Source organism: Martes martes (assembly GCF_963455335.1).
Source record: "Martes martes genome assembly, chromosome: 14".
NCBI classification, from domain to species: domain Eukaryota; kingdom Metazoa; phylum Chordata; class Mammalia; order Carnivora; family Mustelidae; genus Martes; species Martes martes.
The window spans coordinates 56134998-56256893 of NC_137902.1; the positions used below are offsets into that span (position 1 = coordinate 56134998).

The 121896-nt window shown below is 49.1% G+C and overlaps 3 protein-coding genes across 6 annotated transcripts; 2 read left to right on the top strand and 1 right to left on the bottom strand.

Moving 5' to 3' along the window:
- Positions 1-22370: 22370 nt before the first annotated feature.
- NEUROG3 (neurogenin 3) lies at positions 22371-23018 on the top strand (the record flags this gene model as incomplete). The annotated part of the gene is made up of 1 exon (XM_080822469.1): positions 22371-23018. One exon carries the CDS (start codon positions 22371-22373, stop codon positions 23016-23018), a length of 648 nt encoding a protein of 215 aa, XP_080678595.1.
- Positions 23019-37333: 14315 nt separating this feature from the next.
- LOC308355101 (large ribosomal subunit protein eL15) lies at positions 37334-39657 on the top strand. Its single transcript, XM_080823057.1, has one exon. The coding sequence runs from the start codon at positions 37371-37373 to the stop codon at positions 37983-37985; it is 615 nt and encodes a 204-aa protein (XP_080679183.1). The 5' UTR covers positions 37334-37370; the 3' UTR covers positions 37986-39657.
- A 31436-nt stretch (positions 39658-71093) lies between these two features.
- Positions 71094-120543, bottom strand: TSPAN15 (tetraspanin 15). 4 transcript variants are annotated; one of them, XM_080823678.1, is made up of 8 exons: positions 120280-120543; positions 92343-92528; positions 91074-91148; positions 80423-80518; positions 77879-77995; positions 73936-73983; positions 72403-72519; positions 71094-71913 (listed from the first exon to the last, which is right to left on the bottom strand). In XM_080823678.1, the coding sequence occupies exons 1-8, from the start codon at positions 120373-120375 to the stop codon at positions 71764-71766; spliced, it is 885 nt and encodes a 294-aa protein (XP_080679804.1). In that variant the 5' UTR covers positions 120376-120543; the 3' UTR covers positions 71094-71763. The 4 variants fall into 4 exon arrangements, with proteins under 4 accessions (XP_080679804.1, XP_080679803.1, XP_080679806.1 ...); XM_080823677.1 differs by having other exon boundaries at positions 73936-73979; positions 77879-78102; positions 120280-120538; XM_080823680.1 differs by having other exon boundaries at positions 73936-73979; positions 120280-120493.
- Between the last annotated feature and the right edge of the window lie 1353 nt (positions 120544-121896).

Genomic DNA, 121896 nt, shown 5'->3' on the forward strand with positions numbered 1-121896 from the left:
TAGGTGGAGAGCTTTTGTTTGTTTGCTTGGTTTTGTTTGCCTATGGAAGTGTACTTGTACCAGCACCATTTGTTGAAAACGCTATCCTTCCTCTATTGAATTGTTTTTATACCTTTATCAAAAATCAGCTAGACATATTCATACGGGTTTACTGGGTTCTCTATTCTGTTCCATGTGTCTCTGATCTGTGCATCTTTCCATTCACTGGTACTGCACAGTCTTGGTTACTGTAGCTATATAATATATCTGGACATCAAGTAGACTTAGTATAAGTTTCCCTTTTCAAAATTGTTTTAGCTATTCCAGTTCCTTTGCCTTTGCATATAATTTTAGAATAATCTTGTCTGTATCTGCAAAAAATCTTGCTTCTTATTTAAATATATTTTTTTAAGTAATCCCCATACCCAACGTAGGGCTCAAACTTACAGCCCCAAGATCAAAATTTGCATGGTCTACCTACCAACCCAGCCAGGTACCCCTTGCTGGAGTTTTGGTGGGAGTTGTGTTAAGCCTGTAAATCAATTTGGGAAGACCTGACATCACTATGTTGAATTTTCTGATCCATAAACACAGTATATGTCTCCACATTTATTTAGATCTTCTTGGTTTCTTTCATCAGCATTTTGTAGTTTTCAACATACAAGTCCCGTACATATTCTGTTAGATTTTTACCTAGGTATTTTATTTGTGTGGTGTGTGTCATTGTAAATGGTATCGTATTTTTAATTTCAGTGCCCACGTGTTCATTGCTAATATATAGAAATACAATTGACCCTGTATGTTTATCTCACATCCTGCAACTTCCTGAATTCACATATTAGTTTTAGCAAGTTTTTGCATATTTCTTAGGCTTTTCTATGTAAACAGTTACGTCATCTGCAAATAAGGACAGTTTTATTCTTCCTCTCCAATCTGCATGCCTTTTCTCCACTAGCCTTATTGCAGTGGCTAGAACTTCCAATACTACAAAGAGTGGTGAAAACAGATATCCTTGCCTCGTTTCCAATATTAAAGGGAAAGCATTTAGTTTATCACCATTATGTCTTTCATTTAATTTTTCACATTAGCTGTAGGTTTTTCATAGATGCTCTCTTTCAACTTAATGAAGTTCTCTTCCATCTTAGTTTGCTGGGAGTTCTTGTCATGCTTGGCCTGTTGGATTTTGACCAATGCTTTTTCTGCCTTGATTGATGTTATCGTATGATTTTTATTCTTCGGTCTGTTGGTATGGAGGGTTATATCGATTGATTTTCAAATGCTAAACCACTCTTGTATACTTGGTCATGGTGTATAATTTTCTTATACATTGTTGGAATTAATTTCCCAAATTATTTTAGGTTGTTTGACACTAAGTCTGAGAGATACTGGTCTATAGTTTTGTTTTAGTTTTATAATCTTTTCTGGCTTTGTTATCAGAGTAATGCCAACCTCTAAATTGAGTTGGGAAATGGTCCTTTTTGTATTCTCAAGAAAAAATTGTGTTAAGTTGGTGTTGTTTCTCAAAATGTTTGATAGAATTCTCCAGTGAAATCATTCAACCTGGAGATTTCATTTTCAGAAGGTTCTTATTTATAAATTCAACTTTTTAAATTATTGAAGAACATTCAGATTATGTATTTCTCTTGGCTGAGTTCTGGTAGCTTTTTTTTGTTTTGTTTTGTTTTATTTATTTTTTTTTAATTTCTTTTCAGCGTAACAGAATTCATTGTTTTTGCAGCACACCCAGTGCTCCATGCAATACGTGCTCTCCATAATACCCACCACCTGGCTCCCCTAACCTCCCACCCCCCGCCCCTTCAAAACCCTCAAGTTGTTTTTCAGAGTCCATAGTCTCTCATGGTTCACCTCCCCTTCGAATTTCCCTCAACTCCTTTCTCCTCTCCATCTCCCTATGTCCTCCATGTTATTTGTTATGCTCCACAAATAAGTGAAACCATATGATACTTGACTCTCTCTGCTTGACTTATTTCACTCAGCATAATCTCTTCCAGTCCCATCCATGTTGATACAAAGTTGGATATTCATCCTTTCTGATGGAGGCATAATACTCCATAGTGTATATGGACCACATCTTCCTTATCCATTCATCTGTTGAAGGGCATCTTTGGTTCTTTCCACAGTTTGGCAACCGTGGCCATTGCTGCTATAAACATTGGGGTACAGATGGCCCTTCTTTTCACTACATCTGTATCTTTGGGGTAAATACCCAGTAGTGCAATTGCAGGGTCATAGAGATAGCTTTTTGTTTTTAAGGATTGAACTATATCTTCTAAATAGTAGAATACATGAGCATGACATTGTTTGTGATACTGCTTTATTAACTTTTAATGGTTGTACAATGTATAGACACATCTTTTTTTTTTATTCCTCACATTGGTTATTATACTCTTCTCTCCTCTTACCTTTATCAGTACTGCTAGATGTTTATCAGCTTCATTGATTTTTTTTCCCAAAGAAGCAACTTTTTATTGATTTTTAAAATTTTTTATTGATTTTCTTTTTTTTTTAAGGATTTTATTTATTTATCTGACAGAAGGAGGTCACAAGTAGGCAGAGAGGCAGGCAGAGAGAGAGAGGAGGAAGCAGACTCCCTGCAGAGCAGAGAGCCTAATGTGGGGCTCGATCCCAGGACCCTGAGATCATGACCTGAGCCAAAGGCAGAGGCTTTAACCCACTGAGCCACCCAGGTGCCCGACTTTTTATTGACTTTCTTAATCGTTTTCCTTTTTCAATTTTATTGCGTTCTGCTCTGTTCTTTATTATTGCCTCTCTTCTTCTTGCTTTAGGCTCATTTTTGTTTTATTTTATAGTTTATTGAGGTAGGAAAGTAGATTGTTGATTTGAGAACTTTTACTCTTTTCCAATCTAACCATTTAATTTTATAAATTTGCCTCTTAGTATTGCTTTAGCTGCATCCTGCATATTTTGATATGTAATATTTTCTTTTTTAAAAAGATTTTATTTATTTACTTATTTGACAGAGAGAGAAACACAGCAAGAGAGGGAACACTAAGCAGAGGGAGGAGCAGGCTTCCTGCTGAGCAGGGAGCCTGATGCAGGGCTCAATCCCAGGACCCCGGGATCACGACCTGAGCCAAAGGCAAAAACCTAACAACTGAGCCACCCAGACACCCCAATATGTAATATTTTCATTTTCATTCAGTTCTGTGTATTTTTATTTCCTTTGCTACTTCCTTTTTAGTCCGTGGATTATTTAGAAGTGTGTTGTTAATTTCCAAGTGTTTGAAGATTTTCTTGTGGGTCTACATTGTTTAGATCCTTGCTGAGTTTTTGTGTAGTAGTTTTATTTGTTGCTCAGAGTGGGGTTTGGAGATCCATCTCTGAACATGGATTTGTCCATTTCTCCTTTAAGCTTTATCAGTTCTTATTTTGTGTTTTTTGAGGCTCTGTTATTTGGTGAGTACACCATTATGTCTTCTTGATAGATCACTGCTTTTATCATTAAGTAATGCCCATTTTTATCTTGAGTAATTTTCATTCTAAAGTCTTCTTTATCAGATATTAATAGTGCCAATTCTCCTTTTTAAAAATTAATGTTTGCATAGCATATCTCTTTCCATCACTTTACTTTTAACTTACCTACGTTGTTGAATAGTGAGGTCTTTGTAAACTACACGTAGCTGGGTCTTGTCTTTCTTGTCCACTGTCTCAACTTCTGCCCAGTAATATATCTAGACCATTTACACTTAGAGCACTAAGTGTAAACAGTAATAGTACATTTAGGCCTTTTATACTTAAGGTAGTTATTAATATATTAGGTCTTACTTTATTATTAAAAATATTTTTCTGTTTTTTTTTATTTTTAAAAAAATTGTTTATTTTTGAACCTTGATATCTGTTCTAGGTAATAAAAATATAAGATGTAATACAAAACAGTTGCCTTTGGTGACTTAGGCAGGAGGCCACGACTTTTCAAAGGAAGCTGTGGTTCTCTTTCCTTGCCTTCCTGTGGGGTACTTGTACATTTTTTAGGATCCCAACTTTATTTATCTATAGTGTTTTAAAGTATATCACTTTGTATAGTTTTCTTAGTGGTTGCCCTGGACCTATAAAATATACATGTGACTCACGTCAGTCTACTGCTATCAACATTTTCCCACTTCAAGTGAAGGGTAGAAACCTTACTTCCATTTAGATGTCTTTATCTTCCCCATTTTTATTTATTTTTTTAAGATTTTATTTATTTCTTTGACATAGAGAGACAGCGAGAGAGGGAACATGAGCACGGGGAGGAGAAGAGGGAGAGAGAGAGAAGTAGGCTCCCTGCTGAGCAAGGACCCCGATGAGGTGCTCAATCCCAGGACCCTGGGATCATGACCTGAGCCAAAGCCAGACGCTTAACAACTGAGCCACCCAGGCGTCCCACCTTCCCCGCTTTTAAATATCTTTTTAAATATCTTTGCCTTGAATGTGCTTATAATTCTTCAGATGTGCTTTTAATTTTTGTTTCAATCCTTATATATGATTTATAAAACTTGGAAGGTAATCTATTGTTTGTATTTCCTAATGCTTCAAAGAACTTCTTTTATCATTTCCTTTTTCTCTGAAGAATTTCTTTTATCCATTCTTTAAGAATAGGTCTGCAAGTGATGAATTGTTTTGGTTTTCCTTTGTCTTATTCCTTGAGGATAATTCCACTGGACAGAAGAATTATATTTGAGGTTTTCCTTCAGCACTTGAAAAATGTGTGCCACTTTTTTCTGGCCTCCATGTTTCAAATAAGAAACCTGCCTTCATTAAAATTCTGTTCTCATGTACGTTAATGTGTTATTTCTCCCTGGCTGTTTTCAAGACTTTGTCTTTGTCTTTAGTTTTCAGAAGTTTAATAATGATGTGCCTTGGTACATATTTCTTTGAGTTTATCCTACTTGGAGTTAGCCCAGCTTCTTCTATATTTTATATTTTTTACCAAATTGGGGGGATTTTCAGCCATTATTTCTTTGAATACTCTTTTAGCCTCGCTCTCCTTCTCTTCTTATCTGTGACTTAAATGATATGAACATTGGAGTTCTGGTTTTTGTCCCACAGATTCCTGAGACTGCTAAGAGAGAACACTTTCTTTCTCCATCTCTCTCTCTTGCTTTTTAAAGATTTATTTATTTGTCTTAAAGAGAGAGCATGAGCAGGGGGAGGGGCAGAAGAAGAAGGAGAGAGAGAATCTCAAAAAGACTCCACATTGAGCGCAGAACCCAACATGGGGCTCAATTTCAAGACCCTAAGATCATGACCTGAGCTGAAACTGAGTCAGACGCTTAACTGACCGAGCCACCCAGACGCCCCCTCTCTCTTTTGTTGAATTCTGTTCTGTTTCTGTTGTTCAGTTTGGGTAAAATCTCTTTAACTATTCCCAAGTTCACTGATCCCGTTCTCTTCCTCATACTACTAAACTTACTCACTGAATTTTTATTTTCTGTTATTGTCTTTTTTTCAGTTCTATAATTTCTAGTTGTTTTTTCTACTTCTTTGCTGAGATTTTTCCAGCTTGTTTCAAGATAATTTACAACTGCTTGTCAACTCATTTTTATAATGGTTGCTTTAGAAATCTTCATCAGATGATTCCAACAGCTGATTCATCTTGGCGTTGTCATCGGTTGATTGTCTTTTCTTCTTGAAGTTAACTATTTTCCTTGTGGATGGTGTGGTTTGTAATTTTCTCTTCTTTTCTTTTTTTTACTATTTAATATCTTTGGACATAAAAAAATTGTCATTATAACATAATCACAGGTGATAACTTTTACCAAGAGTGGCCAAATATACCCTCTGTTTGGGGATATTATGCCACATCAGCAGCCAAGGAAAGATAAATAAGTGAAAGTGGGTCTGTAGCAGTCATGGAGAGCAAGTCTGTAAAGGGCTCCAGCCAACTGTGGTTATTAATTTTTCAAAAGAACCTCAAAATTTAGATTTTTAAAGAGAGCTCTCTTATTTTTTTTTTTTAAAGATTTTCTTTACTTATTTGACAGAGATCACAAGTAGGCAGAGAGGCAGGCAGAGAGAGAGAGAAGGGGAAGCAGGCTCCCTGCTGAGCAGAGAGCCCGATGCGGGACTCGATCCCAGGACCCTGAGATCATGACCTGAGCCGAAGGCAGAGGCCTTAAACCCCTGAGCCACCCAGGTGCCCGAGCTCTCTTATTTTTTAGATGTTCTTTTTTCTCTTCTTTCTCTTCATTCCCTTTTCTCTTCCTTCTCTTTCCTCTTTTTTCTCTTCATTCTCTTCTTTTTTCTAAGAATTTTCTGGCCAAACAAAACAAGGTTGGATTAGGCTTTTAGGACATCAATTTACACTGCAGATTTGGGGAGATTCTACAAGAGAAAAGATGTTTAAAAATGCTGGGTATGCAATCAATCAAACTGGAAATGTCACCCACTGAGTACACTGACATGGCCAGTTCGCTAAATGCACATACAACTTTCAAGAATGTTTCTGTGAACTGAACTTTTATGTACCCTACCCCCAGATTCATGTGTTAATTCCCTAAACCCCAATGTGAAGGCATTTCTATATCCACCAAAAACATCCTGCAAGTTGAATCTGAAATAAAGATATTAGATAAATATCTAATAGAGATATTTTGTGAGATAATTTGTCTCCAGTGAATCTGGGCTATAAGAAATGATAATGGAGTCTCTTTGAACTAAAGATAATTTGTCTCCAGTGAATCTGGGCTATAAGAAATGATAACGGAGTCTCTTTGAACTAAAGGAAAATGACACTTATTGATAACTCAGATCTACGGGAAGAAATAAAGAGCACCTAAAGTTATAAATAAATAGGTAAATATAAAAAGCTATGTTATTTTTTATTCTTGTGATTTCCTTAAAAGAGAATAGACTGCTTAAAGCAGTAATAATAATGTAAGAAAAGCAAAAATGATAATAATGCCAGGTAGATTTATAACACATGTAGGCGTAAAATATATCCAAACAGCACAAAGGATGGAGGGTATGGGTAAATGGCTTCATATTGTTTGAAAGAAAGGATAAAAATAATAAAAAGATATAGAACTAAGAAGCAAATATAGGAAACTTGATGGAGTACTAAAAGTATTTGACCCAAAAGAAGGCAGAAAAAGAGAAATGGAATGACAAAAGCTTGAAGGAACAAATGAAAAACAGGTGGCAAGATGTTAAACTTACACTCAACCACATCATTAATTACACTAGAAATAAACATATTACACACTTAAAAGGCAGAGATGTCAGAAGAGATGTTGGAACCCCAACTATATAAACTATATATACTGTCCATAAGAGCGATCATTTAAATATAAACACAAATATGTGAAAATTAAATAGATGGAGATATATATACCATGCAAATCGTGAACATAGAACATCCAGTGTGACTATATTAGTGTCAGACCATGTAGATTTCAAGACAGAGCTTGTTACAAAAGATACAGAAGTCCATTTCATAAGATTTTTAAAAAGACAATTAGTTAACAAGATATAGCAATTCCTAAAATGTATAAACTTAGTAACAGTGATTCACAGCCAAACTGACAGAACAAAAGAAAGAAATGGACAAATCCACAATCATAGCTGGAGATTTTAATACCGTCTCGCATTAATTGATTGATGAAGTAAACAAAACAAAACCAAAAAAAGAAAGAAAAAAAAAAAAAGAAAAGAAGAACATAGAAAATCTGAATAACAGTATTACCCAATTTGACTAAACTGACATTTACAGAATGTTACATCTAACAACCACGAAATATAAATTAATTCCAAGTGCATATGGAACATTCAAGAAAGACCATATTTTAGACCATAAAATAACTTCTAATATCTTTCAAAACGTTGAATATTTGTGGACTATTTCTCTAGTCATTAAGGAATTAAATTAAATTAGAAATCAGTAAACCATAAGATACCAGAAGGGGAGGAAATAGTTAGAAATTAAATAGCATACTTCCATATAACTCATGAGTCAAAGGGAAAAAAATTGGAAGAAAAATAAAAATAAAGAGAAATAAAATATTTTGAACTAAGAATGAAAACACAACATATCAAAATTTGTCTTATGCAGATAAAGCAGTGTTTGGAGGGAAATGTACCACTTTAAATGCCTATATTATAAAATAATCTTTTATCTAGGTTTTCACCTTAAGAAGCCAAAGTAAATGCAAGAAACTCAACCCTGCATAAAGAGAGAACAAATAATAACTAAGAGCAAAAGTCAAGGAAATAAAAAGAGACAAAGATGATGAAGAGAGACAAAAGGCAGTTCTTCAAAAAGATTAATAAAATTGATAAACCCCTAGCTAGACTTGATCAAGAAGAAAGAGAGAACACAAAATACCAGTATCAAGAATGAAATGGGTGGTATCACTAGAGATCCTACAGACTTTAAAGGAATATTAAGGAAAGATTGTGAACAACTGTTCAAGATGAGATACCAATCCTAAACCCTCCTTCAGAAAATAGAAAAGGAGGGAGCATTTCTATATCATTCACGGTCCAATCAGGAGACAGAAACTACACAGTAATTCAAACAGTAATTTGAAGTTTAGTATAAAGAAGTATTAACAAGGGGCGCCTGGGTGGCTCAGTGGGTTAAGCCTCTGCCTTCGGCTCAGGTCATGATCTCGGGGTCCTGGGATCGAGCCCCACATTGGGCTCTCTGCTGGGCAGGGAGCCTGCTTCCTCCTCTCTCTCTCTCTGCCTGCCTCTCTGCCTACCTGTGATTTCTCTATCTGTCAAATAAATAAATAAAATCTTTAAAAACAAAAAAAAAGAAACTCTCAAACTGTTTTAAAGAAACATTAAAGTATTAACAAGAGATTGGGGGGAGAAAAGGGAATTGTCTAGTAATCAATGAGAGCCCTAAAGGATATAGGAATAACAAACATAAGGAGTAGCCACTATCTCTAGGGGTTGAGCTGGTGTGATCATAAACACTCCGCCCTCCTTGGGTTGAGATCCAGACTTTATTGAAGAGTACATGACGGGACTCACTGGACAGTTGAGAGGTCACTAAGGTGCCCTGGGTGCCATGCTAGTGTGACATCTGGGTTGCAGAAGGAAGTCATCCACAGTGAGGTGCTACGCCTTGGAACTTGCCAAGTTGCTGGGGTGACCATTGGTGGGGAGGTGCCCCACCAGCTTCACTGGGTTGCCCAGGCGCCGGAGAAGGGACTCAGGAAAGCTACCTGCTCCCAAATGCTGCAAGAATAGGGAGCTGGCAGAGCCAGCATACTCATCTAACTAAGCCCTAGAGAAAGCTCCCTCAGAAAAGGAAACCCTGTGACTCCTCCTGTGTCCCTCCAGCACCCTCTACTGACAAGGCTGAATGTGGGGCCTGCTGTTGAGGGGGAAATAATTACAGGACCGGCCATCTCCTTTATCACAGGGGTGGCAAAGAAGAAGGGTTTTGGAGTTGAGAGGCAACACACGGATAACTGGCACAGCCTCCCCTTTCATTTTACATGACCAGAAAGACTCTGATAACACACCCTGACAAAGACTACACAAGAAAATTACAGACCAATATCCTTCCTGAACATAGATATAAAAATCCTTAACATTAGCAAATCAATCACAACAATGTATAAAAAGGAAAATAATACATCATGACTAAGTGGAGTTTATCCCAGCCGTGCAAAGTTGGTTTTAAATTTTTAAAAATCAGACAGTATAATTCACCACATTGAAGATAAAAGAGGAAAATGACACAATCATTTCGATAGGTGCGCAACACTTGGCCAACGGTGACATTCTCTCACAGTTTAGACTCTAAGTGAACCAGGCACAAAAGAGAATTTCTTTTTTTTTTTTTAAGATTTTATTTATTTATTTGACAGACAGAGATCACAAGGAGGCAGAGAGGCAGGCAGAGAGAGGAGGAAGCAGGCTCCCCGCTGAGCAGAGAGCCCGATGCGGGGCTCGATCCCAGGACCCTGAGACCATGACCCGAGCCGAAGGCAGAGGCCTCAACCCACTGAGCCACCCAGGCGCCCCCTGAAGAGAATTTCTACCTGACAAAGGCCATCAGTGACACTACTCACGGTGGTGAAACTAGAGCCATGGAAGAGAAGTTTTAAAACTTGATTGAGAAATACGCTGCTGGACATGCCACCTTAGGTGGACAGGAAAGATGAGACATGGCCTGATTCCTCTTCCTCCCACCCTTTCACTTCCCACCAGTGTCTCCTATTGGCTGATCCCTGGCAGAAACCAGTTCTCCTAAGAGTCCCAGAAACAGCCCATGGGAATCAGCTCTCTGCAACACAGAACAGAGCCAGGGAAAGACAACGAGGAGATCTGAGGGTAACGGGAACTGCTCCAGAGTCCTGACACCTGCCGGGAAATCTCCCACGTCTCCTGGCAGAAGAGAGAAGGCTTGGCCCATCACAGCCAGGGCAATTCGTGGTGGTCCAGCCACATCTTCCTTCTGACTCAACTCTGGAGGGCCTCCTGCTGCAAGTCTGGATTCTCTTCCTCAACCTATAATCCCTCTTCACACAATGACCTGTTGAGTGACTAAGTCTGACATGGTTGGCAACCTAGCCCTGCCCTACCCCATGTCCCTGCCATCTTGCCTGACATTGACATCTCCCAATCAACCACTCCGTCATGTGAGTCTGTCTGAACTCTGGGTGCCTTTGGGCTCATAGGGTCTCCAAGCCCAGCATGGTAGGGACAGAGAGCTAAATTCCTCAAGTGGGTCATTGAGAGTGATAGAAAATGACACTACTCTTGGCTTCCTCTCTCTCGATTCCTGGACTCATGTGTTCTACCCTACTGAGTACACAGCACCATATAGAGTGTTGATCTTAGTACATACTCTATGGTCTGGAGGATGATGTCTCATCCTTGCTGACTTTGCGGTGTCTTCCCCTGGCCATTCCAAGGCTCTCTTAGGCAGCAGCTAGTGTCCTTGCAACATCGCTGCAGTGTGAAATATGGACCATCAAGGACCAGCCGAAGAATAAGATCAGGTAAAAATTCCACAGTATCTCTCTGCCCTGGTGGTCTGAGTTCTCACCACCCAGTCCAGGGGGGTAGTGATCTAAGTCTCATTTGCAGACCGGTCTGCTGCTTCTAGACCACTTCCACCCACACCCTACCTTCCTAACAACACCACTTTCTTACACCGATATAAAACATTCAACTGCTCCCATCAAGCTGGTCCACGCAAGATGTCTTACTCCGCAGAATTAAGAGATCCTTCCCTTGGCTGTTAGGGTACCACACCGTCCTGGTGGTCCTCCTTCTTTTCTGGCCCCTCCCCCTCAGTCTCAGCTCCTCCTCCTCCTTTCTGCCTTTAAGTATTGGAGTTTCTGAGACTCAATCCTTAACCCTGCTCTTCTTCATGCCATGCTCTTTTCCTAAACTAGCTCATCTACACCCAAACTCTGGCTATACCCAGATGGCTCACTCATGTATGGAATTTAAGAAACAAACAGATGAACATGGAGTTGAGGGGAGGGAAGAGAGCGGCAAACCAGAAAACAGACTCTTAACTACAGAAAACAAACTGAGGGTTGCTGGAGGGGAAGATGGGGGGTGGGATGGATTAAACAGGCAATGGGTATAAAGGATCACGCATGCTGTGATGAGCCCTGGGTATTATATAGAAGTGAAGAATCACTAAATTCGACCTGAAATGGATATTACCCTGTGTGCTAACTGGAATAAATAAAAACTTAAAAAAAGAAAAAAGAAACTCACAAATACATTTTAGTCTAGACCTCCATCTATTGTTGGACTCTGCCCACTCTCCCTCTCTCTGCTAAACACACTCAGCTCTCTCGATGCCCTGTCCTTTGTCAAGCCCCATCCTCTTTCACCCAGACAAGCCTCTTGGTTTTTGATGCCAGTTTCCTGTTGATGCCAGTTTTCTCTTCACATATACACTGATCTTTTCATAAATGTACAACATGAACTTGTCAGTCCTCAGTTCATATCCACTTCCTGTTGCCCAGGGCAAATACCCACTAATCCCTGCATGGCCCAGCCCAGCGCTATCAAGTGGAGCCCGGCCAGCCCTCCAGCTTGAACTTGAACCTCTCTCCCTCCTTCTCAGTGCTCCCTCCATAGGCCCTTTCACTTTATCGAAATGTTCCATGCTCCTTCCCACTTTGAGCCTTTATGTAGGTTGGTCCTTTCTCTAGAACACCTTCCCTGACCCAAGCTTTCATTGCTCCCTAAAGCTTGTTGTCCACAGCTCTCGCCAAGCTCTGTTGTCACCTATTCATATGACTGCTTTTTTTTAACATCTGCCTTTCTGATCAGACTAGATGTCAGCCCCTAAGAGACCATGATGTTTTGCTCTCCTATGCATCTCTCTCAATGACCCCGTAGCCAGCACACAGTAAGCCTCAATAAAGCATCCCCCTTGCTATGAACTGGGCACTATTCTAAGTAATAGACATCTAGGAACTCATTTCATCCAACAACAACCCTAGAGGTGAGTATTATTACTGCCTCCATTTTATAGCTAAAAGAATCAAGGCCAGAGAAATTAAATAATTTGTCCAATATCACAAAAAGCATAAGTTCCATACATAGTTTGACAATCTACCTGGCAGGCTCCAGAGTCTGTTCTTGATCCCTCCCTATTTCCCTCTGCATGGATGAGTGGGTGATGATTCCAGCTAACAGAGGAAAGTAGTCTACAATTCCACAGAGCTGGGGTCAGAACCCAGTGCCCAGGATTCATCCTGCCAGCCTTTGTTCCTGCATCTTGGCCTGTAGTGACCTCATCAAAATCTTGTAACCTAGTCATCTCTGGTCTGGCCCCAACTCTGGTTTCTTGTCAAAAGCATCTGAGGGATTTGCTAAACGTGAAGATTCCTAGGCTCCTAGGAGGGCGTACTCTGGACTACAGGCTCAAAGGTTTCTGTAATTCCTGTAAAGATCATTTGCCTGTCTCACTGCTAGACTCCGGACTCTCAAGACAAGGATTGGATTTAAACCCTGTCTAACACCAGTCCTTGGCGTACTTCAGACTTCAGGAAATATGTGCTAAATGGCTGAAAGGCCTTCATTTTGTTTTGTTACAATTTTTACTCAAAATTCATCATTCACTCAAAGCTTTGGCACATCTCCTTAGAAGAAAATTTTCAGAAAAACCAGAAAGTTTGCACGACTTGCTCAAAATGGCTCAGCAAACTTCAGACCACAGATTCTTGGTGTTTGGGGAAGGGCACCATGAACTCCCTAGATGACCTCATGAAACTCAATCTTCTCCTCAGAAAGATGTATGCACGCACAGAATGTTGCCTACCATCTTCTGGGGTTCACAATCCATGTGAGCCCCCCTAAACGGGAGTGATGGGGGTGGGGATGGACATTACACAGAAGATCTCCACTGTAGTCCAAGGAAAAGTTCATGTTTTCCAATAACTACGCATGATAAGGACCATTGGTAATAGATTTCCCATTGATCTCTGGGCATACAGTCATCCAAGCTTCAGACTCCATTTCCCAGCTCCCCTTGCAGGTAAATGAAGCCATGTGATTAAGCACTAGCCAATGTACGGAGGTATACCACTTCCAGGTTGTGCCCTGAAAGGCAAGGATGTGTCTCCCCTTCCTTGCTTCCACTAGCCCCCATGGTCTTAGCTCCATCATCAGAGTTTCCAGCTGCCCTATGGGTCTGATCAACCCTTTCCATTCATTCCACACCCTGCCAGCCTTCTGCTGACTGCCCAGATACATCATGTAACCTTCCCCCTCCTGGGCCCATGAAGCCAATCTCCATCAGAGACCCACCATTTTCAACATCCCTGCTAAATGCTCAACATGACACAGCTCCTGATTTCAAGGACCGCATCCTCTTTTGAGGGAGACACAGGACAAAGGATCTCTACATACCAGGCAGAGAATGACGGATACCAAATGAGAACAACTCAGAGCAAGGGCTCTGGGGCTTGATCAAGGACTAATGGAAAGAAACTAGGGTTCCGACTTGGCCACCCTTGCAGCGTGGCCTCAGACAAGACACGTTTCCTTTCTGGACCTCAGTTCCCCGTCACTCGTCAACTTAGTGTTGGGGACTAGAGGCCAGTGAAGGTTTCCTTAGCCCTAATCTTCTGGTTCTCGGCATTTCCCACAACACCTAGCACGTCATGGGTTTGTGCTACTGCGCTACGATTCTTCAGGAGGGGACTTTCAAGTCACTCAGGTTAAGAATTGTAGCAACGAATTCCACCCATGGTCTTGAAGGGCTTCTGGGACAAGTGACTCTCCAAGTAGGTTCTGTACCACTGAATAGTCATCCCATGCCCTAAAAACCTAAATCCCTGCTTTTCCAATTGAAACCACTTCCCGCTGTCTAATCTCTGTGACTGTGGGGAACAGCTGGCCACCACCTTCTCATAATGACCCTTCATAAACATTTATGAGACAAAGGTAAGGTGTGCCCAATTGACCCAGGCCATCTTGGTATCTGGGCAATTGAATTGACAGGTATTTGATTTGCAGCTTCCTGTGCAGACCCGAAGCTCTGCTTAAAAGTGCTCCCTTCCACACTTGCCTCTACAAAGGACACCCCACCCATCAAATAAGGTGACATGCCAGGTTGCCTCCAAGCCCGCTATGGTTTCTGGTGGAGAGTAAATGAGCCATATGCACACACCACCAGCTGGCTTCATTGATTAGTCCACACTCCCTTTTTTGGTAGTTCTGCAGGAGTGTAACTGGATGGGTGTTACAACCAGCTCAAAGGGGGGAGACCCACAACCTAACAGAGAGCTGGGGGGGATAAGGCATAGACTTGGGGTCTGAAGACCTAGATTCTTACTCCCTCTCCGCCATACAAACTGGGTACTCTTGGGTGAGTCACGCCAGCTCTCTAAAGCCTCAGTTTGTTCATACGTAAAATGGGCTGCTGATCTCTGACCGTGCTGCCTCCCTGGGTTGATGAGGAATATGAATGGGTGAGAATGTGCTGAATAAACACAGACCTGTGTGTCCTAACTGCTCATGATCCTGCCATGGCAGTTGCTGATGACGGTAGGATTCAAATCGGGTTGCCCGAAAGAGGAGATCACAAGAAAAGTCACGTGTTAGAACTTTTGGTAATATTTATTTTTACTTCCTGGGTGCAAATTTCTTTGGAGGTATGTTTGATAATGTCTATATCATCGATTGTATTCATAAATGGTCGAACACTCACTACGTATTCATGGTGATTGCTTTACAGGAATTCAATGATTTAAGTCCCAAGAGGTAGGTACTCTATTATTATCCCCCTTTTTATTTTTTTAAAGATTCATTTCTCTTAGAGAGAGGAGAGGGGAGAGAGAGAGGGACCAGGGGAAGAGGCAGAGGGAGAAGAGGAGGGAGAATCTCAAGCAGACTCCGTGCTGAGCGTGGAGCCTAACATGGGGCTCGATCTCATGACCCTGAGATCACGACCTGAGCCCAAGCCAAGAGTCAGATGCTCAACCAACTGAGCCACCCAGGTGCCCCATCCCCCATTTTATGGGGGAGAAAATGGAGGTGCTTCAGAGAGGTTGAGTCAATAGGCCCAGCTTACACAGCTATGAGGTGTGAAAGTCCACACTGGAGCCCAGGGCACATGGCTCAAAATCACATTTTCTTCTCCACTACTTTTCCTGCCTGGTACCGAAAGACATCCATAACTTATAATAAATCCTATTTCGCATATGTTTTATATTGCATATAAATGTGAAGAGTAAGGAACAGCTATTGTAACATATCATTATATATAATAATATATCATTATGTTTTTGAAGGGTGTGCCTGAACCAGTTTCTGATAATGCCACTTAATAAAAAAAAATTGGGACCAACTGCTTTTAGGTGTAAGCAAGGGGCGATACGAAGCTCATTACCCTCACAGCAGAGCGGGGCTGGAGTGAGGCAAGTGGGGTGCCTAGACACCACATTTAAGAAGGTCCTCACTCTCAATGCTCTGTAAATCTCGTCCCACCTCCATAGCCCTGATGAGAGCTAGGAGAAGCTTGTGGAAGCCATACAAAGAGAAAAACAAGAGAGAAAGGAAAGTCTCCATTATTCATTGCTCCCAAACTCTTCAGCTCCTGTACCCCAAGACCCTGACAGACCTGTCCACCTCCACAAAACTCCAGAGGGTGGCGGGATGGAGATCCTGGAGTGTGAGCAGTGGGTAGGGGTTCCGGAAGGTGACACAATGAAGATTCTCTACCAGCTACCTGGAATGGACACAAGAGAAGAGGAATGCCGTGACCTTGAACCTCAGAATGCTGGGGAGTAAACTGGGAATTAGGAAAATCCCTTCCTGGCTCCCCTGGAGGTGGTATGAGAGGGTGATCTGCCTCTTTCAAAAAAAAAAAAAAAGAGCCACACACCCACCACCAGCTTCCCAGCTCTACCTCGGCACTGGAAGAAATGAAGGTCTGGAAGCCTGGCATCAGTAGGCATGCTGTTACTAAATGTCACAGTGGCCCAAAGGTCCCCAGTGCCCCAAGAGTTGGAACATGGAGGGAACAGAGGATAGTTTCCTAAAATCCTCAGTGCCTGCCTTTCACTACTACCAAGCGGCCCCCAGGACCTCAACTGTTGGTGAAAGACCCTTTGGCCAGAAACTCAGATCTGGGAAACCGAGGGTGGGGATTGGGGCAGGATTAGAGGAAGGGGTGTGCTCTCTCCCGGTTTCCTCATCTCACAGCCTGAGACCCACTGATAACCAAGATTTCCAAATTTTGCAAAATTTGAAAAGAAAATTTCCTTTACTAGATAGGAACCAGGCCCGCGTGAAATAATTTTCTCCTGGGGGCAGGAGGATAGTGGCAAAGCCAGGGCCGCCAGCCCCCAACCAGTGGTCTCCTCATCACGTTCTGTTAGTAAAGCCCAGCTTGGTGAACTTGCATGCACCAAGGAGGTAAGTGGGCAAAGGTGTGTGAAACGGACTCCTCCAGGGGTACCAGCCTGCCCCCAGTGCGCCTTAGGTGGATGTCCACTCTTGGGAATCCCGGGAATACCGAGGCATCTTCACCATTTAGGAACTGAGAAGCCCGGAGGTCAAGCGAGGGCCAGAGGTCAGGCAGTGCCTTACCGGAACCTCCGGAGCTTCTGGCCCTCTCCGCTCCTGCCAGGGACCCCTTTCCTGCCGCCTCAGGGTCGGCGCTCCGTGCCCACAAGCCGTGCGCTCTCCTGGGTCCCAGCGCCGCGCCCCGCAGTGCGCCCTCGAGCCAAAGGGCAAGCGCGAAGTTAGAGAAGCCTGGAGGTGGCCTCGCCGCCCGCGGCTGTTTCCGTTTCTTCCGGGCTGGGGAGAGAAAATCACCCAGTTCTGTTTGTTTCCCCAGCCCCGGCGGGCGGGAGCCGGCATATGGACATCTTGCGCTCCGCATCTGTGTCATCCGTCGAGTTTTCTGTGGATGTCTGAGTGTGTGCGTGTGTGTTTGAGACCAAGTGCTGGGAACAAACGTGCATCTGTTAAATTTGACAATAACGTCCTACAGCGAAGCTGCCAAAATGGGGGCAGCAGGTGGGGGTAGAAGGCAGAGGGGGTAGAGGAGAGCTGGAGTCTCAAAAGGCCACGCCAAAGCGCGTGGCCCAGGTATTATGTCGGGAGAAGGTGAGCGGAGCAGCTGCTCCTTCTCGCGGGGTGTGTATGGGAGCGAGGATGCGTGTGTCCCTGTGAAGAGTACACACCAATCTGCTCAACATATGTCGCCACAAATCACAGTATCTCTCCCTCCTCCCACCACCCCCCACCCCTCCCGCTGACCGAGGGCAGAACAGAGAGAGGCTCTGAGAAGAGGCGCCGCTCCAACAGGTGTCTTGGTGCGCATTGCACCTTTTCACGCATTCACTGTCTCCGCCGGCGGCTGGGATAATGTGGACACTTTGTTTCCAGGCGCTTTGCGCGAGCTACGGACCTCCGGGGGGAGGCGGCCCTGGACAGGGAGGGGGATCTGGAAATAAAGACCTCGGGCTCTCCTGAGGTCCCGGGCCCTCTCTTGCCTTTGTTAGAGGGCTGCCTGGGCTGGAACTCCCTTCTACGCCCCGGGGGGTGGCATATGGCGCCCTCTCACCTACCCAAGAAAAAGAACCAGCCACCCATTCAAGAGCGCACGAGGTCTCTGCGCCGGGGGAGGAGGAGTCTCTGAGGGAATGGCTTCTCTCCCAAGGCGAATGAGGAGCCAGTCTTATCTCTCCCCACCCCACCTCCGCCATCCCCTCAGCTGGCGCAGCAGCCGTTGAGTGGGGAGCAGCGCGCCTGGGCAGCACCAGCCTGCGGAAGCGCCCCAGCTCCCGGCAGATGAAATATGGGGCTGGTGAGCCCCTGGAGACCATATGCTTTCAATAAAAGAAGACAAATAGGACCGAGATAGGCCTTGCAGTCAACCTGTTATAAATGGGTGGCAATTGGGCCAATGTACACGGAGGCAGGGCCCCCCGGGGGGGAGGCCTGCTCGGTGCCAAATCCATGTGTCAGCTTCTGGGACAGGTGTGCCCAGGGGCCAGGGGCCAGGTCTCCCCCCCTCTGGGTTTATCACGGCAAAGGTAATATTGTGCTAACTATGAGTAAACAGTCATTGTGAAAACGAGGGAGAGTTTATCAGAGGCAAACTAGTTGGGGGGTGGCTTAACAATAAAGTTGTCCGCCTTGGGAGCAGGTGACGGCTGGCTGCGGGACTCCCGCGGTAGATGTTTTCCAAAGCACTCCACTTTACAATCTCTTGTAATTATTTATTAAACGAAATCTATTTATTATTATTTTAGCAAACACTGGAGACAGGTGGGGCTTTCTTTTCATCGTCTCCTTTTGTTTGAAGGGCTGTTTGAAGTGGCCAGTCTCGGCCCAGGCAGCTCGCTCGCCAGATTTTTGTCTTCCCCTCTTTCAGTGCCTAGGCGAAGGCGAGAGAAAGAAGCCCCCTCCTCTGGCAAGCCATTAGCTATTCAGCTTCCCATGGCCCCCCTCTCTCCCGCTTGCTTCTCAAAGAGCCCCCAGTCCCTGCTAAGATTCCCCCCGCCGACAGGAAGGCGGCAGGGCAGACCGCTGCCTTCCTTCTTTTCCAATCTACCCGCGGTCTCCAGGCGTCAGGCCGTCGCCTGTCTCCTGGGCCGCCTCAGCCTCCAGGCTTGCCCAGGTCTCAGAGAGCAGAGGCGAGCGCGTCTGGGAGACCTTACAGGCGGTGGCTGGCCTGAGGCTTCAGGAACCGGCTCTGCTCCCCGCGGGAAGAGCCGTTTCCCAAACATCGGCGGCGCGCACCGAGTTGTCACTGTTTGCGCCTCCGCCGCCAGAAGCACAGGCATTGGACTTTGGAGAGAGGTCTGTGCGTCCCCAGCGGCGAGAGGGAGGACTTGGATCCCGGATCTCTAATCCCCCAGGACTCTGTGACCTCCGGCCCTGCCCTCCTGGCCAGAAGAAGGGCTGTCTGCCGAGAGTTGGTGCGTTCCTCAAGGAAACCGCTGCTCCGGGACGCTGCGCGCTCCTCGCCCTATTTTTTGCGCAAAGCAGTGGTGATGGGCTGCCTGCAAAGCCCCGGAGAGCCCTGGGCCGGAGCTGCTCCGGGGAAGCTGGATAAGAATTCCAAGTGGGTCCCAGAATTCTCTCCCAGATAAGAAGGTTCTGAAGAATGCCCAGAATCTTATCCTGGTGCAGGAGGCTCGCCCTTCCGCTCTTGCCAGTAGCCCTTAGCCGCTTGCGGCAAAATTGAGCCAAGCGAGTCTGCCTTTACCTTTTATGCCTTTTATCTCAGGGCCACTGCTGGATGAGAGTCCTGGTTTCCAGCTGCTCTCCAGGATTCCTGCAACCCGTAGGGATGTCTTGATCCTTTATAGCCAGGGCTCGCTCCCTGGAGAGGGGCTGGGTGTGAAAGCCCTAGGGAAGCATGCTTTGGATTTCCTGTCAGTTCATAATTTGCAGGATAACAGAAATCAGGCAAGGCAGGTGTATGCGGCAGGAAAGTAGAGAGATGGAACATGGGTGGATGCTGGCTCCTCTTGGCACTGGGAGATGGGGCCACTATCCCTTTTCTACTCTGACCCAGTCTTTGTCAAAGATACGGGACTTCTATTTTCTACACTTTGGGGTTCTGGTTTTGCCTTGAAAAAATATACATTTTCCCCCGATCAGGAAGAGGCAGCAGGTACAAGGGTGAGTCTACAACTGAGAGTCTTAGGACCTGAATTCCATGTGGTTCCAGTAGAACTTGCTGTGTGACCTTGGGTGAGTCCCTTCCCCTTCTGGGCCTTGACTTTTCCATCTGCAAAAAGGGCCTTGGGTTCTCATTCTTATGACTAGAAAACACATTTGGAGCAGTTAGTGACCTAAAGGAGGAGCAGTAGCAAAATGTGGAACCTGTGAGTCTCATTCCCTTTGCTGCTCCTGAGCCTGACCCCTAGCTTCAGATGGAAGGCAGAAAAGGAAGGAGCATCTGCTTAACAGCCCCTGGCTGAGATCTGGAAGACAGCGCCCCCATCCCCATACAGTCCCGGAGCTCTCTCTCCCTGGCTCCCAAGAGTATCCATCCTCTCCCTGCCCAGGAGGTAACTGCGCCCTCCAAGCAGCTGGGGCGGGTGTGGAGAGGCAGTCCCTGGGGCAGATCTGCAGACTTACTTCGTCCCTTCACCCCATCCCCTCAGTTTCCCAGCCGGGTCCAGCCCCCCTCCGCCAGCTTCCAGCAGGCACTGCCTATCTGCATCTACTGGAAAGTAAAGCCATCGCAGCCTGCGGAGATGTAACGCGGGCCCCACCCTTCCCACCCTCGGCTCCCCGCCCCTCTCCACACCGGACACGTCCTGGTCAAGAGAGAGCAGCGGAAGCCGCGACCCCTCACCCTGAGTGACCGGAAGCAGAAGACCACGGGGCGTCCGAGGCGGGGACAAAAGGGAAGGGCGGGGAAGGAAGGAGGGAGGATGCGTTCAGTGTCACTTTGGAAAGATTTCCAGATGGCGATAACAGGGGACTTCAGAGTCCCTGCCCGGTGCTCACGGCCGGATCCCGGCCCAGCACCGTGGCGCTGGCTGGCCCAGGGAATGCCAGCAGTGCCTGCTCTCCTGTGATCGGGCAGGAGGATGGAGGGGAGGAACACTGCTTCTCGCCAGGCCAGCAAACCTCGGGCATTTGGAAGACAAGGCCTGGCCTCGAGCTCTTGGCCCTCTCCTGACCCATTCTCACCTGGGCTCTTCCCCATAGGCCCTGGCCGGAATGCGAGGGGGCTGTCCATGACTACTAGTGGTGGAATGTCCCCAGAGGTCCCACCATGGCCACCCTCCGCCTCTGGGACACGATGGAAACATCTCCAGGTCCTGAAAGGAGATTGGGGGGGAGAGGTTCTAAGTGCTCCATTTCCAGACACGGTGATGGGAGGGGGGGGGGCTCCTAACCCCGAGGGACTGTCTCTAAGTGGCAGGGACATAGGCAGAATCACTCTCTCTGTGGTCGCCCTGTGCCCCCCTCCCAGAAAGGAGAGGGTCAGGGAAACATCACCCAGTGTGTGTTTCCTGGCCTGCCCTAGAGCAGGAGAGCAGGGCAGCAACTGGAGTTAGGGGCACTCCTCCGAGCGGGTAGTCAGAACACCTTGCTCCTTGTCCTATCTCTGGCGGAGAGATCGGGGTGAGCCGCCACCTTCTCTGAGCCTTAATGTCCCCGTGTGTAACACGTGGAAATTAACCAACCCTATAGGCTTCCCAAAGCCCTCTGTGGGGTACCAAAAAAGGGTTTGGACAGATGCCAAGGAAAGACAGAATAAGAGCAAAGCGGTCTGGGGCGGCCAGACGGGAGCCAGACGAGGCTCTTCTCACTGGGCGAGGCTCTTTGAGGAACCGAGAGTTGCTGGGATAGAGCCCGCAGAGAGAAAGCAAACAGAGTGGCGCTCCCCTCCCCCGACCCCGGCCCTTTGTCCGGAATCCAGCTGTGCCCCGCGGGGGAGGAGCGGGCTCGCGTGGCGCGGCCCCCTGGCCCCGGCGCTGATTGGCCGGCGGCTCGGGCAGCAACGGGGCAGGCACGCTCCTGGCCGGGGCCGAGCAGATAAAGCGTGCCAAGGGGCACACGACTTGCGGCTCAGAAAATCCGAGTGGTCTCGCAGCCGCGCCAAAGACAGCGACGGTGGCCCGGGACCCCCTTTGCGTTTCGCTTTCTTGGGGCTGGGGAAACTTCAGGCAGCGGCGCCTGCGTCTCAGCGGGGCTTGCAGACGAAAAGGCCAGCTCATCTCACCAGTTGCTCTCGCTGCCCACTCCCCGCCCTGCTCTCTACCCTTTTGCGCGCGAGAACAAGGTAACACCTGGAGGCCACAGAGCGAGGGCTGGAGGGGGAAAGGGGTCTTCTGATCCGGTGGGAGGGGGGCGGTGGCTCTTTCTGGGCTTTTCCCCACTTGGCTTCGGGATAGGGAACTGAGCTAGGGTGTTGGACCCACGCTTACCCCCACCTCTTCCCCTGCTGCAGGATGACGCCTCATCCCTCGGGTGCACCAGCTGTCCAAGTGACTCAGGAGACAGAGCAACACTTCCAGGGCGTCTTCGACGACGAAGTGACCTGCGTGGCGTCGGCTCCGACAAGCCCGGCTCGCGTGCGGGGAAACTGCGCCGACGAGGAAGCGGGTGGCTGCCGAGGGGCCTCGAGGAAGCTCCGGACCAGACGCGGGGGGCGCAGCCGGCCCAAGAGTGAGTTGGCTCTGAGCAAGCAGCGACGGAGCCGGCGCAAGAAGGCCAATGACCGCGAGCGCAATCGAATGCACAACCTCAACTCGGCTCTGGACGCGCTTCGCGGCGTCCTGCCCACCTTTCCCGACGATGCCAAGCTTACCAAGATCGAGACGCTCCGCTTCGCACACAACTACATCTGGGCGCTGACGCAGGCGCTGCGCATAGCAGACCATAGCCTCTACGGGCTGCAGCCACCCACACCGCCGTGCGAGGAGCTGGGCTGCCAGGACGGCGGCTCCCCGGGAGACTGGGGCTCCCTCTACTCCCCGGTCTCCCAGGCGGGCAGCCTGAGCCCCGCTGCCTCGCTGGAGGATCGTCACGGGCTGCAGGCGCCTGCCTCTCCTGCTGGTCTGCGCCCCAGCGCCCTAGCTCTTTCAGACTTCCTATGAAGGAGCCTGTCAGCCGCTGGGTGGTGGGTGCTTGGCTGTGGGTGGGGGGCCACAGAGGCCGTCAGGGACACACGGGTTCTGCGGCGGCCCCAGGGTGAACTTTCTCCTCCAGTCTCCGGCTCTCTGACCAGGGGTGAGCCTAGGCGCCTAGGAGGGTAACAGGCTGGATTCAATTCCCGGTTCCTCTTCACAGCGCCAACTTCAGCCCTCTGTTTGCTGCCCGCACAGGCGGGGATTGCAAGCTCCACGCGCTCCCCTCCCTGCAGCCACCCCAAGTCTCCGGCAAAAGCGCCGGGGATTGTGGCACTAAGCAGCTGGAGACACCCGCTGTCTCCAGCCATCGTACACTCACTCAAGTCTGTCAGTCTCTCTTACCAATCCTCCACCAATGTGATTTAATCCAGTATTTGATCTCTCACCGTTTGCTCTCTTCTCCAAAGACGTTGCTGACCTTCTCCTCCAGTCCCTACTAAGTGCTGGTTTCTGGCCGCTCTGATGCCTTACTCCAAGAAGGGACCCTCTGCCTTCTCTCGAGCACTTTTTGGAACCATTGCGCTCCTGCGGGGAGGGAGACCAGGCTGTGAACTGGGAGAGAGATTGTCTGCCTCCGGAGCGTCTGTCCTGCTTCCCTGTGACCTGAAGCGCCCCTTTAAAAAAGAAGAAAAAAGAAAAAAAAAAGTCGTCTTTAAAAAAGAAGAAAAAAGAAAAAAAATCAGCCTGTAAATTATATGATATCTTTTGAAGTGAATTTTGGTACGGTAAATTATATGCTCCCCCTCCTTTACACGTTTGTATTTATTGATGAGATTTCACAGCAGGGGGAAAGTCTATATTTTGTACATAAGATTATTTAGAGACTGGTGAATGAGATTTTGAGCCAATAAAAAAAAAGTACCCTCAAGAAACCTCAGTTAGGTAACTCGATTATGCAGAGGGGAGGGTGACAGCCTCTGGCTGGGGTGGGGGTGGACCTCAGTCCAAGGAGAGGGGATCTGGGCACCTTCTCTAAATTGGGCAAAGAAACTGCGGCGCTAGGCTGGTGGCAGAGCAGATTGCGTCCTGAGAGCGAGTCAACTAAACCCGCATGGAAAGTAAGAGCTGGAAGGCTCTTAAGAAATCACTGGTCCAGTTCCCTGTTTTATTTATAGGGCAGCTACTTGTCATATTCCAAACAGTGGTTTAGATGAAAGACAAGTTTCCAACTAGGGCTACTTGCTGGCCCTGCTGACCTTTCTCCTATGCCACTAGCCTGGATTTCGAGCGACTGTTGAATGTGGGGAGGAAGAGTAATAGCCCAACCATAGGGTCAGAGCCCTCAGAACTATAGAACGTGAACTGGGCATCCCAGGAATTTTCCCAGAGTGCTTAGAGAGCTAGCCCGTCTTCTGAGTGCATTTTATGCATCGGGTTCTGGGAGGGTGGCATCCTGATGCATGGAATTGAGCAGCGGGGAGTGGAGAGAGTGGAGATTCCTGCTGAGATCTCTGGCACCCCTGGTACCCGGCAGTCTTGATAGAAAACTTACCAAGAACCTGTTCAAGGTTTCCAGCCACTCTTTACTCCCAAAGTAGAGTTGCGCTGGTGTGCGGCAGGGACTGAAACTTGTCCCAGGGGCTCTACTGGAGTGCCCCTAAATGGCTTGCGGGACCCTGTACCTCTGGAAGCCGACTGAGCTGTAAGAATTAGCAGATTCCGCCTGAAGCGAACAGGAAAATGGAGGTTGGGCACTCTATTCTGTGAATTGAACCCCGGAGGCCTTTTTGGATTGGCTGCAGGAAGGAAAGGGCCAAGCCCAGGTGAGCGTGGCGGCCTCCAGGGACCCGGAGCCAGACCTTAGGTAGCTTTCCAGTTAGAGCACAAAGGTGGAGTCTTACCCGGGGTTAACGCCTCTTGTGTCTCTCTTTTGCCCTCCCAGCTTCCAATAGAACTTTTATTTTCCTCTATTCCCAGGAAAGGTAGCTCTGAGGAAATATGCCTCAGTTACCAGGGGCTGGATTTGGGGGAGGGGAAAGGGATGCGCAAACAAAAGAATGAACGAAGGTGTTGTTTCATTTCACGGCTTTAATCTGGGAGGAGATTAATGGGTTATTAGTGACTTCTGCAGCAGCCAATTTCCACCTGGGGCACCACACCGGGACAGGTGTCCGCAGCTCCTAGTTGCATGGACCAAGCCAGTGCCTGTTACTTTCTGTGCCTTTAGGGGAAGAGTATGGAGAGACAAAAAGCAAAAAGATCCATTTCTGTCTTCCCTGGTAAGCGACAAGTATACAGACAAGTATACAGCCAAAATTATGGGTGCTGGGTAGAGGTACAAGGCACAGGATGGAGGTGGGGCTGCTGTTACCTGGGGCTGGACTGGGAGGCTTGCAAGAGAAGGGGGCATTTGGGCCAAGGACTATATGTTTAGAGAAATCCTTAAGTATGAAAATCCTTCTTTCTGTGATTCAAATAGTCAGGGGACTCCCTCGGTGCAAAGGACTCCCTGAAACTCCAAAAGTGTTGTTGGCTCCATGTTCCAGGTTGAGGCACCCACTGCCCAACCCCCTCCTACCTTTGAGGGTGCTCATTAAGGAGCCATTAGTCACCAAACACACGCAGACTGGTCCTCCGCCCCACAAATTAAAAAGAAAAAAAAAAAAGTACTGTTTAACCAACTTGACTGCTGGGCTGCCACCTTGGGTCAGGGGTGGATTTGACCCCGGAGCTGTCTGCCAGCTCTACTCTCCAAGTCAAGAGGAAGCAGAGAAAGGTTTGGGTTTGCTTGAATCACTGCAAAGTTTAGGGCTCCCTTGTACAGGGTGAGCGCCATCATTGTGTACGGAATTGCACTGAGATGGGAGACTTTGTCCATGCCTCTTTCCAAGAGCCACTCACCAAGAAGGGCTCAGAAACATTCCTGTGAGTGGTGCAGACAACTAACTCACGAAGCCTCACCATCACCACGCCCCATCCCACCCCCAAGCTCTCACGAGCATTTGGCTTTCAGAGGCTTTTAAAATCAGTCAAGCTGGTCTCAGTCTTGGCTGGCAGCCCGCACTCAGAGACTACGCCTCACTCGTAATGGTGCGGAGCCTCCCACCGTCTGAGGTCATCGCCTGCACCTCAGCTCTCTGAAATCCAGGCAGGCTCCCGGACGGGGCCAGGAAAGACCCTCGGGTCGAAAGGCTCTTACCCCTCTTCTGCCTTTGTCTGAGACCAAGCCTGACTTCCAGAAAAATGGCACATGAATCTTGTGCCCCTACCCCACCCCCATCCATGCACACAAGCAGGTAGATTTATGGTGCCCTGCCCCCATCCCACTCCACCCCCAAGCCGGCCTCCGTCGGGAGACAAAGCGGTCCGGGGCCATTGGAATGCTAATGTCTGGGAGTCTTGCTGCGGGGCTGGCCCAAAGGCAGGCAGGGCTGGGGGCACACGTGACCCCACAGGCGCCCTTTGCCCCTCCTCTCCTCTAAGGGCCACGCTGCCTGGCTGTGTGACCTTGGACAAGTCCCTGAGCCTCAGCTAATTCACTGGAGAATATGAAGGGAGTCCTTAATACGCTTTCACTGGATTTCTGGGTGCCTAAGAGAAGGCGGTGCTTATGGTGGACCAAGTTACAGGCTCCCCACAACCAGAATGGTGGAGAAGACCCTTTGGCCTTGGCAGTGGGGATACTGTGGGGAGGGTATAAGGGAATTTGGCTAAAAATATGTTATGGAATAAGTGCTGGGTATATTATAATTACATTTTTGCATTTACATAATTAATATTCTCAGTTGTGTTTATTTTCCTGCCCCCCATCCTTTAAAAATACCTTCAGGCTGTGCTCAAGAAAAGGAAGAGGGCACTCACTAACTGTGCCTGCCTGCTATGCCTTTGAAGGGCCAAGAGCACAGACAGTGGGAGATTTGAGGCTGGACACTTCTTATCTTAGGTCCCTTCCTACCGTTGGTGAGGAGGACAAGGCAGGATGTTCACACCCATAGACACAGAGACCTAAAGTCTTAGAAAAGTTGGTGACTTCCTCGGGCCCCCAGTCACTTGGTGAATCGCCAAAGCAAGCTAGGACTGTGACCTGGTTCTAGGCTCTGTGCCGTTTAGAGCTCTGTGCTCTGGGCTGAGATCCTTTGTTCCTGCTTTGGCTCTAGCTGGGTCTTCTGGGTCTTCTAAGGCCAAAGGCTCCCTTGCACACTTGCCTTTGATCCCACCCCCATTCTCTTCCGAGGTCCCAGGCTGTTCTTCTCTGCCCCCTCTGCTTCTGGGATCTGAGGGCCAAGGCAGAAGTTGGGGGCGCGGGATTGGGCACGGACTTCCAGAGAGCGGTCGCTCGCCTCTGACCATGGTGCTGAAAGTACCGTGTTCGTTCAGAGCGGGAGACGTTCCTGGCAACTCAGCGTTCTCAACTCGGAAAACCATCTATCGACCCTGCCCACCTTTCTAGACGGCAGTCTCTAGGGAGCCCCCTGTGGGTATGTGTAGATCCATAAGAATGTCAGGTTTCCTTGGCGTGGTGGGGAAAGGATGGACTCTGTTGCTGTTAACTGACTGTGTGACCTCAGAAAGGCCCTTTTTCCTCTAGGCCAAAAGACTCTCCTCTGTAAATGATGGAGTTAGAATCAGTGACTGTGTTAGGGACTTCTGACAGCATCTGAGAGGTCTGAAGTGAAGCAACATTGGAAGTATAGGCTGCAGCACCCCTAAGTGGGAAAACTGGTTTGGAACTTGGCCCTCAATTGGAGTCTCATTCTTCAGGTTACAAAGAGCTTTTAGTTATTCCAAGAACAAAGGCTTAAGGAAGTCCCCCAGATGCGTACATGGGATGCAGAGTGGTTAAGAACACTTAGTTCTTAACTAAGAATTGCACAGACATTGTTTTGAAGCCTGGTCCTTCTACTGGTGGTTTTCAATAACTGTGAATTTGGGACGGTAAAAGGTGACTGCCCAACTGGACTGGTTAATGTGCTCACTTTTAGTGCAGGCTAAGCTGCCATAGATGGTAATTATTACCATTAGCATCTTCATTTGTCTCAAATTCTTCTTATTCTCCCTGGATTTTTTAAGGAGAGGGTGCTTTTGTATGAAGTTGAATTTCCTCTGCACCTCTGTACAATGCCAATTTGCACAATGGCTAAGGGTCACTTACCTTTCTTGGTGACTCTCCTCAGCTGCAGTCTGCCCTTCCTAAACTCCGGGATTATATATCCAGATGTCCCTTGGGCACCCCAAATGAGACTTGTCCAGAATGGAATTTCTCTCCCCTAACTCCAAACTAATACCTCCTCCCATTCCTGTCTCGTTAAGTATTACCACTCAGGCATCCATACTTGTTTTTTCTCACTACTTACACCCAATTAACCCTTATGTCCAGCTGATTTTTCCTTCTTACTATTTCTTGAATCTGGCTGTCCCTTTATTTCCTTATGACCACTACTCTCATTTAGGCTTTCATCCTTCACATGGAGAGACTGCCTAATGATCTCCCTATCTTTAATCTCAGCACTCATCACTGTGCTCTCCATGTTACAGCCAGAGTAACATGCAAATAGAACATTGTCACTCTCCTGTTTAAAATCTTCAAGTGGTTTTCAGTCATCCCTGGGATAAAGCCCATGTTCCAATAGGGAATGATGGTATAATGTGAGCTGTGAAGTGATACAAATCTGGGTTCAGTTTCCAGCTGGTTCATTAACTATCAGTATGACCATGAACAAGTTCCTTTACATTTTTTTTCAATTTCTTCATCTGTGAAGTGGAGATAATATTGCTTATAGGGTTTAAGTTAAGGTGCTATAACACACTCACTAATAATTCAGTCTGAGGGAGCATTCCAGGTGGGTGGTAGCTCTGCTCCCTGACATCATTCAGGGACCTAGGTTCCTTCTACCTCCTTTCTCCACCAGTTCCTAGGTCTTTGCCATCCACATAGTTGAGGTTGCATTGTCATAAGTTCTAGCCAGTGGGAAGGGAAAGTATAGCATGGAGGAACCTCAGTCACAGTCTTAAATCTTAGGCTCTGAAGTAGCACTTTCCACTCACATTCCATAGGGAGAACATGATCATATCACTGTACCCAAACTGGAAGAGTACTTATGAGCCTAGGAAGAAGTAAAGTATGGATTCTGGTGAGTAATGAGCAGTTTGTACCACAGGGTTGTTGTCAGATTAAATTAGATTATATATGCTATTATTATTTATTTTTATCATCACTAATCACTTCAGTTTATGACCACAGTCGTGCTGCAACCAGCCTCTTTTTCACAATGCTTTATTTGCCTTGACATTTACCATCCAGAAATACTGACCTGTTCGAGGTTTTTCCTTACACATACTCAGGCATCCCTTCCAGGCTTTTTTTTTTTTTTTTCTTTTCCACACTGCTCTCTCTGCCCAAAGCCTCTCCCCCTCCTCTCCATCTCCCACCAAACCTCCAACACAGACATTATCTCCTCCCAGGAATTTTCTCTGAACTATTTTTCCCTCTTTGCTCCTGTTCCCATAATACTCTGTGCATAGGAATATCCTTGCACTCTCCTGGTAGTATTTTAATTAGCTGTTTATTCACCTGTACCTTCCACTGGTCTTCTCAAGGGTAGGAACTGTCCTTCGTGCATCCAATGAGTGCCCATTCTCAACCATTTGCCACACATTTTTAGAATGAAGTAATGAGTAAGTGAATTGACTAATGAATGAAAGGCATGTCAATTAATGTTTTGGAAACTTCTATCCTTCCCCAAACCAGCTACCACATAAAGGTCAATGAGTATTTGTTGAATAAATGAATAATTTATATGGAGACCCATGACCCTTCCTGCATCATACTCTCCTCAGCACCAAAATAACCTACCCTTGATTGTCTATGGGTCTATTTTAGAAGATGTCCCATCTGGTTAGATGAGACTGGATTATCACCACAGTATGATTATTTCTGAGATCACCAGTAACAATGCCAATAATCAGGTGTGGGCGTCCCTCCTGCGATAGTCCTCTCATAGATTTGACATCCATCCCACCTTCACCACTTCCTAATTCTATCACCTTGAGCAATTTCTTAGCTTTTCCAGTCCTCCATCTTGATAGATGGAGAAAACCACACCTACCACATAGGGTTTTATGAGGATTCAAATGAGAGGACAGATGTGTCCATACACTTGGTGCGCCTGCCAGCAATTTGAAGCAGACTCATGACAATACCCACTCCATCTCTATCTTATTCCTACAGATGATTAGCCAAGAGGGCATGGGCCAGAACTGACTTTCCCACATTAACTAGGGAAGGTTATATGACTTGTCCAAGGCCTGTTAACTATGGAGACAAACTGAGGCTCCTGATACCCTAACATTATCACCAGCTATACTATCTCTGTTGTACTAATTATCTATTACTCATAACAAATTACAAAAAATTTTAACCACTTAAAAAAGATACATTCATTATGTGGGTCTTCTGTGGGTAGGGGCCCTGGCTCCAAGTGTCTCATGACTGTAGTTAGGGTGTCAGCCAGAAATATGGTCTTATCCGATGGCTTTACTGGGGGTGGATCCATTTCCAAGCTCACTCATTTGAGCTATTAGCAGGACTCAATTCCTCGAGGGCATTGGACTAAGGGCCTTAGTTCCTCAGTGGCTTTGGACCAGAGCTTTCCTCAGTTCCTTGCCAGTGAGCCTCTCCATAAGCCGCAACTTACAACCTGGCAACTGGCTTCCTTCAATGCAAGTAAACAAGAAGACCTTAGACCAAAGTCACGATCTTTTGGTGATCTAATCTCAAAAGTGACATCCCATTACCTCCACCACATTTTATTTACTAGAAATACATTACTAAATCCAGCTCAAAGCCAAGGGGAAGAGATTACACAGACACAGATACCAGGAGGCAGGGGTCACTGGGAGCCATCTCAGAGGCTGTCCGTCATATTGTCAGTAGCAGAATTTTGCTGCCTGCTTTTCAGACCCCAGAGATGGACAGACACATGTGCATGGGCACACACGTGTGCAGGCACACATGCACAACACACACACACACACACATCTCCCCAGGGCCAAATACACCAGGATTCAAAAGAAGAAGGGCCCGGGCGATCTGACTCCTGGGGCTAAAGCAGATGTCTCCAGTGCTGGGTTCACTTCCAAGGGCCCAGGAGGGGGACCACTAAGTGCACACTGGAGCCATCCCAGCTGATCTCTGACATCCATTTATTGCTTTCACAGTCCTCCCCACCCCCACTCCTGGAGGCAGAGATTTAGGATGTCTGGGGCCTGGACACCGTACCCACCGAAGGGAAATTTACTGCCTCCAGAGAACCAGGGCCTGACTTGGGGTCTTGAATGCATCTTTTTCCCCTTTGCCTCTGCTTTATTAGGTTAATCATTGCTTGAATTGGTTGCCATGGTTTGGGCAAACCCATGGCGACTCTATAATGAAGCCTGAAAGACTCGGACCCCATTTATCATCCCCAGTGTTTGGGAGGCCCAAAGCCTCATTTGCCTCCCCCAGGGTCTGGGCACCACCCTTCTGCCTGGGGCCTCCAGGCCCCTTTTGAATGAGGAATGAACAGGTGGCGACTTGGAAGAGAAGAGGAGACCCACATAGGTGGAGCGAGCGGTGCACTGCACAACCTCCCCCCACTCCCCACACACACTTACATTTTTCCACTCCAGGAGTCCAGACACAGACCAAACACACAGGCAGCTCTGCCAGACTTTTTCTTTCTGGAGAGTGGGAGGCAAAAAATGAATCTTCAATTAGAAGAAGTCCATGACTGTCCTTAGAAAGAGAATTTGTGTCTCGACAGACCCAGGTGTGACCACACTTCTTATTTCCTGGGCATAGACTAAGCGGTCTTGTAATCCTGCAATGAGTTGGAAACAGATGGGGGAGGGCCCAGTGGAGAAACTGAGGCATACAGACATTCAGTAACATGTTCAAGATCACCCAGTGACGGTACAGCCAGGGTAGAACCCGGGGCTGGTAAAATTTACCATAGAAAAGTTCAAAAATAGGAAGAAGAGTATAATGAAATCTCATGTTATCTATCACCCAGATTCAACAATTATCACTTCAGAGCCAAGTGTGTTTTGCCCACACACTTTCCCACTTCCCCCGGCACTACCTGTGTAGATTACATTGAAGCAAATTTTAAACATCATACAATTTTAGCTCTCAGTCCTTCCCCAGTGTCCTTTCCATGCTCAGCATAAATTGCACAATAGACTAAAGTGGCAGAGGGCATTGACTCTGAAGGCAAAAGGTCTGGGTTCAAGTCCAAGCTCTGTCCCTTCCCAGCTGTGTGACCTTCAGCCAGTGACCAAATATTTCTGAGCCTCAGTTTCCTCAGCGATAGAATGATATGCTGTTACCGTTCTCACAGGATAAGGTCAGGGTTCAATGAAAGAAGGCAACCTAAGTGCTCAGCCCCTGTGCCAGGCGCAGAATCAATGTTTCCATTCTTGCGACCACCACACCATCAGCGGTGGCTGTCATCTAGCAGAAGGTTGGCTCTCAGCCTCTGAAATCCAGGTCTTTCGGTGCAATCTCTTGACATGGAGGCAAGTATCTTGTTACCACTCTCTGCCTGGGGCTGGCCTCTGAGAACACAGACCTCAACGGTGAGCCTGGCTCCAGATGCTGACCGACCCCAAACTCTGTGGCTCACAGCTCCGCTGAGCTCTGCACCAGCAAGACCAGGTTCCCCCTTCTCCTCTTCTCCTTGCAGCTTTAGACCTTCTAATGTCTTTGCTGCTGGTCCCATTTGTGAGCACATGTTAATATACCTGCCTGAAGTTTACATGCGTGTGCATGTGTGTCTGAGTGTGTGTGCTGCTGCACATGGGAACTAGCATATGCTCGCACTTCCTTGGGCTCAGCCTATGAGGGAGACCCCAGGAGGAGCCTGAGCCCTGCCCTCTTGCCTTCATGGTTGACTGACAAGAGACCAGAGGAAAAGTTGTCAAAGGCGTGAAGACACAAGCTTAGCCACTAAGACCTGGAGCCGGTGAGGAGAAAACTAACCTCTGCTGAACACATGAGGTTGAAAACAAGAAAGGGGCAGGCAGGGCGCTGCATGGAAGCCAAGGACATGGGAAAGGAGACAGCCATCTGGGTTCATTGTTTAGGCAGGGCCTAGCCCCAACGGTGGCCCTCTCCAGGGAAGGATTATTCCAGGGAATCACCCACGACCCCCGGAGAATCAAAGCCCTGAAGGGTCCTCCTGGCTGAAAGGGCACATCCTCCCCCAAAGCTCCCTATCTTAACAGCAGCTAATTTCTATAGTGTTTACAATGTCTAATCACAGCCCAAGAACTTTCTGTTAATTAACCTATGAGGGCAGAATTATTTACATTTTACAGATGATGATACTGAGACTGAGAGCAATTCAATGACGTGTTACATGTTACCTGGTAAGAAGTAGAATTGGATAGAACCCAGGCTTTCCTTAGCTAGAGCTGGAAGTCTTGAACACTGCTACATTGCATCACTGACATGCTCTCCCTTTTGATTTTAGATATTTTCAAGAATGTATACAGTAGAGAGAGAGAAAATAAGTGTGCCCCCATCAGTCAGCTTCCGTAACCACCCATTCACGGCCCCTCTTGTTCTTTCATTTGCCCCAATCCTATCAACCTTCATCCTGCAAACACATTTAAAAAAAAAATATTTAATGTATTTATTTATTTGTCAGAGAGAGAGAGAGTGCACGCACAAGCACTGGGAGAGGCTGGCAGGGGGAGAAGCAGGCTCCCCACTGAGCAAGGACCCCGATGCAGACCTGATCCCAGGACCCCGAGATCATGACCGGAGGCGAAGGCAGACGCTTAACAAACTGAGCCACCCAGGTGTTCCTGCAAACATATTTTTTAAAGATTTATTTATTTATTTATTTGAGAAAGAGAGAGAGTGTGGAGGAGGGGGAGGAGGGAGAGGGACTGAGAGAATGTCAAGCAGACTCCCCACAGAGCACGGAGCCTGCAGTGGGGCTCAGTCTAACCACCCTGAGATCAGGACCTGAGCTGAAAGCAAGAGTCGGACGCTCAACCGACTGAGCCATCCAGCCATCCCCTGGGTGTGTGTGGAATTTTAAATTTTTATTTCTATTTTGTGTGTGGAATATCTTTAAATATATCCCAGATAGCTCCCACTTATAAATACATTTCTAAAGGAGAAGACATTTTTAAAAAACAGAACCACTGAACCATTTTTATACCTGATGAAATTAACAATTCTGTAATATGATCTAATATCCAGTCATATGCAACTGTTTCTAATCATCTCTTTCACAAACGTATAAACAAATGAACAAAGAACCTCCCATTTTGGAATCTCCTCTCTCCAGGCCTGAGCAGGTAAGCCGCGCAGTCCACTGGAGGCCAGGACCAAGGCCAAGACCAAGACCAGCCCAGCCCTGACTCCATGGCTTGGTAGGACTGGCTCTGGGCAAGTCAATTCCCTCCCCAACCCCTCCCAACCAGCCCCACCCTGCAGTCTGGTGACCAGCCATCCTGGTTTGGCCAGGACTTTCCCAATTTGGACATTGCAAGTCCCTGGCAAACCCAGATCGTTGGCCACTCTGTAAGGAGCTGGAAACCTGGTGCCCACCCCAGCCCTCCCTTCCTCCCACTCCTCACTCCAGTGTGGTGCTACCCACCCAGAGCAGAGGGAGCCTGCCCCTGAGTTTCAAGGGCCCTCAAAATAACAAATAATTTACCGAAACCTTTGAGGAGAGGGCCCCAAGCCCCCTGTCGCCAGCAGAGAATCAGCATCTTTTCACACCCAGGGGGCCAAATTCAGCAGTCTCCGCCCTCCGTCTCTTCCCCCTTCTCCAGATCTAACGACAATCCAAAGAGTTCCTGATAGGGTTTTAAAAGATGCTCTTCATTCACTGTCCACCAAGCATGAAAATCCAGCTCATTTGTCTCCATTCTTCGCCCTAAAGGCCGGGCCGGCCTCAGGCCTGCAGCCTCAAACTTGTCACTCACTTTCCACGTCCTTTTGTGAGTTTGCCTTTATTTCATACCCGGTCTCCTCCTACGCCCTCCGCTCCCCCTGCTCACTCCATCCCGATCCTTCCCCTCCGCCCTCCCCCAGCGGTCCCCAGTTCCTCTGTCCACACAAAAAAGGCAACAGACCAGTCTGGGAATTTCTTCACAGTCCCTGTGCCCCACCCCCACCGCGGCCTCCTCTCACTCTCTGTTTTTAAAAAGTGAGAGCAAAAAGCCAGCAGCGGCTCAAATGGCTCAGCATCTCAAACGGCTAGCTCAACATCAGGGAACAAAATTGCCTCATGCCCAGGCTGGAAATGGCCTCAAGGACCCCTGAGTGTTGATCTTTGGCTTCATAGCTGTGGAACCTGAAGCTCGGAGACGGGAATAGATTAGCCCAACGTCACACTCAGAGTTAACAGCAGAGCAGCACCCTGAGCCAAGCATCCCAGCTTCTCAGCCTGGATTCCCCCATGCAGAATTGACAGCTACTCCTCTGTCCCCATGGCACTGAATTTAGTCCCTTTTTGTGACTCTTAACTGCCTGGGATCAGAACTGGAAAGCTGTGGCCCCATCCAGGGCATCGCTGTGTCCCTTGAAGGCGTAACATGTGGTAGGCGTTTGGTGGTGGCAGTGGTGTTTTTAAAGAAATTGAACTGAAGGAATGTGAGTGCCAGGCCCAGGGCTCACACCTCCTCCACCCCACTTTTTTAAGAGATCTGCCTTTCGGATCTCTCACCAGTCACCTTCTGGGCCGAGGCTTTGTTTCCAGGCTCAGGGAGTCCCCTTGGGCCCAGGGGAAATGGGAGAGTGAGAAAAGGTAAGAAAAGGGTATCTGTTAAGCAGTCAGACCCCTTACCTGCCACTTCCCCTTCTAAGAACAACCAACACTGGAGGAGGAGAGGGCTCTTCCTACCCTTCTCAGGGGCAAGGCAGATAGAGCTGGAGTCCTTGAGAAAGCAGGAGGTGGTGGTGGTCCTCTTATCTGGAACAACATGAAGCAGAAAGGAGTTGGCTCCCGTCGTGATTCCAGAGTCCTGGGATCAAGCCCCTCATGGGGCTTCCTAGTCTGTGGGAAGCCTGCTTCTCCCTCTCCCACTCCCCCTGCTTGTGTTACTTCTCTCCTCTCTGTCCAACAAATAAATAAAATTTAAACAAACAAACAAAGGAGTGGGAGAGAAGCAGGACAGAGTAAAAAAAGCAGAAGGAGTTCTGAGGGGGGCGTCTGGCCCTGCCAGTGTCAGTGAGTGTCATCAATATGCCAGGCCCTCTGAGCGCTAAGAAAAGAGGCAGCTGCTGGTGGCAGAGCCACACGGCCTCCTTGGAAGGAGGGGAAGGTCAAGCTCAAAAGCACATCCCCAGTGGGGCATGGCCTCTCCTCTGGCCTCATTATCCTGTGTGAAATAGGGATAATTACAGTACCTTTCTCCTAGGATGGTTATAAAGATTAAATACAGGATCTACAACGCAATAAGTATACGCTAGCTACAATATAATAATATATAAAAGCAGGGGACGGCGTAATAGCTTCAGTGAATGTCATTTGGGGCCATTATCATGATTATGGTCTCTCTGTACTTAAAAAATTTTTATTATGTCGGTATATTACTTCAGTTATTTAAAAACTGACCCATCCTTTCTTTTTGGCAGTTTTATAAAATGCCTTAAAATAGTCAGATTCTTGGGCAGGGATTATTGGGCGATGGGCCTTTAGGAGGGCACTTGCTATAATGAGCTCTGGGTGTTACAGGCAACTGATGCATCATTAAATTCTACCCCTGACCTGAAACTAACAGTACAGTGTATGGTCACTAAACTGAATTGAAAATAAACAATTAAAAAAAATAGTCAAGTTCTTGGTCCAGAAATTCTTCCTAGAGAAATCATCAGAAGTCACGTAAAAATTTATCAACAAAGGTATTCATAATGCCAGCTTGTATAATGGTAAAAATTAGATACGAAAGAAATGTGCAGGGCGCCTGGGTGGCTCAGTGGGTTAAGCTGCTGCCTTCGGCTCAGGTCAGGATCTCAGGGTCCTGGGATCGAGTCCCACATCGGGCTCTCTGCTCAGCAGGGAGCCTGCTTCTCCCTCTCTCTCTCTGCCTGCCTCTCTGCCCACTTGTGTTCTCTGTCTGTCAAATAAATAAATAAAATCTTAAAAAAAAAAAAGAAATGTGCAACCACAGAAGACAGACTGGATTGTTATATTTTAGATATATGAATTATATATTATAGATTAATATTAGATTATCACATATTAGATTAGTAGATTATTATATATATCTAAAATTACATGTTTTAGATATGCTACATGCATTACATATATCTCTCTCTCAAAAATTAGATACAGCCTTTCCGTCGGGCGGCAGCCATCAGCTCAAAGGTAGACCAAGATGGGCGCTTACAAGTACATCCAGGAGCTATGGAGGAAGAAGCAGTCCGATGTAATGCGCTTTCTTCTCAGGGTGCGCTGCTGGCAGTACCGCCAGCTCTCTGCGCTCCACAGGGCCCCCCGCCCAACCCGGCCCGATAAAGCGCGCAGGCTTGGGTACAAGGCCAAGCAAGGTTATGTCATATATCGGATTCGTGTGCGTCGTGGTGGCCGCAAACGCCCAGTTCCTAAGGGTGCTACCTACGGCAAGCCTGTCCATCATGGCGTTAATCAGCTAAAGTTTGCGCGAAGCCTTCAGTCTGTTGCAGAGGAGCGAGCTGGACGTCACTGTGGGGCTCTAAGAGTCTTGAATTCTTACTGGGTTGGTGAAGATTCCACATACAAATTCTTTGAGGTTATCCTCATTGATCCATTCCATAAAGCTATCAGAAGAAATCCTGACACCCAGTGGATCACCAAACCAGTCCACAAGCACAGGGAGATGCGAGGGCTGACATCTGCAGGCCGAAAGAGCCGTGGCCTAGGAAAGGGTCACAAGTTCCACCACACTATTGGTGGTTCTCGCCGTGCAGCATGGAGAAGACGCAATACTCTCCAGCTCCACCGTTACCGCTAATCAAAGTAATGTTTGTAAAATTCTTACCTAATAAACAATTTAGGATAGTCATGTCTGCTTAAAAGTGTTCTTTAATTTGTCTGTTAAATTTAGTTGTCTGCAGATTGTTCCATGAATGCATTGTCAAATTACGAAAGTTAAAGTGCAATAATGTTTGAAGACTATAAGTGATGGTGTATCTTGTTTCTAATAAGATAAACACTTTTGTCTTTGCTTTATCTTATTAGGGAGTTTTATGTCAGTGTTTAAAATACTGTTTGGTATAATAGGTATAAAATTCTGTAAAAGTGGAATGCATAAGCTAGCCATGTAGATTTGTTGGTGCATGTAACGAAACCTACAGCTTCATTGGGGTGATGTATTGCTCTGGTTTACTCTCAAATGGCTGTTATTAGGGGTTTGGAAAGAAGCTTTTCAAACTGGATCTTGCTTGGAAATGTGAAGACTATCCTAATCTTTAATCATGATCATATGTAAACAGCATTAACTAGGAACTACATTTTTTATATTGAATCCAATATTCCAATTATGTAACTTGCTTTGGAAAGGATACGTAAAAAGAATCCCACCAATTTTTAAAGAGAATTGAATAAACCTACCTGTTACAGGAGGGTTCTCTTAAAAATGAAAATACATCCTGCTTAACCAAAGCAAAATTGCCTTGGTCTCCACAGGACTGTTGAAGTTAACATAAAATGTGGAGGCTCCTGGTTGTATCCCACAACTCCATAGGATCTGTAGAATCCTGAATTTCCTGCAAAGTGGTTAGTTAATGGTCTCTATGAAAACTGATGGAAATTGAACATTATGTAAATGAGAAGACTAAGATATGTAAGCTAGTAATTAGTGCTAGAATTGGGAAACTGGTGGCTCTCAGATAACCTTTCAAGTGTGAGGATAAAAATACAAGTTGGCTTTGATTAGAATCTTAAGTACTTTACCCATGGTCTTTGTGACCATTATGAATCCACTAGCCACCTCAGGAGAAAAAATGGGGTTGGCTTTAAAAGTATGTCATTGCTCATTCCAAGCCCTAAGTCATCTTGGGTCAACCCACTTAAACATTCCCATAGGCTATTGAGAAAAGTCATGTAGTTGGTGTCAATACAAGTCTATAGTTTCCAATCTAATCTTTACATGTGTTACCCCAGTCATTTTTCTCATTCTTAAACCCCTCAAAATCTGCCAGTCCATCAATTGTGCCCACCTTGATGTTAAGTATACCACTATTCTGTGTCCATTTTGTCTTCCAGTAGATGAGGTTTTGTTTTCCAGGGTGAATTTGGGTGTGTAGGAACTACAGGCGAGGAATTGCCCCAATTTTAAGTTGCTAACTTAATCCATAGTTTGATTTCAAAATCTAATTGCTGGTTTCCTTGAACCAGTTTCTATATATATATTTTTTAGGGGTCTTAGGCTCAGTTAAATGATTTCCAGAAAAAGTCTCAAAACTTCTTGAGACCTAAATTCTTTTCCACTCAAAAAGAGATCCTAAACCATATATTTTGTGTGTAGAGGTTGTTCAACTAAAGGAATAAATGTTTATTAAACTAAAATGGACCTGTTACCTTTTGTCATCTAATGCTAATAAGCAAGCCAAACCCCCTAACCTACAAAAAATTGTAATGGCAGAAACAGTCACTTTGTGAGAAAATAAAATGTATAGTATTTAGTCTTGAAAAAAAAAATTAGATACAAAAGAAATGTCCAGCCATAGGGGGCAGATTAGAATATTATACATTATATATATATATATTGTATTGAAAAAATAATACTTGTTAACATGGGGAAATATATCACAATATATTGCCAAATGGAAAAAACACACATGATTTTAAGCAAGATGGCAGGCAACACAACTTGCAAACTATACCACTACAAAATACCTAGAAACTCTGGCTAAAAGCTAACAAACATTATTTTAGAGGTGTAGCATGAAGCTATTTGCACAAAACATACATGCACGTTTATGTTTGGGAAAGAATCTGGAAAAACATTTACCGATTTATTGAAAAGACAACAAGCTTGCAGGATTTTCATTTCTAAAAGTTGTTTCATTTTTGCCCTGAGCTTGTTTTATTCTTTAATTAGAGGGAAGTGTTGTCGTTTAAAAGCTTTAATGAGGGGCGCCTGGGTGGCTTAGTCAGTTAAGCCTCTGCCTTCAGTTCAGGTCATGAACCTAGAGTCCTGGGATCAAGTCCCACATCAGGCTCCCTGGTCAGCAGGGAGCCTGTTTCTCCCTCTCACTCTCCCCCTGATCTCTCCCAAATAAATAAAATATTTAAAAAATAAATAAATAAAAGCTTTAACGAAAGAATGCAGTGGTGCTTTGATTTTTAAAAATGCCTCTGGTGGGACGTCAAGAATGGCTTCCCAGACAGGGACTTTTGTCATGAACTGGTGGGACAAGCAGGGATCAGGAGGCTTGGTATAGGTACTCAGGGGCTAAGATGTCAGTGAGCAAGGAGCAGGAGGGGTGGAATTCTCGGCTCTCTCAACTCGAAAACTAGGGATCCTTCCTCCTGTTCCGGTTTCCCACTGTAGCACACGGGGTTTGAGAAAGGGATGGAAGGGAAATTGAATGGGCTCATTGGTTCAGGATTGGTTGGGTGCCCCCTCCCCCCCACTGTGTGTCCTGCACTGTGCTGGGCACTCTGGAAATTCAAGGTAGATCCAGAGTTCCAGCACCTGCTCTGCTCAGGAAATGAGCTTTCTGTATAAAAACATTTATCAGAAACTGGCTGGTTTGGTTAAACATTAAAGTGGGACTTTTAAAAAACATATAACTGGGCACCTGGGTGGCTCAGTCATTAAGCGTCTGCCTTTGGGTTGGGTCATGATCCCAGGGTCCTGGGATCAAGCCCTGCATCAGGCACCCTGCTCGGTGAGGATCCTGCTTCTCCTTCTCTTTCTGCCTGTTCCTCCCCCTACTTATGCTTGCTCTCTGTCAAATAAATAAATAAAATCTTTAAAAAAATTTATTTGTAATCATCTGAGATTAAGAATCTCTCTGTAGGGGAATGACTAGTGCCCCCACTTCCCACCTCAGAAGATACGTCCACCAGGAACCCGTAACTGTGACCTTATTTGGAAGAAGGGGTCTTTGTAGATGTTATTAAGTTGTGGGTCTGAAGATGAGCTCGTCCTAGGTTAGGTGGGCTCTAAATCCAGTGACGAGTCCCTAGAAGCGAGGAGAGAAGAAACAGATCCCGAGACCCAGGGAAGAAGTCTACATGAAGGCAGAGGCAGTGGTTGGAGTTAGGGAACCCCAAGCAGAGGAGGGCCAGGAGGCACCAGAAGCTGGAAGAGGCAAGGAAGGCGTCTCCTCTGGAGGCTTTGGAGGGACCAGGGTCCTGCTGACAACTTGATTTCAAACTTCTGGCCTCCAGAATCATGGGAGAATAAATTTCTGTTGTTTCAAGTCACCCAATATGGGATCATGTGTTATGGTGGCCCCGGGGAACGAATAGACTTTTTTTTTTTTTTTAAATACTGCATGTTTCTGTACCTCTTTACACAGAGCACACGCCGCATGCCCAGTGTGTGGGAAACAGCCAAAGCCCAGCAGAGGATGGCTTCCACGCTCAGCTGTCGTGATGGTTAGGGAGGCACCGCAGCTGTCACCTGTGCTCCGGCTCTGGGCGCTCCTGGAGCTCCCGAAGTGTGCCCACCTCTCTGACAAGAGCCCAGACTGCTGTGAGGACTGATCTCTTCTCTCTGAGGTCCTGGCCTCGGCTCTTTTGGGTGGCCTGGCTCTGGAGGCTGGCCAACCACTTTCCAGTGTGCTGCCTCCCTGTCACCTAATCCACGCTCCGCGGGATTGCCTGCAAAGGGAGAAAAAATGGAATCTAAGTGAGGAGCTGTGGGCCTTTCCCTTGAATGTGTGAGCTTCGGGGTTTGGACTTGATGTCATCAAGATGATGCCAGAAGATGGGAAGAAGGGAGGCCTCATCTGTTGGGGTGGGGACCAGCTGGGGCCTCTCAGAAGTATGGCTAATCAGGATGAATGTGGACTTACTGTGGAGGGCACAGTGTTAGCCTAAGGGCTGGTCAGAAGATAAGACCACACCGAAACCCAAAAGGCTCCACTCCAAAACTGCTAGAACTTATACAGGAATTCAGTAAAGTGTCAGGATATAAAGTCAATGCACAGAAATCAGTCGCATTTCTTTACACTAACAACAAGACAGAAGAAAGAGAAATTGAGGAGTCAGTCCCATTTACAATCGTACCCAAAACCATAAGATACCTAGGAATAAATCTAACCAAAGAGGCAAAGAATCTATACTCAGAAAACTATAAAGTACTCATGAAAGAAATTGAGGAAGACACAAAGAAATGGAAAAATATTCCATGCTCATGGATTGGAAGAACAAATATTGTGAAAATGTCTATTCTACCTAAAGCAATCTACACATTTAATGCAATCCCTATCAAAATCCCATCCATTTTTTTTAAAGAAATAGAACAAATAATCCTAAAATTTATATGGAACCAGAAAAGACCTCGAATAGCCAAAGGAATATTGAAAAAGAAAGCCAAAGTCGGTGGTATCACAATTCCAGACTTCAAGCTCTATTACAAAGCTGTCATCATCAAGACAGTATGGTACTGGCACAAAAACAGACATATAGACCAATGGAACAGAATAGAGAGCCCAGAAATAGACCCTCAACTCTATGGTCAACTAATCTTTGACAAAGCAGGAAAGAATATCCAATGGAAAAAAGACAGCCTCTTCAACAAATGGTGCTGGGAAAATTGGACAGCCACATGCAGAAAAATGAAATTGGACTATTTCCTTACACCACACACGAAAATAGACTCAAAGTGGATGAAGGACCTCAATGTGCAAAAGGAATCTATCAAAATCCTTGAGGACAATGCAGGCAGCAACCTCTTTGACCTCCACCGCAGCAACTTCTTCCTAGGAACATCGCCAAAGGCAACAGAAGCAAGGGCAAAAATGAACTATTGGGATTTCATCAAGATCAAAAGCTTTTGCACAGCAAAGGAAACAGTTAACAAAACCAAAAGACAACTGACAGAATGGGAGAAGATATTTGCAAACGACATATCAGATAAAGGGCTCGTATCCAAAATCTATAAAGAGCTTATCAAACTCAATACCCAAAGAACAAATAATCCAGTCAAGAAATGGGCAGAGGACATGAACAGACATTTCTGCAAGGAAGACATCCAGATGGCCAACAGACACATGAAAAAATGCTCCACATCACTCGGCATCAGGGAAATACAAATCAAAACCACAATGAGATACCACCTCACACCAGTCAGAATGGCTAAAATTAACAAGTCAAGAAATGACAGATGCTGGCGAGGATGCGGAGAGAGGGGAACCCTCCTACACTGTTGGTGGGAATGCAAGCTGGTGCAACCACTCTGGAAAACAGTGTGGAGGTTCCTCAAAAAACTGAAAATAGAGCTACCCTACGACCCAGCAATTGCACTCCTGGGTATATATCCTAAAGATACAAACGTGGTGCTCCGAAGGGGCACGTGCACCCGAATGTTTATAGCAGCAATGTCCACAATAGCCAAACTGTGGAAAGCGCCTAGATGTCCATCAACAGATGAATGGATAAAGAAGATGTGGTATATATACACAATGGAATACTATGCAGCCATCAAAAGACATGAAATCTTGCCATTTGCGACGACGTGGATGGAACTAGAGGGTATCATGCTTAGCGAAATAAGTCAATCGGAGAAATATAACTATCATATGATCTCTTTGATATGAGGAAGTGGAGATGCAAGGCGGGGGGGGTTGGGGGGAGGTAGGAAAAGAAAAAATGAAAAGATGGGATTGGGAGGGAGACAAACCATAAAAGACTCAATCTCAAGAAACAGACTGAGGGTTGCAGGGGGGAAGGGGGATGGGAGAGGGTGGTGGGGAAATGGACATTGGGGAGGGTATGGGCTATGATGAGTGCTGTGAAATGTGTAAACCAGACGATTCACAGACCTGTACCCCTGGGGATAAAAATACATTATATGTTTATTAAAATAAAAAAATTAAAAAAAAAAAAAAAAAAAAGAAGATAAGACCACACCGGATTTGGGGAGGAGACCCAGAAGGCCACCTGGAGGCGGTAGGAACTTGAAGGAAGGAAGAACCTCAGGACAAAGAGGCAAGGACAGACAGTAAAATGAGCGTGGGATCTGAGCCCAAAGCCCTGGTTGGAATCCCAGCCCAGTCATTGTCAGCAACGCATAGATATCCTTGCAGACTTTTATAGAGATGGTGAAGAAAAACATATGCTCTACTTTTGTCATACTGTCCTCGTTTCACTTAATCTGTTATGAAAATTTTTCAGTCATAGTGAAATATCTTGTCTTGAGTGAAATATCTATCTTGTCATAGATAAGATATAGTGAAATATCTATCTTGTCATGTGAATTACTACATTAATTGCTTCCATTTTCTCATCTATAAGATGGTTCTAATCAGAACTGCTATGTTCTTGGGTTTACGGGAGGTTTAAATGAGAAAACCTACAGTACCACAGAGGCACATTGGAAGGGGGGTCTGTGTGTGGTTCGTGGACATGGATCAGCCATCCTGCTCCAAGGAGCAGCCTGGCCCAGGGAGGGTGGGGGGACAGCGATGGGACAGAGCAGCCTTGTCCAGCTCATCCATCAGCATTGACAAGCCCGGCCCCAGCTGCTGAGCAACGGCAGGTATGGGGCAGGAGCCCCTCCCTGGGCCCTTGGCACCCTCCTCTTAGGTCAACACACAGAGTGGGCTCTGTCGGCCAGGTGAGGACACAGAAGATTAATGGAGCAGGTGCGGGCTTGAAGGGGGGGCAATCACCTGGCCAGACAAGGTCCCCCCTGGAGACTGAGTGCCCAACACAAGCCAGGAACCAAAGCGGACGTCATTCAGCCTGGCTCGGGCTTGCCTGGAGGGGGGCTGAAGCCAGGTCTGCCGTCTCTGCTGCCCATCCCATCCCCAGTTCCCAGCCTCACCTGACCTCATCCAATCTCCACCATGGGGGCCCACGGGGAGGCCCCCGAGCCCAACCTGGGGCACTCAGCTTTCAAATAAATGTCTTTGTTTCTTTAATTTCCCAAGTAAGTCACTGCAGAAAAGTGTAGATTAACAAAATACTATGAATCACCCATTAATCTCACCACCCAATGTTAACAATGTTAACAATGTTAACATTGAATTGATATTGTATCTCTACACACTCCCAGATACATTATATATTTATGAAGAGAAAAGACACAGAGGATTCACTCTGTGGTCTTTGTCCTATAATCTTCTTTTTTACACTTACATACTATGAACATCTTTTGGTGTCAAAGAATTAGCAATTGATTTCATCATTTTAATTGCTACATATATTCTGACCTGTTCGGGTACGGTATCATCATAGATGTAATCAAAATCCCCTTTTGGATATTAGGTCATGTCCAATGTTCAGCCCTTTATCAATAACACTGAGGTGAACATTTTTATCATTTCTTGTGGGCAATGTTCTAGAATGAAACTGTTAATGCCCCAGGGTAGGCGCTCTTCAAGGCTCTTGGTGCACACCGCTGAAGGTTTACACCTGTGTTTATTGGAGCCTGTGCATGGTCCCTCCTGGTTGGGGTGACGGGGAGAGGTAGGAGCAAGGCAGCCTGTGGGCAGATGTTGGAAATAAGGCCAATCGAGCACGGATCCCACTGTCCAGGGTTTGTCATCCAACCTTCCCTCCCGCCTCCTCATCCCTGGGGAGAGAAGTCGTTGAACCAGCAGGTAAGGAACCCTGTGGGCTTGGGAATGAGCACCTGGGAGCCGCACAGATTGGAGGAGGAGAAAATCTTCAGGGGACATGAAGTCGGAGAAGACTTCCCAGAGTAGGTGACATTTCTGACAGGGGAAGAAACCGAGGCTCAGAGTCTCCAGTGCTACTTGGTGGACACGGCTGGTGGGCAGCCAGGGCTCAACCCTAGGTGTGTCAGACCCGAGAGGCTTCCCTGGGCCAGGTGGCCACCAGATCTGAGATTACTTCTCAGCACCCTTTGGGATAGAAGTCCTTGAGAGTACAACTGGGGTCCCCAAAGCTGGTTATAATGTGTGGGATCTGCGGCCATGCAGATGGAAAGCCGGGCCTCCTACAGGGTCCCCCACCCCCTACCACCACCACCGCTGGCCGCCTCTGTGTGGGGCAGGCAGCTGGCGACGTGACCTTGTGCCTCTGACAATGATTTAACCACATTAGTGGGGGGTTTGAGGGACATTTGTAAAGCTGTCAGTAGGGGAAGGGCTTTAACTCCAGCCTCTTGGCTCAGCCACTAGTTGGGGGTGGGAGGAACAGGACCCAGGGGGCGACCAGGGGACCTTCTGGTTCTGCTTGCCTTTCCAGCATTGGGGTCCACCATGGAACACGAGGGACCCACTGAGCCCACGCAGTTCTGCATCTCCTCCCCCACCCTTAAGTCCAGCTTCCCTTAGGGTAACCCCAGGCAGCTCCGAAATATTGTCACTCCTCCCCCGTGGCCCATGTAGGGAGAGCCCAGCTGGCCACAGAAAATAGCAGAAATCACAGTAGCAGGGAATCCAGAGACCCGGGCTCATAGCCCAGCTTCCCTACTGTCGGAGCCGAGACCGTGGAGCCCGTGCTGCGGGCACCCTCAGGCAACACACATGAATGGTGGTGGCCAAGCGGAGACTGGTCACCTGGAGAGGCCGCAATCCCCTAAGCGGGGCAACTACTACTTAAGTCCAGCTTCTTCATTTATTTTTTTTTTAAGATTTTATTTGTTCATTTGAGAGAGAGCACGAACAGGGAGAAGAGGGAGAAGCAGACTCCACACTGAGCCAGGATCCTGACCTGGGGCTCCATCCCAGGATCCTGGGATCATGACCTGAGCCGAAGGCAGACGCTGAACCGACTGAGCCATGCAGGGGCCCCCAGCTTCTTACTTCCAGGCAATAATGAAGACTTAGAATTTCTCAAGAGAAGTGGACATTCGGATTTATACGTGAAATTTCCCCATGTTACCAACTAACTGGAAAAAAATTCAAACACAGTGTAGGACAAACAAAAAAAAAATTCTGAATGTAGCCTCAGTGTGGCTTAGACACAGAAATAATAAAGGCGGAAGGAACCACTATTAGATATTGTCTAGCATAACCCTTTTGTTTCAGATGGAGAAACTGAGGCCAGACCGGCCAAGGGAGGGATAACTTGACTGAAGTCACACAGGGAGTCAGTGGCCTGGCTGGGCAAGGAATCCAGGCTTTCTTCCCCCAGCCTGTGCCTTTACATAACGTGCTTGGCTGGTGGGGGTGGGGGTTTGGAGGGAGACACTGGGGGTTCTGAGCAGCAGGTGAAGGGAGGAAAGCTGAGCCCTTCCCTCTTTGACAGGCTCACCTAAGACACCTTCAGTCCTCCCTGAGCCCTGGGGTCCGGCAACCTGGTATCTCCTCTTCACCTCTTCGGCCGTTGCTCCCTCTCCATTCCAGGGCTCACTGTTCAAGCCCCCATGGTCAACCACACGAGGCAGGTAGCAGGGGGCCCAGCACCTGGGTGCCATCAGGGACTTGACTGACAAGCTACCTGCTGTGGTATATGGCGGGTGGGGGGGAGGGTTCAGTATCTCCACAAATACCGATTTTTAAACCCATAAGAAATCAGACAAAGAAGCAAGGCAGAGAAAGACCACATTTTCATTTACGATGGATGAAGATGATTTTGAAGAACATGGTTCACGGCTGTGGGCAAGTAGGCTTCCTGACATGGACACCTGGAATTAGATTTACCAGTGAACTCACGGGCAGTCCTGCACCATCTCTAGCCCTCCCCAACCACAAGAGCACAGCAAACGTGTGTGCGCCTTGCAAGTAGCTTGAGCCAGAAAAAAGGGCTGGGTCACTCAAGCCCCACGCATCTATCAGATAAGACACTCAGTACTGGGTACCTGGGAGGCTCAGTGGGTTAAGCTTCTGCCTTTGGCTCAGGTCATGATCTCAGGGTCCTAGGATCGAGCCCCGAATTTGGCTCTCTACTCAGCAGGGAGCCTACTTCCCCCTCTCTCTCTGCCTGCCTCTCTGCCTATTTGTGATCTCTCTCTCTGTCAAATAAATACATAAAAATCTTAAAAAATAATAAAAATAAAAGTTTAAAAAAAAACACTCAGTATTCCCTGGAGCAAAATGAGGGAGAGAGCCAAGAGACTGGGTGTGTTATGTTAATGGGGCTCATTAGACACAGAAGGAAATATTAAGATTCCATTTTATCTCTGCTTTTGGCTTAGTAGCTACACTTGTTATTCTCTTAGTGATTGCTTAAGGACTTACTTCCAGTGGGCTCGCTTCATATCCCATTATCACCATCGGCTGTCCATAATATTATACCATCTCACATAAAACATAAGAACTTTACAAACCCTACACTTCCATTAACCCCTTAGGTCCTTGGTGCCCTTGTTGTCATACATTTTCTACTGATATTATAAACCTCCAAATATAGCATTACTGTTTTTGTTTTATACAGTCAATGATCTTCAAAATATTTTATACGTATGCATATGTTTATCAGCTCTTGCTCTCTTAATTCCTTTGTGTAGATCCAAGGTTCTACCTGGTATCATTTTCCTTCTGAGAAATTTCCTATAACATTTCTTATAGAGCAGATCTGCTGGCAAAAAATTCTGTCACCTTTAATTTGTATGAAAAAAAAATCATTTCATTTTTTTAAAAGATGTTATTTATTTATTTGACAGAGAGAGGCACAGTGAGAGAGGGAACACAAGCAGGAGGAGTGGCAGGCAGAGGGAGAAGCAGGCTTCCTGGCTGAGCAGGGAGCCCATTGTGGGGCTGGATCCCAGAACACTGAGATCACAACCCAAGCCAAAGGCAGACGCTTAACGACTGAGTCACCCAGGTGTCCCAATCATTTCATTTTCATTTTTGAAAGGTATTTTCCCTGGGAATAGAATTCTAGATTAACAGGGTTCCACCCCTCCCCCCAGCAGTTTAAAGATGTTGCTTCATTATCTTGCAGCTTGCATAGTTTCTGATGAAAAGTCTGCTGTAATTATCTTTGTTCCTGGGTGCATGTTTTGTTTCTTGGTTTTTGGTTTTGGTTCTCTGACTGCTTTTGAGATTTTGTCTTGATTGCTGCCTTTCAGCAATTTGGTTGACTATTCTTTGGTGTGATTTTACTTGTGTATATCCTGCTTGGGGTTCATTGAGCTTCTTTGATCTGAAGATTTATAGTTTACATCAAATTTAAAACTTTTGGGGCATCTGAGTAGCTCAGTTGGTTGAGCATCTGACTGTTGATTTTGGTTCAGGTCACGATCTCAGGGTCATGAGATTGAGCCCTACTTCGGGCTCTGTGCTGGGCATGGAGCCTCCTTTAGATTCTCTCTCTCTCCCTCTCCCCACCACACTCACTCTCTCCCTCTCTTTAAAAAATAAAATGAAAGAATAAACATAAAAAAATGGAAACTTTAGCCCATTATTTTTTCAAAATTTTTTTCTGTCTCTACTCTCTCCTTCTGAAGCTTAAGTTTCATGTATGTCAGACTATTTGATATGGCCCCATAGGTCATAGGTCACTGAGACTCTGTTGATATTTTCTTAATCTTTTTTTCTCTGTTTGCTTCATTCTGGATAGTTTCTAAGGCTGTGTCTCCAAGTTCACTGAGCTTGTCTTCAGCAGTGTCTAAATAGCTGTTCATCCTATCCAGCAAAATTTTCATTTCAAATACCATATTTCTCATCTCTAGGAGTCTGTTGGGGTCTTTTTATCATCTATTTCTTTCCTCATTATGTTCCTGCCCCCCCCCAAATCATTGAGCGCATTTGTACAAGTAATTTTAGTATCCTTGAATACTAATTCCAAGATCACTGTCATTTCTGAATATATTTCCATCAATTTATTTTTCTCCTTGTTAAGGGTAACCTTTTTTTTTTTTCTGCTTCTTTGCTCTCCTAGTCATTCCTGATTGGATGCAATGTAAATTTAGGTTGTTGAGTGCTGGATTTGGTAGGTAGTCCATTAAAGAGGGCTGGACTTTGTTCTGGCATACCATTAAAAGACCAGTATGATCTTTCAGAGGCTTGTTTTAAAGATTTTTAAAGGTAAAACTAGAGTAGCCTTTATTCTAGAGCTGGTTTAGTCCCATTATTGAACTATGACCCTTCTGGTATCTCTCAGAGGGCTTCCCTCATTTGTCTCCCCTCAATCAAAGATAACAATCCTGAGTTGCCTGATTTCCACTGTCTAAAAATTGTTGTATCATACAACTTGTCCAGTTTTCTAGGTAAGTCCATCCCTGTTACTCCCTTATGATTGATAAAAGTCTAGAAAGAAACATTAGGAGTGAGGAACTGTTTTGCCATTAATAGTTCCAATACAAGAGTGAGCAACAGGGGTGCCTGAGAGGCTCTGTCCCTTAAGCATCTGCCTTCTGTTCAGGTCATGATCCCAGGGTCTTGGATCGAGCCCCACATCAGGCTCCCTGCTGGGCAGGGAGTCTGCTTCTCCCTCTGCCTGCTGCTCCTGTGCTTGTGCTCTCTCTCTCTCACTCTCGTTCTATCTCAAATAAATAAATAAAACTGAAAAAAAAAAAAAGGTGAGCAACAATGAGGACATGGACCATTTTAGAGATGCTCTGAGGGATGTCCTATTTGAACATCTAGCTACCAGGATGTGTGGTGCAATGGACGGAATTATGGATCAGAGATATAGTTCTGCCCCCACACTGTAATGGCATTTTGCTTTGGTCTGCCCCACATCATTCCCCTCCTCCTTGTCATAACATTTTCTTTCCTTCAGAGAACTGCTCCTCCTCTATTCTATGTGGTTCCACTTGGGCTGCCAATCATAGTGCCCTGCCCTCCAGGCAACAGTGATGAGTGACCCATGCCCAACCAATCAGAGCTCTTAATCGCCCTGCCTCAGTCATTGGTTTAGGGATGATTACATGATCCAAGTTGGGTCAATCACATCCCTTTCCTAAGATTTTTACATGGATGCTAAGAGAGAGACAGCTTTTCCCTGAGTCATTGCCAGTCTGGATTGATACAAGCCTATGGTTTCCTGTGGACACATCCTCATCTTCTTTCCATCTTTCCAGTAGAAGAGATCAAGCCAGGAGGCCTGAAGTGAAGAGCAGAGGGAGTCCTCTCAACATGAATGACGTCCATGCAGTCCCAGAGGCTAGCTGCATCTCTGCATTTTCTGTTTGTATGATCCAACAAATTCTCTTTTCTACTGGTTTGACTCATTTTCTGTCACATTCAACCAAAAAAAAAAAAAAACTGTTTACATCCTGTTTGAGGTCTTGGTCCAGTGTTTTCAAAGAGCACAGTGTATCCTCTAAGGGGTATACAAGATGATCCATTGGTTCGTGGGAAGAAAATATAAGATCTATTTATCAGTAGGCATTTTCCAGATGGAAAAGAGGATATCGGCATGGCAGAATAGCATGTAGGACAGCATGGGCACTGGATTCCACCCTTCATGAAGGCTGGGCCAGGATCTGTCTCATGTTTATGTCTCCTAACACTGTGCACAGAGTCTGACTCATAGGTGACATCAAAAAAAATTTGCTAACCTTCCCATGATACCAAGAGAGGGGTCCACACAACATTGTTCTGGGTTCCTGTTATAACTTAGAGAGAAATTTCACAAGGTCCATAGGCCTCAGTGTCCTGCAAATGAAGGATGTCCTCAAATTTCTTGCAGCAAGAACCCACTTGGGTGGCACTAATCTTGACTTCCAAATGGAACGGTACATCTGCAGAAGGAAAACTGATGGCATCTACATCAAAAATCTGAATACAACCTGGGAGAAGCTTCTGCTGGCAGCTCGCACCATTGTTGCCATTAAAAACCCAGGTGTCATGAATACCATATCCTCCAGGAACACCAGCCTGTGAGCTATGCTGATGTTTGCTGCTGCCCCTGGAGCCATGCCTACTGAGGCATGCTTCACCTCTGGAACCTTCACCAACCAGATCCAGGCAACCTCCCCGTGTCTTCTGGGGGTGATTGACTCCAGGGCTAACCACTGGCCTCTCACAGAGGTATCTTATGTTGACCCACCTACCATTGCCCTGTGGAACAGACTCTCCCCTGTGCTATGCCTTGCAACAACAAGAAAGCCCACCCAGTGGGTCTGATGTAGTGGATGTCAGCTGAGAAGTTCTGTGCATGCATGGCACCATCTCCCATGAACACTCATGAGAGGTCATGCCTGATCTCTACTTCTACGCAGAGCCTGAAAAGTCTGAAGAGGAGGAGCAGAGCAGGCTGCTGCTGAAAAGGCAGTGACCCAAGGAGAATTTCAGGGTGAATGGACTGCCCCATCTCCTGAATTTACTGCTACCCAGCCCAGGGTCTCAGACTGGTCTGAAAGCATGCAGGTGCCCAGGACACCCGTCTACTCTGAAGAAGACTGGAGTGCTCAGCCGGCCACTGACGATGGCTCTGCATCTCCCACTGCTCAGGACACTGAAAGGGTAGGAACAACAGTGTGGTCTTAAACTGTTCTATGGACTCTTAAATAGAAAAGGGAAATAAGGCTGATGGGAAATACAGGTTCTAAAAGTAATGAATGAACAAATGAACGAATGAATGAATATTTGCTGGGTAAATGAATGAATAAATGGCCAAAGATGAGTGGTGTTTAGACAAGGGCTTGTGCAGGGGTGGGGGGTATAGAAGCAAGTGGGCATGGCAGGGAAAGAGCAAGTGATGTGAGTTTCCATGAGGGACGAGCATGGAAATCTTCAGTAGGGAGATTTTTTTTTTTTTCCTGGCAAGGCAGGGACACAATTCATCAGGGTAGCCTCATTGAGGACAGGAGCTGCAAAGATTGAAGGAGGGGAGGGAATTCAGCTAAAGCAAAATTCCCGAGTCAGGAGCATGCCTGACCCACCTGTAGAACAGCAAAGAGGCTGGCAAAACTCAGATCATGGGTAGGATGCCATAGAGACAAGAGGAAGATGACTGGATCCTATGGGGTGTGTAGCCTTTCTAAGGACTTGAGATTTACTCTGAGGGAAGTGGGGCATTGTTCCAGGGTTTCAAGCAGAGCTGTGGTGAGGTTTGCATTTGGAAAGGGTCCTCTGGCTGCTGCACAGAGAATAGGCTGAAGGAGGGGCAAGGTGGAAGCAGAGTCCTGTTAGGGGGCCGTTGGTGGTGACTGAGGGGAGAGAGGACAGTAGCTTGACCGGGTGCTCAGCAGAAGGATCTGTTGTGACCACAGAGACAACTAGAGTCCCTGGTGATGACAGGGTGTGAGAGAAAGAAGGATCAGCCATGACCGACCTTGGGGATTTTGGAGAAGCAATGGGAGAGCAATGGGAAGGAAGCAGTAATCACCAGCTGAGGTGGGGAGGGGAATGGAAAACTGGTGTTACAGGCGTCCCAAAGCTCTTCCAGCCCAGTCTCTGCTTCAGCGGCTGTTTGGGACCACAGGCCTGGTGCCGGGATCCTCACTGGCACCATCACCATCCCCTTGTCTTCACATCACCCACCTAACGTCAGTGCCCTTGAATCATTAATGTGATATCACCTTGTCCTACAGGAGCTTGGGTCTTCTCAGAGAACCTTCTTGGAAGGATCTTGGAGAATCTTCCTTAGGAAGTGGTGGACTCAGCTTTTGCTAGAAAGACAGGTCCACCTTGCTCTGGTGGTCAGGAACCCAAAATGTATTAGCAGAACTGTGATCCTTATGTAACCTCTAGGGGTTTCCTTGGTTCTTTCAGCTTCTAGAGGCTGTCCCCATTCCTTGGTCCGTGGCCCCCACATCACTCCAGCCTCTGCTTCTGGTACCACTTTCTCTCTAGTAGGGAGTTTTCTATAGTAAAATTTAGGGTAGAGGGCTCTCTTTGCAGGAGAACAACCAAGCAGTGACACTTGTTAGGGGCCCGCCTCAGTCATGTGTGAAACAATGTACATGTCAGGAATGGGATGTACCTGTCAGGAATCTGACAGGATGTACCTGTCAGGAATCTCTCTGATGATTTAAGAGGTAGACCCACCCCAGCGACTGGGTGTTGGGGTAATATGACAATGGGCTGGGGGTAGGTCTGGGTCAGAGAGGGGGATCAGAGGTGTCTGGGCAGAAGTGGATCAATGAAGACCCAGGAGTTTCCATTTGGGGATCTTGGGACAGAAGGTTTCATGGTGAGAAGACAGTTTGGAGGGAACATGACTTCCATTGATGGTCTCTGGTGTTTTTGAGTTGAGACATCCAGGGGAATGTGTCCTAGAGGCCATGGCTTATCAGGGATGGAAGTAAGTTTGGAGGTTGTCAGGGGAGAAATAATATTAAAACGATGAGACTGAAAAACAACAACAACGAGACTAGTTATAGATGAGGAGCCTAAGGAATGAACCTGAAGCACATTCAATGTGTGGGACCAACACTGCAAAATTACTTCACTCCAGAAGGCACCTGCTGTCTAGAGACATATTCAATACATATTCAATACACACGGAGACATATTCAACACACACACACACACACACACGCACACGTACACACACGCACATACACAGCCCTGACAGCAGAGACCTGGGCAGAGCCCAGAGGAACGTCCATGGTGTGCTCAGAACAGTAGGAGGAGACCAAGGAGAGGGTGGTGTCCAGAGCCAAGAAAGACTGAGTGTAGAAGGGCAAGGCTTTCAACTGGGTGGAACGCCACGAGGAGGTGAAGAATAGGGACTGGAAATGGGTAGATGGCAAGGAAATACGGGGCGAGCTCCGTCCTGACTGGCTGGTGTTCTTGAGCCAATCACCAGCCTCAACTACCTCCTAGAGCGGGGAAGGGTGACTAGCTGGGCCCCCGAAGTGCCTGGCACGTGCTGAGTGAATGTCTGGGAAATGCTGGCTCCTGCTTTACTGATTATGATTATTCTCTTTTCACCTTCTCCAAGCCTCCTTGCCTGCTCCAGCCTGTGCAGACGACCCCCACCTTCTTTGGACCGCCCTCTCTGCCTCCTTCCTCAAGCATCGGACCAACTGGAGAGCCCCTGAAGCTTTGTGGGTGTCCCTGGGTCCATCTTTCAAACCTGTATCACCCAAATCTCCGCTGGCCCACCATTCTGAATGTGCAGATGGCCTGGAAGAGCAGGAGGGAGCAGGAAGTCCCCAAAGCCCAGAGGGGTCGCTGATTGGTCCGCGGTTGGTGGGTGGGGCTTATTCTGAGCCACACCCCTAGTATGCAGTGCCCCTCCCCTAGCCTTCCCAGCTTGCCCAGATTTCCGGGGGCGGTGCGGGGAGGGGGAATGGGAATGTGTTGTCCCACCGTTCTGTTGTGAACTCTTCTGGGGCCAAAGCTCTCTCCAAAATGCCCCTATGAGTTAGAAGGGAGCAGTGTTTCCCGTTTGGAGAGGGCATGGGCAAGGACACCTCTAAAATCCTGAATCCCCCACACCTCCAGGTCCCTGTGCCTCAGGAGACTCCCCTCCACGTGCTCTGGAGAAGAGAGCTCAATTAGCTGGGAATGCAGAAAAGGGGACGGGGAGGGAGCCGCCAAGGGGCGCACAGTGTCGCAAGCTGAGTTGCTGCTGTGGCAGGGCTGGAGGAAGGAAATGCTTACTTCTTCCAGCAGAGGATCTGCTTTTCTTTCTCCCAAGTCCAAAAGGGAGGGAGAGGGGCAGACAGGACCTTCTGCTTGCCCTGGGACCAAGATCCTTCCCCACGACCCCCAGGCTCCTCACACCTTCTGGGACCCCAGTGAGCACAGAGGGCAATAACACAGTAGGTGGTCCCCACTTTGCCCCTATTTCCCACTCAGCAGGGGGACAAACCAAGTATAAGGACAGAGGACTGAAGTCACCACAGTCACTGTCCCAGGGAGCCAGGGCTGGGAGAGCCTAGCCCTGCTTGTGCCACTGTTGAAACGGAGGGGGAGGGGGGTGTTCGTTTTTTAAATCCTCTTAATCCTCTGGGATTCAGGATGGGGAAAGTCTGGGATTGTTGCAGACACTGGCTAATGCCCACCCCCAAGGAGCTTTGGGCTTCCAGCTCCAAAGCCCTTGGCCGCTCCACTAACTAGCTGAGGTTTAACAACATTGGAGTGTTTGAATTACATTTGTTATTAGAATTAACTTCTGCTTTCTGTCTTTGCAGTTAGGATATAAACTTTTCCACTTAAACACTAAGCTTCAGTAATACACTTTAAATAAGATTAAAGAGGGGCACCTGGGTGGCTCAGTTGGTTAAGCGTCTTGATTTCCGTGAAGGTCATGATCTCAGGGTAGAGAGATGGAGTCCCAAGCTCAGCACAGAGCATGCTTAAGATTCTCTTTCCCTCAGGGGCTGACTCTCTCCTTCTCCCTCTCTTTCTCTGTAATAAATAAATAAGTAAAATCTTTTTAAAAATAAATAATTTAGAAGAAAAAGGATTAATAGTTTAGGTGGATGCAATGAAGACAAAAAGTGTGCAGTGGGCACCAGATAACTCAAGTCTGGGAGACCCTGGTGTGATGGGCGGAGAGTGGGGTTCGGAGAGGCTGGGGCTTGCCTGGAAGGAGCTGGGGCATCTCCTGGACCAGTTCCGCGGCTCCGAGGTAGAGGCCTGGCTGCCCAGAGGCTCTCAGGACCTGAAGCTTCCCAGGCAGAGCCTCTGGCCGACTGGAATGAATTAAAAATGCCTAGTTCCACTCTCCTGCCTATCCCCCAGGTCTCCTAGGGATGAGGGCTTTGTTTCTTCCTGGCTTAGATGGGACACACACACACACACACACTCCTGTCTCTCCCGAGATCTCCCCCTCCCCTTCTCTCCTTAGGCTGGGAGGCCCCTTCGGGAGCCCCTTTGTAAGGTAATTGGATTTCTCCCCTTGTTAGTTTGCAATGAAAATGTCATCTATTCGGGGCCACCGCCAGGGAGGGGCCGGGCCCATTCAGCAAGGCTGGAGGAGCTGTGAAGCTGTCCAGCCTCCCTGCCTCCCAGTCTGGCAGCTGGCTGCTTCCCCCTCCCCCCTGCGTCCCCCACCCCTCTCTGTGTGCCCAGCCTCTCCCGCAGAGGGCTTGGGGGTCTAGAGTCTGAGGTCCCGAGGTCACCACCACCCACCGCCAGCAGGCGGGTATTGGAAGTACTTGATTCTCCGAATATCCCCCACCCCCGAGTGTGGGTACTGGGGAGGGGCTAGGATTCCCAGAGGGAGAAAATGCGCTAAGTTCTAAGAAGTTAGGGCACCTGCCAGGCAGATGGGGAAACGGCACTGGGCAGGTGCTGGGGCAGAAGGGAGGACACTATGACTACGCTTGGGAGATTGCGACCGTCCAGAAGCCACGGGGGAGCTATGTTTCCTCGGACAGACACACTGTGGACACGGTGCTCACTCTTCACCCTCAGTGCTCCTGGCTGGAAACATAGCAGGAGAAAAAGGCTCAGGATGTATCCAGACAACCACCAGTCCTTCCCCAAGATCTCACCATTTGGTGAGATCATGCTGGGACTATCGCCAGAGCTTCCTGTGATGGGCGGGATGGTGACTGCCCAAAACTTGTATGTTGAAGTCCTAATCCAAGTACCCCCAAAATATGTGCTAATTTGGAAATGGGGTCACTGCAGATATAATTAGCAAAGATGAGGTCATACGGGAGCAGGGTGGGCCCCTAATGCAGCATGACTAGTGTCGCTATAAACAGGACAAGCACAGATATGAGAGTTCATGCCACTGGCCAGAAGCTACTGTCAGGGAGAGGGGCTGGGAACACACCCTCCCCTCATGCCTGTGAAAGGAGCCTGGCCTGCCCATGCCTGGCTCTCAGACCTCTAGCCTCTGGAATTGTGAGACATCTGTCACACTAAGGCACCCTGTGTTTGGTGTTTTATCATGTCAGCCTGGCAAACTGCTATGCTCCCTAACTGGCTCCTTGCTGGCCTTGGTCCATCTCCTTGCAGCTGCTGGAAGGGTAGCGAGTCAAGACCTGACCTGTCACCCTCCTGCTTCAAAAGTCATCAGTGGTTCCCATCAACTTCAAAGGCAGATTCCAAGGTCTGACCTAGCCCCGCTTTATGGCTCCAGCCCGGGACTCTGTCGCTTCTTCCTTACACCCTAGTCCTCTGCCACATGCAAAGTCTGAATGTGCCCTGGTGTTTCTCACTGTCTGCAGTGCTGGAATGTTCCTCCTCTGCCCATCCCACTCGTTCTCTTGAAAGATGCCTGCTCCATGGTCTAGTGAAACTTTCCAAGACCTCCCTTTCTGGGCAATGACCTTAGTTGGAAGTTACCTGGAGTCAGAATGCCTCATTGCAAATCCCAGCTCTGATGCTTGCTAACTGTGGCTTGGGCAATTTTTTTCCCTCTTCGTCACAGTCTCCTCGTCTGTAGAGGGGGCTAATAATAGCTATTATCTCAAAGGGATTGTTGGAGGATCGAATGAGTTGTTGGTAGCTGGTCTCCCAAGATAGCTGCCAATGAAAGCTGGTTCTAGGTAGTCTCCTCCAACATTGAACCTGAGCTGGCCTGGGACTAACAGAACATGGAAAGAGTGTTTCTATGTCAGTTCTGAGCCTCGTCTTCAAGATGACTAGCAGCTCGTGCTCCTTTCCTCTTGGATGGCATGGCCTTGAGTTGCCACAGAAGAGGTCTAGCTCTCCTGCTGGAGGGGGAGCCACCAGAACAGGTCATTGAGGAGGAGACCTGAGACTACACGGAGAAAGAGCGAGGACCAGCCAGGCCGACATTCGAGAATGGCAGTCGAGCCTCCAAATGACCTCAGGCCCAGCTGTTACTCGACTGCACCTGCGTGAGACACTCCAAGGAAGACACACAGAAGAACTGTCCAGCTGAACCCAGGCACTCCACGGAACTCTGAGGGATAATTAAGCCACTAAATTTTCAGATGGTTTGTGACACAGCAGAAAATAACCAAAGCAGAGTTAAGCAGGTAATAGGCTAGAAACTCTGTCTGGCTCACAGTAAGTTCTGAAGGGGTTGGCTCATTGCCACTTGCCCTAGAATCCGTAAGGCTGTCATCTACACCCAGCTCTTAGAGATGGGGGCAAGAGGCCAAAGGAGGAGAAATGCGCAATCAGGAAAGGCACCCTGGGGAAGGCGATTCTTGATATGGGTTTGGTTGGAGAGCTGATGCCTGGCTTGCTGCTAGAGGCATACAGTTGGAGTTCCCTTCTTCCAAAATGGTGTGGAGATTGGTTTCAAGGTCACTCCCACCATCACTGGTGACCATGATGCCCTGAGCCTCCCATATCTCCCTTACGGACCCCAGTCCTCCATACCCATATAAGCTCAAGACTTATTCTCCGGAATATCTCTAAGCCTATGGGTCCTGTGCAGCAGAAACCAGCCCCTGTTAAGTGCTCTGAGGCCTTGGATCCAGGGCTGGTTTCTGAGGGAGGCACTTCAGACACTGAGTTGGCTAATGGGGAAAATGTTTCGGCGGGGAGGAGGTGGGTAGAAACCTTTAAATCACACCAGATATTCTATAATAAGTTTAGAAAGCAATAGTTCCTTTCATTTATTGTTTGGTTACTCCATAGTACTACTCATATAAGAAAATCAGTATAAATGCTTGATGATTTCCATTTATTTATCAGGCTTTTAGACAAAGAATTGCTTTTCTGTCATCCTTCAAAAGAAACACATTAATTTTGTGGGATTTTTTTTCCTTTCTGTATCATTATGAACTCATGATTCAAATATCTGATTGATTTCAATCCATTATCATTATCGTCATCATTGAAATTCAAATTGTCCCATTTTGGCCAGTGGAAACCTCTTTTAGTTGGCTCCTGGGTCCCTTTGATGTAACTTTAACAGTTTGATAAACTTACCTCTATCTAGTATAACAAGATGTTCCCAATTCATCTTAGATGTTTCCTATCCCAAACTAGGAATCTTCTGTTTCTCGAAAACCCTGATTTCCTTTCAGGGGAAGTGGGAAACATTGTAATTCCGGTCCTAGGAATACTCACTGCTGCTGAGTTGGTCATTGTTTCTAGATGTTTTCTGTGGACAGCGATAGGAAATGTAAATTAAAAATACATAAATTTTTTAAAAGATTTTATTTATTTAATTGACAGAGAGATAGAGAGAGAGCACAAGGAGACAGAGCAGAGGGCAGAGGGAGAGAGAGAGAAGCAGGATCTCCGCTGAGCAGGGAGCCTGAAGTGGGGCTCAATCCCAGGACCCTGGAATCATGACCTGAGCATAAGGCAGCGACTCAACCAACTGAGACACCAAGGCACCCCAAAAATATATAAATGTTTTAAGATGAAATATTCCAACAGTTTCATACTGGCTCTTCCGATTCAAATCCAATATTACAGAGTCGTTATTAAACCTCTCCTGTATTACACCAGTATCTCCTTGGTCCATATCAGGATTCCTAGTTCCCAACAAGCAATGAAGGATTAGAATAGCACATGAAGATTTGCTGTACCACACTCGGCGTACACAACAGTATCAGAAGAGCAATCCTATTATTACCACAATTAATGTGATTACTGAAAATGGTTTAAACTATCTTGCATATGCTCCCACAGTCTTTTCCTGCCCCCATGATCTGTTACAGATGGTGGAAGGAACACGAGACCAGTGGGAATCAGCCACCCACCAATGAGGAACGTCTGTTTGGATCTTTATATGAGTAAGAAATAAACTTGTATTGTGTGAAGCCCCTGAGGTTAAGGAGGGAGGCTACAGCAGGTAGTATCGCCTTCTTAATACTGTAACCAACTAGAATTTTAGCTAGTTAAAAGCTCGGCAGGGATCCTGCTTCCCCCTCTCTCTCTGCCGACTTGTGATCTCTGTCAAATAAATAAATAAAATAAAAAGCTAAAAACTGAACTGATTCAACCTGGCTGGCTGAGTGCAGCTATTGGTCTTGGGGTCATGAGTTCTAGTCCCATGTTGGGTATGAAGATTACTTAAAAAAAAAAAATCTTAAAAAATTTTTAAATAAAAATAATCTTTTCATCATTGAATTAAGCCAATGAATTAAGATTAAGTGAATACAGCCTATAAAATCTCTGTTTTTTGAAATTTTTTGAAATTTATTCTTTGTGACCAAGTAAAGAATACATTTTTGTTAATGTCTTATATAGTTTTACATGAGACAAAACAATGCCAGATGCATATATAGGTACATATAAGTTGCATTTATATATGTATATAAGATGCATTTAGGTACGATCTTGTTATTTTAATTATTCAGATCCTTCACGTCCTTGCATAGTTTCGTCTACCGAATTGTCAGATTCTGAAAGCTTTGTATTTAGGTCGCCAGCATGACGGTGGGTTTTTTTCAGTTCCTTGTTTTTCAGCTCTGTAGTTCTGGAAGTCTTTACTTTGCTTACTGAACTGTTGTGTAGTTCAGCACATAAAGGTTTACAACCATCTTATGTTATTCATGGGGAAGGAGTTTCTCTTCTAGAAATGGTATTGAAATTGATCTACTGACACACTGTAACTAAATCTCCTAACACTGGACTATGGAATGAAGCCCTCCTGAGCTCTGATACATGAGCTTTGATTCCTTAATTTTAAGTGCTGTGCAATATTCCACTGCAGGAACATATCATCAGGTGTCTTGTCACTCTTTTTTGGTAAACACTTAGGAGTTTCCCCATTTTTCACAATTACAGTGTTGTAAGGGAACTCCTTGTAACCACTCCAAGGGCACCTATGTGAGCATCTCCAGGGCTCGCCCGCCCGTGTACCCAGGGGGATGTCACAGGCAGTTGAGATTCTGGTGTCTGAAGCCCAGCGCCTGGGTGCCATTACCCTTTATTCTGAAATTCATAATTATTATCACTCTCTCTATAAGCATTGAGGAAAGTTAGGAAGAATTGCCATAAGGCTTACACGTTTTCAACTCTACTGGATTCTCTCTTTTCAGTCAAGAGTTTACTGCTTTTATAACTTTATTGCCTGTTTCCTTTATTCCCTTCTCTCGTCCCTCCGTGTGTGTGCACGCGCATGTGTGTGCAAGGGTGCGCGTGTGCGCATGTCTGGTAGAGAATATGTGTCACTCAGGTGAGCGTCCCGTGGCCCTTATCCTTGTCTGTTCTCGGTACTTCTCTGTCCTTAGGCTTTTCCTTTGCATCCTGGAAATGTTTCTCCATCTGGTCCCTTGTATCTTTCATTGGAATTTTATACTTTCCATTCGACTCCCAATTGCATCCAGTGCAAATTTAAGCAAGTCGCTATATTTTTGTTCATCACGGTCTCTCACCATGAATTGCCCTTCCTTCATAGAAGCAGTATTCTCTTGCAACTTATAGAGCCTGAAGTACAAATATCCTAATTTTACCAGTAAAATCTATTGCTGAGGAAAATTATTCTCTGGGTTATGTACTCATTTGCCGTCTTCATTAAGCACCTGCTATGTGTTTGTGAGATGCTAGAGTGACAGTGATCATACGACCCAGCCCGAACCCTCTGGTCCTCCTTTCCTCTTTGCTGCACCTTTTTACATGGCCCCATGTCTTTCTCTTGAGCACTCTTCCTGTAATGAAGAGTTCTTTTCCCATCTTTTGTCAAATGCGTGGATTGCCCCAGCTTCCACATGGGACCCTCAGACTCTGAGGGAATCTGCCTCACAGATCTAAGGTGGGAAATGTTGGGATATGTGGTACTCAGCCGTGCCCCGGGCCAGTATTCTCCACATTGCTGGTTCCCCTTCCGGGTGTGAGACCTTGCGCTAATCCTCCAGACAACGTCAGCTGTGAGCCTTTGGATGGGATCTGTCTTCTGCTCCCACTGCCCGCTCTCTGATTGGCCAGGTCTTCCCATTGAAGTCGGCTCTGAGACCCACGTTTGCTGCCACAGGGTCCAAATGGGTGGAAAAGGATCTCTGCTGGAGGTCCTGTTCTGGAGACTGCCCGGCATCCCCCAGGTCAGCATCAGAAGGACAGATAAGCCAGTCATAAAACCCCATCCAGGTGGCCCAGCCCCTCATGAATGGCATCTTAGTCTGGGTCCTTGCTAGAAGCTTCTACAAGATCTGCCCCCAGCACAGACCCAGTTTCTTAAGTTGATACAGATACTGTTTTTATTTGTAGCCACTCAGATTTTTCATTATGTATTGGAAAGGAGAGAGGCAGCCATGAGGAAGAGGAACACAGTTGGAGATGGAGGAAGGACACAGTTGTGGGGAGTGGGAGGGGACACTGTGGCCATCTGAAGGGGGGACAGGTGGGGTTAAAGAGCATCCTCACATCTGGCATGATTACTCCCTGAGCCATCACATCTGGAAACCATTAGATGTTCCCTTCGGAGAGGAGGGAGAAGCCCTAAGAGAGACATAGATTTGACCAGGTGGACAGCCCTTGGCCCTCTGGGGTTCACAGATGGAAGGTCCTGGGGCCCACTGGGTCCTGGTGGCTTGCCCAGCACGGGTGCCACACGCTCCTGGCCATTTCCATTCCCTCAGTGAACACCCACCGTGCACGAGGCAACATTTACTAAGCAACGGGGGAGACGGCATTGCGTGGAGCAGAGCTGAGCCCCATCTGCCAGCAGAGGAGACCGCCAACAGCAAAATAAATCAGTAAAATAGGGGACACCCTCTGGCTTCTAGCAATCTACACACACGGTCTCCTGTCACACCCCACTCTGGCCAGGTGGGAGTAATTATACTTCTTTTCCAGACAAAGAAACTGCCCCCCGGAGTGTCCTCACTGGCGCATTCTGAAAGTTAAGTCCCTGCCTCCCTCCCCAGGCTCATTCCAGGCCCTTCCGTGGCCCTCTAAAGGCGGAGGATGCCCTCTGAAGGTTGCAGGCTGTGCTGCCTGAGCAAGGGAGGGGTCCTTCCCGTGGGGTCCTGTTTGGGGTGGGGAGGGGGGCACTGGAACCAACAGGTGACCTTGCTCAGACGCAGGCAGAACACAGAGCGATTCAAACCCGGGCTCCTCCCTTTGTTCCACTAAACTGGCCTCTCTAAGCCCTAGTGTCCTCACCTGCAAATCAGGAATAATGAAGCACCCGCCTCGTTGCTGTGTCAACTGGACAGGATGCCACTTACTAGTGTTGGCATGTGGCCTCAGTTTCCTAGCCTATAAAGTAGGGTTGGAAAGTCTCGTCTATGCCAACTTCACAGAATGGTCACTCATTTAACGACTATTTATTGAGCACCTACTGTACGCAGGCAGTTGCGGTATTTTAGGCTCCCTCACCCTGCAGCTCAGTCCTTGGGACGGGATGGGAAGCGCACTCCAGCTGCTGCTGCGACCTCCGGCGGCGGCGCGCCCAGGCTCTGAGGAGAGGAGAGGATGGAGGGAGTTCGAGTGCCGGGCTCCAAGTCGCGGCCGGCGGCGCCACCTAGTGGCAACATGCAGCCATGCCGGAAGACTTGTGCCTTCTGTCTTTCTGGGCTCAGGACTGCAAACCTGGCTCCCTTTAGGGGCTCACGGAATGTGGGGAGCCAGGAGCCGGTGCCAGAGCCAGCGATCCCATATTATTTATGGGCGCTTCCCAGGCCCCAAGAGGATGGTAGGCAGAGCAGGGGCTTGGTAGGAGCCAGGCTCCGGGGTTGCTGGCAAAGCCTCTTGGCATACAATTTACTAGTCTGGTCTCGGTTTCCTTCAGGCTGGCACAATGTGTGAGAGCAGGGGCTGCGGGAGGTTTATCCCCCTGCGCGGTGTATCTTCCCAGCTCATCCTTTCCCCTCATTCAGCCATTCTGAGCTGCTACTGTGTGTCAGGCACTGGGCTGGGGGGAGGGGTGGAATACCGTTTGGACCGACACCTCTCTTGCATTCCATCCAGGCCTGCCCTGGGGCTCTTCTGGGGCCGAGGGTCTGAAATGCCTGCTTGGAACTCAAGCATGCACAATTTAACGTGCAGGGGAGTTAGGCCCTTTGGGGGCTGCTCTTATTGGGAGCTGATGGAGAAATGTTTCCTGCTTTCATCCTGGGGTGGGGAGCGTTCATTCCCAAGCCTTTTGATGGGGTCTCAGGGGAGTGATCAGCCCCACTGCAGTGGGAAACAATAACACATTCTTATATTAGCTTTCTCTTCTTCCTTGTCTCTTTTTCCCCTTGTTCCTCACTCCAGCTCCCAAATAAATTACATGTATGAGGCACTGGTCTTGGATTCAGCTTTCAGAGAACCCAAGCTCAGACAAGCAGTGAACAAAACACCAAACATTCCCACCTTCACGGAGCATTCACTCCGCTCAGAGACAGGAAATAAGCAAGGCCAACACACACAGAGCAGCTCTCTAGTGATAAGGGCTGGGAGAAAGACAAAGCCAGGCGGTGGGGGCGGGGCGGGGGGGGGTGGCGGGCAGAGAATTAAGGAAGGAGACAGCCATTTTATTGAGGGTGGCCAAGGATCTCTCACCAAGCAGGCGACATTTGACCAGATGAAACTGAGAGCCAGCCATGCAGACATCTGAGGGCAGAGCCATCCAGGCAGAGGAAATAGCAAATGCAGAGGTCGGGTGCATTCCAACAGCAGTCAAGTCTGGCTCCAAGGTCATTGGCCTAAGCAACCGGAAAGATGGAGTGGTCCTTCCCTGAGATGCAGAAGGACAGCTACAGGTGTGTGAATGCATGTGTGTGCGCATGTGGGCGCTTGTGTGTGTTTGTATGTTTGTGTGTGTGTGTTATGTGTATGCACGTGTGTGTGTTTTGTGAGTGTGTATATATGTATTGTGGGGGGTCATGTGTGTTTGTATGTGTATACACACACACACACACACACACACACACACACAGAGTCAATGAAACATTATTCAACCATAAAAAAGGGAGGGGCGCCTGGGTCCCTCCGAAGAGCATGTGACTCTTGATCTTGGGGTTGTGAGTTCCAGCCCCACGTTGGGTGTACAGATGACTTTAAAAAGATTAAATAAAATATTAAAAAAAAAAAGAAGGAAAGCTTGCCACTTGCAAAAACATAGATGGATCTTGAGGACATTATGCTAAGTGAAATAAGGCAGAGAAAGACAACTACTGATCTCATATGTGGAATATAAAAAAAAAACAATTTATAGAAACAGAGAACAGATCCGTGGCAGGCAGAGGTGAGGGTGGGAGTGGGTAAAAGGAGTGAAAGGGATCAAAAGGTACAAAATCCAGTTAAATAAGTCCTGGGCCATGTACGGTATGGCACAGAGACTATAGTTAATAATACCATATTGCGTATTTGGAAGGTGCTGAGAAAATAGATCTTAAAAGTTCTCATTACAAGAAAAAAATTAACTACGTGTTGTGATGGATGTTAACTAGATTCACTGAGTTGATCATTTTGTGATATATACAAATAGCGCATCATCTTGTACCTCTGAAAATAATGTTAGGTATTGCTACATATATGGATATATATGACATATATAATCTCAATTTAAAATATATCTCATAAATTAAAATATATCTCAATTTAAAAAAAATAGTAAGTGAGGTGATGGATGTGTTAATTAACTCAATGGAGGGGATCCTTTCATAGTGTGAATCAAATCATCACATGGTGCACTTTAAACATGTTAGAATTTTATTTATCAATTATACTTCAATACAGTTGGAAAATAAAGTTATTAATAGAATGAAGAAATTAATAAGCGAAGCTGAAATAAAAGGTGAATGAGAGGCGAGGAATCGGACAGAGTATGGACACTCTTTCCAATGGTTGTGGTGGAGGGAAGGCCAAAAATTGAGGGGTGAATGAAGGGAAGTGAGATCAAGAGGTTTGCTTGTTTGTTTCCAGATAGGAATAGCATAGCTTGTTTATAAACTCATGTGAATGATCCAGCTGGTTCTTTGAGAAGATCGATAAAATTGATAGATCTCTGGCCTGATTCATTAGAGAAAAGAGAGAAACATCAAATTACCAATATCAGGAATAAGAAAAATGTGATCAGTATGTATTCTGCAGACATTAAAAGGGTCATAAGGGAAAATTCTGAAAAACGTTATGCCAATGAATTTTATATCCTAGATGAAATGGACAAATTCCTTGAAGGACTAAACTGTCAAGTTCTAGAAAGAAAGAAAAGAAAGAAAGGAAGGAAGGAAGGAAGGAAGGAAGGAAGGAAGGAAGGAAGAAAGAGAAAAGAAGAAAGAAAGGAAGGAAGAAAAGAAAAGAACCTGAATAGCCTGATATCCATTAAAAAAATTGAAAATTTTTTTTGAAGATTTCATCTTTAAGTAATCTCTACACCCAACGTGGGGCTCAAACTTATAACCTCAAGATCAAGAGTGGCATGCTCTGCAGACTGAGCCAGCCAGACACCCCAAGAAATTGAAATTATTGTGTAAAATCTTCCTACAAAGAAGGCTCCAAGTCCAAGTAGCTTCACTGATGAATCCCATCAAACTTTTAAGAAAGAAATAACACCAACTCTACAAAAATCTCCCAGAAAATTGAAAAGGAAAGAATACTTTCCTGCGAATTCTACGAAACCAACATTCCTTTGATTCCAAAACCAGACAAAGACAGCCAATCAAACCCAACAATTAAAAAGTGAGTGGAAATTACTTGAGGAATGCAAGGTTGATTTAACATTTGAAAATCAATTGATGTAATTCACCATGTTAAGAAATTTTAAAAGATGCAGAAAAAGCATTTAACAAAGTCCAATATCCATTCTTGATTTAAAAAAAAAAAAGTCTCAGTAAACTAGAAATACAACAGAGCTTCCTCAACCTGATCAAGGACATCCATGAAAAACCTACATCTACTGTTATGTTTAATAATAAAGGACTCAACACTTTCACCATAAGATCAGGAGTAAGATAAAGACATCTATTCCCACACTTTCCATTCAGCAGTGAATGAAACAGAATAGAGAATCCAGAACAAACTTACACATCTGTGGACAGCTGACTTTCAGCAAAGGCGCAAAGGCAAGTTGGTAGAGAAAGGACTGTCTCTCAACACATGGATATTCGTCTACCAAATAAATGAATTTTGATCCATACCTCACACCATATAAAAATTTAACTCAAAAATGGGCCATTGACAAAAATGGAAGTGTTTTACATAACTACAAAACCTCTAAAAGAAAATATAAGAGAAAATCTTTGTGACCCTGTGTTTGGTAAAGATTTCTTAGATGTGAGGGGCACCTGGGTGACTCAGTGGGTTGAGGCTTCTGCCTTCGACTAGGGTCATGATTCCAGGGTTCTGGGATTGAGCCCTGCATCAGGCTCTCTGCTCAGTGGGGAGCCTGCTTCCTCCCCCCTCTCTCTGCCTGCCTCTCTGCCTACTTGTGATCTCTGTCTGTCAAATAAATAAATAAAATCTTTTTTAAAAAAGATTTCTTAGATGTGATACCAAAAACACAATGCACAAAAGAAAAAAAAATGATAAATTGGATTTCCTTGAGTTGAAAACTTCTGCTTTTTGAAAAACACTGTTCAGAGAATTCAAAGATAAGCCATAGATGGGGAGAAAATACTTGCAAATCATCTATCTGCTAAAGAACTTGTCTCTAGACTAGAGAAAGAATTCTCAAACCTCAATAAGAAAACTAACAATACAATTTTGAAAGAAAGATTTGAACAGATACTTCAAAGAAATTAGTGGATGGCGAATACACCCATGAAAAGATATTCAACATGGTCAATTATTGAGGAAATGCCAACTAAAACCACCAGGAGGTATCATCACACACTCACACCAAATACTGGCCAGAACATGGAAGAACTGGGACTCCAGCATGGCTGGTGGAGATAGAAAATAATGCAACCACTTGGGAAAATACTTCAGCAATTTCTTATAAACTGAACAATTTGGCTAGTCTACTCCCAGATATTTACCCAAGAGAAATGAAAAGGTATATCTATATGAAGACATGTACCTGAACGTTCCCAGCAGCTTTATCTGTAATAACAACAACAAAACCCTGAAAGCAACACAAATGCCCATCAGTAGATGAATGGTTAAATAAACTGTGGCACACCCATTCAATGGACTATCAATGAGCGATAAAAGGAATGTACCACGGATACGTGCTCCAAAGTGAGCAAACCTCAAAATAATGATGTTGTGTGGAAGAAACCCCACACTGTATAAATCCAGCAATATAAAATGTTATACAGAATACTGTACAGAAATGGAAAGCAGACCCATGATTGCCTCAGGGGCGTGGTGGGGAAGGCTGTAAAGAAGGCATTTCCAGGGGGCAAGAGGAAATGTTTTTAGTGTGATGGCCATATTCATTATCTTGATTGTGGTGATGGTTTCCTTAATGCTGTGTTTGTCGCTTTAAACATGTGTGGTTTATTTTCTGTTGAGTACACCTCAATAAACTGTAAGTCTGGGGAATATCGTACTTGGAATTTTTATTCAAAGCCAGTCTTCCCGAATGCAGTTGATTGTTTTGTTTTTCTTCTAATTATATAACAACAAAAAAGTCCAAAATTAAAGCCTACACATCTCCTCCGGTTCCAGGACTGTTGTGGGCTGCAACAATGTGGCCATTTTCTGTAGGCACTGCGGTGAGGGAAAAGGATTCTTCTAGAAGGCCAGTCTTCCATTCTTGTGAGATGAGGGGTCAGGAGGATGTTGTTGGCCATGAGCACTGAAAGTACAATAGAAGCATCCCAACCAAAGGACGGAAAAAGTCCTCTCTGTGTGTCCCGTTTTGCTTTCCAGAGAGGTAAGTGGCTGAGGTTTGGAAGAAAAAGAGCGAAGTGTCGGATAGAGCTCAGCCATCTGTGGCCACCCATCCATGACCCCTGCCCCACGTCGGCAGCAGTGTTGGGTAGGGGGGTGTCTGCACAAGGTGGAGGAAAGAGGGAGGACAAGGTGACCAGTGGTGTTCGGGTTCCAGGGTCATATGACTTCAGATAAACACAGGGCAGTCCCAAAGCTGTTCAGTGCCTCTGCCATCTTGTCACCCCAAAAGCAGCTGCCTCCCTACTCTGTGCCCAGAGAGAATCCTCAGAGAATTAGCCAGAGCCAGACAGCTGGGAGGCCACCAGCCAGACACGGAGTGCAACCTGGCCTTGTGTGGATAGGTCAAAATGCGGACCAGGCGGAGGTTCCAGGAACAGCTGCAGGGGCTACCCCGTGCACAGGGACAGCTGCACTAGCAACCGTCGGGGATTTGCACACCCAGTGGCACACCTGTGTCCACACCGGGTGACAGAGGCAGTAGAACAGAGGGACCGAACTCCAGGCAAAATCCACCTGGGGTCCCATCATGGCTTTGTCACCGGCCATCCAGGTGCTTTGGGCAAGTCCCTTAACATGCCTCAATCTCTCCATCAATAAAATGGACATAACGAGAGTGATACCGCACATGGTCGTGAGACTCAAAGGAGCCGGTGAGATGTTTACACGAGCTCCCAGCACAGAGATCGCTCATGGATGTGTTTGCTGTTGTTACATCAATCTGTGCGTTGACAAACCCCTCTCCTGTCCTTTCCCACACCCATCAGACAACTCAGGTCCCTACACAATGCCAACCAAACATCCGACCACTTAGTTTCTGGGGGTGATGGGCAGCTCCCTAACACCCTCAGACGAGTTCTTCAGGTCTGGGGGCTCCTGCTGCTTATTTCTATTGTTCTGACTACTAAGAACCTCCCAGGAAATCTGGGACCCAAGTCTTGGGGCAGGAAAGCTTTGGTGGGCAGACCTATGCAGGTCCTGCCATCTCCAGCAGGGGGCAATGGGCACCAAGCTTTGCTGGGCATTGTGCATTCTTCCTCCCATTCCCCAGAACCAAGAACCACCCCACCCCCAACACTGCGTACTGTCAGAGGGAGAGCCCCTCAGGTTCCAAAGCTGTGGGTGGGTTTGTGGGCACAGCTCCTTCCCACACCCCTGACTTTCCTAGTTCCCATCAGCCCCACTTCCCAGAAGAGGAGCCGCTTACCATTGGTGGCTTTGCCTCAGTTTCCCAGTGTATAAAATAGGTGTGGCCATCTTCGCCCACTCCAGAGATTTCCCACAGGTGAATCCCTAGCAGGAAGGACAGGCTGTCAAAAGCAACACCAAGAATGGGAGAGGCCATTCCAAACCCGGAGCAGGCAGCCTCCAGCCAGCTGCCCACCCGCCCTGGGCTGCAGGGTCCCAGGCCATCCAAGATCTTGGTCCCAGGGTGCCCCCTTCAATCCTTGCACCAATGAGGGGCTTCCCGGCCCAAGTGGAGGACTTTCCCACCCCCTCCTAACCCAAACAGCACAAATGAAACACCATAATAAAAAATCATGTCTTTATTGCTTGATTAATAAACTGACTTGGAGGGGCAAGAGTGGGGTGTGTGGCGAACCACCCAGCTTTGATTAGTCAGAAACTCCTGTTAACTGTGTACAAAATGAATGTTACAAAAATCAGGTAGAAAACAGAGTCAGCAAAGCAGCAGTCTTGGGGAGGGCTCAAGGTCCCTGGGAGGCTGTGAGATGGGCCCAACTTGGCCTCTGGGGTGTGGCTGAGGGACTCCAGGGCCCTGGAGGGGCCACACACACCCCCCTTCCCTACACAGCACATATGGTCTCTTCCGTCCTCGCTTATGCATTACTACAAAACTACCCTCAAAGGGGCATAAACACCACAGGCCATGGCATTGCCAGAAATGAAATGGGCCCTGAGCTGAGCAATGAGCACCCCTTTCCCCAGTGGCCTGGCCTGAGAAGGGGCACCCTTGATCCCCACGCCAAGGAGGGCGGGCAGGCACAGGACCTCAAAGCTGGGGAGGGGCTCCACTCCCCAGAGAGGCAGTGGCCGTGGGAAGCCTGAACAGGCCACCAGAGCCAACACAGCCGTGGTTCCGGCCAATGCCAAGTGTAGGGAGAATATCCATAGTCCCGTCCGGCTGCAGCGCAGAGGCCCGAGCGGTGCGGTCCCGGCTCCATCCAGACAGGGGCGCTAATTGGGGTAGCACATGCAGCACCCCGTGCCTGCCGCCTCCACGCTGGGCTTGGCGCCTGGCCCCAGGAGTCCGTCGGTGACAGAGTGCTCCATGATGATGTCCTCCACCCGGGTGATGTACAGGAATGTCAGCAGCACCCCCAGGAACTGAGGAGCAAAGGCAGGGTGGGTGAGAGCCTGCTGGGGATTTGGGTCGCTCTGGCAGCCCCCAGCCCGGTCCCTTCTCTACCCTCCCAGGAAATCCCAGAGATACTCCCTGTGCCCCATCAGCAGAGGCCCCACCATTCTGGGACTCCTATCTCCACCCCAGCTCTGCCACTCATTATCAAGGGGAACTTGGGCAAGTCACTTAACCTTGCCAAGCCTCAGTTTCCTCCTCTATGGAATGGGCATGATAATAGTACCTACCTCACTGGATTGAAGACGGCGGTGCCTACAAAGCACTTGGAAGAGCTTTATAAGCAAACTCCTGTCCTTGGTGCTCTCCTTCTGGCCCTCCAGCCCAGACTGATGGCAGGGGAGCCTTCGTCGCCCCGCCCTCTCTGAACCGACACCTTGCCCACCATTCCATTTCCAGCTCCCTTCCCGGGGGGTAGGGACAGGGTAGGGCAGGACGGGGGTGGGGGGACAGCCCACCTGGGGGAGCAGGATGCCCAGCAGGAGGCCCGCCATGATGGTGTAGTTGTCCATGAACCAGATGAGCACGGCGTTGGTGCAGCCCCGCACGTAGATGACGTCCTGCACGCTGAGCCGCTGCTCGGGGAGGAGGAGCCTGGCTGACCCGCTCGCCTGGCAGAGCCCCAGCCCCAGCCCCGCGGCTCGCTCCTCGTCCACGCAAGTCCCTCAACCTGTCTGAGCCTCGGTTTCTCACACGCAGTAGGAGCAGATGGCTCCAGACCAGTGGGTCTCCGTGGCGGTAGCGTCCCCTAGAGAGCACTGAGGACATGGTGGTGGCACTTGTGGCTGGCACGGCAGCTGGGTTTGGGGACTTGGGGGATGCAGACCTAAGGACAATCGTACTCCACAAACAACTGCCCTGCCCACCTGCCTCTCAGAAGTCCGCCGGGGCATCCAGATGGCTGAAAACCCATCCAGAATTACCTGAGCCCAAAGGACAACTCCAGGGACTCATAAACACTGAAGTGTTTTCTGCGTGGGTTTGCCATGTGCAGATACACAGCACACACATGTATATACACTGTATGTTATTTTGCAGAAATACTATTAAAGATATAAATTCAAGAATTATTATATTGTTTGGAATTTTATCAAGAATTGTCCGCCATTTTAAAGACCCTGTCCTCAGCAAAAATAATGCCTACGTTATTGGCCTTACCAGCACGGCTCCCCCTCCCACGTGCCAGCTGCCCCTGTGGGGCAAACCGTTTAGTGCTTTGTGGTGTCCTCTGTTGTATCTAATGCCTGAGCATTTCCATGTAAAATATGCTATCTGATTGCAAATTTTTCTATTTCTCCTTTTATGTCAGATCTGTCACTTGTTGTGAAATTAGGTGTGTAGGCAGATTACGTTATCTGTGAATTTCATTTTGAGATATTAACTAGGGCATTACCAGATGATTATTATAAAATCTGGCCTTTGGGTCTGTTGGCTTGAGAACCTCTGCTAGTCCACGACTCTCCAACAGAAATGGGGGTCAGAAGCACCTGTGTTTCTAAACGTGTGTTCCTAACAAGTCTCCCGGGCTACTGTCACTGCTGGTTTGGGGACCTCACTTCGAGAACCACTACTCACAGGCATCTCAAGTCGTCGTGATTTTTAGCTCCCTTCTCAGCACCATGCCAGTGTTACTCTTAGCCAGTGCTGGGCTAAGGCAGGCTGGGCTGGGCAGGACTGGGCATGTGGGGATGCAGGGTAGGGCCACGGTATGGGCAAGGACTTGGTGACATCCCACGGGCAAGCCCACAGTAGGTGCTCAGCAAACGTGTGCTCAGCAAACACAGGCAGGCAGGCTCTCCCAGCCTGAGGGGTTCTTGGCTCCCTGAATCCTTCTGTGTCTGGGCACAGGTGGAAAACCCTGGCAGTCCCCAACTCCAAGCCAGGAGCCCATCCCACCCTCACCCCACCCAGCCCAGGGACCCTTTACATCCCTCTGGGGATGGGACAGGAAGAGCAACCTTTCTCAAGGAAAGAGATTGCAAAGACATTACCTCTTTGTCGATGGTTTTGTAGCCGCACATGGTGTTGACCACTTCTGTCTGAAACAGAAATGGGTATTAGCTGCCACTTACATCGTGCTTACTGCGAAGGACTGTTGTTCTCCCCTTTTCCTGGGACCTGGTCTGCTGGAAAAATAACCTCCCTCTGTCTAGACTATACCCCAGGTGCCCTCAGACCAAATCCACCCGGGGTCCACTTAACACTGCTCAGGTTTTGTGGTTCCCCTAGGCGGTACATGCGACCCCCATGGAGAGGGTCAGTCCCGGGAAGCAGGTGCGTGACAGAATGACGGGAACAGTGTTTTCTACCCTACGTGTCTGCTCTTCCATTTGCTGACTGAACAAATATTAATTGGGCACCCATTATGTACCAGTCACTGTTCTTAGGTATTGGGAATGTATGAGAACCAAAGAAAGTCTTTGCCTTTACAGAGCTTATATTCTAGAAAGGGAGACATACAATGAGCATAGTAAGTACATAGACGATATGGTTAGAGAGGAGTAACCACGTGGCACTGTGCTTCCCAGCCCTTGAGGCAGGGTCCCGGTCCTCAGGTCCAGACCCCTCCTCCGAAATCGCCTCCCCTGCCAGGAAAGCCCCCTCCAAGGAGGGCAATAAGAGGCATCCATGGTCTTTCCAAAGGTAAAGCCTGCCTGGAGGTGCCCAGAACCGATATTCTCCAGAGTCTGCTGAAGCTTCCCAGGCCCCGACAGCAGCTCTGCTCTAAGGCACAGGGTCAAGGTCAAGAAGGGGACTCCTGAGCAGCCCAAAGACAGACACAGCAAAGTTCACGAGGGCTCTTCATGCGTGCTTCCTCTCGCTCTGGCCCAGGGCCGATGAGCTGGGTTATCGGAGGTCTGGGAAGTGAGTGGGGAGGGGAAGAGAGAGCCCTGGAGGGACAGGCCCCCAAAGGGTCGCCAAATATGAGCAAGTGGAGAGCTCTACAAACTGGACACAAGAACTCAACAGGCAAGCTGTCGGAGCCCATTTAATGGAGAGGCAAACTGCCTTCCACACTGACAAGTCTTGGGGACATCAGTCAGTGTAAACAAGTTTCACAACCCTGTGTGAACTCTGTTGCTTCAAATCCTCTGTAGGAAGCCAGGTAAAAGCTGAGAGCTAGGGGTAAGGGTGACTTTCCCAGAGGGACTGGTTTGCCTTCTTCTGTTGAATGGTCAGAGCACACCTCCCTTTTTCCTCTGGCTGCCAGGAAACTCTAAACCACCAAGCACAAGACTCTAGCTTCTGATTTTTTTAAAATTTCCTTTTTATTCTCCTATGTATTTCCTGTGTGTTCATTCAGATCCGTGGCTAACTGAAATAGTGGACAGTAGATACGTTTGTACACAGATTCTATGAAGGCAGGAAACACCCTCTTTTCTGTCTAGACAAAATGATGGTGGGATTTTGAGAGAACCAGAGAAAACCCACCTCATGGTCCCATCCAGACGCCAGCTTCACGGTCCACTTCTCTGCAGGGGGAATCCGTGCTTATACTCCCGGCCTGGACTTCTCCCCCAAACTCCAGCCCCCTATATCCAAGTGCCTTTTTGACCTCCCTGCTGGAAAATCACAGAGGCTCCATAGACCTGCCTCCCTGCTGTCCCCTCTCAGGCAATGGCAGCCCCGTCTTTTCTTGTGTCTTGGGCCAAAACCTGGGAGTTCTCCTTGATTTCTCTCTTTCCCCCGCCTCCTACATCTGATCCATCTGCAAATCCTGTTGGCTTATATATAAAACAAAGCCAGAATCGAACCAAATTTTTCCACCTCCACTAAGCCTCTGGTGTGGTAGACACTGGGAGGAGCTTCCCAGAATCCCTGCGACCGTGAAAGCACAATTGGGAGGAGCCTTAGCTGTCAGTCCTTTGTGGTGATTGTCACATGTGGTTGTTGTTTTAGTTGTCAACTTAGCTGGGCCTTGGGGTGCCCAGATTCTTAGTCAAACATTATTCTGGGTGTTTCTGTGAGGATGTCTTTCAATGAGATTAACATTAAATCAGTAGACTGAGTAAGGCAGATCACTCTCCGTACAATGGTGGGCTTCAACCAATCAGTTGAAGGCCGGGTAACAGGGAATTCTTCTGCCCCTCCCCCAAGTAACAGGGAGTTCTTCCTGCCTGACTAACTGCAGACCTGAGCTGAAGCACTGGCCCTTCCTGGCTCTTGAGCCTGCCAACCTTTGGACAGGAAATACACCATCAATTCCCCTGGTTCTCAGGCTGGGGGACCCAGACTGGAGCCACACCACTGGCTCTCCTGGATACCCAGCTGGCTGATTCCTCCTCCAAACCCTGCTTGCTACCCAGAATCTCAGAGCCTGCTTCCCTGACATGGACCACTGTGCCAGCTCCTAACCAGACTCCCCATGTCTACCTCTGCCCCTCACAGCAGTCAGCGTGACCCTGAGGTAAGGCCTCAGTCAGATCTGCCACTCAGCTACCAAAGCCCTCCATTTGACTCCCGGGCACTCGCAGGAATACCAAAGTCCTGACCATGCCTTCAGGATACCTGGGTCCTCCCTGACTTAATCTGCTACTCTTCTGCTCACCTGGAGCTATGCTGTTTCTCAAACACACCAGGACAATTCCCACCTCAGGGCCTTTGCACTTGCTGTTCTCTTTGCCAGGAATGCCCATCCCCCAGATATACCTGGCCTCTCCCTTTACTTCCTTCAGGGTTTTACTGAGAACCTACGTTCTCAGTATCTGAAGTTGCAGTCTTCCACACCCCTGTTTTTTCTCCTTAGCCTTTACTACCTATCTATCCCTTATTGCTTGATTTCGTCAGTCTTCCTGACTAGAACATCAGTTCCATGCAGGCAGAGGGTCCTCCATGTATTTTCTGCACCCCCAGAGCCTAGAATCACATGGCACATAGTAGGTCCTCAACAAACATCCGTTGAATGAATGAATATACACAGGGCTTGACCTGGACAGCTTGCCTTGGGCACTCAGGTGTCACTGCCCTAGGTGATGAAGTTCAGAATCACCCCCCATGGGCTTCTCTGAAAACGCTGGGCCCTTCCCCAGCATTCCCCCCTTCCCAGAAAGCTACCCTAAAATGGCAGCTAAAATTTCCAAACAAACCTTCCCTCCAGGCCCAGGCTTTTTTAGGGCTGGTGCACTTGGCCCTGGCTCCCTGACTCATGCGGGAGGCCCCCCAACCCCCCACTGGCAGCTGCTTGGTTTACAGAATCCAGGAGTGGGCACAGAATGGTAGAGATGTTCAAAAGAAATTTTCCATGACTGTTCAGGGCATGAGTAATTGCGAAGCTCCCCACCTCATTCCAGTCCAGAAACCAGGCGGTTTCGATAGACGTTAGTTAAACACAGAGGACCGATGAAGCCCGTCCTTTGTAAGTGGTGACTACAGAGGACCAGGCTCCCAAGTGGCCGTGGAGGTGACAGCACTGAGCGGGGGGTCCTGCTGGGGAGGGGTTGTGGCTGGCATAACATCCCACACCCCTTCCCAGGTGCCTCCCAGCGAGGGCTGCAGAGCCTGCCGCCCCACGAGGCCTCCCTGGTGGGGACCCATCTCCCCGCCTCCACGTAGGGGTCTGGAGCACAGTTCCCACGATGGCGGCCTGCATCTCATTCCAGCCCCGCCAACCCTGAGCCGGGCAGGCACCTAAAGCTTTGGTGTCCCAACTTCTTCATCTGTGCGGTGGATAAAACAAAAGGATCGACCCCGCAGTGCTGTGGAAGGAGCTAAGTGAGTTCCCACGCCTAGAGAGCCTAAAACAGACCTGCACGTGGCAAATGTTCAGTACCTAGTAATGACCGCGGCTAGCAAAGATGACCTTCCCCGCCCCCACCCCCAGATGTACCCCTTCCCGTGGCCCTGGAGACTCTGGACGCCTTGGCAATGACCACCGCCTCCTGCCCGCCCCCCTTCCTGAAGGGGGAGAGGTGTCTGACGGGTGGGGGTGGGTACCGTGTTTCTGACGCAGCAGGTGTAGGGAACCCCACAGGCCAGGGGTCCTGGGGCGTTGCAGTCATGGTACTGGTTTTTGCTCCAATCCCGGTAGTCTTCCCCGCCACAGCACTTGAACTGAGGGGAAAGCAAGCAGGGAAGGGGGCTGCCGTCACCGCCGAGGCCCCGGGCGCACACCAGGAAGGGGCCCCACCAGGAGACCCTGCGGTTTCTGATCGGGTCACCTGGGAGGGGGGGAATCAGAGGTGGTAGTTGTCAGCCAGCTGCCTGAGAGGTAGGGAGCACCCCATCACTGGAGAGGCATGCAAGCCAAGGCTGGGCAGCCTCTCGGAAATTTACTGGATTAGGGGGACTAGATATTGGAGGGAAAGTCCTCCCTTGACGTCCCCATCTTCATGTCCCATGGCACCTGCTCAACCCTTGAAGGTCCCAGAGACTAGGATTCTATGGATGCCCATAGCCCTGTAGCCCCTATGTCACAGCCCCCCGTCAGCTCTTAGCACAGGGGAACACACACTTCACATCCTGCCATGGGCTTGGGACCAAAGGGGTGGCAAGGAGGCCCTCATTTTCCCCTTAGCTTAGCTTCTCCCCCTGCACTGGTGCCAGTGCCCTGGGAAGTGGTGACTCCACTGAGGGGCTGATGGGCGCTAGGCATGATGGTGGGCACTGGAGTGACAAGGGTGAGCCAAAGTGACACGGCCGTGGGGGACAGGCTCTCTTGGGAAGACGGAGTAACCGCTACATGGAAAAGTCAGTGGTAGTGCCATGTGCCAGGCGCATGGGAAAGGAGGAGAAGGGAGCTGGGGGGTGGCTGTGCATTGGGAGGTCAGGAGAGGCCCCTCTGAAGAGATGACATTTAATCTGAAACTAGAACAGCAGGAAAAAGCCAGTCAACAGTGCACGGGCCCCGCACATGCGGGCTGAGTGAGCTGTAGGTGGGTAGGTAGCACACAGAGGCTCATGTGTTGGGAGCAGGGCGAGCAAGAGGGGAGGGATGAGGTGGAGAGGCCGGCCCTGGCCATACCATGCAGAGCCTAGTCAGCCAGGATAAGTAGGGAGCCGGGATTGCATTCAGAGTGATAGGGAGTCAAGGCAGGTTAGCTAGGGGAGTGACAGAGTCACAGGTCCCAGCAGAAACACAAACCAGACAAGACACCCTTCCAGAGTCGCAACAGTGCCCTCTGGCTGTCAGCTCTTAGGACCTAGCAGTGCCTCCCCAAGGTGCGGTTCAAAGGGCATTTGCTTTGAGTTCAAGAGTCAAGAGACCAGAGATCAAATCCTCATCCTCCCATTCTTAGCTGTGTGACTTTGGGCAAGTTGACCGGCCTCTCTGGGCCTCAGATTCTCATCTACCAAGCAGGAAGAGCCCTGCTGGCCTTGCACAGCTGAGCTGAGGATACTGACATCAGGCCACGCGTGAAGCACACAGCCTGGGGCCTGGCACCGAGCATGAGTCACCCCCCCATCCCACCCTGGGAGAAATGAAATCCCTAAGCCAGGGGAACACTGGTTCCAATAAAAACATCACACTTCATCCAGCGGCCAGAGCTGGCCGACACACCCTTGGCAGAGCGGGGCTTCCCAGCGGCTGCACCTGTTGTGACTACAGCGAAGGCCTGAGCCAAGGGAGTGGCCACCGCGGGTGGCCGTAGTCATGGGGAGATGTGGTTCCCACTGGGGACGAGGCCCGGGAACCAGGCCCGCTGCAGCCCCCTAGACTGTGTCCCAGGAAGCGCCGCCAGGGCTGAGTCTTCCAAGGAGAACATGGCGGCGGTGCTCACCACAGTCTAGGGGAAGGGACACACCCCCTGCTTCCGATGAGAACCTGAGGCTCAGAACCAAGTAAGACTGATGTGCAGAAGCCATCAAGGGCAGTGCTGGCCTGCCACTGCTGTTATTATAACGCCACAGATGCGGGGGGGTCTTGGGGGAGGGACAATGTCCCCAAAAGATGATCATTGCACCGAAAGAAGTGTTACGGAGGAAAAGGGGAAGTCATGTTCTGTTCCCCAACGCAGGGGGAAGTGGAATCAGGGAAGAGTGCTCTCTAGCTCAGGGCTGTCCCCAATGTGCAGGGAGTAAGCTCCCCGTCACTGAAGGGACTCAGCAGAAAGGTCTCGGAACTGGGCAGCCTGGAGGTCTTTCTCCGCCCCCTCAAGGAAGGAGGATCTTTGGCCACTGGAGAAGTATACCTTGGGACCATGCAAGGTGGCTTGTAGTTAGAGTGGACCTTATTATTTATTTATTTATTTATTTATTTATTTATTTATTTTGATTGGGGGGGAGTATATATGTGACTAAAGGGAGGCAGGGAGCGTAAGGACATTCTGGGCCAGGCACGTGGGTAGAGGACTGGTTGAGAAGGTCAGGCCCCACCCTTGATGCCCATCCATGCCCCCGCCATTGCCTCCCAACTTGGCCAGCCCCTGCTTTGGGAATGGATAAGCCACTGCTCCCTATCCCTTGCCCTCCTGAGCAAGGTCCCGAGCCGGGGGCAAAGGGCATCGCAGGTGCATCTCTGACCCAGAGCATCTGGCTCACCTTCTTCTGAACGAAGTCCATGATGTTTTTGAAGTCCAGATCGTCATAGTAGTTCTCGATGCCTCTTCGAATGTTGTCATTCAGAAAGTCGATGGTCTATTTAGATGGAGACATTATGAAAGAAACAGACAACCCCCACCCCCTCAAGGTCCAACCCAAGAGCTCCCAGAACTCAGGACTAGAAGAGAGTGCTCACAAGCCCAAGTAGCCCCCATCCCGTCTGCACTACCTTCCTGCCCACACACCTTCTCCGCACCCCGGTGCCCATCTGATGCCTGGGTCCCTTTGCCATGTCTGAGCAGGAGTGATTCACCCCCTTTCCTATACAGATCAGAGAGCTCAGGCCCCAAGAGATGGGGCTCTGCCTGGGGAAGCAGCCACACCCAGCTGGGACTTGGCTGGCCCGGGTCCCCGCCTGGTGCCCTTTCCACCGCCCAAAGACAGGCCCGAGCCGGGTCTTTGTTCTCCAGACCTCCTCTCTACGCTTCTCAGCTATCCAAGCTCTTGTGTCATGGATAAGGAAACCGAGGCTCAGAGAGGGGGCCTGACTCTCCCAGGGCATGGCAGGCTGATCAGGAGCCTGGCCAGGACTGGAAATCAGCTCTCCGGACTTCCCCAGTGGGCCACTCTTCATGCTGCAGGGCTGGGTGCTGAACGACAAGGCCCAGCTCCCGCCTCGGGCAGGGACGCTCCCCACCGGGAGGGGCGCTGGCACACCGCCCTCTCCCGGTCACGCTGGGCCTTCTGGATCAACAGCCCGGCTGTTGTGCTGAAATCCAGGAGCACAAAAGGCCCCACAGCGGGAAGGGGTGGGGGTGGGAGGGTGGGCAGCCCAGCCCCATGCTCCCAGCGACAATCAGGGCTTTCAGCACAGGGAGGCCCGCGGATCACCAGAGATTGTGCTGGTACAAAGGGGGCATTCTTGGCTACGGAGCCAGACGATCCCCGGGGGAGGCGCCTGCAGGCGCCACTGGGGAAACAGGGCCCTGGGTTCCAGGCCTGGCCCTGCTCCTGCAGGCCCCACCACCACCTGCCCTCTCTGAGCCTCAGTTTCCCACTTGTGAACCAAACCTGCAGGCCTATCTTTGCGATAACTGCCAGCTCTGAGGGTCAGAGACGAGGCTGAGAGGGGCCGTAAAGGCCCACGGTCAAGAACAGTTCCAGCAGCCACCCAGGCCTCAGACACCCTGCCAATACGGAGCACAACCTCGGCCTGGGAGAGATTTCAGTTTAGATAAACTAAAGCTACAGGGGTGCCTGGGTGGCTCAGTGGGTTAAAGCCTCTGCCTTCGGCTCAGGTCATGGTCCCAGTGTCCTGGGATTGAGCCCTGCATCAGGCTCTCTGCTCAGCAGGGAGCCTGCTTCCTCCTCTCTCTCTGCCTGCCTCTCTGTGATCTCCATCTGTCAAATAAATAAATAAAATCTTTAAAAAAACAAAAAACAAAAAACAAAAAAAACCTAAAGCTACAAATGTGCTTAGCAAGGGGCCAGGCACATGGTAGGCCATGGTATTATAGCTCTTCCTCTCCTCTTCCAGGAGACACATACCCTCCAGTACTGCTCCATAACCGTCATATCATCACTGGAAAATGGCTAATCCCAAGGGAAACCGAGACCTCGGGTCTTGTCCAAAAGGCTTCCTGAGGTGGAAGGGGCCTCCCAAGGAAGAACCAGCCCCTGGCCTCGGACCCCTCACAAACACCTTGCAGCCCAGAGAGGCGAGCTGACCAAGGTCGCCCCGCCAGTCGTTGGCAGAGAGTATGATAGAAGCAAGGTGGCAACCCCCCAGTGCGGGGTCCTCTCCCCAGACGGTCTCCAGTACCAGGAAGAGAGAGGAACAAAGGGTACCTCAGCCACCTCCTTCCCGACACTCACCCTTCTCAGAGTCAAGGCAACAGAGGAGACGGGCTCGGGGAAACCTATCTCTGTGGCCAGAAGGACAACCCTCTGCTGATGAAGATCAGCCGCTCAGAAATAGACTGGGGACCCCAAAACTCCATATCAGCATCCAGTGTGGGGGGGCACGGGGACAGGGGCAGGCCCCCCTCTCACGTGAAAGACCGCTAACTCGCCAGCCCTCAGTCCCGCACTGATCCCAGGGCAGGAGCCTGCTGGTTGCACAACCTGGGCAGATCGGGGACCCCATGGCCTCAGGCCCACCCTACTCAGAGGCCCTCACATCATGAAGACTTTCCAATCTGGGGTGCCCTCTCCTCTAGGGGATGAGGGGACAGGCCAGCCAGCGGGGGTACAGTTGGGGGCATCTAAGAAACAGGACATGAGGATGGGGGGTCAGTCCACCACCCAGGGTAGGGCAAGGGAACAAATTCATGGCATTGAATGGCATGCAGGAGGGAGCCCATGGCTGTACAGATGTGTGGGGGGGGGGATGCCAAGGTCAGGGTCACATGCATAGGGGTGTGTCAGCTTGTTGCAGCTGACTCTCAGGGCATTGCAGACACAGTCCTGGTCCTCCATGTCCCTCTGCACCCACCCCAGCCCAGTGGCCACCTCCCCGCCCCTCCCCTGCATCACAGATTATCTGGACTCCCCCCAGGGTGGGGATTGAGGGGCCTGGGGATGAGGGCAGGAGGCCCAGGGCAGGGTCAGCACAGGGAATGCCCAGTGGCCCAATGAGGAAAGGTTCTCGCTCCCTCTTCGGTAAGCAGCTCTGACCATCCTCTCTAAACCAACTCAGTCACTGGGTACTTTCCAAACCTGCTGACACCAAAAGGCCTCTGTGAAAATCAGGACTCCCATCTGGTAAGCTGAGCTGGGCCCCTACAGGGATGGGAGGCCCTGCTGGAGGCCCCTCCAAATGGGCAGGAGGAACAGATGGCCCCAGGCTCTGAGGGCAGCAGCTGCCCCAGCCCCCTCAGGGACCTCTCTGGATCAGGCTTGCTCTTGTGTGCTCTCACGCGTGTGTGCACCTGTGTGTGTGTGTGTGTGTGTGTGCGTGTGTGTATATACCAGAGATGCGAGGAAACTTAGGTGGTCCTTGTGCCGTGACGGGGCTGGGGAGGGATGAGAAACTCCAGTGAGACAAGCAAGCTGCCCAGCTCATGAATTTAACTGTGAAGTGCTCGGCTGTGCTCAGCTACGTTCTGCGGGACTGTGGGGCACAGTAGGGAATCCTCATTCCTCTGTTCCTCCCCTACCCTGAGACCAAACTCCCAGTGCCATCCCTGCCCTGCTCAAAACCAGCTCACAGCAGCAGGGCCAGCTCCAACTAGTGCAGGAAAACCAACTCCCCCCAAATCCCCCTCCCGCCCACCCTCCTCCAAGGCTGGCATAGCTTCAGGGTCCACATGGCCTGGGCTAAAACTAAACTCAGCAAAGGGTAAGCAAACATTAAAGGTCACAGGATTTTCAGAGTACACTGTTTAAACCACCGGAGGCAAGCTGCAAAGAACTGTCCTTTCTAGTTCTTTCTTCTAAATCTAATTCTAAAGCTCTCCAATGCCTCTGGGCACAGCTTCCAGGAGAGGTGCTTAGTGTTTTTAAGTGAATGAGGAATCAAGGGGGTGGGGCATGCAGCAGCCCCCACCCCCACCCCAGCTGAGGAGCAGGGGGAGGAGGGAGGAGTGGAAGGGGGGCCCTGGGAGCCTCCCTCCTGGCCTCCAGAGATGGACCTTCTGTGGCTCTCACCCTGAAACCCAAGGCTACAGAGGCCCCCGCTGACACCAATACCAGCCCAGTTCTCACAATGTGAAGGGGGTGCCCGGGCTTGGCTGTGACCCCAGCACCCTCTTATCAAGGCCAGGAAAGAGGCCACTCCTCACCCCTGCCTTGGCAGTGGAGGAAAGGTAGAGCCCAGAAGGTCTGGGTTGGGGGTACAGATGTAACAGCCACGTCCCAGCACCCTCTGGGTGTCCCACGCAGCTCTGCCTGACTGGGGACACATGGGCAGCAGCTGCCCTCTCCGACACCCCTGGAACACGCTGGAGTACTGGTAGGTCAAGGTGAGATCCAGACAGTCATGGGGGTCACGTAGGTTCTCCGCGCACTGGTTGGGGTCAGGGTGCGGCACTGCTGATGCCCGGGCCCTTGGGGTTCCATGCCCAGCTCCCCAGGGCACAACAGAGAAGCCACTTGAGTCTGACCATCAGGTCGTGCCCGACAGCAGAAGCCCCACCCAAGGTCAGGGATGGAGTCTTGTCTTTATACCCAAGTGTCTGTTGGTGTTTGGCTGCCAGGACAGCCATGACCTGCTCCCTTCCTGACAACCAAGCATGAGGCCATTGGCCTACTTTGTCCTCCATCTGGCACCACAAGTGGATTCTTGGATTTAATAGGTAACTGTGTGGCCAGACCTGTCAGAGTATGGCTCAGAGAAATGTTTCTTCTCTTGGCCAGGAGAAAATGGAATTGGGGGCTCACTACCTCCGGCAGCTGACCTTCATTGCTCCCCATCTCCTCTCTCCACCTCATAGTGCCCCTTCCTGCTGCTGTCAACAGCCCACCCTTAGCAGTGGCCAGTCTCGTGTTTTATGTTACAGTTGGAATAGACATTATTTTCCTTTATATCGTATTTTCCCCCCATGATTGTAAGAAAAAGAGGATTTGGGAATCTTCTTTTGGGAAGAAATGGGAAAAAATGTCAAAGAGAAAATAAAAATCACCCTAGCCCCACCCCTCAAAGGAAATAAGAGTTAATATGCAAATAATTCTATTTTCTTCCAGATTGCTCCAGATTGCTCCTATTTTTTTAAAAGATTTTATTTATTTATTTGACAGACAGAGATCACAAGTAGGCAGAGAGGCAGGCAGAGAGAGAGGAGGAAGCAGGCTCCCCACTGAGCAGAGAGCCCGATGTGGGGCTCGATCCCAGGACCCTGAGATCATACCTGAGCTGAAGGCAGAGCTTAACTGACTGAGCCACCCAGGTGCCCCTCCAGGCCTATTTTTTTATGGCAAAGATCTGACTGAATTTGCAGTTTTGTATCTCGTTTTTCAGTTATTTTGAATTATGTATCATAAGCAGATGAGAACACGGCTCACCCTGAGCCTCCGAAGAGCTGAGAGCCCTGATGGTGGGGGTCCTTCCTGGGCTGCACACAGAGATCCTCTTCTGACAGGACCCCATGAGGGGACATGCCATTCAATCCTCAGGCTTTGGGGATAATGAGATAATGAGACACTCTCAGTGCCAACCTCGGCCCATGGCATCCTCAGCCATGAGGACTAGAGAGCTCAGGAAGAAGGAGTGGTGGGTGTCATGGCACCTACTGACCTACGGGGCACTGGATGATGACAAATCAGCCTGCGTTTGTGAGAGCATGCTGGAAACCAAAATGGCTGCTCATTTAGGGGATGGTTTACGAAAACAATCAATGCTGCTGACCACAACCTGGACCTGGGCTCCAGCTAGGAAAGCACTGATCCAAAATTTCTGGATCCGTGCTGAAGCCCAATGACTGCACAGAAACCCATCCCCACAGACAAATGGAATAAACGCCTCTCTCCCCTCAGGCTGCAGAGACAGGAACCAACACCCCAATCTTCCAGCTCAGGGAGGATGGTCCGAAAGGTAGGAAAGGGGAAAAGGGAGGAGCAGGCAGTGACACCAGACTGGAAAGGTAACTAGGGGGCAAAGAAAAAGGGAAGTAAAAGAATGTTTTGAGACAAATGAAAATGGAAACACATCATACCACACTTTGGGGATGCAGCAAAAGCAAAGGCAAAAAGCTTAGTTCTCAGAAGGAAGTGTGTAGCGGTGAACATCTACCTTGAGAAAAAGAGAGAAAGGCCTTGAATGAAAAATCTCACTTTACACCTCAAGAAAACAGAAAGAAAAGAATGAACGAAGCCCAAAGTGAGTAGAAGGAAGGTAGTAACAAAGATCTGAGCAGAAATAAATGAAATAGAGACTATAAAGACAATAGAAAATATCTATAAAATAAAGGGATGATTTTTTAAAAGATAAATAAAATTGACAACCTTTAGCTAGACTAGGAAGAGACAATTCCAATAAATAAAAGCAGATATGAAAGAGATGTCACAACTGATACCACAGAAATGCAAAGATTCATAAGAGACTACGATGAACAATTACCCACCGAAAAACTGGGTAACCAAAAAGAAATGGATAAATACCTAGAGCACACAGCCTACCGAGGCTGAGTCATGAAGAAAGAGAAAATCTGAACAGACCAGTAACAAGTCAGGAACTAGTAAACTAGTAAAACTCTAGGGCCAGACGGCTTCACTGGTGAATTCTACTAAACATTTAAGGAATAATTAATACTAATCTTTCTCAAATTCTTCCAAGATATTGAAGAGGAGGAAACGCTTCCAAAGTCATTATAAAGCCAGCATTCCTCTGATACCAAAGCCGAGTGAGGACACTATAGAAAGAAAGAAAATTATAGGCTAATATCTCTGATGAATACAGCTATAAAAATCCTCAGCAAAATACTAGCAAACCAAATTCAACAGCACATCAAAAGGATCATAGCCATGATCAAGTGGGATTTATCCCTGGGATGCAAGGATGGTTCAACAGCGGCAAATCAGCCTATTGTGATACACCACAATAACAATGAAGGATTAAAAATACGATCACTTCAATAGATGCAGAAAAAGCATTTGACAAAGTTCGATATCATTTTCTCACAAAAATGCTCAGCAAATTCAGTATAGAAAGAATGTACCTCAACGTAACAAAGGCCATTCATAAATCTGCAGCTGACATAGCCCGCAGTGAAGAAGTGAGAGCTTTTCCTTTAAGATCAGGAAGAGACAAGTGTCCACTCTCACTACTTCTATTCAACATAGTCCTGGAAGTCCTAAGCCAGAGCAAGGAACTTAGGCAAGAAAAAGAAATAAAAGTCATCCAAATCAGAGAGGAAGTAAAATTTTCTATTTGCATATGACAGGATCTTATATAGAGAAATCTTAAAGACCACAGGGCCGCCTGGCTGGTTCAGTCAGCTGAGCATCCAATTCTTGATCTCAGCTCAGGTCTTGATCTCAGGGTTGTGAATTCAAGCCCCATGTTGGATACTGCGCTGGGCATGGAAAGTACTTAAAAAAAAAAAAAAAGAAGAAGAAGAAGAAGAAATCTTAAAGATTCCAACAAAAATCTATTAAAACCAATGAACAAATTCTGTAAAGTTGCAGAATACAAAAATCACCATACAAAAATCAGTTGCATTTCTAAACACTAACAATGAACTTTCCAAAAAATAAATTAACAAACCCATTGACAATAGCATTAGAAAGAGTAAATTATTTAGGGATAAATTTAATCAAAGAAGTGAAAGATCTATATGCTGAAAATCATAAAACACTGATGAAAGAAGTTGAAGACAACACAAATAAATGGAAAGTTATCCCTTGTTTATGGATTGGAAGAATTAATATTACTGAACTATTCATACTGCCCACAGTGATCTACAGATTTAATGCAATACCTATCAAAATTCCAATAGCATTTTTTTCACAGACATAGAAAAATATCTGAAAATTTGTATGGAACCACAATAGACCCCCAAAAGCTAAAGCAATATTGAGCACAAAAAGCAAAGCTGGAGGCATCTGATTTCAAACTATATTATAAAGCTATAGTTATCAATAGCATATGGTATTGACCCAAAACATATAGATCAATAGAATATATAGACATATAGATCAATAGAACAGGATAGAGAGCCTAGAAATAAACCCAATCATACCCACTAATTTTCTACAAAAATGCCAAGAATACACAATGGTGTATTCTTAAACGGTGTTAGGGAAACTGGATGTTGACATGCATTAGAATAAATTGGACCGTTATCTTACATCATACACAAAAATAAACTCAAAATGGATAAAAGACTTAAAGACAAGACCCGGAACTATAAAACTCTTCCAAGAAAGCACAGAAGAAAAAAATCCCAGACATTGGTCATGGCAATGATTTCTTGGATCTGACACCAAAAGCACAGGCAACAAAGGTAAAAATAAACAAGTGGGACTACATTAAACTAAAAAGTTTCTGTACAGCAAAGGAAAGAAACAAAAAAATGAAAAGGCAACCTACAGAAGGAGAGAAGATATTTGTAAACCATGTATCTTTTAAGAAGTTAATATCCAAAATGTATAAGGAAAAAAAATGTATAAGGAAACCTTACAACTGAATGTCAAAAGACAATGACACAAACAAATAATCTGATTAAAAATAGGGTGAGGAACTAAATAGATATTTTTCCCGATGAGGCAGAGATGGCCAACAGGTATATAAAAAGATGCTCAATATCATTCATCATCAGGGAAATGCCAATCAAACCACAATGAGATATCACCTAATGCCAATTTGAATGGCTATTACCAAAAAGACAAGAGAAAACAAATATTAGAGGGGAGAAAAAGAAAGCTTTGTACACTGTTGGTGGGGCTATAAATTGGTACAACCGTTATGGAAAACACTATGAAGTTTCCTCCAAAATTTCAAAATGGAACTCTACCATATGACCCAGCAATCCCACTTGTGGGAATATATCCAAATGGTATGATGCAGCATTACTCACCATAGCCAAGGAATGGAAACAACTTGAGTGTTTACTGACAGATGAATGGATAAAGAAATGAAAAAATATATATACTTACTCGTTTAACATATGTATATAATTTTATTTTTATACTGTATTGTATATATGTCCATTGCATACACACATGCTGGAATATTATTTAGGAACAAAAAAGGAAGGAAATCCTGCCGTTTGTGACAACATGGATCAACCGTGAAGCCATTACTCTGAGTGAAATAAGCCAGACAGAGAAAGACAAATACCACAGGGTAACATTTGTAATGTGGAATCTTTAAAAAAAAAGGGGGCAGGGAGGGTCAAACCCATAAAGCCAGAGAGTAGAGTGGGTGACTAGCAGGGGCTAGGGTTGGGAAATAGGGAGATGTTGGCCAAGGGTACAAAACTTTCAGTTATACAGTGAATAAGTTCTGTTGTACACAGAGTGGCTCTAGCTAATACTGTATAGTACACTTGAAATTTGCTGAGGATAGATATGGAACATGCTCACTAAAAGGAAAGTTCCCATGTGAGGTGATGGACATGTTATTTAACTTGATTGTGGAGATCATTTCACAATGTATATGTATACCGAATCATCAGCTCATACAGTTTAAACATGCTGCAAGTTTACTTGTCAATTACACCTCAATAAAGCTGGCAGGAAGGAAAAAAGAACTGAAACCAAAGACTGAGCTGCCGCTGTCTTGCTGTGTGCCCTGGGGAGGGCTTCCTAACCACTCTGTGCCTCACTGACTCTATTGATATGATGGGACTCTCCCTACTTTCTCCTGCAGTTCATAAAATGGGAAGAAGACCGCTGGACTCCAGGGGTATAGACAGGCCTGTGTTTTAGGTGCTCCCCTGCTCCCCCCTCCTGGGCCGGGATGCAGCTGCACCCACGGGGAGTTTGGCAGGAGTCAAAGACCAGGTCATTGGAGGGCTCTGTACACCCCTGTGTCTAGGATAGCGATGGCTACCCTGGGCTCAGCCTCCAACAAGAGAGACAACGCGGCCACAGCACTCCAGCACCTGCTCAGCAGAATGCCCAAGGGTGCGAGGAACCAAGCTGTCTGGATAGGGTGAGCTGGAGGCAGGGGAGCGGACTGATGGAACAGAACTTAGCAGACTCACCATGCTCCCCACGTCCCACCTCTAACACCAAAGCCAGGATAGAGGCAAAAGAATGAGATTATGAGAGAAATGACAGAGCCTTCGATTCGAAGTCAACCCCACAGAGCCACTAGGTTCTTGTGGGACCTTGGGCAAGTCTCTTCTCTCTCCAGGCTCTGGGAGAGGAGTTTTTATGTAACAAGGGTCCACCAGGAGCCATAACCACACCAGGTCCTTCGCAAGCATTCTCTCCTCAAATTCTCACACAAAGCCCTGTGAGGGAGGAATCGTAATCCCCTGGGAACCTGAAGAACTGAGGGGCTAAATGACTTGCCCAAAGTCACACAGCCAGTATGAGGCACACACAGCCAGCAATAGAAGGAGTTGGAGACCAGAAGTCCCAAGAACCGCACCTCAAAGGGTCCCTGATTCTGCCAACTCTTCCAGGAACAAGCCATCATCCCCTCCTCCCTCGACGACAGCCACAGCCTCCACCTGGGCCCCCCACAGCCCCGCTGCCTCCCTACTGTCCATTCTCCACTCAGTAGCGAGTAAACTGTAAAGCAGATCGCATCACTTTCCGGCAAAACTCTCCAAAGGCTTCCTACTACCTTTAGAAAAAGTTCTGAGCCCCCAAAACCATGGCCTATGAGGACCTATAAGATCTGCCCTGGTGACCCTTTCCGACTTTGCCTTCTGTCCCTCCCTATCACACCTGCTTCAGCCCAGCAGCCTGCACGCTGGTCCACAGATCTGCCCTGCTCCTTTCTGTCTCAGTGGTTCCCACTGCCTGGACGTCCATTCCCCTGTGCCTCACCTCATTCCCTCATCTGCCCCAGGCACGCACCTGTCACCTTTTCTGTGTTCCTGTTCTCTGGTTTACTCATTCAGTGCCCATCTCCCCAGTGGAATGGATGTTCCACAAGGAATTATCTGCCCTGCTCTCCGCACACCCCAGTTTATAGCCCAGGACTCGCATGTGGGTGTGCAGCATACACACGTGGCTGATACCCGCATCAGAGGCCCACCTGGTTCCGGAATATCAGGGCCACCACGCCACCGATGAGCTCAATTATGAGGCAAATCCCAAGGATGTACATGAACTGAAAAACAAAATTCAGAGATTCACTTGAGAGAGGCAAGCAAAGGGCCATTTGCCCCAAGGTCAAGTCCCCGGGAGCTCTAATTGGCTCCTGGGCCTTTTGCTCCTTCTTCCTGTGAGGACACAGGATGTGGACAGATATTCCCCGGGAAAACCCATCTCTGGAGCCAGTCCGCAGTCAGGAAGGGTGACTCAGCTGTCTGGGCCAGATGGCCGTGGAGGGTTGTCTCAGGCGTCCTCAGCAGACTCTGGGTGGAAAAACACCCCTTTGCCATCACCAGCACCACTGTGCGGAGAGCGGGTCCTCACTGCAGCTGCCCCAGATGCAGGCCTGGCCCCATGGGAAGGCAGGAGCAGCATCTCCAGCTCTGGCCGCAGAGCCCTCAGAAGCCACTTCCCAGACCCCCTCAGAGTGGGTGATGCAATGTCTGAGGCTTGAGGGACACATACCCCCGCCCCCGGCCCCTTATCACAGGGCCCTCGTTGTCCAAACTGATGTCAGCAACTTCCGGCCTCAGGCAGCCCCAGTACCCTACTTGTACAGGCTCTGAGCAGCTTCCCACATGAGGGGCGACACTGAGGTCAAACACACATGTGGGTGCAGAATGAACAGATCTGCCAACCCAGTCCCCCCAGCTTTGGGGAGCCATCCCTCATTTCAGAGAAAGGGGGCTCGGTGGGGCTGATCCCAGGGCAAGGACTTGGCCCAAGCAGGGGTAACCCCATCCTGGGGTTACCAGGAAAGATCCTCTCAATCCAGAGCGGATGGGTGAGGCTATGGGTGACCCTTGCAAAGACAGCCTGAGGATGGGGAGGCGACAAGAGAGAGAGCCCAAGGTCTAAGCCATGGCGCCAGCATGGGTTTGCTGATTACGTGAGCCAGTGACTGACTCACCACAACATTTTTGGGGTTTGCTGGCTCCCATTCTAATGTGTTTCTCCCACTTGCACTGGAGAGGCGGGAGCAACACAGTTTAAATAGGACAAGAGTATCCAGACCAGCCTTGACCCACCAAAGCCGCTGGTCTCTCTCGGACCAACGTGAACAGGTAGGCTGATCCAGAAAACCCTCTAGGAAGTCTGGTTTGAGGCAAGGACTGGAAAAAATGGGCTGCCCAGGGGCCCGGGGGCAGTCTTGCCAGCTCTCCAGGGAACTGCAAGGACACCCACCCCCGCCCACCGGGGGCCCACTCACCGCTTGGAGAAGGCACAGGTTGTCACGGAGGGAAGCCAGCACGCCAATGAAGGAGACGATGAACATGATGACCCCCAGGAGGATGAGGATGATGGCTGGGGCCAGAAAGGCACTTTCAAGGGTTTTATATTTCTGCCTCTCCACCTCCGCATAGATGCCCACCGACAGGACCAGGGATCCGATCAGCTGCAGCAAGAAAGCGGGGAGTGAGAGAGAAGAGGGACTGGCAGTCACTTGATTACTTGATTGTCCTACAAAGAGTTCATGGGGGGCTCTGGTGCCTGCCATGGGGGTCTCACCCCAGATGACCATACATGAGGGAACCTGCTATGGGCTGAACTGTGCCCCCGACAAAGTTCAGACGCTGCACTCCTCACCCCCCCCCCAACCCAAGTACCTCAGAATGTGACTATATTTGGAGATAGAGCCTTTAAAGCGGTAATTAAGTTAAAATGAGGTCATATGGGTGGGCCTTAATCCCGTAGGCCTGGTGTCCTTATAAGAAGAAGAGATCAGGCCACAGACACACACGGAGGGGAGAGCATGTGAGGACCGGGGGAGAAGGTGGCCATTTGCACACCAAAGAGAGAGGCCTCAGGAGAAACCGACCCTGTCAGACCTTGAACTTGGCCTTCTGGCCTCCAGAGCTGTGAGGAAATGAATTTCTGTGGTTGAAGCACACGGGCAGCTCCAGAAAACTGGAACAGACCATCTTTAGAGGAGAGTACCCACGAGCTTGGGGCCCCTGGGATGCCTGTGACACAGGCAGGTTCCTCCCCCCTTCCCCGGGACATTTCAGAGCTGCAGCATGCATCCCGCTAAATGTGGAATGTATTTACACGAGGAACCTCAGGAAGGCAGAGGGCTGGCGCGGGAGGAATTTTGAGGGGATTTTGAAGTCAAATTCCTTGTCGATCAACTTTCCCAACAGTGGAAAGATGACTGAGTTGCACTGTGTCAGGAAAAACCAGGTCCCAAAGCTCTTTGGGGGGCCCCTCTTGTCTCTCAGCCTAAAAGTCTCGTACTAAATTTTCAGGGAATTTTATCAGCTGATACCACTCCTGAGCCTGAGATAAGTCTGGAGCTACACTGCTGCCCTGGGATCCCACTGTAGTGTCCCGACTGGCCCCTTCGCCCATTCTCCACACAGAGTGACCAGGCAAACCCTTACAGAGCAGGCTGGTTCTCTGCGTGCTAAGAATGAAAGCCACAACCCTAAGCACAAACGACAGTCCCACAGGACCTATCTGAGCTCACCTCTCCCTGCCTTCCCTCCCTCACTCAGCTTTTGCAGCACTGGGCTCCTTACTGCTGGTGGAACACACTAAAGGCACCACCCCAGGGCCTTTGCACAGGCTGCTCCCACTGCCTAGACTGCTCTTCTTCCCGACATCCACAGGGTTCATTCCCTTAGCTCCCTCTTGTCTTTGCTCAGTTGTCAGTTGCTTTGTGAGGCTTTCCCTGGGGCCATCTTATTTAAAAGTAGAAAATCCTTCCCCCTGAAACTCCTGATCCCATTTCCCACTTTATTTTTCTCTTCGGCCCTGACCAGTATTTAACATGCAGCTTTTTTTCTTCTGCTTTGTAATTGTTTGTCTTTCCCCATGAGACTCTAAGCTCCATGTCAGGAGGGATTTTCCAACTGTTTGGGGTATCTCCAGCATCAGGACAGTCTTGACATTTAGGAAGAATAGTCAGGGCTTACAATCATGTGTACTGAGTGGATGTGAGCCAGACTTCCCAGTCAACCCCCTTGGGTTTGAGTCTGACACTGTGTACCCCTTCTCCTGCCTGTCCAAGGATTCTGAGTTTCCCTGCCACACTTCCTGAGGACAAGGACACATCACTAGATACGCTGGGCTTCCCCACCAGGAGACGGTGGTGTGGGACAGTAACCAGAGCCGCAGCGAGGCCAGCTAAGGTCCGAGCAAAGGAAGTGAGGGGTAATACCTACAGGATGTTGGTGGATATACTAGAGTCAACAGCCAGAACACCAAGGAGGCTGCCTCTCCAGTTCCTTAATGGCCTTAAATTGGTTCTAATGTGCCCTCCAAATAGATGCCCTTGACTTCCTTCCGAAGAGCACTAAGACGATCCTGGGGAAAGGGAAGTGCCTGCTTTTTCCGAAGCTTTGACAAGTGGCCAGGATGCCAAAAGTCAAACAGAATGAGCTTACTTAGAAACACCGGATAACAGAGGATGGCCAGGAAGCTGTCTCCCCGGGGACAAGTTGACTATATCAGGAAAACCATGCATGAAATGATGTCATCAAAAGTACCCACTTGAAAAAAAAAAAAAAAAAAGTACCCACTTGGGTGAATGTTTAAATTTATAAGCCAAAACGCACACACACACACACACACACACACACACTCACATGAAACTTTCTACAGGAAAATGGTGACCCCAGAAAGTAAAGTTTACCTTTGACCGAGCTAGATTGATCAGAGGCTATCTGGTCAGTTCACGCTCCAAAACCCAGAACAAGGCGAGATCGTTGTTCAAGGCCGGCCTAAGCCCTGTGTGTGCCCTAGAACAAGACTAAGCAGCTGAAAAACAGTCCCTTCTGGCCTTTCTGAATTTCTGAATCGCTCGCTCAACCCTAACCCTGAACCAGACGCGGAGCCCAGAGATCCCTCCACCCCAAAGCTGAAGATCATGGTTAAAAAGGACCCCACACGGACAGACAGCCGAACAGATGGAAGTCTTAGAGCGCAGGCAGGGACTGAATTAAACATGCAAGGACACAGCGTACATGCGGGTGACAGAGGAGGGGTTTATCCTCTGGGTGAAGTGTCATTCTTACGCTGTCAATAACCCAACGAGATTACCTCATAAATTTTCAAAACTGATTCCATATACTTCTGAGAATTTTGTGTTTCCCGTTTTAAAGGAAAAAAAAAAGAAAGTCTTCTGGGCAGGAGAGCCCTTAGCCTGTGTCCCTCGCTCATGCGTGCCTAAGGCTATGCTTCTGGGCTAAAGTAGCCTGCTTTGGAAACCACCTCCAAAACGCCAGAGCAGAATTGACCCCAGCCCTCTCCATAAAGGCATAAAGAGGCTTCTTCTATTTTTACAAGATCCCTAGAGCCCCGGGACCCACTCCAGGATGGCCTGGCCCACAGGAAACGACACTTCCTTTGGTGTGCTTTCCTTCCTGGTGCAAAGCATGGCATTTCCTTGCTTGTCAGCCTTGCAACATTCCCAGACCACTAAAGCCATAGGAAATACTCCTGTGGCAAAAGCATCCCGACTCCCCCCGGCACTGTGAAAACCGAACCATCACACACGCGTTTCTCCTGGTCCAGCCCGACAAGCCCCGAGGGGCTCCCACACAGCACACACTGCTCTGGGCTCCACCCTCAAGAGCTCAGGGGGCCATGGGCATGGGGAGAGGTAGCTGTACCCCTCCCAGGAACTTCAACATTTCCAATGATATTTACATCTCCGATGACATCAGTTTATGTTTGCATTTGAGTATAAAGTTAACTGTCAGGGTGAGCATGCAATCCCATCCGAACTCTCTGCTAATTACAGCCTTTCCCCAAGGCTGCGGGAGACCACTCCAGCCCCAGTCAATAGCAAATGGCCCATTTGTCTTGCAACGTCAGCTGGACAGGGCTGGGAGGGAGGGGAGGGAGGGCACATGGCCATGCCCATCTGGGGCCAAGGAGGGGATGACCCTGGCAGCCCCCAGCCCAGGCCCAAAGCTCCAGGGTTTGCAAACCCTGTGGCATCTTCAACAAGCTGCTCAGGAGCCCTGTGGCCCAGCATAAACCAGCCTGAAGGATCCCGTGGAGCCCTCCAGCTAGGAAGCAGCCCTTCCTCCCCCACAGGGAAAGGCCCAGCTTCATAGGGATGCTGGAAGCAGGAGGCCCTGGGAGGCATTCCAGCACCTGTGTCTCCTCCTCCCGGAAGCATCTGGCCACCGGTCTGCTGGCTCATCCCCAGCTGGGGCAAATCTCACAACATTTTCACCCTAAAAGGCACACACTAGTCACCGATTATGTTCCAGACCTGGAGGTCACAGGAGTCACAAGACTAGATAGGGGTAAGACTGGCATAAGATAGGGGTCAGAGAGGCTGGAAATGACCTCTACTGTCCGATGGATGGAATTCAGCAGGTCTTTGAACTGGGGATGGAGAAAAAAGTCATATCTTTACTTTTGCCAGCCTCCAGCTGAAATGTTTCTGACACCAAAAATGTGAAGATCCCCTAGTCTGTGTGGGAAAGCAAGCTGCAGTTCCTACCACGGAGAGGGGCAGAGGGAGCTGGGGATTCAAACAAAGGTGAGGGGAGACAGGGAATGGGAGGAAATCAGGGTGGGCTTCCTGGAGGAGTCAGTGTTTCCTGGAAGGTCCCAGGAACTGCTTCATTCTGGAATGAGTTCAAGAGGCACTTGAGGCTCCAGAGTTCTCTGTCAGGCCCCAACAATGCACCTTCCTGAGTTTCTAGCTTTTAAAGGATGTAGGAACTCGCTAAACTCCAGGGCCCCAGAGAGACTCTAAATCAGATGGGGTTGGCAGGGCTCCTACATCTGGACCTCACATCCATCAGCTCTTCTGCCCCAGACTCATCCTGCCTGTGCCTGGGCAGACGGCCACCCCCTCCTCCGCATGCCCATACCAGCTTGTCTCCTGCACGGAAGGAGAAGCAGAGATGAGACAAGAATTGGGAGCTGGCATTCTGGGCCTCTGTTATCAGCTCAGTGCTGCTGGCCATGTCCCCTTTGGGGCTCATTTGTCACCTGTGAAATAATAAAGCCCACGGCCATTTATCAAGTGATGATGTCGCACAGGAGCCCACGAATGCTAGTCCTGCATCACCCCCCTTAACCTTCGCACCCCTCCTACACCCAAGAAAGGACCGGTCTCATGTTCCAGGCCAGGCACTCATCTAAACCAAAGGACCCAGAGTGTAGGAGAGGCAGAGTCAGGATTCCCCACCAAAAGCCTGTCTGCCTGACCCGCCGCTAAGGCCTCCAGACAGGCCTTTCGAGAAGATCTGGAGAGAAGGGGTCCAAAATGTCCTGGCAAAATACAAAGTAATTATGAACAGAGTAGTGCTTCCCGGGCAGGTGCTGCGATGACGCTGACTCCCGTCTGCAGCCACCTGCCACATACAGCAAGCCAGCTCTTGAAATGTGATTTGTGTGCCCAAGGAGCTACTTTTTTTTTTTAATGATTTTATTTATTTATTCGACAGAGATCACAAGTAGGCAGAGAGGCAGGCAGAGAGAGAGGGGGAAGCAGACTCCCCGCTGAGCAGAGAGCCCGATGAGGGGTCCCGCTCCAAGGACCCCGGGATCATGACCTGAGCCGGAGGCAAAGGCTTTAACCCACTGAGCCACCCAGGTGCCCCAGAACTACATTTTTTTTAAAAAGTTTTTTGTTTATTTATTTGACAGAGAGAGACATGGTGAGAGAGGGCACACAAGCAGGGGGAGTGGGAGAGGAAGAAGCAGGCTTCCCACTGAGCAGGAAGCCGAATGCAGGGCTGGAACCCAGGGCCCTGGGATCGTGATCTGAGCCAAAGGCAGACACTTGATGACTGAGGCACCCAGGCACCCCAAGAACTACATTTTTAATTTCATTTCACTGTGATTAATTTAAACATGGCTGCAGGTAGCAAGGGGACCACACAGCTGTCCCCCATTGGATGCTGTCCCTTGCTGCTCTCCACAGTGCTCCTTTCTGAAGTCACAGTGACCACCCTTATTTAGAAATCATGGCCCCTAATCATCCGGTCACTAGCTGGAGAGGGTTCAATTCATCTTCACAGACCTCATTTGGCAGAAAAGAGTCTCTTCTCCCAGTTGGCCCAAGAAAACTCATCTCATGTTGTCCCACTCCTCTTACACCCAAGGAAAGCAGGTCCGGCCTGATGCAGAAGGCCCTGGCAGTGCCCCCAACCCAGACTGATAGTGGGTCCGCTCTGTCTCCTCCAGACCCACCTCCAGGGCCACAGGGCATTTCCAAGCTCTCTGGTCCTGGAGCCCCGCGCCCCCGCCCTGGCCCTAGCCACTGCCACGGGCAGCCCGTGCTTGCAGAATGGGCTCCTCCCAACCCCAAGTCAAAGCCAGCCCCTTGGGAAAGCAGCAGGTGCTGTCACCTGCTGCCAGCAAAGGAGCCAGTCTCTGGTCTCTGTCACCGGTACTTTGCTGTCAACTCTGCCCTGACCCTGGACAGGACTTCCTTCTTGTAACAAAATATGGACATCAGGTGCAAAGAACCTGGTTAATTGCAGTCCTTGGTCCATGACACTCAGTGACACAGCCCACTTTCGCTTTAATGTCATAAGCACCATTGACTATCCAGTTCTGTCCCCACTGATCTGGCGTGACCCCACTGTGACACACTAAGGTCCCACATATGCTTAGGTCTATTTGTGGCTCCTTACCCCTCCCTCGATCAGTCCGGCAATCTCCAAACAAACCTATCCACCCTGAAGTACAGCTTCATAACACGTCTAGACATCTGAAGGCCACGTCCCTTCCTGTCTTCTTTCGAAGTGGCTACATATCCTTGGGCCTTGAGTCTCGAGGATACATTTTAGAGTCATCGAATCAAATTCCCAGAAAAAACCTGCTGAGTTGGACAGGGTCACACTGAATCTGTGGCTCTCTTTGGGGAAGACCGGCATCCCTATCAGGGCTTCCTGGCCGTGAGCAAGCCTTATTCCTTCTTTGTGTCTTCTTTATTATGACTTCTCTATGAATGGTGCTCTCCGGCCCCTCAAGCTTTTTGGGCAGAAATGGGGAAAGGCCTCGGGAAGGCCGGAGGGCCCCCCCAGCTAGGTCCAGGGGTGGCAAATGTGGCCTTTGGAAAACAAACCTCTAGGAAACAAGGTGGGTACACCAGTCTGTTTTGCTTCCCCTCCTGTCACTAACAGTCAGAGAAACTTGATTTTGAAGACTCCTGAATGCACACAGCACTTTCCAGGCTATGCAAGAGCTGAGCTGGGAGGTTCGGCAGCCCCAGGCAGGGCAGAGAGTGGAATTTCTAATCAAGAACTCCCCACACATACCAAGCACTGTGGGTAAGAGCTGACCCAGCTGGGACTCTCCTGAGGAAGTTTGGGGGCAGACAGGTGGGAAGTGATAAAACAGATAACCGATAAGGATATTTTGAGACAAGAGGCAGGATTACTTCCTCCTGGGACAGCAGAGCATGCCCCCACTGGAGCGGAGCCTGGAAGGCTGCAAGGAGTTTGACTTCCCACCACTGTAGGGACCATGTAGGCACATCGGCCTACAGTTCCCACTGTAGGGACCACTGGCCCAGAGAACCTGCTGGAGGAGTGAATCTGAGACAGGCTCTTGCTTCAGAGGTCCATAAGCCCAAAGAAGAAACTCTGGTGATGGCCTTCTAGAACTGAGCGTTCCAAGGCCTACGGATCAGTGACTTGTGGTTCGTCTGAAAACAGGGAAAGAGCCAAGGGGAAAAGGAGAGTCAAGAACAAACCACCTCCCCCCAGCACACCCCTCTCCCTGGTTTCTTTCGCCTCCCTCTCCAGACCTCTCACTCCCCGACCCCTTCACTATGTCAGAACCAAGAGAGCCAGAAGCCGCCTCCCAGGGCTGTGTTCCCGTGGCATCTGGGTGATTATCTTCCCAGATCTCCGCCCGGGGCGGGCTCATTAACAGAGGCCCATCAGCACAAGAAGCCTGGAATGCATCCTGGGTGGGTGGGCCTGGCACTGGGGACAGGAAGTCCCCCAGCTCTGGTCAGGGCAGGCAGTGTCCCAGGCCTATGGATGGAGCTCCCGCTGAGAGGCGAGGAATGGGGAATGGAGACTGGGATCTGGGCTTGGGGCTCCTCAGGAGGAAGAGCTCTGGGTCTGCGGATGCTTCCTGCTCAGGTGCCCACTCGGGAGCATACCCTGGGTCAAACCACCACTGGTTACCCAAGAGTGCCTTCCCCTGCAGCACACAGTGTCCAGGGACCGCTGTCACTCTCCCGCTCGGGGCTGTGGGCTGCTGGCAGGAGTGGGGAAGGTGGCCGGGCCTCCCCACCTCTCGGACCTTTTAAAAGGAGACACAGGCTCACAAGGGTGGCAAGGGGGCTTTGTCCTAGACATCGGCCTCCAGTTCAGGTCCCAGGAGTCTTTCAGAACATATATGTGTTCACGAGGTACTGGGCCAGGCATCCCCGATTCTTCCACTGGCCTGGGGCTTTTCCCAGAAACAACCCAAAGTGAAGCCAAGAGGAACTTTAGGGACAGGGCTGGGGGTAGGTGGAGGCCTCCTGTGTTCTCACTTCTCCCTGACCCTCTGGTCTGCTGAAAGAAGCACCTGTAAAGGAGGCCTCTACCGAGGCACCAGGGTGGCTCAGTCGGTTAAGCACCCGCCTTCAGCTCAGTCATGATCCTGGGGTCCAGGGATCGAGACTTTCATCGGGCTCCCTGCTCAGTGGGGAGCCCATTTCTCTCCTGCCCCTGCTGCTCCCCTTGCTTGTGTTCTCTCTCTCTCTCTCAAATAAATAAAATCTTTTTTTTTTTAAGATTTTTTATTTATGTATTTGACAGACAGAGATCACAAGCAGGCAGAGCAGCCGGCAGAGAGAGAGAGAGGAGGAAGCAGGCTCCCTACTGAGCAGGGTGCCCGATGCGGGGCTCGATCCCAGGACCCTGAGACCATGACCTGAGCCGAAGGCAGAGGCTTTAACCCACTGAGCCACCCAGGCGCCCCTCAAATAAATAAAATCTTAAAAAAAAAAAAAAAAGAAAAGAAAAAGGGAGGCAGCTGCCTGAGCAGGCATGGGTGGGGCGGGGAAGGGCGGTGGGAAGGGGAAGGAAGGATGAAGGACAGTCCTGCTTGGGTGCAGAGGGCGCTGAGGCCCCATGGCCCCCTCTTGCCAAGGGTCACCCCACTGAGTTGGCCATATGTAAATCAAGGGCTGTCTCTACACTCAAGTGTTTCATGTTTCTTATTTTTAATGTTAGATGTAGTTTTTTATCTAAGAAAAAAATGAATCAAATTGCTTTTTATATATATGTGGCCCTTGCTTCATCTTTTCCCCCTTTGCTCCTGACCTGGAGTTGGAAGCGAGAGGGTGCAGTCAGACCGCAGGGGTCAGTGCCTGGCACATGCGGAGCCTTACAGAATGTAAACTGCCTCGACTCCTAGAGCTCATGACTCCAAAGAGCTCAAAGGACAAAGGGGAAAAGGAGCAGTACCATACATGGGAAGGAGCCCTGGGGGTGATCCTAGTCTATCACTAGCTCCCATGTGACCTTGGGCAAGCCCCTTTCACTCTCAGGCCTCGTTTCCCCATTCCAAAAGGGAGGGGGTTGGCTACAAGCCCTAAAATCCCTTCACTGTTCCAGAAGTACATGGAAATTCCTAGGAGGACAGCCCCACCTAGAATCCAGGCCATCAGCAGAAGGAGGGTGGCCTGAACACCCCTTTCGTGGGATCCCCCTGCTTTCCTACCTGGTCCAGAATGTCACGCTTCAGCATGAGAAAAAGCCCTACAGGGGACAGAGGTGCCCTTCCCACCCCAGCCTCCACCAAGGCGCACCCCTCAACCCCAGCACTGTCTCCTACACCAACAGTGGGCAGGACCCCAACTGTTTTTCTGGAAATAGTAAAGGTGTAAGTGGCTGATACCCACCTGCCAAAACTCAGCTCGAAGCCCTCCTCCCCTGGGAAGCCTTTCTAGATCACCCCAGCTTCAGGGATCTCTCTCCACTTCTGATCACCTATGAAATCAACAATGGGAAGCCCTCACTGGTACTGTTACTCATCGTTTTAATTACGCCCATTGAACAAATAATGCCAGGTGTTTATTACCAACTGCCTGTAGGGCATGGTGGCAGGACCCAGCAACACACATCCCATCTTTGCCCTCGACAACTTCAAAGTCTACAAATGTCTTAGTTCCACAAGTTCACGGGACGTTTGGTGGCTTAGCTCCCAGACCACGCTCTCCCCACAGAAGCCATACGAAAAGTGCTCGGGGCCCAGGCTGGACCACAGTAACCTGTTGAACTACAGTGTCCCTGAAGCAGGATGCCATGCAGAAGTTTCTGGTGTCCGAGAAATGTTATTCCTCCTTACCCAGTAAAGATATAGTACTGTTCTAACACTGACATCTTCAAATAGAGGCCAGGAACCATGTCCCCTTTTAAAAGCACTCTGCTCCAAGTATAATTAAGGGAAAGGGGAGTGTCTCTTCTGAATTTCAAGGTAGAATTCACCAATTCAACATACATTTATTAAATACCTATTATATACCAACCACTGGGCCTAAAGAGATAAGACCTAGTTCCTGCCCTAAGGAACTCGATCTGGTATAGACATACCTGCACACCGGGAAATGAAGCAGAGTTAGGGAAACCCTGGGGCAGAGTGTGCAGAAGGGGGGGTGGGGGAGACGCTAACTCAAGGAAAGACTGGTGAAATCTGAGAAGGCTTCCTGGAGAAGGTGATGCTTCAACAGAGTTTGTTTAATGCGTGAGATAGACAAGCAAAGATTTCTGAATTTTGGATGCCCATGAAGGTGTCACGGGGACAGCAGGTCTGCACAGCTGGAGCCAACCACAGGTGGCTAGAGGAGGGGAGGAGGCCAGGCAGGCCCATGGAGGCCAGACCGCCAAGGCCAGGCTCTCAGGTTAAACCAAAATGTTCATTCATTCAACATCTCTTTACTGAGATGTTTACTGAGATTTACTGAGTGGACTTTTAAGCCAGTGGTCCTCAAAGTTTTTGATCTCAGGACTCCTTTTAACTCTTAAAACATTTGGAGGACCCTAGAGTTTTCGTTTTTATGGATATCTATTAATTATTGACTACATAAGAAATTAAAACATACTCTAAATATTTATTAACTCATTAGAAATAACAATAGACTTACATGTTAACACAAATAGCGTACTTTTGATAAAACATCGTCTCCCCCCCCCAAAAAAAAATGGAGTGAAAACAGTGGCATGAGGTTTACATTTTTTTTTTTAAGATTTTATTTATTTATTTGACAGAGAGAGACACATCAAGAGAGGGAACACAAGCAGAGGGAGTGGGAGAGAGAGAGAAGCAGGCTTCCCACTGAGCAAGGAGCCCGATGTGGGACTCGATCCCAGGACCCTGGGACCATGACCTGAGCTGAGGGCAGACGCTTAACGACTGAGCCACCCAGGCGCCCCAAGGTTTACATTTTTTTTTAAAGATTTTTTTTTTTTTGAGACAGAGAGAGCACATGAGCAGGGGCTGTGGGGAGAGGGAGAGGGAGAAGCAGACCTCCCGCTGAGCAGGGAGCCCAATGCAGGACTCAATCCCAGGACCCTGGGATCATGACCTGAGCCGAAGGCAGATGCTTAATAACTGAGCCACCCAGACGCCCCTGAACTTTACAGTTTTGCAAACAGCGTGTGACTGATAGGAAGACGTCTGCGGCCTCCCAGCTGCTCCTTGCTGGGTCTGCGGCCATCATCACCGCCCCATGCCCCGTTATACCCCCACTGAGCACGCCAAGATGACAGTGGGGAAGGCAAGCAACATCTTGGTATCACTATAAAAAGAGGCCTCCAAATGGTTTTGACTTCAGGGACCCCTTGGAAGGGTCCCCCCAGGGATGGCTGGAGCACACTCTGAGAGCAGCTATTTAGGGAACAAGAGGCGGGGGACACAGCTATAGCAGCGAACCAAATACATAAGTCCCAGCTTTGGGGGAGTTCAAATTCTGGCTGGGGAGAGACAAATAAGAAGGACACAGTATGTCACCGTTATAAGTGTTATGAAGGAAATAAACAGGAAAGGAGGCTGGGAAGGCTGGGGGAGGAGACTGTCATTTTAAATGGCTTACTCAGGGAAAGTGACATTTGAGCAAAAACTTGAAGTAGGGGAGGGCTCCCTAACATCCACGTGATGGACGGACGAATGTTCAAGCAGCTTCCAAGACCTTGGAATGTGCTCCTATGCTCACAGAAGAGCATCTGTGGGGTGGCAGAGGGGGACCGTGTAGGAGATGAGGTCAGAGGGCAGAGGCAGGGGAGAACAGGTCACGTGGAGCCTGGGAAGCCACTGAGAGGACTGGAATTTTTGCTCTGAGTACACGGAAGGCGTTACAAAGGAACCTCTGACCAGCTCTGATATTTAAAAGAGTTACTGGGACTGACTGTTGTGCTGAGAACAGACTGGGGGCAGGTGTTAGAGGTGCAGAGGGAAAACAATCAGGAATCTGCAGTCACCCCGATGCCAGGTGGCAGTGGCCTGGCCCAGGGTGGGCATGGGGAGGGGGAGAGAGGCGGGAAGACCTGAGCTATATTTTGAAGTAGCAATAAGGAACTAGCTGAAATAATTTAAGGAGGGAGTCACACGCTCAGATTTGCTTTCAAAAGATCTTTTGTGGGGCACCTGGCTGGCTCAGTGGGTTAAGTGTCTGCCTTGTCTCAGGTTATAATCTTGGGATCCTGGGATCGAGCCCCCCATCAGGCTGTCTGCTCCATGGGGAGTGTCCCTCTCCCTCTCCCACGGCCCCTTCCCCCGCTCATGCTCTCTCTGTCACTCTCTTTCAAATAAATAAATAAAATCTTTAAAAAAAAAAAAAAGTCCTATCATCAAAGAGAATATTCACATAGCCCAGAGAGTCATCCCACACTTGTCATCCAGGGGAAATGCATGTTGACAATGGAGGGGGCTGGCAGGCTGGCTTGGCACGGCCAGCAGCAGGGTGGCTGGACATCATCTGCCTCCGAACAAATGTGGCATCCCGGACCTCCCGCCACAGCCCCATGCAGTGCTTGTACCAGAGTCGTGTGGCTGGAGCCCAGGGACGAGGAAACCGAGAAGTGGGTCCAGAGCGCTAGCCTCTGCCGGTCACCGGCCTGGAGCTGTCAAAGGAATCACGGGCAGTGTGGATGGACTGGACTGGGGGATTCCCGAGACGCGTCACGCCCAAAGCCAGTGTGTGAACCTCAAGGGCATCCTGGTTGAGTAAAAGAACCACCCCCAAGGACATCTGAGAAACAACTGCATAGGAACCACATAGGAGATGAGGTTTTAGTTCACGGAGATTTTTTTTTTTTTTTCTCAGAGAGACAATGGCAGCGCGTGGGAGAACGCCTTTTTTGGAAAGCTGAGCACTGGAGTATCTAAGGGTGAGGTCACAGTGCCTGCAGCTTTCCTTCGGCTCAGCTGGCAGAAAAGTGTTGTATTGAGAGAGAGAGAGGGATGAGAGAGAAAGATGTTAAAACGAGATGCTAACAATTGGTACCCAAGGCATGCAAGGTATTCTTTAAGCTCTTCTTTCAACTTTTCTGTGGGTTAGAAAAAAAAAAATTTTTTTTTTTTTTTCCAAGCTCATTTCCCCTCTCGAAACTTGATTTCGGAACTACTGATTTGAGGATTCTTGGCAACCAGGGTTCTCCGCCTTGCAAGAGAGAAGGGCCTCTCCCGTCCCACGCCAACCCCCCTGGGAGCATCAGAACCAGGGAACTGAAGACCGCTTCCCACATACCTGTGGGCACACTCACTTCCCTAAAACCTGCTCGTACACAGGGCTGTTTGTGGAGCGTCCACGACCTAGCAATGCCTGGGCATGTGGGCAGCCAGCCCTGGCTTGTGCAGCTACCTCCAGCGCCTCCCCCAGGACCTGGCATGGGGCCCAGCCATGTGCGGGTGGTGATCCGGGGTGGACACTCAGGGAGTCCCCAGTCTGGTTTCCAATGGGACGAAGGCTCCTGCGGGCCCCTTCCACTCCTGGATCACATCAATATCCAGTCCCAGCAAGCCTTCCCCTATCCATTTGGTGAATTTCCCTAATAAGCAAGGTCCCAGTAGGGGGATTTGTGGATCAGGCAAAGGCAGCCGGGTGACACACAACTGTCCTCCCAGGCCTTCAGAACAGATAACATTCAGGGACTCAGAGGTATTTCCACTCACGTTTCAGATGCACTGGGACCTTTTTTGTCAAAATGAGATTCAGGAACTGTGCAGGGTTGGATCCTGATTTTTTTTTTTTAAATGCACTGTGAAAAATATTTTGGGGACAATTGGAGAAATTTTAATATGGACTTTGTATTTCCCTAAGCATGAAAATGGTAGTTATAGTCAAGGATGTTCTTTTTTTCCTCTTTCAGAAGATGCATCCTGGGATATTTGGAGTGAACTGTCCTAATGTCTGCACCTTTGGCACAGCCAAATGTTTTGATTCTGCTCGATGGCCATCTGAGATGTCCTTGTGTCTTTCCTTCGCCTTCTCTCTCTGTTCTAATTTTTTACAATAAAAAGTTGAGAAAACCAGCAAGATCCAAGTTCCATTTTTCCCAAGAGGACATCTGTTTACAGGTCCAAGTTCCCCTTTGGCCTGGGAAGTCTCTGTGGCCACAGCCAGGGGTCTGCTCACAGGAGGCCGGGGGCAGGGAGCTTCCTGCGGCCTGGGATTAATGCCCTCACCAGATGTCTCGCTCACTGCTAACCGGGGCTAAATATAGGTTATAACAGGAACCTACCAATTATACATCCAAGAAAGCCTACTAGAAAACAGGACCCTGAGGCTTCCGGACACGCTCCTCCCCATGCATGGGAGAGAGGCCTGGGGGATGGCAGAAGGGGATGAATTCCCTCCTCCTCTGCTTTCAGAAAATTAGCACAAAAAAACACACACACAGCAGACCAACATGATGCCACCTTGGTGCCCAGTGTCAGCTGTGGGAGGAGGTGAAGGCTGCCTGACTGCCACTCGCTGAGGCTGGGCTGGTGTGACATGGCCATGAGCTCACGCTGGCTGGAGGCCCTGCACCACTCAGGAGCTGTGGGACCTTAGATAGGCCACTTCCCTCTCTTGCCGTTGCTTGCACTGCCATTAACCAGGAATGCTAACACCTGCCCCATGGTCCCTCAGAGGACCCCAGGAGATGGGGAAACTCCTTTGTAATCTGTAAGGTACTGAAACATGGAGTGAGAATCCCCATTTTTTTCTTTTAAAGTCAACAAAGATGGTGTTAAGTGCCTACACGTGACCAGGAGGTGCTATTTCTTAAGTAAAATAATTTATTTTAAAATAAAGTATTTTGTTAGTATTTTATATTTATGTATTATATATAATATTTCATATTATTATATATAATATTTCATAGTATTATATAATATTTCATATTATATATACTATTTCATAGTATATACTATTTCATAGTATATATTATATACAGTATATTATATATACTATTTCATAGTATATATAATATATAATAAAATAAAAATTATTTAAAATAGAATTTAAAATTTTCTTAAATTGGCTTTTTCTTAGTAAAATAAACATGATCCTGACCTAACCCATCAATATCTATGAAATCATAGATTTTAGAGAATAGTAATTTTCTTCCACACATATCACGCTTCATGCATGTCAGTTAAATTATAAAATGTCCCCCCAGGGACCACCTCAAAGCCTCTTGTGAACTGCCAGGAATAAGCAGATGGACAGGTCTCTGGCCCAACCCCCTTACTTGGCAGATGGGAATGTGAGACCCAGATTGAGCTGTCACTCCCATGAGGTCCCACAGCATCCTAGCCATTGGATAGCAGCTGTGACCCGGGTCTCCAGACTCCCAGGCCAGTGCTCCCTCCACCACAAGCTGCCCTCCCTCATCAGGAACAACAGTTCTCACGTCCTGGCATGCCCTCTCCTGATGGAAAAATTAAAAGGACACTGATGGACACCGAAGGACAAGGATGCCAGCTCCATTTCTATCTTCCTGCAGTTCCAGAGAGCCAGATGTCGATCTGGGTCCCAGCACCCCATGCCACTCCCAGCCTGCTCCCTCCTGTCCCACACGGGACGGCAGTCAGCCCACCTTCATGCAGGAGCCCGGGGCCCTGCCCTGGGAAGCTGATCCCCACACCCAGAGCCTTGCTCCTCTAGCAGAGCTTCGGGGAGAACTGGAGGGCCCCCAAGTGCCTCAGAAACATTAGATGGCTGCCTAAGTAACCAAGCCAATGAGCCAACAACCCCCCCAAACAGCCCAAGTCTCCAAAAGGGAAACTGACCCCTGAGACAGAAAGGAACGAAGGGAGAGTGACGCTGGGCATTTCCTTTCAAGTTCCCTAACCTCTCTGGGCCTCTCTTTACTTCAGTGTAGTACGGAACAATAATAATGAGGCCTCTTTCTGTGGCTGGCCAAGTAAATGAGAGAATGTCTAGCATACAGAGGGAGGGCTCATTGATTGTTAGCTTTAAAAGGACAAAACAGGAGGATCCAGAAGGCACGAGTAGACTGGACAGAGGGCAGCATGGCAGACTTCCCAAATGCAGAAAGTTCAGTTCTAAGAGAGGCCAGCCCCAGAGGAGTCCACAGGGGAGAAAGAAGACAGGGACAAACAGGCCCTACCACTGTCACAAGGACTGTGAGTCCCTGAAAAACTCCAGTCCTCCTCTTATTTCTGCTCTGATCATGGGTCCCCCCCTTCTCGGAAAGAGTCAAGTGGCCACTGTCATCTCTACGGGGAGCCCAGAACCCAACTTTCTGTCCACTGCTCCCTCAATGCCCCCGCTGAGAGCCGCTGGCCCACCCCACCCCCATCACAGAATGTCTGCAGCTTCCCTGAGCTCTCTGCCAGCGCCCAGTGAGTGACAGCCTCTCAGGGGACAGGGCTGGCTCCTCTCTCCCCGCAGCCCAGCACAAGGCCAAGCAAACAGTGATCCTGGGGCAAAGGTTGGGCAGAACCAAGCTGGAGGCTGAGTTCTAAGCTGCTACCCGAGTTCTCTGTGGCCCTACAGGGACCATCCCTCCCCGCTGCACAGATGGCCACACAGCAGGCCTCTGTCCCCAGGAACGGTGGCAGTCCCATTTACAGGGTGGACCCCCATCCCCCAGACGGAAAGGCTAACCCGGGGGGGGGGGAATCACCAAGCGGTGCTCATCCTCCCCTCCGAACAATGGGCGTTGTTCCACTGACCACCGAGTTTGAGAACCAGAGGCAGCTGCCGTGGGGTCCGGCGGATTTCCTCCCCCTTGAAACGAAGGGGTTGCGCCAGGTGCCCTCCGTGGCCCTTGAAGTTTGGCCCAGCTGGAAGTCCAAGTCACAATCTCCCCGTGCCAGGTAATAGGTGACACTCTGGTTCTGAAAGGCCGAGGGAGAACCCCAAAGGTTTTATGCCCAGCTTGGCAAGCAGTTTCGATGAAACTGCTTGTAGAACCAGGAGGTCCTTCCTGAGAGCTAGCTCACATTCCCCTCCCGTGTTACACTCCTTCCATCGGGCTTTCCTCGCAGGAAACCGTGGAGAGCACAACCACCCGCCAGCTCGGCCGGCAGAGGCGGGGGCTGGGGCGGGGCCGGGGCCGGGGCCGGGGGCGGGGCAGGACGGTAGGCCTGGCCCCACGCCAGCCCTGCTCCGCCCCCAAGCCCCATCCGGGTCTCCGCAGCCTTCCGCACAGCCCTGTTCAGTGGGGCCCCGCCTCAGGGAGACAACCTGGGGGAGCACAGGGGCCTTGCGTGTGTTCCCTGAAGCTGCCTTCAGAGACCCCGAGTTTGCTGGGGCTACCCCGGAACAGCTGGGTGCCTTCCAGCAACAGCCAGTCTGGAGGTCTGAGGCTTCTCGACCTCCAGGGGCTCTGGGGGAAATCTTTCCCTGCCTCTGCCCCTTCTGGTGCCTCACTTGCCTCCGCCTCCGTGTGGTCCTTCCCTCTGTGTCTACCCCAAAGCTTCCCCTGCCTTTTCTTACAAGGACACTTCGCCTTCGATTTAAGCCACACCTGGGTGATCAGGATGATTTCATCTCAGAGTTAAGAACCTAATTATATCTGCCAAGACCCCTTTTCCAAATAAGGTCACGTTTGCAAACGAACATACCTTTTTTTTTTTTTTTTTTTTTGGTGGAAGGATGGGCTGGGGTGGGGTGAGGGACCATCAGTCCCGCTGCAGAGCCCAGTAGCCAGAGTCAGAAATCGAATTCCCATCCTTCCACTAACTTGTCACTTGTTCACCACCACGACCCCACACAAACACATCTCACCTATCTGGAACTGTTTTCCCATCTGGGAAATGGGGATAGGCAACTACTGGCCATGTCTCTCCTATAGGGGTCAGAACTGCAGATCAACGAGATCACAACCAGCATTTCAAACACCAGGCCCATGCATCAGCAGTTCTCAAACTGAAGACATAATTTAGGGGGTTGGAAATCATCATAGCTCAACTCCCAAGTGTGAATCCCCGACTCACAAAAATACCCTTCTGGTTGAATATAAACTTCTTAAGTTACAAGGTTAATACAGAGAAGTGTTACCTTTAGAACAGGTGACAGAATGTTGTAAAGATAACCAAAAGGAAAACAAAATTCTAGAACTCAGGGACCACCCCCCACTCCCCAGATACATCCCAGTCCCCTGGAGAAGCCCAGCCTCCTGAGCGATCTCCCACATTCCCCGAGCTGGCAGTGTCTCTGGCCCTTCTCACCCAGGCTGTGCCTGTGGACTCCCCCTACCCCTCCCCCGACCCCAGCTAGCCCTTCTCTCCTGTCCTGGGACCAGCACCAGCAGCAAGCCTCTTCCAAACGGTGCACTAACTCCCAGCGCACAGACACTGTCCAGATTGTCCAGGAGGCTGGGGAAGTTTCAGCACATCACTCAGGATTCACACGGAGAGAAAGCTGGCTTGGAAACCAGCCAGTCTGGTCAGGCTTCCCTCACAGGCACCCCACCAGAGCTGTGGCTTCCGCTCCAAGCTGCACATTAGAATCATCTGGAGATGTTTAAAAAGTAGAGGTGCCAGGGCGCCTGGGTGGCTCAGTGGGTTAAGCCTCTCCCTTCGGCTCAGGTCATGATCTCAGGGTCCTGGGATTGAGCCCCGCATGGGGCTCTCTGCTCAGCAGGGAGCCTGCTTCCCCCTCTCTCTGCCTGCCTCTCTGCCTACTTGTGATTTCTCTGTCAAATAAATAAAATCTTAAAAAAAAAAAGTAGAGGTGCCTAGGTCCCACCCCATACTCACTGTATCAACACCGAAGATGGGGCCTGGTAGGTACGTGCAAAATCCTCCAGGGCCAGAAGCCTCAAGCCAAGTCGAGGCCCACTGATCTAGAAGGTCCTTTGGACCTCAGGAAGTGACCCAGACTCACAATTTGGCACCAGCCCAGGAAGCCAGCATCCCACTCCACTCCAGCTGGGGGACTTGGCCCCGGACTGTAATGGGGTGGCCCTGGGGGTTGGCCTCTGCCTTCAGCCAAGCACGCAGAGCCCAGCCCAGCACCCAGCATGCTATGGGTACACAGGAATGAAGTGTCTGGCCCCAAGCTCCACACGGTCCTACCACGCTGCCCCCAGCACAGCCCATCCTCTGGTAAGGGACCAGAAACAGCAGAGAAAGCCTATGTGACTGGTCCAAGGCCACACACAGTATCCTGGGAGGCTCTTCCAGCAGGAAGGAGGGGGGGCTCTGAGCCCTTGAGTCTTGACCAGCCCAAAGCTCTTTCCCTTCTTCCCCTCCATGCAAATATTTACTTCCCTGCAGGCCAAGATGCAAATGCCTCCCTGGGTGAGAAAACCGCCTTGGGAAAAAATTAAATACAACACAGCAGGCACTCGCCACAGTGAATAGTTCTGGTATGGAGGATGGATGCAATGGCAAATGTGGGGTCGTGCCTGTCACTTCCCTGGTGGGGGCCTCAGTCTCCTCAGCTGTAAAACACAATTAGTACTGCTGTCTGTCTAGCTCCCATGGTTGTTCTAAGGATCTAAAAAGGTGAAAACTAAGTGTTGGTGAGGCAGGCAGCAGATGGCATCCCTCCCATGCCCTCCAGCACCCCCTGACCAGCACCCCTGGAGCACAGGGCTCCTGCCCACTAAGGCCAGCACCCAGCGCCCATACTGCAAAGACACTCCACAAAGAGCCCCGCAGGCATGGCCCCATCTGCCTGGCCCCCATGGGATGTACAAAGTTCTCCCCTTCCTGCTGATGAGGGAACTGAGGCCCAGAGAGTGGTGGCTGACCTGTCCACGATCAGGTAGCCCATTACTCTCGTTCTTCACCCATCACCTGAGTGATGGTCTCCTAATCTGCTACCAGAGGAGCTGGGTCTCCGTGGCCTCCAGGCCCAGCCTCCCCCGGGGTACGTCTGACCTCCGTGTCCAGGCCCAGCCATCTCCCTCTGCTGTGACTGCTCTCCCTCTCCTGAGGCTCATCTACGCCCTTCTCTGTGCTCCTCATTGTCCTCCAAGCCCCCTTTCCTCCTCCTCCAAGTCATCCTGATGCTCCTCTATAACCCAGGCTGCCCAGGGGGACAGGAAACCAACGGTACATGCCTTCTGGCCGCTGCTGCCCACTTAAGCCCCATCCTCCTCATGGACTGACCCTCTGGGTGGGGAAGATAACAACTTCATCTTCAATGTCGTCTCCATTTCCCCCTCCTGGCCCAGGCCTAGCCTGGAGCTGGACAAATGCCCCATGTTGACTCCCAAGGGTCGTGGAGGGCACCTGGCGCAATCCCTTCCTTTCAGCAGGGAGGAAAGCCACCAGACCCCACGCGCGGCAGCTGCCTCTGGTTCTCAAACTTGGTGGCCAGTGAAACAATGCCTATTGTGCAGAGAGGACGATGAGCACGACTCGGGGATCCCCCCCCCACCCGTTAGCCTTTCCATCTGGGGGATGGGGGTCCACCCTGTAAATGGGACTGCCACCGTTCCCCGGGAACAGAGGCCTGCTGTGTGGCTGTCTGTGTAGCCGGGAGGGATGGCCCCTGTAGGGCCACAGAGAACTCAGGCAGCAGCTTGGAACTCAGCCTCTGGCTTGGTTCTGCCCAACCTTTGCCCTAGGATCTGGCTGCCTGGCCTTGGGCTGGGCTGGGCTGGGCTGGGGCGTAGAGAGAGGAGCCAGCCCTGTTCCCTGAGAGGCTGTCACACACTGGGCACTGGCAGAGAGCTCAGGGAAGCTGCAGACATTCTGTGATGGGGCAGGGAGGGTCAGCAGCTCCCAGGAGGCTCTGGCGGGGACACTGAGGCAGCAGTGGACAGACGGTTGGGTTCTGGGCTCCCCATAGGGATGGCAGTGGCCACTTGACTCTTTCCATCCCCAAGAAGGGGGGACCCATGCTCAGAGCAGAAATAAGAGGAGGACAGGAGTTGTGGAGGGACAACTTTATTAAATCCTAGCTAGGTACTGTTGGTGATGTAGGCCTTGACCCTGAGTTCTGTCTGCCACCTGTCTGTCACTCCCTGCCATGGGGACACACTGCCCCGGGGCTCCTGGAAGTACTTCTCCCGGCCCCACTACCCCAGGTGCTGGGACCAGCGCTCAGCATTGTGGGACACTTCTGGGACGGCCTCTGCCTGGACGTGCATGCCCATGACGTGATAGTTTCTGCTGGTGCACCGCTGAAGCCCGGGAACTGAGGGGTGGGAAGGACCCACCCCCGAGAAAAGCCAGATGTGCGCCCGCTGGGTCAGACTTTTCAGCCTGAGGCTAAGCCACAGATGACTGCTCTAGGCAGACAGAGCATTCCCAGCAGAAAGTAGCCTCCTCTAGTAAGACAGACTCCAGAAGGTCTCCCATCTTAAGCCCCAGCACCCCCCAACCCCCGTGAGCTCTGCAAGACCCCCCCCCCAAGGGAGGCAAGGCCCTACAGGGTGCCTTTGCAGCTTTCCTCTTCCAGAAGCCTCCCCAAGGCCTCTAGTGCGCCCAGAGATGAGAAGTGTGGAAGGCTCAGAGAGGTGGTCCTTTACCCAGGGTCACACCGCAGAAGCAGCCCTTGATCTATGTCTCTAAGGTCCTGACAAGGAAACTTCCAGTTTCAGTAACTCGGACCCAGACTCCTCACATGGCCAGGTCCCTGCCGCCCTCTCCACCTACAACCTGGCCCTTCTTAGGCTTCCACATCTGCTTCAACCATGCTGGCCTACCCCTGGGCCTTTGTACTGACTACTCCCTCTATCTGAGATGCTCTCTACAAGCCTTTTTTATGGCTGGCTCCCTCTCATTCCATCTCATTCCGTGGATCTCCGCTCCTCATAAAATCCTTCCTTGACCACACCATGAAAGAAGGAAGATTCATCTCCTCCCCTTGCTCCCTAATTTCCCTTTTAGCACCGATCACAAGTTACTTTTCCAAGGTCCAGACTAAGTCTGTCTTGTTCATAGCTCTTTCCCAAGAAACATCACAGCGCCTGGCCTACACACTAGGCATCAAATAACTATTTGTGGACTGAATGAGCAAAGAACCACCTCCACCCCGGAGGGCATAGCAGGTCAGGGCTGGACTCCCCGCCTTCCATTAAGATGCAATTCAAACCCTCTCACAACCACAGGTTCTCTCTGGGCAAGAGATTAATCTCAATCTCGTGTATTCTGGACTGACCCAGAAGACCTCCTTCCCCTTGTACGTGGAGCCAGCCGGTACAGAAATGTCATTATCAGTCTCTTATCTGGTTTACTCTGAGCCCCAGCCCAGGCTGGCACTGTGAGTCACCAGAGAGGTGAGGCACCAGCCTGGGTAAGAAGGACAGGTTGTTACTCCTGCGTCCTGGGAACAAACAGCCAAAGACAGGGAAGTCCCAATCCCTTCCTACAATTTCAAACAATGCCTCTCTTGCAGGAAGAGAAGGGCCCAGGCTCAGAACCCTAATCTAAGGGCAAAGAAACTTGCTTGAGACCTTAGTCTGCTCGTCTGTGAAATGAATGCACTGGAAGGTTCTCCAAGCACCTTTCAAGTCTGCCTTCTCAATTCTCTGGATTTGGAAGGCCCCTCGGGCAGGCTGGAAGAAGGGACCCTAGTCCCATTGCTTCCAGATCCTCTCTGACACCCTGTTAGGCCTGGTGGCTGCTTCTCCAGGAGGAAGTCACTTTCTGCTTGAATTTCCCGGTTTTCTCTTTGCAATGCTCGCCTAGAACAAGAGGAAAATGGACCTGCCTGAGGATTCAAGCACAATAATAATTTTTTAAATGCGGGAAATAAAGTGTGTGCCTATAGGTATGAGGAGATGTCCCAGATGTGTGTTTATCAGCGTGTAACAAGGGTGCTCACCCAGGGCCAGAACAAAGGTGACATCCACTGTCTTCGATGTACTCGCCTGAATTACCCGGAAGGTTTTTTAACTAAGCACACATATTATTTTCACAAAGACAATAAGGCTCTTTTTGAAAGTTAGAAATTCCTACTAGAAACTGAATCTACTTTTTTTTTTTTGGTCTGGCTTCTTCCAGTGCTTAACCAAGAGGCCAGGGACAGGGCTCCTTCCAGAAATGCTATCCTCCACCCACACCTTGGGCCCTCACAGCAGTGGGGAGACCACGGGGGCCGGGGGACGGCTGCTGAAGGCTACTGAGACCCAATGCGGTCAGGCTGCGTGGGTCCTGCTCTTGGTCCATCCCAAACTTGCTATGGGGTCTAGAGCAACTCCCTTCCTCTTTCCAGGCCTGTTTTCCTCGGGGAAAATGAAAAGGTCACTCTAGAGGGAACTTTAAGGACCCTTCGAATTCTCAGCCTATGGGTCTTGAGTTCTTAAAAAAACAGAGAGGAAGGAGGGTGGGAAAAGATTGGCTAATCCTTAAGTAGCTGATGTAGCGTTTATGCTACTGGGCCAGGCGCTGCTGTGAGTTCTTTCTTCATATTCCTCCATTTCGGGGTTTCAGCAACTCTCCAGATCACCCACTTTACAGATGAGGCAATGGAAGCTCATGGAAGCTAGTGGCTAAGTCACTCAGCTGATAAAATACCAGAGCTGGGAGTTGAACCCAGGAAGCCTAGCACAGGGTCCACACTCTTAAACATTAAACTACAGGAAAACATAAAGCACAGGGCACGCTCTGATAACGGGGTCCATCCTTAAAGAAGGCAAGGAAGAGTTAACACCGCCTCTGGTACTTATAACCTCCCCCACCTACCCATGCCCACTTCCTTCCCACTCACCTCCCCCGCCCCAAGTCCTTTTCTTCCTGATTAGTCAACATCCCCCAGCCCTGACACTCTTTTGTACCCGACTAGAAATCCTACCCCATTGTCAAGGCAACAGGCTGATGCTTTCTAGAGGGCCAATGCCTCCGTGATCAGCCCAGGCTGCTCTGCAAATTCAAGGTCTCAGCAAATCTGACCACAGTTGGCCACACACCCAGCTCGTGCCCTCATCCCGGGGCCCCCCACTCAGATCCTTGCTCACGAGATACAAGTTGGAACTTGACCACCCCAGAGCAGCAAGCCTTCCCGAGCCTTCACCCTGTGCCCAGCCCCAAGAGCAGCACTTGGAAGAGGATATGAACAAGCTACGCCCCTGACCTCCAGGAGCCCAAAGTCCAGCAAGGAAAAATAGTCATGTAAACGGATCTCTAGGATACCCTATGGTCAGTGCTAAAATTAGAGGTGTGTCCCCAGTGGGCTGAGGGCACATGTGTCAGAATGATTCATGCTCCATGTGGGGAAGAGGAGGCTGCGGTGCCACTGGGTGAGCTCATTCCTTGTGGACTTACCAGAAGGAGCCTGGAACTGGGGCTGAGGAGGGCCTGAGGAGATACTCTGAAAACGAGAGGACCCCCAGGTGTGGGACAGGAGATCATGTGAGGGGCTCAAGGTCACGGTTATCCTGGCTCATAGACTGAGAAGTTTCCATTGCTCACGTCCCTTCCCATCCTCCCCATTGCAGCCGGGAGCAAATCTGTTGGGTGTGAGTCTGTCTCCCAGCCTCGCAAACATTTGCCAGCCTGCCTTTTGAACACAGAACTCAGGTCCACAGCCTGCATCACCCACAGGATCCAGCCAGGATTTGAGAACGTTTTGTTTTCCCTGCGCGATTTACTGTTACAATTACACGCTCGTGTCAATGCTGTATGTCGGTTTCCCGTTGGCAGGGGTGATAGAAATCCTTTTAAAAAATAATTTAAGATTAAAAAGTGAGTCAGTTTAAAGTAATGGAGCAAATAAAGCTATAATTTGTATAAACTCTATGTTTATACAATTTAAAAAAAATCAATTTAAAAAAAATCAAAATTTTCAACGCGCGTACAAAACCAGGCAAAGCAGTACTATGCTAGTAGACATTTTGACTGTGATCACTGCCGGAGGGAGGGGGAGGTGACCGGAAGTGGGCACAAGGGGGGGATTCTGGCTTCTGTTCCATTCTAGTAGTTGACTTATGACCTGATTATAAGTCAGGGGGCTGATTATACGTGTGTGTTCACATGTATAATGTGGGGGGCTGTTTATACATGTGTGTTCACTTTGTAAAAATCCGTCAGGCTGCATACGCTTATTACAGGTGCATTTCTGTGTGTATATTGTACATTCATGTATCCTTTAAACCCACTGGTTCTCCTTCAAGAAAGTACCCTGCAGATATACACACACATGTGCAAAATAATACATTCAAAGCTCCTTGCTGCACTGCTGTTTGAAGTCACCAGAGATTGGAAACAACCTGAGTTCCCCAGCGGGGGGCTGATTGAATGACTTCAGGCACCAGCAGTGAGCTCTGTGTAGCCATTGGACAGAAGGAGGCGGCCACCGCCAGAGCTCTGAAATTCACATGGACTTAAATGTAAGTCAAAAGGTAAGGTCAGAGCTGTCATGTGCTCCTCTCTAAGGGGGTTGGGGGGGAGCTATATAAGGCATGCACATGTCTGGGCCTAGGGCACCCTATGCCTAGGATGCTATCTTCGAAATAAATGATAAGAAACTGATCATAGATGTTCCCTCTGGGCAGGGCTGGCCAGGGGAGAGAAGCAGGCAGGAGGTTTGTCACTGATGATGACTCTTTGGGACTTTAAAATCCTTGCATTTCCTATTTGACAAGACTGAAAGCAGGAAGTCTTACAGAAGTTACAAGGCTATGGTAAAACTTATAACCCCTTCCAAACCTGAGTCTGAGATGAAGGTGTTAGTACTTTGGGCTTATAAAGCAAGTAACCCTCAGCCCCATTCCTCACCCCAAGGGATGGTACCAGAGAAAATGGGCCTTCCAAGAAGGGGTTTCCAATCAGGAGCTAGGCCAGTCTAGGGAACCATTACTTCCTCACGCTGGGCCTCTACACTGCGGTGAAAATCTGGTCCCTAGAGCTGCCCTGGCAGGGTTGGCAGGTGGCTGAGTTCTTGGCTTGGGTAGGGAGGTTTTAAGCAGAAATACTTCCAGGGATGGGAAGTCCAGGATTTGGTGAGGCGAGCTCAGTTGGCTGGAGAGGAAAGATTCCAAGTTCTGAGTCCCACCCGGCCCCAAGAGAAGCAAAGCAAGGGCTAGTGAGTCGTCCCCTCCAGGCCACGGGGGACAGTGACAGAACAAGACTTTGGCGATCAAGTTCAATTGTAACTGTAGGACTCCCTTTTGTACAGCACTAGTCTCATCCACATGTCACTATCTTCCCATATCACTAACGCTAAAAACAGTCCGGTGAGGTGTGGGGCAGGGTACCAGTTACCCATTTTACAGATGGGAAAATGGAGGTGCAAGGGGGTTAAGAGATCGGTCACGGATTACACGTGGAGAGAAGGGGTGAAGCCAGGAACACGGCCCCTGCCTTCTGACTCCCGGTCTTCCCATATCTTCAAGGGGCAGGCAAAGAATCCCAGAATTAGAACCAAGAGGCCTGGGAGACCATCAGGCCTAGCAGTTTATAATCCTGACTACAAACTAGAATCACCTGGGGAGCTTAGCGTACTTCTCTAGACTGGCAAGTCACTTAACAGCCCTGAGGTCCCAAACAAGGAAGTGACTTGCCTAAGATCTCCCAGTGAGTCAAAAACAGAAGACTAGAATCTGAATCCCTTGCCCACCAGGCAAGGTTGTATCCATAGAGGGGTCAAATGGAAAGTGAAAGCTGTTATCAGACAGATCTAGCTATCCCTGCTAACAGAATAGATCCAGCGATGGTCTGAAGAGGAGAATACAGTGTGCATATGTTTCAGGAGGGATGAGAGCCAGAGATCTCCCCTCCAGTCCCCGGACAAGCCTGCCCTGTGGCTAGTGGGGGCAGGAGACGATTCTAGAGTGGCAAGTCTGGAGCTGACCCATAGAAATATGTTCTCATTTCTAGGTGCGGGTCCAGCCTAGTCTGAAATCTTCATAAAGGAATCAGTCTCTCGTGACAGCTTATCAGGAGGGCTCAGCTTCCCAGTCAATAATAATAATGATAATAATAATAACAACAACAATAATGGCTCACACTTCTTAAGCTCCTCACTGGTCCCGCCCAGTGCTTAGCACTGTACTTGGCCTACTTCATTCAATCTCCACACCCATCCTTAAAGTTGAATATAATTACTGTTTCTATTTGCAAATGAAGAAACTATGGCCTAGAGAGTTTAAATAACTTCCTCAAGATCACTCAGCTAGAAAGTGGTAGCTGCAGGATTCGAAGCCTAGTTCATGGCCAACCACCAACACCCTGCCGCCCAGGAATACACAAGAAGAAGTGAGGCTCCGCGGCTGCGGAAGTTACCCGGCATCCAGGAGCTGCTGGAGACCTCCCCAGACGTGCCCTGGTGGGACCCTCCCAACTATTCCGCGGACAAGGCACGCCCATCCTCCTTACACCGTGGAGGAAACCGAGGCATGGTAGGGAAGCATCTCGCTCCGGGACGTCCGCAAGAAGCTAGTGGGAGTCCAGGTTTCCCCGCCCAATCCGGACCACAAAGCCAGACCACTTCTTCCCCACAAGCTGACGCGGAGGCAAACTCCCTAACACCCGGCGCTCCACACGGTAACCACGGCCTAGCGCACCAGCCAATACGCAGCAGACGCGGAAAACCAACGCTCTGTGCAGGTGCACACAGGTGAGCCACGGAGCGCTCCTTCGTGGTTGTCAACGCGTAGTCAACTCTCCGGACCCATCTGCTGCTGAAATTCAGGCTGAGCCTGGGCGCCAGAATTTCCTGCTTCCCAGGGAGAGTGGGACGAGGAACCAGGCGTGCACTCCCCGCGCCCTCTTTGGAGCAGCCAAGTCTAGACCCTACCCGGGTACGGCGTGGGGACAGTCCAGGGAGTGTCGGCACCACACCCCCCATCTCAGGGTCTCCCTCGGTCACTCACCCAGAACACCGTGGAGTAGACGACCAGCGAGAACTTGAGCCAGAGGTAGGAGAGGCGCGCGCAGTAGCGCACCTGCTCGGAGTCCCCGCGGGGCATCCTGGGCACTCTCCGCGGGGCTCCGGGCCTCCGGGGCTCCCGGGCTAGGTCCCTCGCCTACAGCAGCCCCACCTGCGGCTGCCAGCCGGGCCGCGCGCCCCGCCACCCGCGCGCGCTCCGGGACTGACATGGGCTGGCGGCAATCACAGCCCCGGCCCGGACCAGTCCGCCCAGCGGCCAATGGACGCGAGGCCGTGGCCCAGCCTCTGGAAGAGGGCGGGCAGGGGGCGGAGCCGTGGTCCGGGACCCGCAGTAGGCGTAGGGAGGGGAGGGGGCGAGAGTTATGCAAACGAAGTCCGTTGCGGCTCTGGAGACGCCTGTGCTTCGGGAGCGTAGCCGGGCGTGGGATAGTGTGCACAAAGGCGCGCCAAGGAGAAAGCCGGCCCACCTAATCGGGGGTACGTAGAAATGCGTGCTTTCCACTGTTGGCAAGAGGGAAGACTGTGGGAAGGGGGCAGGAGTTAACAACCGCTAAGGGGCTAAAAAGTGTGCAAATGAATGTGCAAGCCCGGAACGGAATAAAGGTGGAGCTGCTCAGCCTGAGGGGGTGGAGGACCCACTTTCGTTAGGAAGGTGTGACAAACCAGGATGGGGCTAAGGGGTCCCCTTGGAGCTGGGGCCGCGAGTTTCTTTTGTCACAGATCCCCAACTAACCTTTTTCCAAGTCTCCAGGAACCCCCTTCTCTGAGGCAGGTAGAGATCCCAGCCCAGCCCACCCACCCCCCAGGGCCTCCTCCTCTGGGAAGCCCTCCTACCACGCATCCTCAGACCAGGTCAGTGGCCCTGGCCCTTGCTGCACACTCTCAGCCCAGGTCTGACCCAGCCTCTCCTCTCCCAGCGTTTCCTCTGCGTGGGGTCAGAGTCTGTCTTCCATTGGCCCATCTTGACTCAGCCGCTGTTTCAGGCCAAGCTCAGCCTGGGGCTTGGGAGGCCGGCAATTGTTTGTGGCATTCAGTTATTAAATGTGTGGCCCACGGGGCGCCTGCGTGGCTCAGTGGGTTAAAGCCTCTGCCTTCGGCTCAGGTCATGATCTCAGGGTCCTGGGATCAAGCCCCGCATCGGGCTCTCTGCTCAGCGGGGAGCATGCCTCCCGCTCCTCTCTCTCTGCCTGCTTCTCTGCCTACTTGTGATCTCTCTCTCTCTGTGTCAAAAAAATAAATAAAATCTTTTAAAAAGTAAATAAATAAATGTGTGGCACAGTGGTCGATATCAAGGCAATGCTGGGGGCATTGGGGTCCCTGGTGGTGACTGCAGGAATGGCACCCCGGTCTAAGTCCCCTGCCCTGGACTGCCAAGCCTCCCATATACACATACTCCCAGAGTGAGACAGATCTCCAGACAGACCAGGCCCACTCCAGCCCCCAGGGCTCTGCCCTAGAAGAAAGTAAAGTTGGGATATGGAGTGTTGGAGAGCAAGAATGTCCTGTCCCCTTCAAGGTCCTTCTAGCCAGACTAAGAATCAAAGTGACATGAGACAGATTTACAGGGGGAAATCATATGAGGACTCCAGATAGATGTGAA

Coding starts and splice junctions, on each gene's coding strand:
- LOC308355101 (XM_080823057.1), top strand. CDS start 37,371: ATGGGCGCTTACAAGTACATCCAGGAGCTATGGAGGAAGAAGCAGTCC.
- TSPAN15 (XM_080823677.1), bottom strand. CDS start 120,375: ATGCCCCGCGGGGACTCCGAGCAGGTGCGCTACTGCGCGCGCCTCTCC. Junction 80,519..91,073: donor CCCTGATATTCCGGAACCAG/GTGGGCCTCTGA, acceptor CCATCTAAATAG/ACCATCGACTTTCTGAATGA. Junction 73,980..77,878: donor CCTGCTGCGTCAGAAACACG/GTACCCACCCCC, acceptor TGTTTCAGACAG/AAGTGGTCAACACCATGTGC.